The sequence below is a fragment of the Emys orbicularis genome, chromosome 5 (genome assembly GCF_028017835.1).
Source record: "Emys orbicularis isolate rEmyOrb1 chromosome 5, rEmyOrb1.hap1, whole genome shotgun sequence".
NCBI classification, from domain to species: domain Eukaryota; kingdom Metazoa; phylum Chordata; order Testudines; family Emydidae; genus Emys; species Emys orbicularis.
The window spans coordinates 10497546-10619339 of NC_088687.1; the positions used below are offsets into that span (position 1 = coordinate 10497546).

General features: G+C 46.8%; 3 protein-coding genes across 3 annotated transcripts; all 3 read right to left on the reverse strand.

The window, feature by feature from the left end:
- Positions 1 to 2550: 2550 nt before the first annotated feature.
- On the reverse strand, positions 2551 to 20846 carry SH2D4A (SH2 domain containing 4A). Its single transcript, XM_065405419.1, has 9 exons — positions 20516 to 20846; positions 17921 to 18068; positions 15435 to 15600; positions 12023 to 12103; positions 10461 to 10599; positions 9108 to 9324; positions 7016 to 7146; positions 4359 to 4579; positions 2551 to 2643 (listed from the first exon to the last, which is right to left on the reverse strand). The coding sequence occupies exons 1-9, from the start codon at positions 20688 to 20690 to the stop codon at positions 2551 to 2553; spliced, it is 1371 nt and encodes a 456-aa protein (XP_065261491.1). The 5' UTR covers positions 20691 to 20846.
- An 8664-nt stretch (positions 20847 to 29510) lies between these two features.
- GSR (glutathione-disulfide reductase) lies at positions 29511 to 70037 on the reverse strand. Its single transcript, XM_065404839.1, has 13 exons — positions 69879 to 70037; positions 64921 to 64947; positions 63437 to 63525; positions 62666 to 62735; positions 58870 to 59017; positions 54355 to 54409; positions 52670 to 52769; positions 46202 to 46288; positions 42770 to 42931; positions 41968 to 42079; positions 39512 to 39643; positions 35792 to 35925; positions 29511 to 29950 (listed from the first exon to the last, which is right to left on the reverse strand). Exons 1-13 carry the CDS (start codon positions 70035 to 70037, stop codon positions 29801 to 29803), a joined length of 1425 nt encoding a protein of 474 aa, XP_065260911.1. The 3' UTR covers positions 29511 to 29800.
- A 12558-nt stretch (positions 70038 to 82595) lies between these two features.
- PPP2CB (protein phosphatase 2 catalytic subunit beta) lies at positions 82596 to 111166 on the reverse strand. Its single transcript, XM_065405617.1, has 7 exons — positions 111065 to 111166; positions 99802 to 100011; positions 99395 to 99568; positions 97968 to 98057; positions 93593 to 93754; positions 90376 to 90494; positions 82596 to 83293 (listed from the first exon to the last, which is right to left on the reverse strand). Exons 1-7 carry the CDS (start codon positions 111164 to 111166, stop codon positions 83221 to 83223), a joined length of 930 nt encoding a protein of 309 aa, XP_065261689.1. The 3' UTR covers positions 82596 to 83220.
- Between the last annotated feature and the right edge of the window lie 10628 nt (positions 111167 to 121794).

Sequence of the window (121794 nt, forward strand, 5' to 3'; positions counted from 1 at the left end):
AAGATCAGGGTATGGTGACGGCAACAAACAATGTGACAATTTAACAAAGTATGACAGTGTAACATTTACACAAAAGAACATTAATGCAATCGTTTTCTTTGCCCTGTCAAAGTAAACTGTTCTGAGTTTACATATGCATATTGTGCAATCATTTTTCAACCAAAAAGAACGAAAAACTATATACTAAAAATCAGTTATTTTTGTTCAAGTCCCTTTTGCAAAGTGTTGCCATTTTGGTCTGACAAGTTCTGCCTAGACAGCTTGTTGTTTATGCGGCGTCTGTTGTCCCCAAGCACATTTTTACAAGATGAGAAGGAGGGTTCATCACCCACGCTGTAGACTGGTACTGCTAAGCATCGCAGGGCGACTACTGACAGAGCTGGGAATCTGGCCACCGTGCTTCTCCAGAACTGGAAAACGTCCTTGTTCCGCAATTCTTGAACGGCTCCACAGTCAGCCCGATACTCTCTCTGTGCTGGAATGTTGTCTTCAAGCAGTGATATATTTCCAAATCCTGTGAACTCACAAATGTCAAGGTGTTTTGCTTGATTTGGCTCAAATACACGTCCTGCACTGAAGTAACCGGCAGGTTGGCGAAAGCGGGCGGTTGAGTCAGTGGCCATGTATGACTTTTTTTGATTAAGTTTTCCAAGAGGGCTGTTTTTGCTGGTGTGTGTTGGCAGGTTTCAGAGCAACTCTCTGCCCACACCGCAAGATCAGGCATGTCATTTTTCACTTGAGCATGAACTGTGGGCTCTTCATAAGCTGTAAGCGTGTTTATGATTCAGGATGCAAACTTTTAGAGCCTGGAGTGCTTCAGTAACTGCTGAGGATTGGTAAAGATCAACAATCTCTGAAACACTTGTACTGCTCTGTAAAAAATGAAACCTAATCCTCAGTGTGTTCAGTGTCATAGAGGTTGGAAGGCAGGCTCCACTCTACCATGCAGCAAATACATTTTAAGACCAGAAGTGCCCATGGTGATCATCTAATTTGCCCTCCTGCTTAGCACAGGGCATAAAAACTTCACCCAGTCCTTCCTGCTTCAAGCCCATCTCTTATTGCTGAGGTACAGCGTATTATTTTTCGAACGACAGCTGCCCTTGGTTTGAAGACTTCAAGTGAGGGCGAATCCACCACATTCCATAGGACACAGATTAGAAGTAAGGTGCCGGATACTCTTTTCAAAATGACCTGAAGGACTTGGTGTTGATGGTTTTCTTAAGTTCTGCAGAACAACCCCAAGCCACATGGAAGAAGAGAAATTAATTGAACTGAAACTGGACTGATTTTTGTTCACAATTTTGAAACTTGCAAGTTGTCATTAGTGGAGGGGAGGGAGATAATTTGTCTGATTTTCTTAATAAGCACCACCAATCCTGGTACTGATGCTACGACACGTTTTAGCATCTCTTCAAGTCTATGCCTTGATATTTCATACTGCAGCTCTCTGGGACAAATACAAGCTCAGCTGTTATGTCAAAGAAAAAGTAGAAGGCCCAGCTACATTCAGCATGAGCAGTTATCTCAGCAACGTGCCTTATGTGATTTGCAGGACTTCAATAAACAGTTACATTGCGGAAAAGAGACTGGGTCCTTTATTGGCAGGCATCTCTCATTGTTCATGTCCACATTAGACTTGAGTAATACTGACGACTAACAGTAAAAGCCTGCCCAGGAGGCTGGATGTAAACTAGCCCAGGCTCTGTGTGCAAGAGTTAAAACGGCTCAGCCAGATTCCAACTTGGTTTCTTTATTTAACAAACTTGCTGTTTCCCTCCATCTCCAAAGGGCATCATTCCCCCCCCGTGCAGAGGGGCCAGCACAAAGCTTAGTCACCGAGTAAGCCCCACTGAAGCCCTATATTCAGGGATTATGGGGGTTCATGCGCTGCGCAGGTCTTGTGCTGGCCCCTCTGCATGGGGTGCATTTTATGGTGGACCCGATGCTGCAGCACACTGAGCAACCTCTACTCCCACTGACTCCAGAGGACTCGGCCTCTTGCAGGACTGATCTGCAATTATGCAACTTACCACTAGGGGCCAAGTCCCCTCCTTGATGTGGCTCCACCCCCTTTGAACAGAGACGACCCCTTTCTGAGTTTAAAATACCAATTTCACCGCACATCTGGCAAACATCCCATTGAATGGCAAGTTATGCTGCAATAGCTGAGGGCAAAATGCAGCTTAAACAGAGCCAGCCCAGAGTCATTTACACAAACTATCGCTCTAACCCATGGCAGTATCTTCCTTCAACAGGTTCTTTCCTGAGCTAACCCTACTCCAGTAAGGTTGAAGCCACTAGCGCTCCTTCATGGCTTGCTAGGCTGCTGAATGCTGCGGCCTGCTGCTGCTAACAGAGAGCAGCGCCCAGGAGTAATCGCCTTTTCACTGCTTTGCTGCTACACATTTTCAAATCCGGACACTTGTGCGGAGGATTTCACTTGATCGGTGCTGGCTGGGCGTTAGGGGGTCCGTCTCTCGGCCAACCGTTCATCTGTTCGTTCAGGGGAAGGCACGGGTGTGTGTCACAAGGTGGGAACGGAGGCTTTCACTCAAAGAGATCAAGGTAGTCAGGTTCCGGTCCCTGTTGGCCACATGGGTAAAGCAGCAGCTCCTTCCCCAAAGAAGTGATGGGCTCCTCCTGTTGGCCAAAGGACATTCGTTAAACTCCACAGTCTGAAATTAACACAGGTGCACTTAGGCGCTGATTGACAGCCAGTTGGGGGCAAGAGACGGCTTTCCATGGGCTTTTAGCCAGCGCAATTGTGACTTATGGTTCGGGCTCAGTTCAAAGCCTGCCAGAGTCAAGGGAAAGGCTCCCATCGATTTCTGTGGGCGTTGGATCTGGGCCTGTATGGCCTTGAGCGGGCCTCACATCCCAATTTAAATGACACAATCCAACACCCTCAGATTGAGAGGAGCTTTAACACTTCGCTCTGCCTCTTTCTGGGCAGCAGCCTCCCGCCAGCCAGTCACCACTTTGGAGGAGGGACTGTCTTCTCCCTCCGCTGCGCCGCAGGTACTGCAAGGCACCAAGCCAGCCATGATCTACCTCCCCTAGCTTACCGAGGGGATACAAAAGTGAGCCAATTAACCCAATTACACTGCCCCCCACCCTCCCTCTTCAGCTCCGTCTTCCCCACTTGCTGCTGCTGCTCCTCCGTTTTGCTCTGCTCTCATGAGCTAGTAGCAGCAAATGGATTCTCATCCGTTAAAGCACCGTGCTGGGGCGGGGCATGGGGGGAGGTAGAATCCAAAGACACCAACGTTTCTCTTTGCTACCAGTGCTGGCTTCGCTAGTAGGAGGGTCTTTTTGAGACCGGTGGTGTTATTTAAGGGAGTTTCATGCATATCTCATTTAATGTGGGGTGAAATTCACCCCGGGGAGAGGGACCGGATGAGACCTAAGCAGCATGTAAGTGCCCTGTTCTGAGAATGGAGGTGGAACAAGCACGTTGGTTTTGTGCCAGCCCTCTGCCCAGTGGTGAGCTTCCCCGAACGCCAACAAATTATCTCTCACTGAAAAAAGTTTTAATACATTCAGTGAGTTGGCGCTTCCTGTCAGTAGGAGCTGTACCCTCACCAAGTGACACCGGCAATGTGGGAGTCCCGTGGAAACAAGCTCTGCTTCCATTCTTGCTTTAAACACCAGGAGAACGAACGGCTTTATGAGCTGGCCAAAACCCAGACTGTCGTGCCCCAGGAAACACCTTCTCAGAGCAGCTGAATGTTTTAGAAGCGCTCAGATGGTGACATTCAGTCCTGTGCAGAGGGGCAGCACAAGACCAGGTGCCCAATAAGTGCCACCTATGCCTTCACGCTAGGGCTGCTGTGGTGCATGACCTGGGCGCTGCACCTGGGCATCCCCCACCCCAAACACACTCCTTCCAACTGGCCCTCTGCTGACCACAAAGGACCTTCATTATCTCCACTAACTGAGCCCCTCGGTTGGAGCTTGGCACATGAGAAATGCTGATTCCTGAATCCGAAGCAACGGGAAACTATATCAAAGAGAGGCCCAGCCTGCTTCATTCCACACTGCTCTGCGCTACCTTTGCTGCATGAGGTGCCTTGCTTTTATCAAACGGAAAGGTGATCTATTGCCCTGTAACCCTACAGTTCCCAGCACACAGTTGGTTCATGGAAGGGAAAAATGTAGGGACAGTCCCAAATCATGTACCGAGGTTACCAGAAAAGCTGGTTTGTTGATAAACTTGCCTCTGCCTGCTGGTGGCTTTCATTTGCATTACGGTAGCCTGTGCTCGGTGCTGTACAAACAGAGACAGCCTCCGTCCCAAAGAGCTTTAGGCCAGTTACAAAGATGAATTGTTACTACAAGCATTGAGAGGGGCTCACCTTGTGGTAGTTGACAAGGTCGGCCAGTGTCGAATGCTGCAGCTGGTCCACTCCCAGGAAGCTGTAGGAGTTGCTGGAGGCATCTATTAGAAAGTGCTTACAGCCCTCCGGGGACAGATGGCAGAGTGCGTAGCCTTTGATCTTCTCACTGACCCGGACCAGAAAGCTCCCGGGCACCGATTTGCTCAGGAGCTCCTCTGCTTGCCTCAGGGTTACGATACCTGCCAAAAGCAAACCAAAGCGCTTACAGGAGAGAAGCAGTTTGGGGGGAGTGGAGGGCTGAATGTAGCAATGCTAAGAAGGATGCTGTTTTAACCCTCTAAACTAATCCGTAGCATTTACAGCAGGCTGTACGTCTCAGCAGCATTTCACAGCCTAACCACTTTGCTCTAGGCCAGATCGTGGCCCAGCTCACACAGCTGGGCTAGCAGGAGCTGCGCGGCAGCCATCTGGCATGGCCAGGTAAGGGGGATAAGAAGGGAGGCAGATAAATACCTTAGCTAGCTAGATTAGCCTGCTGTTAAAGTCTCCACATCCTGAAGGACATTGGAATTACAGAAGCCCTAACGTACCTATGGTTTATAGTTTCTTTTAACTGCTTACTCCTCTCCAGGAAACGCTCTCACAGGCCGAGCCAAGTCAAGAGACCAAGCACACTGCTAGGAGAGATGCTCGCGCCCATTCTGTTTTGTACAGAGCTCAGTTGTATAACATTCTTGTTGCACCTTCAGCGTCTTCTGTGGCACGTGAGTTGGTCCTGTTAGCGCTGGCTGTCACATCAGCCCAGAGAACAACTCCGCTCGCGCCCACGTGCACAACGTGTGGGGTCTAGTGACTCGGGAGATGTCTGTATTGCAGAGAGAGGTGCGATTGCCGCTCGGGCAGGGTGCTAGTTTAAATCCAGTTAGCATGACTCAAAGCAGTGACGTCACAGCCGTGCAGGCCAAGAGTAGGTAGCCAGGGTTCCCCCCTTCACTACTATTTTTAGCCACACTAGCTAGATTATAGCTAGTGCAGGTAGTCCTGCCTGACTGCAGTGCAAACGTATCCGTAGGTGCAACGTACATTAATATTACATGATTGCAGATGTGCTCTACCAAGCAAACGCTCCTCACTGAAGAGCTCACTAAAGGGACCCAATGATATTAACATTTTTACGGTTTGTTGCTTTTGCTTGGTCTAGAATTGTTGGATCAGCTTCTCCATGGCCACCCCCACCCACCTCCTTAAGCCAGGACACGTGCTAGGGCCTTACTTGTTCCCTTAGTGGTATAATAAATACAACCCTTGGCTCTTTTCAGCTGCAGATCTCAAAGCAGTTGACGGAGAACGGTTGGGATCTCTAACCCCATTTTACTGGTGGGAGACGGCGGCAAAGAGCGGAGACGTCACTTCCCCAGGTCAGTGGCAGAGGAACAGAACCCAGGTCTGCTGAGTCCCACCCTAGCTCCCTACTCTTGATAGCACTGCCACCTGCCAAGCGCCCTGCTGAGGCTTAGCTTAGAAAGCAGCACCTCGTGTAAAGAATGTGGAAGGTCTTTTAGGCCAGTCCAATAAGCAGCCAGAAGTATCAAGCTGTGAATTACATTTGCCTTTTGGGCACAAGTTTCCATCCAGAAGAATGGACTAACTGGGAATGCCCTCCTGGTGGGGTGGGGTGGGAAACACGCCCTTTCTTTTCTGATAGGCTATGTCTCCTTGCTTGACTTTGTCGCATTAGCGGGGGTGGGCGCGGCACTGCAGACCCACGGAGCCTGTGTGATTGGCACAACATTTACAAAACAGCTGGTCAGGCCTGACCTTTTTGGTTTGAAATCATTTTCCTTCTCCCATGTGGCTTGCCTGCCACGGCTGATGAGCCCCGTCTGCCTGATTAGAGGGGCAGAGCAGGGAAATGACTTGGCCAAGGCTCCCCCCAGCAGGGCTCCCGAGTGCCAGGCCTGCACCCTCTGCACTGTACCATGCTGCCTTCCCGGCTAGATCTCCTTGCTGAGAGGGACTATTAGCAAAGCATTCTACAGTCACTCTCTTTAATGGAGTGGAAGAGGTTGGTCAAATTTGTTCTTACCCACTCTGGGTCATCGCTCTACCCAGCATGCCTCTTGTGCCTTGACACTCTCTTTCCGTGGGGTCTATTATTTGTATTGTGGTAGGGCCTAAGTGCTCCAGTCATGGACCAGCACACCAGTGCGCTAGGTGCTGCACAAACACAGAACTAGCAGGCAGTCCGTACCCCAAAGAGCTTGCAGCCCAAGCGTCCGCACCACATGACAAATGATCTTTTAGGCCCTGATCCAGCCAGGCACTTAGCACATGGCTTTAAACGTGTAGCTGCTCCACAGACTTCAAGTGAAGTTGAGGATCCAGCTGAAGATTTTCCACTAGTGGGAGGCTGGTCATGATGGGCACGGGTGAAGGGAAAGGTGCTATCCATGATATGTAGCAGTAGAGTCTGGCAGCAAAGATTTGGCAAAGGGACACTCAATATAATGTGTGAGATGCAGTTTGTATGTGTTCAGCGTGGGTTACTGTTGTGCTTTTGGGGCACATGCTGTCTGGAGACGTTTCTCAGACCGGGAATGGACCCGGCCTGGGATGGCTTTCCACGGACCACTTTCCTAAGGGCAGGAGAGGGGCTGGGAAGCTGCAGCACTCACCATGGAACCAGGGTGCTATCCTGTCCGTGGATTTCTCATAACCCGCCCGAAGAGGAAACTGCTCTTCTTTAAACCACCTGATGATGCTCTCCTGGGTGGAAGTGGAGAGGGTCCTCTGCACGCCCGGATTCCTGCGGTTCCAAGAGACTCGTGGTTTGTACAGTGAGGTCACACCCCAGAATTCAAGTTCTGTTCTCGACAGGTTCTTCTACTGTGCTCATCACGGCAGTGTCTGAGGCCCAGATGCCCAAAGGTATGTAGGCAACTAACTCCCATCAAAACCAATTGCAGTTAGGCACCTAAATACCTTTGAGAGTCTAGGCCTGAGGACCTAAGTTAGCTTTGCCAAAGAGCAGCTGCTTAGACCTTGGGGCATGGATGCTCTCTGGTCAGATGGATTAAAGCTGGCCTAATACGCCGGGGGTCATTGTATTATTGGAGGTACCCACATCCATTGAAAGGGGCACTTCTGCCTGGCTCTAGGAGCTCATTGAGAATTCTTAAATATACAGCTGGAACACAGGCCTGCAGCTAGAGCTGGCTAAGAGAGGATTTATTCCCTCTCCCCTGGGGAAAACTCTGCTGAACACACACGTTTGCCAGAATCTCTCTTTGAAATTCCCCAGATTTTTTGCCAAACCCCAAAGAACTTCATTTTTTTTATCAAACTAAAAAGTGACAAAAATGGAGAGAAAAATTGTGAAGATTTCCACTTCGTCACAAAGCCATTTTCCACAGAGAAAAAAAGCCGATGGATAATTGTTGGCTGGCTCTATATATCCCTCACTCTCCATTGTTAATCAACACGCCCACAGCAGCCAGCAGCAAAACATAAGATCTGCCCCCAGAGCCAGTGCACTCGCACAGCCTGGAGAGCATGGGTCCATTGCAGCATGGCTGGCAGGTCAGTGATTGGGACTATTTCCCAAACCCAGGGGCTCATGGAGGGCACCCTGCCAGCTGTCCCTCTCTGGTGGGGCCCCAGCAGATCTCAGCTGCAAGGCGGATCTCTCAGAGGAGATGGTCCAAGGCCGTATAAGGCTTGAAAGGTTAAAACCAATTCTGCCAGTGCAGATCCAGGAGCCCCTGGGGTCACATGCTCCCATAACAAACGACCGGCCGAATTCTGCACCAGCTGCAGTTTCCAGGTAGGTTCCAGCGGTGGCCCTGGGCAGTGCACACTTCAGTCGCACATTAGCTGGGAGACAGTAAATAAAAATGGCTGGGAGTCCTGACCCTGTCAGGGGAACACACACCCATCTGTGCAGCCCTAAAACAAATCCCTATTTGAGATGGCAGCTGCTAACCCAGCTCTCCCCAGAGGCGAGCTTACAGGGCGGGAGAGGGTCCGGGTGCAGTATTTCCCACCCAATGGAACGTGGAGGGAGCAGACGAGGTCCCAGCAGAGCAGCCCTCAATGCTGGGGGAGGCTGCCCATTTCAAGTGAGAAGAAGTGCAGGGCTGGGTGTCTGGGATCTCAGAACAAAAAAGAACCCAGACAGATGGTTCTCAGTGGCTGTGGGTCCCAGAATCCTGTGGCATTTTGGTACCAATCTGTGAAGTCAGCAAGAGTGTACCATGCACCCATCGGCCGAACTCCATGGACGTCAACGATCCTTTCAGTTCACTGGGTTGCCTTTTACAGAACTTGGCCACCACACACAAGCTGTGGATCTGGCCCAACGTGTTGTGCAACCCCAAAATCTGGGGCTGCCTGTGGAATCTGAGGGAATACACTGGAGTCACTTCAGGGGGAATATTGCTAGGGGAGCCCAAAGCATTCACTTTACTGAGACAGGGGCTGCTGGAACCATGGGGTTTACACCAGCTGACACTGATTTGTATCCTTAATTAAATACTTCAAAGAGATGAAGTCCTGGTTAATCATCATCTTCGCTAATAAGGAATAGATCTGTCGTGTCCATAGCACCTTGCCTTGGAAGAGCATGCAGCGGAGACAGACCGTGTCTGATGAAAGGTGTCATGGTAGTGTATGAAGGTTACTAATCTATAAGGCCTAGGAACACCCCTACCATCCCCGTCCCACAACAGAAAGATCCCAGACACTTTCATCACCAGGGGCAGTTCTTACCTGTTGGGCCTCCCATTGGCTACCCCAGAGTTTAGGGTTTTAGGCTTGGGTGGAAGGGAAGGACGGGGGGGCAAGCTGCGCTCCTTGCTCCCAAAATTCTTGGAAACTTCGGCTACCTTCCCTTTGCGGATCCCTTGCAGCGACAGCCTGTTGTAGTCGTCCCTGGCCTGCTTTGCAATGGAGCGTCTCCTCTCATCAGCGGCTTTGGATTTCCTCACTGGAACAGAAGGGAGGCTTTGAAACCCACTGCCCCTTTACACACACCCAGGCTAGCTGAAGCTAAGTAGTTGCCTATTTCATATGGGCTAGATTGTGCCTTGAGGTCACCTCTAGACCCAGCTCCTCCCCCATCCCCAGTTCTGCCCGAGGTCCTCTCCTGAGGACACCTGGGCTGTGCAGTAATCAAAGGGCAGGAAAAGGTGCTTGTGCAACCAGGGGATTTAGGGGCTGTTGTAGGCTCTCAAACTACTTTTGAAACTGACTAGTTTCCAGGGCAACGATGACCTTGTTAACAGTACACTGCTGCGTAGTGAGGACTCCAGAGGTGGTGGAACGTAGGGTGAAAAGCACCAAGCCGGGGTACGGTGGCATAAGGCTGGCGTAACATGTCAATGGGTTTGCTGCCGGGGATGGGTGAGAGTCAGTGCAGGCACCGCCTGGGGTATTTAGTCACCTAAGTAGCACCTGATTTTCACAAATATGACAAGCCCAGTTGGGAGCTGCTGGATGCTCAGTACTTTGACAATCAGGCCAGTTATTTAGTTGTCTTGGTATGGCCTAACTTTAGGGACCTGGTTTTTAAAAACCCTAGCTTGAAGTGAGACATATTTGTAACACACCATCCCCATCTCCTGGACACCCAGGGACACGGCAGCTTCTGGCCCTCAACCACTGACTGTAGGGCAAAGCCCCCTCGCAGGGCACAGCAGGAGACGCCTGGCCCAGAGCACTAGCAGAGTTCTGGAATCACTATGGAACCGGCAGGGGCAGCTCTGCCCTGCCCTACAGAGCCAGCTCCCCAGACACACTGCAGGGCTGAAAGTATCCAAGCACCTTCCCAGCCAAAACTTTTCAGAATTTTTTGTTCCATGAAATTTTTTGACAATTTGATGTTCTGCTCCAATTCTGAATGGAAACTAATTTCAAAACATCCATATTTCCCATGGGACGAAAACCCCATTTCCTAACCACCTGTAGTCTTCATGCTACAGAGCCGGGTCTCTTGGCCAGTTTAGCTATCTAGTGACGTTGCATTAATCAAGAGAGGCCCCATCCATCAGCCAAGTGACCAGCAGAAGAATCCAAACAGTTGAAGGGGAGAATAGAAAAAAGGGCAACACCAGCGTCTCTTACAGGATTCCTGCCACTCAGGATCGTCCTTGTCCGATTTCTGCCCTGACTCCTGGGCCTCCTTCCGGTCGTTGTTAGTGCGCAGCTCCCTCTCTGCAGATGCTCTCATCCCTCCTGGCCTCCTCCTTGCTAGATCCTTCCCCTGTTAGGAGACAATATGTGTAATGCCTGGTGCCCGGCTTGCTTTCTGCTGACTGCCTTTAGCAGTCTCTGGACACCAGGGATTCGTTCCTTTAGGGTCTCCTGTGAAATAAGTGGGGTTCCCCAAGACACCGACCCTCCCTCCTCCCCACTACCTGGGAGCCCAGGGCTTCTGGGGTCCATTCGTGGGCACAGACTACGCAGATCATCAGGCCAGGGCAGGTTGAGCTCGAGGGGTAGGAAGTGACATTAAGTGACTCTAAAGGCCAGATCCTGAGCTGTGGCCAAGGAGCGCTCCGGGAGGGAGTGGAGGGGGCTGTTTTATCCTCAGCTGGCTCGGGACCAGCCCACTCCTCCACACAGACCAGAGCAGCTGCCCAAGACCTGCAAGGCCCCATTCCGGGGCTCACTGAGACTTTACAATATCCTATTGATTCTTGTTTCACTCACACCCCATGACACCTCAAGCCCCTTTTCCATTGCCAGCTTTGCTTTAAGATCCTCCTGCCCCAGGTTCAGAGCTGCTTGTGGAGGAGAGAGTTTGGCGTCAGCCTGGAAAAGCTCTTTGGCTGTCTCTGCCCCGGGCACAGCTGCACACAGGAAATCTACGAAGCGTGAACATGCTGCAATGGCCTGCTGGACAATGGTGCGTCCCCTGCTACCGTCCTCAGGCCCAGTCTTGGTTACTTGAACTCATGAGAGAGAGAGCAGAGATCGGAAAGGGCCAGAGAAGGGCAAGAGCTACTTTATAGCGCGACCGTCTGGCAAAATTGTAATACTGCCCAAAGTGGGGCTATTTAGCTTGGAGAGGAGAATTGGAGGGGACTCTGCTGAGATGACGGGTGTGCTGAAAAAGGGCCAGCCCCTCCTTTGCTAGCCCGAAACCTGGGCTGCTAGCCCCCACTCTGCCCCTTCCCCCAAGGCCCCATCTTCACTCTGCCTCTTCCCACCCCCCACTCCGCCCCCTCCCCGAGGCCCCCGCCCACCCACCGCTCTCCACCTCCCCCAAAACCCTCCCTGAGCCGCCAGACAGCTGTTTGGTAGTGGTGCCGCCCCCTATTGGCTGTTGGGAGGTGTCACCCAACAGCTGATGAGCAGGGGCGGGGAACAGCACCCATGGAGTCGGCGCCTATGATGGTGGGGAACTCTTGGTACTATGGTACCACATTAGTCAGTGCTGGGAGGCGGTACCCTGCATGGTGGGGGCCAGAGACATTATGCCTGTCTGGGGTGGGACAATGATTCTTGCTACCTAGCTTTTAAGAGATGTAACCACCCCGGGAGCTATTATACCAGCTGTGGGTCCTGAGGAGCCACCTAGGCTGGGTGAACGTCCCTGTCCAGCTCTGCCTGCTTGAGGGGCTGCAGAGCATAATCTAGCCCCCTGCCGGGGCGTGTTAAAAGCACGCGGGCTCACTGCTTACCTGCTGAACGTCGTACTTCCTCGTCTGAGCCTTGGAATCTGCCAACATCTGGTGCACGTCTCTGCCTTTACTGGGAGCAGCCTAGACGTTCAATGGCAAACAAACCCAGCATTAGCATTGGAGCTCTTCCCATTCCTCCACAGTCCGTATACACGTCAGCCCAGCTCTGGCCCCTGTGTCGAAACATCATGCTGGAGGTTTCGTTTAAAATCACACTCTTTTTAATATCTCCAGATAGTAAGAATGTGGTGGCCCTTTTACTGCCCATCTCACGGCTGGTCCCTGGACGCACTGCTCCCTCCTTGGGAATCTCACACACGTCATTTATTCCAGACCCTGCAGTTCATCATCAGATGGGATTGTTCCCCAATCAAGATCGAGGTCTGATTGTGCTTGGTGCTGTACGAAGTGAGAGACGGTCCCTGCCCTGGTGAGTTTACAGCGTAAAGAGACAAGAGAGGCAAAGGGTGGCTGAAAGACAGAACCAGCATCCCCATCTCAGAGATGAGGAATTGAGACATGCAGATTAGGTGACTTGCCCTAGGACACACACGGAGTGTGTGGCAAAGATGGGACCAGGCCACAGCTCTCATGAGCCCCATTCCAGTGCCTGAGCCCCAAGCCCAGCCTTCCTTTCTACTGCATCTCACTGAGACTGGGGTGACCCTTAGTCCCTACACCATGGGGGGTTGAGGACCTCACAACTAGAGCCTTGGACACCCCCGACCTCTGACTTAGAGAGATAAGGAAGAAGGGACCCCTGTAGCCTGAAAGAGTGCTGCAAGTATGTGAATGAACCCCTTTCTGCATTCTAGAGCCCTCCCCTCTGAATACAACTCTCCTGCAATAGTCTCTCTAACCAAGGCCTGCCCATGTCAAGGCCTGGCCCTCCTAAAGGCAGTGGCTGAATGGAGAGGAAGGAAGGCCTCGGGGTTAGGACTTGGGAGATCCAGATTCAAGTGTCTGCTCTGCCACAGACTCCCTGTGTGAGCTTGGGCAATTCACTTAGCCTCTCTGTGCCTCAGCCCCCCAGCCATGCAATGGGGATAACAGCAGTGCCCTACCTCACAAGCTACTAGGAGGATTAGTGTGTTGAAGAGTGTGAGGTGCTTGGATCCTGTGGTGACAGGGACCATGTCAATACTATAGATCGATGCCTGCTGAGAGAGTTTGCCAGCGGCCAGAATCCCGGTTATCGAGCTGGGTTATCGTGGGTTTCTTGTACTTTGAGACAAACACAGCCGGGCTTATCTCTGAACCCTCCCACACAGAACTGAATGTGGAGGTCAAAGCCACCTCCGTCGGCGATAATGCTCTTCCGGAACTCCACTGTGGGACTTTATTGGCGTCCCCTTCCTCAGAACCATTATTCCCCCTTAAATATGAACCCAGGCATCTCTCCCTGCTCTGCTCAGACAGAGACATGGAACTGGAAGTCATTCACCTTTCCCAGGTGAAAAAACAACAAAATGCTCAGATGCAGTTACGGATGTAAATCATTCTCACGTCAGTTATTAGAACAATGGAGATGTAAAAAAAGGACAAGCCTTAGAAAGCACGATGCCCATCCCACATCTTGGCCTATGTCTCATCTCAGGATTGCCAGTCTCGGGCATTCAGAAAACACTGAAGGGTTTGACAAATCATGAGAATGTCTTAAAAATCACAAGATTTTAAAAAATTGGGGGGGGGGGAGGATTCTTTCCCTTCTGGTTTTTGAGCTTTTAGTGATCATGTTTTAAGCTCCTCTCTGCAACCATGAGAAATAGAAATCTCCTTCAGTGAGAAAATAAAGCTGAGATTCTCACCTAATCCCATGACTCCAGGAGTTGAGACTTTAAGAAAAACACCACACGTTGGAAGACTTGCAATAAAACCCAGGAGAGCTGGCAACACTGAGGTCACCTCATGGATGCCTTGCTGTCAACTCAGGCTCGATGTGGCCAAAACCAAGCCTCGAGTTACCTTGCTTTTCTACATTGATGACAGAGCCACATGTGGTTTTAGACACACACTTGCAATTCTACACAAAAGTAACAACTAAGGACCTAACCCAAACTCCACTGCACTCAATGGAAGTCTTTCCACTAACTTGAATGGCTTTTGGCTCAGGCTTTAAGCATGCCAGTGATATGTGTGGTTAATAGAACAGGCTGCTGAGCTAAATATCTATTTCCTCCATGAATAATAATAAGTGGTTAATGCTGGAATGCATCTCTAATTGATTTCTTTCCAACCACTTTAAAATAATTTATTTGTAATCCCACGGTGAAAATATTGCCAGAGAGGAAACATTCTCAACAAAAAGTTCGACCCAAGCAGTGTAACATCCAACTTTTGAAGTCATAAAATAGTTTTAACTTTATAAAAAGAAATACAAGCAGGAACTTTAAAAATGCCAATAGCAGACATTGACCTCACGCGCTCGCTGTAGCACTTGAGCGCGGAGGAGAAAAAATCCGACTCTGAATACATTCATTTCCATCTATTGTTAGTTTTGCCATAAAACATCTGCCAGAAACTATGAAGCATCAGGGTTCATTTTGCTCTTAACAGAAACCTGCCTCGTTAGGTTTATTTATTGATCAGAATAAAATCAGTGGCCCAAATTCAACTGTTAGTTCCACCAGTGGAAATCTAGAAAAACTCCAATGGAGTCATCAGAATTTGGCCCAGAGTTTTTAGTTTTGTCTGTTCTAGTTTAGTGGCAGGAGTCCAGGACTATAATGCCAGACATAGAAACCACTGAAATTGTTATGGCACCTGAAATGTTGCTTTCATTGTGGATAGCGCCTCATCCTTCAAAGCAACATTTCAGATGCCATAAAGATGACTCCTGATAGCTCGGAAACAATGCAATATCAGGGCTCATTTTGATCTCAGCAGAGGATTGCCTCTTTAGGTTTATTTATTGTTTGTATTACAGTAGCGCCAGAAGTCCCAGACTGAGAGACAGTGCTCCATTGTGCCAGGCAGTGCACACGTGCAGACATGAACTGTGAGAGACAGTCCTGCCCCAAAGAGCTCGCAGTCTAGACAGACAGACAAAGGATAAGAAAGGAAGTATTATACTCCCCATTTTACAGATGGGAGACTGAGGCACAGAAAAACAAAGTGACTTGCTCATTACAACAGAGAGAGAGGCTGGTACGGCTCGGAACAGAGCCCAGATGCCCCAAGTCCCATGCTAGTACTTCAGCCACAAGACTATCCTTCCTCTCAAGAAGATTGCTCTCCTGAGTTGCATGGCTTTTCCAAAACATAGACAAAAGCAGCCTTTAAAAATCAAATGGCTTTTTCCAATTCATGTTTCAATTTATCAGACACTGGCCCCATTCAGCATAGAGTCTTTGCAACCCCCACCTCGTGAAGTTATGCACTTCTGAGCAGTGTTAGAACAGAAAACAAGTACCTGAGCATGATCCCAGCTTCTCTCCTCTTTATCAGCTGTTATCACATCTTCCTTCTCCCTCTCTCCGGTTTTTTCCTCCTTCCTTTTGGCATCTGCCCCACCCAGGGCTCCTGGCTGAGAATGCAGGGACCATGGTACAGCCGGTTCTAGGAATGTTTGACTTCCTCTGTGAAGACACCAAGCAGGAATTTTGGAATAGAATCAATAGCCTTCAGCCTTCCGCCTTCCAAACTACTGAAAGGACATGCCATGGCAATGAAGCAATTCCGCGGCCCAGCAGCAGCTCACAGAGATGAGCACTACGTCCATGCTCCTGGTGCGGAGACAATGAAAGTAATCACTCACTGCAGTTAATTGTGCATCCACATGCAGGCAGATACCTACTGGCATAGAAATCACTCCCGAATAGCAGCTGTGGTGATGAGCGGGATGCTGCCCACCCGAGCTCTCACTGTAAGTAGATACTGTTCAAAGGCCGTATTTTCAGGAGCACCAGCACAGGGCTGGGATTAGAGCAGAGGTGGGCAAACTACGGCCCGTGGGACTGTCCTGCCCGGCCCCTGAGCTCCTGGCCCAGGAGGCTCGCCCCCGGCCCCTCCCCCGCAGCCTCACCTCACTCGCCCCACCGCTGGCGCAGTGCTCTGGGCGGTGGGGCTGTGAGCTCCTGGGGCAGCGCAGCTGCAGAGCCCGGCCTGACCCAGTGCTTTGTGCTGTGTGGTGGCGGCAGCGTGGCCCGGCTCCAGGCAGCGCGGTAAGGGGGCAGGGAGCGAGGGGGTGGATAGAGGGCAGGGGAGTTCTGGGGGTGGTCAGGGGGTGGGGGTGTGGATGGTGGTCAGGAGGGGAAATGGGGTTGAATGGTGGCAGGGTCCCGGGGGGGAAGGAGGGAGGATTGGAAGGAGGGGGTTTGGATGGGGCAGCAGAGGGCAGTCAGGGGCAGGGGTTCTGGGGGCAGTCAAGGGACAGGGAGAAGGGGTGGTTGGATGGGGCAGGGGTCCTGGGGGGGGGGGGCGCGTCAGGAATGAGAAGAGGGGTTGGATGGGGCGGCGGGGGTCCGGGAGCGGGGGTGTGTGGATGGGGCAGGGGTCCCAGAGGGGCTGTCAGGGAACAGGGGGGGTTGGATGGGGCAGGAGTCCCGGGTGGGCAGATAGGAGGTGGGGGCTGGGCCACAACCCCCTCCCCTAACCGGCCCTCCATACAATTTACGAAACCCGATGCGGCCCTCAGGCCAAAAAGTTTGCCCGCCCCTGGGTTAGAGTCCCGGGTCAATGTGCATGTGGCAGCAGGTAAGAGGGGCTCCTGCATGCTGGAAGCAGGGGGCGTCTGGAGACCCCATGTTATCCCTAGTCTGCATCCTCCGCCATCTGCAAATGGCCTAGGACAATCCAGGTGCCCATGGAACCCCCTCCCCCAACTGCCGAGCAGATAAAACAAACCAACCAACTCCTCTCCCCAGCGCTCAATCCCCCCTTTATCTAAACTGATGGTCAGAGTCATCTGCAAATCATTTGTTAGTAGGCAAATCCACTCTCATGATTTGCATACAATGTTAGCAACCAAGCTTCCCCATCTCCCCACCAAAGGGCCAGACCCCAGCGAAGCTCACCTGGCAGCCTCAGAGCCCTTCCCAGATGACTCAGGCCTCATCTCCTCAGGGAGACACCCTGCTGCCCTGCCTGGGAGCTGAGGGCCAAGGCTGGCACCTTCAAAGGGCTTGTCCAGGAGGCAGCCCAGCCGCGTGGAGGAAGGTACAGCCACGGGCAGCTGGTAGAGGAGGCAGCAGCCTGTCAAAGGGATTCTCAAGAAGCAGCTCGTTGGGGCCCGTGAGCCAGCCAGCAAACTCACCAGCCAGGAAGGCCGAATGAAGCTCCCCGGGACACCTCAGTCCAAGGCGTGTTCCCCAGGGTTGGCTTTATTTTCAAACAAGAGCAAATGCACCCAGACCACTGTGCCACCCACCTAGGGCTTTCCCAGCTTTCACCAGCATGGATGGGAGGGACACACCCTTCCCAAACAGTGCTTCGCCCACACAGCACTCCCTGTCCCCGAGGCAAGAAGCCATACATCTGCCTCCCTGTAGGCCATGTGCTCGCTCCCAGGCACATGCCCTGCGACTCCAGTGCCCAGTTTTAGGGCCCAAGCCCAGATCTTCCTAGATATATTGGTATAGATATTCCTAGGTATAAATCAGTGGGAATTAGGGCCTAATTACCTGTGAGGATCTAGGCCCAAGTGCCTAAAAGACACAGGCCCCTAAGACCTAGTGCCTCTCTCTGGATGTAGTGTGGGTGGAAGGAGACTGTAGAAATCCCCACAGACTGCAGGGGAGAAACACAGAACTTTGCTCCATCCCAGCTCTCCCTTTTATCTTGCACTGATTATCATCTATTAAAAAGCACCTTCCGCCTTAGCCACCGGAGGAGCCACCGCCTGAGTAACTGCAAACCTGTCCAACCGGCTCCTGGGGCCAGGGCCGAGTGCTGCCTTACCTGGCTTCCCCCACTTCCTGCTGAGCCCTCCGTGCCTGGATTTCCTCGCAGATCACATCATAAGGCTTATCCGACGCGTGCTCGCCCATGACCCAGACCCAGACTTCGCTGTCCGTGCCGAGCTTCCACTTCACCGACTTCCCGAGCGCTGCAAGACAAACACTCAGGGCACTGGCCACTAAAGCGCCGGTGGCGCTCATGACCCTGTGACCGAACACACCCCTGTATTCACACCCCGGTCATAATCTTAGTTTTCAAACGACACCTCTCCAGGGGTATTTTGTACAAATAGCTCCCTGATCAACAACGGGGTGAAATGTGTGTAGCAACATTTCATGGAGAGTTAGGAACAGACGCTGAAATCGGGACTGATGTCTGTTTACCAGACCAGTCTGGGGAGGGGGTAAACTAGTTTCTCAAAGACAAAGGACAAGCTGGCGCCTCTAGCCGGGTGTCATCAACGTTAACTGGCAATCACCTGTCAAGTGGCAGCGAAGGGGGGGCAGGAACAGATCGATTTGCATTTGAACAAACAACACGGAACCGCCTTCACCACAAGACCCATATCTTCACCCTCACAGGGAGAAGGAATTTTATCTAGAGGTGACCCTCATGACTGGACTATAAAAGAGAGGGCCAAAACACCCCCCCCCCCCGGGGGTATTCTCTCTTTCTCTCCCTCTCTCTCTCCCTCTTTCACCTAAGAAGACAAAAGGTACCTGGGAATTTAGTCAGCCCTGTTGCTGGGAAATGTGAGAAGGGTTTCTGAAACCTTGAACCAAGTCTAGCTGGTTTAGTTACTAGAAAGTGTTTGATCTTTATTTCCTCTAGGAACCATTTATGACTGTAATGCCTTATACTCACTTCAAATCTATCGCCTTGTAATTAAATCAACTTGTTTTATTCGTTAAGCAAAACGAATCCAGTGTTGTGTGTAAACTGAGCTGTTTGGGTGACTCCAGTTAAAGTACCAAACTGTTGTACATTGATCCCTTACAGGGGCAACGGACTGCCCAGGAGAGGGCTGGACAGAGGACAATGCACATTTTGGGGGAAATTGGGGACTGGGAATGTGTTGGGGTCACCCTGCAGGTGGTAAGCAAGGCTGCTGGAAGCTGGACTGTGGCTGTTGTGTGGCTGGCAGGTTGTGGCTATACGCAGACACTCAGGGTGTGACCTGCATGCTGGCAGGCTGGGTGTGTGGGGCCCAGGTTGGGAGCAATGGCAACAAAGCATTTGCGGCACCCAAGGTTGCAGGGCAGGGGGTGACAACTCCTCACTAGTCTGGATTGCACCCCAGAACGCGATACCCCCAACCCTTGGTTACCTGAGGGCTAACTGCTTGGCAGGGGGGCAGGGCGGTTGTTCAGGGGAGGAAGTTGCTAGCAATTTGACATGATTTGCCAGGCTATATTCAAAACGCCACTCTCAGTTTGAGCAGCAGCAGCCCGGGTCAGATTCGGAGCCCCTCCCCCACGAGTAGGGCCTTACACCACAAGCAGCTAGACTGTAGTCAATGGGGCTATTTGTGGAGTAGGGCATGATCTCAGATGCAGGGCGCAGGAGCAGACCACAGAGGAGACAGTGTGGCCTAGTGGATAGAGCACTGGACTGGAACTCAGGAGACCTGGACTGTATTTCCAGCTTTGCCACTGGTCTGCTGGATGACCTTGGGTGAGTCACTTCATCGCCAGTGCCTCAGTTTCCCCATCTGTGACATGTCCCCCTGCCTAGCAGCCTGCCCACTCTGAGGAGCTCCCTGTGGCTCCTCAAAGCCCATTTCTCCTACTTGCTAGTTCCAGGAGAGCACCTGACTGGGGAGTCCGGCCTGGGGAAACAGAGCTGCTCTCTCAGCCGCTAAGACCAGTCTCAGCTGCTCCCTGCCCCCGTGACCCCGAGGCCTCTGGGGAGCGGGAAGGCAGTGGCAGGGAGAGGTATTTCTAAAGGAGGGCTGCTGCAAATGCAAATCTCAAGGCAACCTGGGCTATGGAGCCTCTTGAACCCTGGGTGTCCTCCTCTCCTGTGACAGCCCCCTTACTGAGCTAGATAGTGCAGCCAGCACCCAGCCCATGCTGGCCTGCTTAAAAAATCCTTCAGCCATCTGGCTTCCTGAAGAAGAAGGTCAAAAGTAACACAGCCCATTAGGCTACCCGCGGCCCGAAGCCCGCTACTGCTTCAGCCCAGAGCGTGGTGCCTACAGAGCACGGCACCTAGTTAATTATTTATCTTAGGGTAGCACAAGAGGCTCTGTTGTGCGGGGCCCCTGCTCCAAAGCGCTCCGTCTAAGCAGACAAGGGAAGCATTGTGGGCCCCGTGTTACAGGCAGAGACATTAAGGGATTTGCCCAAGGTTACTGAGCGAAGGCTAGGACCTGGGCCCGGCTGTTAGGGGTCACAGGGCAGCGCTTGAACCCCTAGCCTTGGCTGTGTTCATTTGCCACCTCCTCGTAGAAAGATTTTTTCCTGCAGTAACCCTGGCACCCCCCCCGGAGCTGTAACTTGAGCTGTAACCACTTTTTACCCAACAGCAGGTTGCTTGTAACCCGGCACAGCTGTATTTACCAGGCAGCAAGACCAGCGCTGGGGAGCCAGTTACCTTTCCGCTGGGTCACTTTCTTCGCTGAGTTCTTGTCTGTGGCAGCTTCTTTCTCCTTCCACCGTCTGACCTGCTCCTGCCTCATCTTGAGGAAGAGGATCTGTTTCTGCTCCTCGCTGAGCTCTGCCAGCAGCTCAGGATCGATGTACATGTCTGCCAGGATCTGCTGCAGCATGGCCGCGACTCTGGCACATCAGCACTCCTGGCAACACGCTTCGAAGACAGGATTCTCCTTCCCAGGCCAGGTACAGCCGCACCAACACCAACAAAATCTCTCCACACCCAAAGCAGGCAGCAGGAACTCAGACTCACCATGGCAATTATAATCCCATCTCTCCACCTATTTTAGCTCAGACTTCCTGCACAGACTGAAAAAAGTAAATAAGCAGCTTGGAACCTCTGATTATGATTCACGGAAATCACAGGAGATCTGAACTTGCCGGCAGAGCTTGAAGAAAAGCCGTGTCCTTGATCATCCAGGGATGAATTGCCAAGATTTATAGTGAGAAAATTCTTTTACTGCCCCAGTAAATTTCACTGATACTGTGTGGAAGAGAGTTCCCTGTATCACAAAAATCAGAGGCGTGGCTTACTTTGCGCTAGGCAAACATGCCATTACCTGGTGAGAGAGCAATGACCCAATGAATCTACAGCTCCCTCCCCCTCCCCCTCCACAGAGAAACTCCTTTGGGAATTGACTGGCACACTCCAATTTGCCTAATGCAGAATGGGGTGAGATGGGGGTTTTGGGAGCCCACTCTGCCCACAAAATCTCTCAAGTTACAACAACTTTTTTCAGCTAGATGGGCACCAGCAGCACAGCTAGTCCTTCTGCCCCAGTTCTCACCAGGCCTGAGCAGCCCAGGGTGATCCCCAGGCAGACAAGGCTGGAGCCAGACAGAAGCGGGGAGCGATGTGGGGAAGACAGGGGAACACGTTAACAAGGTCAGTGGGCACAAGCGAGAACCTCTTTCTCCAGAGATCTTTGAACGCTTTAAGGGCTCTCTCCTCCACACTCACGCTCGCCCTGCCCCACGCTGCAGCCCCCTCCAGAACTCGCTTCCTACCCCCTGCCTCGGTGGTTCAAATGAAAGGCAGCATTGGAGCCTTTCAGAGCAGCTGGCAGGCTGCTTTCTGCTTCTTGACCCACATGCACCAAGGCGTTGTCTCCTGAAAGGTTACCTTGGGTTTGCAACCCAGGCAAGCGCTCAGCACAAACCCATCCACCCCCTCTCATGCCAGACACCCACTGCACGTGCTCTGCTTCAAGTACTGCTGGGAGTCAGTCCCCACTTGGGAGTCAGATGCGTTTGCTGAACGGTCCCTTTCTTTTTAATCACACCTGCCAGACGTGAGAAGAAAACAAGTTCCTTACCTTTCACAGCCACCTCTAGAGCTACCTGGGAGAGGCTTGCTGGCCTCGTAAGCAGGCGATATATCCCATAGCCACAGGACTCCCAGACGTTTTGCCTTTATTGCTGAGAGAAGGGACTTGGCCAATTAGGCACCAGACGACATCTCAAGGGCTGGACAGCACCCTGGGTGTTCCAACCAGGCTCAAATCTCCTGGAAGCCCTGCAGGTAGAAGTAAAACAATATCTCAGCTTCAATGTTTTTATTTTCAAAACAAGGCACTGGTCAGCCCTCATCTGGAGGGGTGTGTCCAATTATGCTCACCCATGTCTGAGCCAGGTGGATTCACGCCAAAACAGGTACCGAGCAAGTCGACGAGGCTGCGCAGCGGAACGGAGAGTCTGAGGAGAGGAAAACAGCTTGGCTAGTTCAGCCAAGCAAAACGCAGGCTGAGGGGCGGCTGGTACAAATACAGCAGAGAGGGGTAAACCCCGGGGAGGGAGAAGAGCTATTGAATGTAAAGGACAATGTTGGCACAAGGACCCATGGGGGTAAACTGGCCATGAATCAATGTAGGCTGGACAATGAGCAGAATGGCTTCTGTCCACCAGAGGAGTGAGGGCCGGGAACAGCCTCCCCATAGGAGCAGTGGGCCAAACAACCCCACTAGCTTTAGGATGGAGCTTGATACATACATGACGGGGCGGCAGGGGGCTGGACTCGCTGACCCAGGAGTTTCATGTCACTCCTATGCCCTTGTGATGGGATGCCTACCCTCCCCACAGGTGGTGAACCCGCCCAGTGGCACCTGGAGGGTCGTCCATGTCTAATTAATGATGAAACCCAGCGGGGGTGGCTGGGTGTGCTACAAGCAGAGGAAGTTTATAGCAGAAGGGTAGCAGGGAGAAACCCTGCAATCACTCTGCGGATAGCAGGGAGTGAGGAGACCCGTAGGAATGGGGAGACGACTGCAGGGTGAGGAAAAAGTCCAGGGAAAGTCTCAGTAGGAAGGAGTCCAGGGAAGAGTCCACTGGTGGAGTGACCCATGACTGCCTGCCCTAGGGTTCCTGGACTGGATCCCAGCATAGGAGGAGGACCTGGGTTCTCCTACCAGCCACTGGCAGGGTGCTGCGAAGGCCCTCAAAAGGGGAACTGGCCTGCAGGGCCCAGAATGGAGGGCAGCAGCGCAAGCAGAGGGATCAGACATTTGTTTTCACTGGACTTGCTGTTCCCTCGGAAGGACTGGGACTAACTGCGACCGGGCCAGAAGGCTAAGTCACGAGAAGAGGCACCTTACGTGCCCCTCCTCTGCTGGGACGTTCTGCCCCAAACTTGGTCGATTGGGCCTCCTCTAGGGCGGAGTGCTTCTGTGGGGTTGGTGTCCACCACCCCGGTGTCCCCATCCAAGTGCGACCTCAGATCAGACATGGGGACCTGCTGAACTTAAGCCGATTAGTCAGTGGAGAAAACGAAACTAACCAGGAGTCCCTAGGTAACAGGGAAGAGGGTAGGTTGTGTCTTCACTGAAGTGCTACAGTGGCGCCGCAGCTGCGTATTAAGTGTAGCCAAGCCCGGGCACAAGACCAATAGTTAATAAGTACCATAAGGGAACACTGAAAAGAACTTTGAAGAGAAAGTTCAAGAGGGCGTGAAACCGTTAAGAAGGAAACAGGTGAGGTCTGTGCAGTCCACCCAGCGGATTTGGTTGGCTGGCCGGCCCCAGTCGATGAATCCCCTTTCCAACCCTAGCTCTAGGCCAGGGAGCCCTACTGACCTAAATAATAACCTAAGGAAAAGGAGCCCTTCCTTTTGTAATCCTAACCCTAGTATGGACAAACCTTCTAACACAACCACTAATCCTGTGATAGGAAACCATATTCTTTATAACCCTAAACCCAGGATGGGGAGCCCTACTGACTCCAACCCTAACTGTAGGCCAAGAAGCCCTGCTGATCCCAATTCTAGGCCTAAGTTGAGGAGCCCAACACTTTGCAACCCTACGCTGGATTTCTACTGAACTAAACCCTAGACTGGGGGTGCCCCCTAGTTTATAACCCTAGCCCTAGGCTGGGTGCCCCATCCTTTGGGAATCTAATCCCTAAACAGGGATCCCTCCTGACCTAATCCTGAGCCTAAGGACCCCTCTGACACTGGCAGACGAGGTCCCAAACTCATGCCAAGGCCCCCAGGCTCACTGAACCCTGCCAATGCATAGCTGGAAACCAGTCTGGCTCAGCTATCTGTTAGTATACGTAAAATAGGTACTACGTTTATAGAGCCGTGTTTAGCATTTGGACGTTATGAAATGCTGGTGAGCTGTTGCACGCATTATCTCACTTATAACCTCTGCATCTCATGTGATAAGGTAATGTTTAAGTGTTTGCTCTGTAACTATAAAAGTATTTGCTATGAGATTGGGGTGGGCGGGAGGGGGGAAACCCAGGTCAGGAAAGCAGCATTACCAAATGTGAAATACTAGTTTACCACAAGAGGTGTCATCTCCTGCCCAACAAAAGAAGGCCTATAGACACCAGACAAACCATTGTGGAACATCAGTGGACAAAAGACTGTTGCTTGTTTTCCCCACACCCAGGAACAGGGGGAATGCGCAAACATTCGTCCCATCACACCCTGAACTCTGGGGAATAAAGATTCCTGTCAAGAAGAAATTGTCATCACTCTGCTGCTTCTGTTTCTAACTCTATCCTGGGGCTGGGAAGCCCTACCCTTTAGAAGCCTAGCCCGAGGTTGGGGAGCCATCCTAACCCTAACCGTAGACCAGGGACCCCTCTTTGTCAGGCACTGCCTCCCCGTAGTCAGGCCTAGTGGTTGGAGTGCAGTTGAAGCCAGACATAGGGTCAGAGTGGGCCATGGGTGGCCCTGCAATCGAGATCCGGGGTCAGAACCGAGATCAGAGTCCATAGATAAAGTCCAGCTGCAAGTCAGGGGTCGAAGTCAGGTGGTCCAAAGTCAGTACTGTAGCTAAAGCCCAGGTACAGGCTAAAGAGCAAAGCCGGATGATCAGAGTCCAAGGGTGAGGGAGAGGAGGAAAGGCTGGAGCAAGGTCAGGGTAGGGCAAGAACAAGACTGGACCAGGGCTCAGGCTAGGCTGATGCAGAGACAGGCTGGGAGTGTCGAGAGTCCAATACACGGTGTGGCTGCAGGAGGGTTCCTGGCGGGGTAGTGCTGTTCACAGACACATCTGCAGCTTTGGCGGAGCTGGGGAAATAGCTGGGCCTGGGGGTCACCTGACCCAGGCTCTACTGAGATAGGTTGCTACCGCATGCCTGAGGGCAAGTTACTGCCGGATCTGTGGGCAGGGTACATGGGCACAGCTGGGTTGTTGCTGCATGTCAGAGATGGCTCACTGAAGCACAGGGGATGAGCAGGTGTAGGCCCCCCCATTACTAAAGGCCCCTCGGCTTAAGGGGAGAAGCCACTGGAGCTAGGCATCAACTAAGCAGGGTGGGCAACAAATGAAAAAAATGTGATGGGAGTGAAGGTTACAGGGATAAAATCAGGATACAAAAGGGAACGTCGAGCAGAGAACGCTGGACGGGAGCCTCTGCTCCTTAAAAGCATCTAGGGAGCCCTACCCTTTGCAACCCTACCTCGAGCCCAGGGAACCCTACTGATCCCAACCCTCGCCCTAGGCAGCCTAACCATAACTCTAAACCGGGGATCCCTACTGAACCAAACCATAACTCCAGACTGGTGGGGGCCCTCTACTTTGTAACCTTAACCCTAGGCCAGAGAGCCCTACCCTCTGCAAATGTAACCATAGACCGGTGATCTCTACTGACCCAACCCTAACTTTTGGCCAGGGATCCCTACTGAATGCAACCTTAATCTGATGCCAGGGGCCCTATTCTTTGTACCCACAGCCCTATGACAGAGAGCCCTACCTTTTGTAATCCTAGCCATAGTCTAGGGTGCCCTACTGAACCCAACACTAATCCCAGGCTGGGGAGCCATACACTTTCTAACTCTACCCCTAGGCAGGGGAACTCTACTGAAACCAACCCTAACCCTAGAATGAGGCATCCTACTGACCCTCACAGTAACCCTAGGCTGCAGACTCTTTCCATTTGTAACCTTAACCTGGGTAAGCCCTAGTGACCCCACCCCTAACCATACACAGGGGAGCCATGCTTACCCCAACCCTAGGCCAAGAAGCCATATCCTTTGTAATCCTAATGCAAAGCCAGTCAGCTCTACTGACCCCAACCTAACCCTAAACCAGGGAGTCCTATTTTTTATAACCCTCACCATACCTAGGGGACCACACAAACCTGACCCCTAATTCGGGGGCAGGGAGTCCTACCATTGTACCTAACCCTAGGCTGGCAAGCCCTACTGACCCCAACCCTAACCAAAGAAAGGGAGCCCTCCCCTTTGTAAAGCTAACCCTAGAATAGGAACGCCTTCTGGCCCAATCCCTAATCCTACAACAGGAAAACCATATTCTTTGTAACCTAAACCTAGGACAGGGAGCCCTACTGACTTGACTACCTAACTCTAAGGGTAGTGAGTATTATCCTTTGTAACCATAACCCTAGACTGGGAATCCCTATTGACCACAACCCTACCCCTAGGTTGGGGAGCCCTACTGATACCAACTCTAGCCTTAGGATGGGAAGCCCTACCCTTTGCAACCCTAACCCTCAGCCAGGGAGTCCTAACCTTGTAATCATAGCCTGGGGAGCCTATTGACCCCAATCCTAGGCCAGGGCAATTTACTGACCCCACCCCTAACTCTAGGCTGAGGAGCCATACCCTTCGTAATCCGAACTCTTGCAAAGGGATTAATATACACAACAGTTTGCTACCGTAAATGGAATTACCCACAGTTCAGTTTAAAGATAAAACTGGACTGATTTTAATTGAAGAATTCAACAAATGTATTTAAACTACAAAGTAGGGCTGTCGATTAATCCCACTTAACTCACACGATTAACTCAAAAAAATTAATCGCACAGGTAAACAATAGAATACCGATTGGAATTTATTAAATATTTTTGGATGTTTTTCTACATTTTCAAATATATTGATTTCTATTACAACACAAAATGCAAAGTGTATAGTGTTCACTTTATATTTATTACAAATATTTGCATTGTAAAAATGATAAACAAAAGAAACAGTCTTTTTCAATTCAACCCATACAAATACTGTAGTGCAATCTCTTTATTGTGAAAGTGTAACTTACAAATGTAGATTTTTTTTGTTACATAACTGCACTCAAAAACAAAATGTAAAACTTTAGAGCCTACAAGTCCACTCAGTCCTACTTCTTGCTCAAACAAACAAGTTTGGTTACAATTTTCAGGAGATAATGCTGCCCGCTTCTTGTTTACAATGTCACCTGAAAGTGAGAACAGGCGTTCGCATGGCACTGTTGTAGCTGGAATTGCAAGGTATTTATGTGCCAGATGCGCTAAAGATTCATATGTCCCTTCATGCTTTGGCCACCATTCCAGAGGACATGCTTCCATACTGATGATGCTCGTTAAAAAATAATGCATTAATTAAATTTGTGACTGAACTCCTTGGGGGTTAATTGTATGTCTCCTGTTCTATTTTATCTGCATTCTGCCATATATTTCATGTTATAGCAGTCTCGGATGATGACTCAGCACACGCTGGTTTTAAGAACACTTTCACAGCAGATCTGACAAAATGTAAAGAAGGTACCAATGTGAGATTTCTAAAAATAGCTACAGCATTCGACCCAAAGTTTAAGAATCTGAAATGCCTTCCAAAATCTGAGAGGGATGAGTGATGGAGCATGCTTTTAGAGTCTTAAACGAGTAACATTCAGATGCGGAAACTACAGAACCCAAACCACCAAAAAAGAAATTCAACCTTCTGCTGGTGGCATCTGACTCAGATGATGAAAATGAACATGCGTTGGTCGGCTCTGCTTTCGATCGTTATCGAGCAGAACCCATTATCAGCATGGATGCATGTCCCCTGGAATGGTGGTTGAAGCATCGAGGGACATAGGAATCTTTAGCACATCTGGCATGTAAATATCTTGCGACACCTGCTACAACAGTGCCATGCGAACGCCTGTTCTCACTTTCAGGTGACATTGTAAACAGGAAGCAGGCAACATTATCTCCTGCAAATTGTAACCAAACTTGTTCGTCTGAGCGATTGGCTGAACAAGAAGTAGGACTGAGTGGACTTGTAGGCTCTAAAGTTTTACATTGTTTTATTTTTGAATGAAAGTTTTTTTTGTACTCTACATATGTAAGTTCAACTTCCATGATAAAGAGAGTGCACTACTATATTAGGTGAATTGAAAACTACTATTTATTTTGTTTTTTTTACATTGCAAATATTTGTAATAAAAATAAATATAAAGTGAGCACTGTACACTTTGTATTGTGTTGTAATTGAAATCAATATATTTGAAAATGTAGAAAACATCAAAAAATATTTAAATCAATGGTATGCTATTATTAACAGCGCAATTAATTGTTTTAATCGCTTGACAGTCCTACTACAAAGAGATTGATTTTAAGTGAGTACAAGTATATGGCATTAAAATCAGAAATGGTTACAAGAGAAATAAATATAAACACTTCCTAGGACTAAAACTCAACAAGATAGACTTGGTTCAAGATAAAATTCTTACCACATGGTCCCAGCAACAAAGGTGACCAGATTTCAGGTCAAGATCCCAACCTCAAATGGGATGGTTTCTTTTGTCTTCTCACATGAAAGAGCAAGAGATGAATAGGACGAGAGAACTTGGTGTGTGTCCCCCCCCTCACTTTTTATAGTTCAGTACCCCTTTGAAATCCATTTTCCTGAGGGTTACCCCTAGATAAACTTCATTTCCGCTATGAGGTTGGAGTCAAGGAGTCTGGTGGTGAAAGAGCTGCTGGTGGCTGTTTGCTAAAATGCAGATATTTTTGTTCCTGCTCCCACCCCCCTTCCTTGCCAAAGAATGGCCACTTGATAGGTGATGGCCCATCACCTTTGATGACACCTGGCCAGAGCTGTCAGCTTGTCCTTTGTCTTTGAGAAACAAGTTTACTCACACCCAGACTTATCTGGTAAACACACTTCAGTCATGATTTCAGCTTATGTTTAAACTTTACATATAATGTTGCTACACACATTTCTCTGTGATATTATTGACCAGTGAGTTATTAGTTTTCAAATGATACTTCACAAGGCATATTTTGTATAACAGTGTGTAGGGTGCGAATACAGGGGTGCATTCTGTCACACTCATCGACACTGTAATCCCCATGAGGGGTTGGAAGACAAGACTCCCCCCTTGCAGAATCTTAGCACCCAGGCTCCAGCCCGAGCATCGATACCACAATTAAACAGCCCTTTAGCTCATGCCCTGAAAGCCAGAGTCAGGCTTTTTACATTGCAGTATAGACATACCCTGAAATTCCTCCTGCAGATCGTAACCCAGGAGTAGCTTTTCTGTGTGCACAGAGCCATGCTGGATAAGAGAGGAGGAAGATGATTCTACATGTCCACATGAAAAAAACAAATGGTTAAAGTAATAAAAACTGGAGACATCTCTTTTGCCCCAGCTAGCTTAGCCAGTCAGAACATGGGCTTAGCTTAGCTAATGAGGCCTGAGATAATAAAGCAAGAACCAAAGATTTTAAACCATTTTATTTATTTTTCACTCTAAACCAAGGAAGCTTCAAGAAACCAAGCTGTTTGGATGAGATGAACAGATGCTGCCGCTGGTTTTTTGGACATCTCTAAGATTTTTTCTACATATATTCATAGATTACAAAAACAGAAGAATCTGATTATTATCTGGAGTGTCATAGAAAAGGAAGAGTTTGTAAAAGTGGCACCAAGAAGAAAAATCATGATTCTGCAAGTCTATTTAGTTTTTTGGCTGCCATATTAAAGATCTGTTTGCAAGCACCAGAAATTCACCACCTTTCAACGGAGCGTGACCAGCTCTTCTGCTGAAGTCGGGTGAATGGCAACCGTCTCATCAAAGCTGGCCTTTGTTGCTCCCATTTTGACGGCTACAGCGAAACCTTGCAGCATTTCGTCGCATCCTAGGCCCTGCATGTGTAGTCCCACCACCTTCAAATAATAAGAAACTTAATTTATTAAAGATGAGCATGTAATGACAGTCATCACTGCACCCCAGCTAGAGAATCTTCATCACCCTGATCACTCATTGGCATAGAGGGAAAGCTACTGCTGACCCAGTTGACAGCCTTTCAAATAACAAATCTACATATGATTAGATGTTCAAAAATGTTAGTGAAGAGTTAAGGTTGCCCAGTGCTGTTTCCAGCCTGTGGAAAGCAGCTTGCTTCAGAACGTGGAAAGTGGCTAATGTAAACCTCTGAAAACCAGGAAATACAAAAAGTTAAGGTCCCTGTCATCCCCCCAATACAACCATAACTCTGTACCCCCACTGCTGGCAAAACCACTGGGAATGGGTCAGCATGGATATGGCAAAGGTTAAACTACCAGGAAAGTAGAGGATTCTCCATCTCTTGAAATGGTCAAATCAAGACTGGATGCCTGTCTCAAAGATACTTTAGTCAAACCCATATTAGGCCCAATACAGGTGTAACTGGATGAAATTCTATAGACTGTGTTATACATGAGGTCAGACTAGATGGGCATAATGGACCCCTCCCTCCAACCTTAAATTCTATAAGTAGATATGAGGAAGGACTAAAACCGTGCCATTGTTTGTGTTGTGTTCTATAGATCTGAATTCTAGCAAATCTGCATACCCTCCCAAGGTATGTTCACTGTGCTAGTTGTAACTGTACTGAATGGTGGAGGGATTAGCTGGAGCTGCTTGGCAAAGCTGACTGATATGATTAGAAGCGTGTGTACCTTGAAGGATCAAAGATAATTTTACCACTCAATTTTGTAGGTTATGTCTGCAGAAATGCACTAGAGAAAGTTACTTACCTTTGTAACTGAAGGTTCTTCTAGATCAGAGGTGGGAAAACTACGGCCCGCGGGCCAGATCTGGCTCGTGGGACCGTCCTGCCCGGCTCCTGAGCTCCCGGCCAGAGAGGCTAGCCCCCGGCCCTCTCCTGCTGGTCTGTGCATGTGCCTCCAACCAAGGAGATAAAGGGCAGAGCAGACGGTTGCTTTTCCTGCCGCAAACAGAAAAATGACCGAAGCAGAGGGGAAGGAGGGTGGATAGTGGAATACAAATAGTGGCCACACATCTTGAAGGACCTCCAATTACAAAGGTAAGTAACTGTTTCGTCTTCTTTGAGTGCTGGTACCTATGTAAATTCCACTGTGGGTGACTGACAAGCAGTACTCAAGTAGGAGGAGGTTAAGGGGATGCAGGCAGCGGAGCCATTTGAAGGACCACCGTCCCAAAGGATGTGTCAGCACAGGAGTCCTGAACTGAAGCATGATGTCTTGCAAATGCATGGACAGAACTCCACGTAACTGTTCTGCAAATGTCCAGTAGAGGTACTTCTTGGAGTGATGGCACTGATGTTGGTTGTGCACTTGTAGAATGAGCCCTACCCCCGTGAGAGGAAGTCATATTAGATAACTTGTAGCAGTGTAAGATACAGGCCAATATCCGTTTAAAGATGCTCTGAGAGGATATAGTTTGACCTCAAACTCTTTTCACTCAGCAATAAGCAATCTGGGAGATTTTCTGGTTGGTTTTGTTTTTGTAGATAAAAGGCTAGGGCTCGATGCACATCAAGAAAATGAAGTCTCCTCTTTTCTTCAGATGTGTGTGGTTTTGGGGAAAAAACACAGATAAATGAATTGACTGGTCCAAGTGAAATGTTGAAATTATGTTGGAGGTGAATTTAGGGTGTAAATGCAATGAAACCTGACTATGGAATATGGTGTAAGGTGGATATGCCAGCAGCTCTCTGAGCTCACACACCATTCTGGCTGAGGTGATGGCCACCAGGAATGCAACCTTCAAGGACAGGAGAGACACGAAACATGTAGATAGTGGTTTGAAGGGAGGCTTAGTGAGCACTGAAGAACAAGGTTTAAGTCCTGTTAGGTGGTAGGTTTCCTTACTGGTGGAAAGGTTCTGATTAGGCCCTTCCAGAATCTGGTAGTCAGCGGGTGAACAAAGACTGAGTAACCATTTGAAGCTGAGTGGTACACACTGTTTGCTGCCAGGTGGACCCATACAGACCTGATGGAAAAATCTGTGGGTTTTGAATGAAAGATGATAGTCCAGAATAATAGGAATACCTTAACCTTAATGGCTGCAGGTAAGTTTTTGTTGAGCCCAGAGAGAGAAACACTTCCATTTGGTTGTGTAGCATTTTCTAGCAGAATCTTTTCTATCATTAGTAAAAACGCTTTGCACAGCTTCAGAACAAGAACCGTTCATTCATGTCAAGATATGTATCCCATAATACCCTGCAAAGCTGACATAATCTTTGGTACTAGAAAATCCAAAACCTCTCAAATCCAAAACATTTTAATTCTATGTCTTGGTACAGGGTGGCAGGTGCCTTCATGGGCAACTAGTTTGGAATGTAGTATCCAAAACAGAGAGAAGGAAAGGTACCCTGGTACCAGAAAAACAAGGTAAAAGGCTGATTGGATGACTTGTGCACTTTCAATTTTGTTATAAATATAGGTAGGGGGTTGGGTATTTTTTTGGGGGGAGGGGTATTTCAAAACACACTTTCTGTGTAAGGGGCACTGCACGTTGCGAGAAAACAGTTTCCCAGAAGGAGTGGTATGTATATCTCCTTTTCATATTGTACTATTTTGTCTTTAGACAATAAATTGGTTAAGCTTGGTTATTTGGTCTCAAGCATTTTTAATATAGAATTGCAAGTGTAATCAAAATCAACTGGCAGAGTCGTTGGGGTGCCCTGGCAGATCTGTGGGGTGCAAGGAGTTGGGGTGCACTGCCCTGACAGAGCTGTGGGGTGCCATGCCTCCCTCACCTGAGTGCCAAACCAATCTTGCCTCCCCATCCCACCCCATTTATCCCCTTTCCCATAATCTCCCCTCCCCTCACTGCAGCCTTAAGTCCCTCTCTCCTCATTTCTCCACTCCTCCACCCCTAATATCCCTCCGGACACATTCACATGTCTAACCCGCCCCCGCCCCCCACCAAAGACTGATTAGATCCCCTTCCTGCCCCCAAATAAAATTGCCACCCAGGCCTCAAATTGTAGTAACCTTCAGCCATTTAATCCAAAAGTCCCTTTGTTTTAGGTGAGGGGTGGTGATGACTTGGTCCTTAGTTATGTTAACTGAAGGGTGAGTTCACAGCCATCAAGAGGGTCTGTGAACCATCCAGTCATTAGTATCTTTCAGTTTAACACTACAAGACAGAAGAAGGAAATCAATTTTGGGGGCTAGCCAGTAACTCAAGAAAACCAGTGGCCAAATAATCCCAAATGTGGATCAACACCACTATATCCCCGCCCCATGAGGCACATAACATTTCAAAGCAATCAGTTCACCATTCGGATTTTACAGCACTTAGAAAAGTCGACCTTTAAAGCATATAGAATGGAGGGAATGGAAACCCTCTAGCTATTTTTCTGTATTGGTGCATGTCTAGTGTAAAAATGTCCATTTTCTTAAATATCATTCCCAATTTTGGTCCCCCAAAAACGTAGTGAGTGCCATGCACTACGTTGGGTAAAACTTGAGAGGCAAACTATTTTGACCCATAGCCCACCAAAAGTTTGATATCTAGAGCCCTGCACAGATACACAAATGTGTATCTGCATCTAATCTGCAAAAATTATCTGCAGATAGCCATGTCTGCAGATGCAGATATCCTCGGATTTGCAGGGCTCTACACTGGGGGCCGGACTGAGGCTCTGAGGCACACCCCCCCCCGGATCCCGGTCGGGAAGAGACGTGCCTGCAGCTGTGGGGAGCCATCGCGGACCCTCCACCTGCTGTAGGCATGGGGCCTGAGCAGCCCCCCTGCCCCGTATCGCAGTCCCCCGCCTAGGGCAGGTGGAGAGACCCAGGCTCCCCACAGCTACCAGTGCGGCTCTCCCCGTCCCGGCTCCATCCGGGGAGGGGGGCGGCTCGGAGCCGCAGCCCGGCCACGATAAGAGCCAGGCAGGCAGCTGTGCAGAGCCGCAATGGACCCTCCACCTGCCTTAGTCGCGCCGCGGTTCCTCACAGCTGCCCGCCCGCTCTTACCGTCAGAGCCCTGCGTGGATACAAAATTTGTATCCTGATCCACCCTGGCATCCACAGAAATGGTCCACGGATCTCCATGAATTTGCAGGGCTCTATTGATCTCTAACTTTGAGCAAAAAAATTCCACTTGACAACATTGAAGTGGCTATTTTGGGGGAGGGGTGTTTATACCTCTGGAACCCCTTGCTCATATGACTCCGAATTTGGGTCACTAAGCCTACCCTGCACTGTTCCGAGGCGCTCCAAATTTCAAATCCACCCAGGCACATCGACTTTAGGGGACTTAGAAAGCTCACTCTTTAAACAGATGTCACGACGTAACCTTAAACGGTGGTGCACCCATGCCACTATAATATTCATATCATACATGGAACTTGCAACAACCTCTATAATGAGGCTGCTTAAAACTTTCTATTATAGAAGATTCTTTTGACCTCTTGTTAAAGTTGTACATAATCAAATTTGTTTTTACCTTTCTCCTTAAAAAAAAACTACGAAATGACCTATAAAAAACCTGTTAGAGGAACATTATTTAGGTTGCAAAGTCAAGCACTTGAAAGTTAGCAAATGCCAAATCCCCTTTGACACATGCATTACAATAGTCTTTAATTTCATTATCACAAGCTATTTTTTCCACATTACACCTGCTTCATTCAGTACCAAGGTTGGGCCGAATTAAAGTCATGGAGTCACAGAGTCTGGTCTATGCCCCAGCCTGTAAGTACTCTCCTAGGAGCGATCCTTTAAAGTGTGCTGGGCTTCAAGGACCCACACAATTCCACCGGGGCAGGACCATGGCCACCAAGACTGGGCCTTCAGTACCAGCTAACCTTCTCTCTCTCTCTCTCTCTCTCTGTGGCTCCCTGCAGTGAATCCAACCAAGCTAGATTGCTGCAGGCTTGTATTGTAGCCCTTCAGGGCAGAATGCTGTCAGTGAGTATTCACAACAATACAGGCAGCCTTTTCAAAAACAACCACCATTTATTAGTCACCTGGCATACAGAACCTGAATGTCCTCAGGTTAGCAAAGTGAGACAGAAGTTAAGCCATAATCCACCCAGGTCGAATCAGTGCCCATCCTCAGCCAGCCATGCTGTGATGGACTCCATCTCTTGCTCCCTTTCTTCCCTTGTCTCCCTGGTTTGGACTCTAGTTCCTCCCCCTACCCCCCAAAAAAAACCCCAACAACAACAAAAAAACACCCCTGTTGGCAGTCATATGACACTTTGTTCTCCAGTTCAGTTCTCAAGTCCTACCTGCTGGTGTTTCCTGCTGTTAGCTGAGTGCTCAGTCACTGGCTATTGATCTGGGTTGGTTTGAGCCAGTTCTTTAATGAGTGTATTCATTCCCTCCAGACAGCAAGGTGACACACACACACACACACACACACACACACACACACACACTTCCTACCCTGATCCAGGAGCAGTTGTTAACCCTTCTGCACCCACTGGATAGCAATGCAACATTCAGATGGAAACAGGCATGCCAGGATTCATACATATATTACAAAAAATTTTCCACTTTTCACAGTTTGACTTTGCAATTTGAATAATGTTTTTAACGTATGTTTGTATGTAATATTTAATGTAAAGTATTCTTTTTAGAAAGGCAATTTATGTCTATGAACAAAAAAACTGTAATGGAAGAGCTGGAATTAAATATGCTAAGTCAGTTATTTTACCTTTAGCTAAACAGACTTGGGTAACAGCAGAATACAAGCTGCTGCATTATCCAGAACATTTTAGCTATCAGTTCTTGTTTCGTTTTGCTCACCTTCTCTTCTTTGCCGGCACAAACCAGTTTCATGACACACTTAGTTTTCCTTTGAGTTACAGCGTGATACATGGGGGTAAAAGAGGTGGTGTAGATCTTCACATTCTCTCTTCCATATGTAGAAATGGCTTCCTCTGAAACACACAAAAGAGACATTTGACTCCACAAAACAAAAAACTGTTACATGGGCTGCAGGGACTAAGGGCTAGTCTACACTACTGCGCTACCTCAACACAGTGGCCAATAGTAGCTGTGGAGTCGGCACTGGGGGCGGGGGCAGCGCGCGGAGACCCCCTGCCCCCATCAGCGGCCGCAGGGACATGCCGGCGGCTTCCAGTAGCAGCGCAGAGCCAGGGCAGGCAGTGAGCATGCCTTAGCCCCGCTGCACCACCAGACTTTTAGTGCCTAAAATCTCCCCGTTTGGCTTCAGTAGCCTCCGGGAGATCGAGCACAAGCGACAGAGAATTATCAGAGCTCCATGAACAGTCCCCAGGAGGCCTTCCTAACTCTGAGAACAAAGACAATTCTTAGGGAATACAAAGAATAGAGAGAGACTCCTTAGGTGAAAGATCCAATTGAACACATTGGAAACCAACATCTTGTACTTCTGTGGAAGGTCCTCCTGACTGAGAGACAGTCAGGGGTGAAAGTAGTTTCAAGGACTTACTGGTACGCTGGAGTCCTGAGTGGGGTGTGGCCTCAACGGGAAGAGGCGTGGCCTCAACTAGAAGAGGCGGGGCCTTTCAAGATTTAAAGGCCCTGGGGCTCCAGCTGTGGCTGGGAGCCCCAGGCCCTTTAAATCACCGCGGGAGCCCTGCCACCGCTACCCAGGACGGCAGGGCTCGGGCTAGGGCTGGGGTAGCGGCTGCCGGAGCTCCGGCAGTGCTTTAAAGGGCCTGGGGCTCCCCACAGCGGCTGGAGCCCTGGGCCCTTTAAATCACCGCCGGTCCGGTCTGGCACAGCGTACCAGCTCTTGCCGGTACACCGTACTGGACCGTACCAGCTAACTTTCACCTCTGGAGACAGTCAGCTATGCTGGACCAAGAGTAATGGGTGAGTGAAACCATCTTAAACAGAGACTGTGCCTTGCTAGATAAGTTTTAGACTTTTAGATGTATGTATATTTCATTTTTATTTGCTTGCAACTATCTCTACCTTTATTTCTTTTACTTGGCATCACATAACTTACATCCTGTTGTTAATTAAGTTGTTTTATTTTAATCTAAACCAACCCAGTGCTGTGTCTGAAGTAATTGTTAACTCCAGCTAATGTGGCAAGCTGCTGGGTACTGTCTCTTTAAAGGAGCAAACAAACCTTATTATTTATCAGAGTGGTTCAGGAGAGGGCTGGAGATATCAAGGCAGATGGTTCTGGGGAAACTTGGGATTGGAAGTGTCCTGACGTCACCTTGCCAGGTATAACTACAGCTGGTGGAAACCAGGGCGAGGCTGTTGCGTTGCGGCAGGCTGCTGGGGTCAGAAGTGTTGGACCTAGGCTGCACAGCACACAGACACTCAGGGTACCCCGTATGTTTGTCTGCTGACTGTTTGTGTCCAGGCTACGAGCCACAACAGGAGAGCATTTAAGGCACCACCCATGGTTACAGTGCAGGAGGTGACAACGCCTTACTGGTCCAGACTGCAATCCAAAATGTGACCATAACTATCCCAAAACCAAGCAGTCTGAACGCAGGAAGTCACAGTTAAAGTTACAAATAAACAAAACCAAACACGTTAAGGTAAGAAATGTAGTTAAGGACACCCAAACAACCATAACCCTGCTCTGTCAGACTCATCCAGCATCCCATGTGATTGAAACTCACTGAAATGTTGTGCACAGGCTACTTCTGAAGATTTTTTTAAGTGGATTAATAGTCTTGTCCCCCATAACTTAGAAGTTTTTCTTTCAGCAGAAACCTTAACTCTGCCCTGTAGTGACATCATGCAAAAGCCATTCAGCTATGAGTAAGGCACTTTAGTGTTTGTGGACCTAGATGAAATTAAACCGATTTTGAAAGAATATTAGATTTTGCAACTTCCCCACCCCACCCCGATGGTGTTATTACCGGGCAGACTTAAGGTCGTTTGGGTGCCCTAACTATATTTTAATACCTAAGGTTAAACTTAAAAGGAAATTCAAACAGGCTTATCAATGAATCTCCTGGTTTGGGGATAGGTACACTGTAGTTTAATCTTACATTACTGATAGGCACTTTCAATGTGTTTTTTGTCTGGAAATATAAGTTATAAGTCAGCCTGACTGATATTAGGTAAGGACAAATGAACCCCAACTGTTTAATAACAATTCCTTCCCAAGGGAAGTCGTAATAAATACGCATCTCTTACATTGGGCTTAGCATGTTCAAAGCACTTTACAAACATTAACTGAATAACAGGGTAGATAAAAATCAAAGATTTAAATGATTAAAAAAATTCAAAAAAGTTGAATTTAAATCAGATTTTTTTAAAAATTGAATACAGGTTTGTTTGTTTTTAAATAAACCTATTGAAAATTAAATTTGAAATGATAACATCATGTATTAAGGCCTAAACTTTTTTTATACTTATTTTAAATTATTTTCATAGATTATAATATTAAGCAGTACATGTTTGCTGCCATGTTTTAAAGAAAGTCAACCCACTGTACTGATGGAAATCACTAGCTAAAGCACCTGGAACCAAAGTTTGTTGAAGTGCTAACCCATCTTTTGACAGCAGTAACTCCTTCTGCAGGTTCACAGAAAATATTTTCTTCTTTCAATTTACTCAACTAGTTCAGTTGATGACTAGTTCAGTCAAAGTTAAGAAACCAGCTGGAAGTTGAAAAGAAGGAAAGCTTGTTTTCCCCTTCCAATCTATGAATATAAACTAAGTGTGAGGGGATGAGATCGATTAGTTCAAAAATGATGAAAGACATGGTGACCAGAATCAATCAGTTCAATCAATCAGCTACAGACAATACTTTTTGTTTAATAAATCAGTTAAGTTTTAAATGCAAAATATGTTCAGATAAACTCCCTCCCCCCACTTATGTATCCAGCACATTTAAGGTAGTTTTGTATAATAAAATTAAAATACGTTTTTTGTACATTTTAATTGAATTTCCACACAAATACAGTTTGACACAAATTACAAGTAAAAAATTAATCTAGTAAAAAGTTAAGCTCTATTGTTTAATTAAATATGTATAGATCTAGCATATTGTCCTGGTTAGCAAAAAGCAGCACCAAATTGGTCCAGTGAAGGCAATGGGAAGATTCAATGGGAGTTGGGTTAGGCCCATAGTTAAACATAAATCCAGACTAAAACTCCTGCATCACCACATGCCTCCATCCCTGACTTTCAGGACCTACCTGCAGAGCTGAATATAGTCTCACATCCATTCTAGTCTTGGCCTCTGCTGAAACTGCCATAAGTGTCAGTGCCAGACTGCGATGGGGCATTAAGTGATGCACATGTCCACTAGCTGAGTTGAGGCCATGTACTTGTTCCAGGGGGGCCACACAGCCTTTCAAAGAGGAAGTGACTTCTGTTCACTACACACCTAGCCTCGATATGAACATGGTACTTACAGGTGAGAGGCACCATATCCTGTTACTGTCCTCCCCCCTAAACTGAATTTTAAGACAACATGATTCAGTCAATTGTCATGGCTATCATTACTGAAACACAGAACATGAATAAGGAGACACCAAAGCAGTGTTTTCACTTGGACCCTACCTTCCGTGAGTCCCACCGTTCCGATTGGCGGGTGGCTGAAGACCACGGTAGGAATGTTGCTGTAGTCGAGTTTGGAATCCTGCTTGCCTTCAAACAGTCTCTGCGCCAGTTTCCTTCCAGCTGCTATTGCAACTGTAAGTATGGAAATAGGAATTCATGCTTACACCATCTAACACAGGCTAACAGTCAGATATCCTGTCGCTAATTAGAGGCCTGTACTGGATGCTTTAGAGCAGGATCCAACCTTATATTTATGGACTGTAGAGGACAAAAACACCAGAAGGTTGCAACTGATGGGTAACATTTTCAAAATCACTTGTCACTTAGGGGCCTAAGCCTCACTGAAAGCCATTTAATGACTTGTCACGACTTTCAGTGAGATTTTGGCTGCTAAGCAGCAAATTTACTTTTGAAAATGCCTGGTCTACTCTTAAATGATCCCTGCAGAGCTACACTGGTTAATGGGCATGGATGATGTTTTACCAACATAGCTGTGCTGCTATAAGCCCTAGTGTACATGAAGTTATACTAGCATAACTGTTTATGGCAATATAGCTTATGCTGGTTTGGGGACACAGCAACTATCCGGAAATAACCGAGCCCACACACGTAGGATTTTGCCAATATAGCTATACCAGGAAAACCCTCCTAGTGTAGACAAGGCCACAGGTGCTTTTGAAAATTTCCCCCTTAAACTCTGCAAATCCAGGGTTAATCTTATCCATGGCTGAGAGGCTCAATGTTTGAACCAGTGTGCCTCTGTGAAAAGAGTTGTTTTTCTGCTTTGGAACTTTGCCATAGGAAGTCATTGTGGGAGTCATCGGCGTATGGATCATGTTCCTCTTTGTGATGTGTGGGGCAGCAGCTAGTATTACACCCACTTGGCACAAATACAACTGTGAACAAGCAAGGCCAGGGTGCGGCTTCATCACTACTTTCAATAAGAAAATAATTCCTTTCCCAATTGCTTTGCAAATTTCTATATCCAGCACCTACATCTTTTGGGTTTTATGCTTGACAACAAATGGAGTTTTCCCAGCACTCAGATACTATCAGCACCCGAATAAGGACGCCACCCTGAATCATGGGAAACTGTATTTGAGTGGTCCCCATTCTATATGGGCTCTGACCTGTTTTCTTTCCATACATGCTGCTCTCCTCTTCCCCATATCCCACTCCATGTAGCAGTGACTACAGGTCGTCTACATCAACTCTCGAAGGGGTAGCTGTGTTAGTCTGGATCTGTAAAAGCAGCAAAGAGTCCTGTGGCACCTTATAGACTAACAGATGTATTGGAGCATGAGCTTTCGTGGGTGAATACCCACTTCTTCGGATGCATGTCACGAAAGCTCATGCTCCAATACATCTGTTAGTCTATAAGGTGCCACAGGACTCTCTGCTGCTTTTACATCAACTCTGTGCACACACATCCTTACCACTTTGCACACACCTGCAGCTAGCTCTGGGCAAGTGATATTTCCTCTCCCAGGAGCTATCGGCTCCCTCCACTGACAGCTGGAGGGGCAGAGTGGAGAGGAGACACAAACCTTGCACCACCGAGGCCTTGAGTGGAGAGAGAGGCAGCATGAGGGACTGTGCAGAAATAACTTGTGTAGGAGCAAAGGGAAGATCAGTCAGCCAAAAAAAATATGATGTATGTTTGCGAGTTAAGCTATGTTAATGCACAAACATTAAATTCAACATGACATTAATGAGTGTGAAGGCTGGATAATAAGGACACCAGATGGAGAGGGCAGCCTGTTGAATCATGCCACATTACACACACACTGCCAAAATATCTTACGCAGATGATACAGGACAAGGGCCTTTGGTGTCTTATCTGGTCCTAAAACAGTCAACGTGCTGCATGCATGAGCTGACACGCACCTTGACCACCTCTCTGCCAGCTGGTATGTCAGGTGGCTGTCAAAAATCACACAGTGTAGAGGAATTATAGCACCCAGCCTCTGAAAATGTTGGAAGGAGTTGAGCAGCAGGGGCAAGAAGAATGGACTCTTCCTCACCCACCCTCACACTTTAAGCAGGAGGAAGGAGAGGAGTTTCGATTGTTTTTCAATGGGGTTGGAAGTGTCACTGAAATTAATTTGTTTGTTTCGCTTTGCCACCATTAGGCTCTGTGGGGACTTGTGCTCCTAAGTCACATAGGCAGTTTTGAAAATCCCACTAACTTTTGGCTCCTATTTTTGAAAATGTTGCCCCTAGTGGCTAAATGTAGGTAAGTGAGTATATCATCACAGGTATGATGCGTGCGTCCGATGAAGTGGGTTGTAGCCCACGAAAGCTTATGCTCAAATAAATTTGTTAGTCCCTAAGGTGCCACAAGTACTCCTGTTCTTTTTGAGGATACAGACTAACACGGCTGCTACTCTGAAACCTATCATAGGTATGGGATCCCCTAGGTGGCAGTACAGCGGAATGCAATACAGGCCTATTACCTGGGGTCAGGAGTGCTTTTCCACATACATCCCCGACAGCGTAGATCCCTTTCCTGCTGGTGTTCTGGAACTCATCGACTACAATGTGACCTGTAGCATCTAACTTAAGACCCTAATATTGGAAACAGCAAACATGTTAATATACACACTAGACATTATGGGGGGAAAATGTCAGACTCAAGGAACATTTCACAGTATCATACCCTGTTCAAAGTGACATTTACATTCCTACGAAATATGAAGCCTAACTCTGCAATATGAAGTTTAAAAATAAACACAGGAAAAAGTTTCACATATTTACCTTAATTTTTCACATAGTTTCAAAAGGCCCAACCAGTGTAAACAGTGGTGCTAAGAATAGTTTGGTCTCCCATCCTCTGCAGCAGTTACATCATTTTCAACTCCAGCCCAGGAGAACAATGATTCAAGGACGAGAGTTATTTTATAATGCAATGTCATCATTCATAGATGATTTGGCTATCAAAGGCACTGAGTTACCCTTGCCCTAATTTATCTATCAGGTCTCCAGTCAGTGCTGGAAGTTGCAATTAAAAACTTCATCATACTTAAATATTTGTGGGCTTGTTTTCATACTACCCTCTTTAGCCCAGGGCTTTTCAAGTGTAGAGTATTATATGGGATTATATTATAACCTTGGCTGTGGTCCTGCCATAAACTCCATGCAGATACAGGGGTCTGTTCCTGCAGAGGTAGGTCATGGAAGAACTGGGGCCACATATGCAAGGAGTTAATACAATGTGCATTTTCATAATTACTAGGATATAAAGTCTTTCCGTCTCACCAGTTTGTCTAGATTAAGCCCCTCAGTGTTTGGATTTCGTCCAATGGCCCACAGCAGACAGTCAACATCCGGGATTGTGCTAACTGTGGGTTTGTGACCGGGTGCAGAGGATATCACCGTTACTTCCAACAATCCAAGAGAAGATTTTGTAACCGATTTGACCTATTGGTAACCACAAATACAGATTAAGATTAAAAGAGGAACCTTTGGGGTGAGTCACTGTCACCAAAACCAGCTTAAAATAAACATGAAAGATCAAACCCAGCTGTTTATAACTGGAGCACAAGCCAAATGCAATGCCAATAATTAAAAAAATTGTTTGTGCTTTTGCAACAAAATTTAAAGAGAGACTTGTAGGCAATATCCCAAATTGCATATGGTAACAGACTTTGAACTGAGTATGAGGTGTTTGTAGGCCATGCTTACAGGATGGGGGACTCTATCCTGAGAATCAGTGACTCGGAAAAAGATTTGGGGTTGTCATGGATAATCAGCTGAACATGAACTGCCAGTGTGACACTGTGGCAAAGACAGCTAATGTGATCCTTGGATGCATAAACTGGAGAATCTCAAGTAAAAGAAGAGAGGTTACGTTACCTCTATTTGGCATTGATGCAACTGCTGCTGGAATACTATGTCCAGTTCTGGTGTCCATAATTCAAGAAGGATGTTAAATTGGAGAGGGATCAGAGAAGATCCACAAGAATGATTAGAGGATTAAAAAACATGCCTTTTAGTGATTGAGCTCCAGGAGCTCAGTCTATTTAGCTAACAAAAGAGATGGTTAGGGATGACTTGGTTACAGTCTGTAAATACCTACATGGGGAACAAATATTTAATAATGGGTTCTTCAGTCTAGCAGAGAAAGGTATAAACACGATCCAATGACTGGAAGTTGAAGCTAGACAAAATCAGACTAGAAATACAGCATAAATTTTTTTAACAGTGAGAGTATTTAGCCACTGGGACAATTTACCAATGGTTGTGACAGATTCTCCATCAGTGGCTATTTTTAAAATCAAGATTGGATTGTTTTTTCAAAAGATCTGCTCTAGGAGTTTGGCGGAAGTTCTATGACCTGTGATATACCAGAGGTCAGACTAGATGATCCCAATGGTCCCTTCTGGCCTTGCAGTCTATGATTTACCATAGCGTGTAGGAGCCCGTCTTGGACTAGAACCCCACTTTGGTAGGCGCTGTATGAACAGAACAAAAAGACACTCCCCACACCAGGCAATTTACAGTCGAAGGCGCTCAGGACCATGGAACAGCAAGTCTGTGGTGGCATGGCTTTCCTTCAGCGGGCCAAGGGCCAGAGCCAAGATGGTCTCTGCATAGCTATGTCTGCACCCCCTGAGCAGGCAGCCGTATTAGATGCATCCATTCTGTTTTAGAGTCATTCAAGGAATTTGTCAAGGAGCTGATAGCCAGTGCCAAGGGAGAGTTATACCTGCCAGGTAGCCTGCAACCATCACCTGTGAGGTTGCAGAGAAGTAGGCCTCCCTGCCAAGCAGTCTAACCCCTACACATCTCCCTCCTGGGGCACAGATCATGGCTAAAGCTATGATTTTTTCACCAAGGTCACGGAAGTGACAATCTGTGACTTCCAGCGACCTCCGTGAATTCAGCCCTGTCAGCCAGGAGCTGCAGGGTCCTGTGGTTGGGGGACCTCCAGAGTTTACAGCCGCCATGGGTGGCGGGGCCGCAGCTCCTGGCCACCACGGGCAGTGGGGGCCCGGGAAGTCTGAGCCCAGGAAGTCCCATGGGTGGCAGGTCCACAGATTTCCGAGCCACTGCGGGCATCACCACCTTCAAAGCTCCCAGCTGCTGCAGGTGGCAGAAGTACCCCGGAGCCCCGAGCCCTCACAGGTGTTGGGAGCTCCCAGAGCTGGGAGCAGCCCTCGCAGCTGCCCAACCTCTGCAGGCGGTGTGGGGACCCCACAGCTGGGCTCCCCATTTTGTCATCAATATTTTTAGTAAAAGTCAGGGACAGGTCACAGGCTTCTGTGAATTTTTCTTTATTGCCCGTGACCTTTTTTTACTAAAAACATCCATGACAAAATCTTAGCCTTAATCCTGGTGCACCTAGATGTTTCAATTTCTCATTGACTTCTGGAACAAGGTAAGCAGGGGTGAGGGACAGCTGAAGTGAAGACACAGTCTTCTGAATGTGAAAGGAAAGCCCTTCTGAAGGGCTCAGTGGCATCCACCCGTACTCCTACACACTGGTCTGTGACTGGTTCCAGGGAACCCTCGGCTGCTGTGGTCAGTCTCCCCGGTTGTGGGGGGTTGAGAGTACGTGGAACTTCTCCTGCACTGCTGCCAGCATGACAGAGGGTCTCTTACCCTGCACAGGAGATCCTTGAAAGTCAAGAGGGCACAGGGGTGCTTTGAGTCACCACTTGGTCTGGTGAGAGGGAGCAGGAGGAAGAGGACACATGACAGGGCCAGGAGGATCATCATATGGTGGCTTATTTAGACCTCCTCTCCATCTCACAACCTGGTTCTTCTCCAAGGCAACCTAGGGCCTGGTCTGGTTTGTCATGCTGAGATTGGGAGCTCACACTGCCCAAGAGGGGACAATTTCATAGAGGCCCAGAGAGTCACCTGGTATCTGCAGAGGGTGACTCCAGGGTGGCTCTCCCCCACACCACTAGAGGAGATGAGGACCCCAAAGCCTGTGTCTCTGGTGTCTTGGGGTGCTGAGGATAGATCCCAATTTTGGCTCCAAGACAACTCAAGGAGGAGAGAGGCTCTAATGTTTGGCCCTGAGACAGGAAAGCGATGCCTTGGAACAGCACACGGCCAATGGGGCAGAAACACAAAACAGTGTTGCAGTGTGATAAACCGCTAATAGGTAAGAACAACAAAAGCTAAAGAGCAGGACTTTTCCTTCGGGGGAGCCACTATAGGGGCAGATGGACTCTGCTAAGTTCCCACTCACTGACATAAAAGAACTGAGATGGACAGGGGCCACACTGCCCTATATGCCCTTGGGTGTAGAGACAAGAGGGCATGCAGGGCACAGGCATGGCTCCACTGGTTGGTTCCAGACCTGCAGGCACGAGGCACATGTGCACCATGCATAAGGTTCACATAGATGATAGCCAAAGCACTGTCTTATCATTGTGTGTTCCCCTTCCCCCATCTACTACCTAACGATGTTCCAGAGACAAGAGCTGTTGTGGAATTACATAGCAGAAAATGAAATATAGCTCCACGCAGGGCATTTACAAAGCATTGATATAGGAGTGATAAACTAACAATTTAGTATTCAGATATGAATATCTCACCATGGCCGTGATCAGATGCTATAACAGTGCTGAGGAAAATTAGGACATTTTAAGCAAAAATGAAATAAAAAAGAATCAAATTATGGGTCCACAGGAGAGACTCAGACCTAAATAACGAAGTGAGTGGGTAATACTGTACCAGTGAATGCTTCCAGACATCTATGCCAGCATTCTCCAGTTCCTGAGTGCAGTTTGCGCTGATCATTGAATCAAAAGTCCTTAACACCTGCATGGAAACCCATACAATCCATCAAGATTACATGCAATTTACTATGTTCCCATCTAAATGCTACTTTCACACACACCTCTAGTTTGTACCTATTCTTTTCTTGTCCTGTTGCAATCAAACAAAAGTTATGGATTGTGTGAGCGTGCCCATGGTTCTGTAACTACATGGTAATTGGGGCAAACTACTTTAGTGAAAAAATGGTTATTAACCTTACATCACTACTGTTCTTTGAGAGGTGTTGCACATGTCCATTCCACTCTTAGTGTGTGTGCGGGCGCACAGTTGCCAGAATTTTTCCCCTTAGTGGTACCTGTTGGGGTGGCTCAAGCACACTTTGCTGGTGCTGGTATGAAGGGCCAGCAGATCGTGAGCCCCCTCAGTTTCTTCTTTCTAGAGACTCCGATGAAGAGGGGTTGGGGGGGAGGGGGGGGTCGTGGAACGGACGTGTGCAACGCATCTCGAAGAACAACAATTACGAAAGGTTAGCAGCTGTTTCTCTTCTTTGAGTGATTGCACATGTGCATGCCACTGTTGGGGACTCCCAAGCAGTTAAACAGACACTGGGATCGGAATCCGTGCACACACAGAATGTAGTACAGCTCAACAAAATTTGGCATCATCTCTTCAGTATTGGCTGATGGTAGGGTGAGCAGACAGCAAACGTGAGAAATCGGGACAGCGGGTGGGGGGTAATAGGAGCCTATATAAGAAAAAGACCCAAAAATCGGGACTGTCCCTATAAAATCAGGACATCTGGTCACCCTAGCTGATGGGGTAATGGAAGGCGAAAGCGCACACCAATGACCAGGTAAGCTGCTTTACAAACATCCTTAATAGGGCCTTTTTTGAAGTTGGGGGAAGGGATGCAGGGGTCTGCCACAGCCCATTAACTTGATCCAGAATGCCCTCACTAAGGCAGGGCCACTCTGGAAGACCTGCAATGCTAAAATATTGACCAGATGGTGAGAGGATTCTTTACCTTCCTCTACCTGTATGCCCAGACTTAAGGCCACCCTCTAACAATTCTTGGTGTGCCTTATAGTCATCTGGTGCAGGCAACATGCCCACTCCTGAGACTGCATCATCACGGGAGGAGGAAGAGGATGTCAGAACTGGCTGCAGATGCTCTTCTTCCATTTCTTGATCTATAGGGTCTTGTTGAGCTGGCTCTTGATGTCCTGTATTGGGCTTGGTACTGGAGTCAGGAATCGGTGCGGTCTAGTGGGTAGGTGCCACATGCCTTTCCGATGCCACGGAAACCAGGGAAAGCCCCCTTGGATTCCAAAGATGCCATTCGACCGGCATAGGCCCCCAGTGACCTCCTGGCCAACCACTCGATGGTACTCCTGTGACCCGATCTATGGAAGGGTAGAAACATCTAGAGGAGGGATAGCAAATGTGACTCAAAAGGATGGGAAATATAGGACCCGACACTTGATTCACAAGATAACTCTCCTTCCACTGACCATGGATGCACCGTTCTAGACAGAGCCAGCGACTGGTGCCAAGGTGCAGAGGCCCACAGAGAAGTTGTGACGTTGTGCAGTCTATATGGTTTTATAAAAACTTGATAATAAGTCAATATAATGTAACTGGGATAGTTTTAGAGAAAAATACGGTAATAAGTGAATGTAACGTAACTGGGATATGCTTCATGCAAAAGATCTCTTGTAAGGTATCATTACAAAACTTATAATCTACTGAGTATGATCATCTGATTTGTATAAATGTACCACTCTTGTATCTAAAACTAGAAATATAAAATGTAACTCTGAGGGCCTATTGTAATTATGTAAAGTGTGGGCCATTAATGATGGTTTGGAATCTTGATGACTCCCATTGTCTGCAGATGGCTGTTTACCTGTGAGTCTCCCTGTATATGTGTGTGCTGGCAAGTGAGTAATGAAGTCTTGCAGTGACATGTGATCATGTCACCTGAACTGGAATCCATCTTTAACCTGGTGCTTTTCCAGTGAGGGGGGGGTGGAAACCCAGAGGGACAAAGGGTTCCCGCCTTATGCAAAAGATATATAAAGGGGTGGAACAGAAGAGAGAGGAGAGGAGCCATCATGAAGAATCCCCTAGCTATCACCTGAGCTGGAACAAGAGCTGTACCGGGGAAAGAATTGTGCCCAGGCCTGGAAGGTGTCCAGTCTGAGAAAAACTTACTGAAGCATCTCTGAGGGTGAGATTATCTGTATTCAGTTTGATTAGACATAGATTTGCGCATTTTATTTTATTTTGCTTGTGACTTACTTTGTTCTGTCTGTTACTACTTGGAACCACTTAAATCCTACTGTCTGTATTTAATAAAATCACTTTTTATTTAGTAATTTACTCAGAGTATGTATTAATACCTGAGGGAGCAAACAACTGTGCATATCTCTCTATCAGTGTTATAGAGGGCGAACAATTTATGAGTTTGCCCTGCATAAGCTTTATGCAGGGCAAAACGGATTTATCTGGGTTTAGACCCCATTGGGAGTTGGGCATCTGAGTGCTAAAGACAAGCACACTTCTGTGAGCTGTTTTCAGGTAAACTTGCAGCTTTGGGGCAAGTGATTCAGACCCTGGCTCTGTGTTGGAGCCAGACTGGAGTGTCTCGCTCAGCAAGACGGGGTGCTGGAGTCCTGAGCTGGCAGGGAAAACAGAAGCAGGGGTAGTCTTGGCACATCAGGTGGCAGCTCCCAAGGGGGGTTCTGTGATCCAACCCGTCACAGAAGTAAACATTGCAAGTTTTCCCTTTGACCGTACCAAAGGGCAAGCTGCCAGTGGTACATAAAGCTGGCATGGTACTGAGCATTGTAGCAATCCTGCTGGTTCTCCTGTGTCCACTGGCACTGACAGCATCAACTCTTGTACTATTGGCAATACTGGCACTGACATGGTCAGGAGGACCCTGGCAGCTGCAAATGCCTCTGGTGTGGTCCGTACTGAGACAATGTCGGTACGGTGTGGTGCCACAGATGTGGAAGGAGCTCCTTCTGGCTCTGGACTCGACGGAACCTGCTAGGCACCAGAGTCAATGGTGCCATCTTGTGCAGTACCGAAGCAAAGGAATGCCTAGACTTCGACAGCATTCTACTCTTTTCCCCCATGCTTAGCAGAGTTTGGTGCCGAGGACCTTCCTCTCTTGGCAGTCTGCTTCTTATGCTTCTTCTTAGGCACTGGAGATAGCGAATGGTATTGGGACTCAGGCACGGTAGGAGGCGCACTCTTTCCCGACACCGAGGCATTCAGTGCCGAGTCTGACTGGCCTGGATCAGATGCAGGTCTCAAGGCTGCCTCCATGAGCAGAAACTTGAGCATGGCTTCTCAATCATTCTTCATGTGACGCTTAAAGTCTCTGCAAATTTGGCAATGCTCCCCAATACGAGCTTCCTTAGGGCACTTCAAACAACTTGAGTGCAGGTTGCTCATGGGCATAGCCTTATTACAGGAACTTCAGGGCTTGAATCAACTGGGAATCAACCAAAACCCTCAGATGGGGTAAAAACCGAACTAAACACTAATAACCTTAATGCTGGTGCCAGAAGCATGCGGCAGCACAGGGCACTTGAGCCACCCCCATGGGTCCCACCGAGGGAAAAATTTCTGGCAACTGTGCGTGGGGTGTGCACACACCAAGAGTGGAATGCTCACGTGCAATCACTCGAAGAACTGATTTTGCTCAAACTTTTTTTTAAAAGTCCCGAACTGAGATAAGGCAAAGAAGGTGTCAGCCCAAACACATGCTCTTCTAATGAGATCCATTGCGTATGGGTGTCTGTGCAGGAATGTGCTTTGTTCATTGTGGGTATGTCCACGATAGGCTTTTCTCCCAAAGTTTCAACTGGGCTAGCAAAGAAAGTGCCCCCAGCAGGCTGCCCTCTGTGCATGTCACTGCCCTGTTGCCCCACCCAAGGCAGCAGAACAGCACTGGTTTTACTCTGTCTGAGTCTCTGACAGTTACAGACTGGGACAAGAATGTCTAAGGCATTTGGGCCAACAGCAAATACTTTTGTCCTGTATCCTTATAATTTCCTCCTCCTTCTCTTAAAAAACTAGGACATTAAATAGAAATGATAATGGTGAATTAACCATTATTAAAGAAGTTGCACAGTCAAAATCAGAGTCATGAAATGCAGAGGTTAAAGACAAGCTGTAAAAGGAAAAAAAAAAACAAGGATTTTCTTTGCTTAATTCTGACATTAGAAATTCAAGTGCTGAGTACTCCAGCAGATACTGTTGACTGGAGGCCTAGGCCTGATCTAAACACAAGTTAAATCAGTTTATCAACCCTGTGATAGTTGGGAGATGTGTGTATCAGATTAGGAATTCCGTTTTTATTTTGTGAATGAGATTGTAACAGTTCTTGTGAATTAGAGCGGACATTTTGTAACAGAACCTGGATCTTGAAAACTGTGACAGAGCCTTCAAGGGACATCAACGCTTAACGACTCTTTACTACAGAAACAATAGGAGTTCTGCTGACAGGGACACTGACTTCGAATGGACCCTGCCTAAAAGCCTGTGGAGAGGAGGGGGTTGGAGCCAGGAAATTCCCCAGTGGAAGTGAATGGGCAAGAGAGTTCAAAGAATGGTTTGAAAGGAGACCGCTCCATGATAGGGGACCATTCCATGGCTACCAATATGGGCTGGTCCCTGCTCTCTGGACGGACACATCTGTTGTGACTGGATTCAACCACTGAATCCCATGCGCCTCTAAGCTTGCGGGTATGGATAGTGACTGGTCACTGTTCCTAGCTAGGTTTCTCAGGCTCCCTCTGAGATGCAGACTCTGTCTGACAGCCTTCTTGGGCAGTGAGACCTTGGAATCAGAGCAACAGCCCACCTAAGCCCCCCGTGCTTAGACAAACTCCCCCCAGACTCCAGCTTGGCTATGTGAGCTCTGATTTCCTAGTTACAACCTTCAGGGACAATGTGGCAGTAAAGCAAGTAACTCAGGCTTTGCAAAGGAGTTTCTTACACTTTACTCTGTAACTCTTTCTTGCTTGTTTCAGATCTATGGAAAACAAACTCCTGAATGCAATCCCCCATCTGACCTCACCACTCCCAAGAGTCCTGGGATTGGTACAAGTCCTTAGGGCTCACCATCCCGCTGGCTTTCCTGCTTCTGACAGTGGACTGGAGGACCCCTTCACAGAGAGCAGCTTCCTTGTAAAACTGTCTGTTCCCTCTCTTACTAATGAGCTTCTGCCGGGGAACATCCAGGCTCCAAAACATACATACATGTGCACACAACTTCTGGGTAGAAAGTCCATTCAAGGTCAGTGGCCCTTTGGTAGAACCCTCATTGTTCCTGTATGGGAGAGTTGTTCAATGCTGATGTCCCTTGAATGCTCTGTCACAGCTTCCCAGACATAACCCTTGCTACAAAATGTATGCACTAATCCACAAGGACTATAATCATACATGGCATTCACAAAACAAAAATGGAATTCCTAATCCAATAGACACATCCCCCAGACTGTCACAGAGCTCTTGTGTGGGCACTCACTTTAGCTAAAGAAATGCAAGGCACTCAGACTGAAGAGCATCCACACAAGGAGGTGGCTCTGATCTAACTACAGCAACTTCAAACCCATTTAATTAAGTTGGTGTAAAATGTGTACAGACACGGCCCCAGTAAAATAACATCACAAAAGTGAGAGGAGTGAATGCTGAGTAACTGACAGACTGTTTAGAGTTCTGTTTTTGTTTACACCTATTTAACGCTAGCGTCTAATGAAAATTTGGGAGGAAGTCTGTGAATAGATTCAACACCCCTTGTGTTGTGGTTAGAAAGCTGACAATGCACATCTCCTGACAACCTCAAGAAGTCTTCCAGCAAAAAAACAGACATGTCATTCCTGTTATTTCTAAAGAAAATAAGAAAAAAACTGACAAAAACCTAGACATTTTTTACATATAGGGCTCAAGTGCAATGTTTAGAAATCCTTTAATAGTGACCTTTAAGGTTCCTACAGGAGTAATAAGTAGCCCACATTACAGACACCTCCTCTAGTATTTTCTATTCTTTTCTGTCTAGCTCAGTATTCTGTTTTAGACCATAACATACAAAACATGCTACATGGCCCAGTTATTACTGGAAGTTTAATTTTTGTATCTCTTGATATTGAGATTTTAACTCTGCAACTTGAATGTTGCATTACAACTTTTTGTATGTTATTTATATTACTAAGTCAAATCAACTTCTCTAAATTCATGTGATCAGCCACAACAAACTGCAAGTTATTCTGCCCAGCAATTTCATTTGGCTCAGAGGCCCAAAATGCGTTCAGCCATTTAGGGCACAGAAAGCATCTATGCTATTTTTAACTGGTACTGAGGATCACTGGAGAAGTAAGCAACAGTGGATATTATGATCTGTTGTACCTTGTCATGACGTATCAGTAAGGATGTCTTTGATCCCAGTGTGGAAAGGATTCCGGCTATCTCCACAGCAATGTATCCAGCACCAACAACAACACTGCGCCTGAGGAAAAGCAGCAAGATCACACATGCAGCATCAGAGATAACAGAACAGACCTTTGGCACTGGTTCTTACTGCTTGAACAAAAGGATAAGGTGTCTCCTGTAATCCAGACATGTCTTGGTTCTGGGACTATTTCACATGTGACTTTGCACCCCACAGCTACATTATATGTTCTTTCCAACGATCTCAGGCTTTAACTCAACGGCCACATATGTTGTAAACCTACTTTATTAACTACATGCTACAAGAAAACCAACTCACAAAATGAGCCATCTTACACTTCATTTTGATGGGGTATTGATATGGTTACCATGACAGTTGTTTTTGGCTCACTTACAAAGCTATGATTTTAAGTCAAGTCAATTTCCCCCCAACCACATAAAGGAAGATTGAAAAGGAAAGCAAGATGCCATTTAAGGGTCAGGCACGGGTGTGTGGCTGCAGAGTGGTTATGCCAAGCAAAAGTTGGCATCCTCTCTTGGGCGGGCAGGGACACTCTTGTCCATTGACATTGGGTCAGGCAGGAGACCAGGGAGTTGGAGGCAGGGTGAGTGAAACAGGCAAAATAGCAGGATCAGCCGAAGCATCCTCAGACAAGCCACCAGGGAGCCTGTACAAGATGCCTGGGCACAATGTCAATCCAGGGGCTGAGGCTCAGTTGACCTGTCAGCCATTATTTTCTGCTCCAAATGGAGAACCTAAGAAAAGCTAAAAGAAAGGCACAGACACCAACACAAAGAACAGGATGCCATGCTCTGGATGGAATCTCTACAGTTTCATATCTTTCCCTCGTTCATGGGAATGAACCAGCCTCTCAGTCTTCCCATAATCCCAAGGGCGCTGTCCATAGGTCTTAAATCATTGCAACCTCCTTCCTAAAGGCAGATTGTCAGCAGGTGGGTTATGTTGTCACAACACACACTAGGGGCCAGTGGTACATGTACTCACTAGCCAGTATTTTAGTCATGGGGACTATCCTTCTGGCTGTGAAGGTTGCATGGGACTCCCATACGGCTTTAACAGTAGCTGGAGAGAATGTGGCAAAGCAGTGCCAAATAAGTCACTCCTGCTTCTCCAAGGGCTTAGACCAGTGTGAACTACTGTCACTGACGACTAAAGCCTTGCAACCCATTATGACCTGACTACAAGTGACAGGTTTGGGTCTGAAAACTACCCAACCTTCTTGGGATCAGGCCAGCTCTCCTCCTGCCCATGGGGTCGGCACAGCAGTGGCTGCGTGCCCTGCTTCTGCCACTCACTGCGCTGGGGAGTGAGTCTGACAATGAGTTGCAATGCCTCTCCACAGCACATGAAAGACAAGAAGCAAAGATTCAAAGAGTCTTGTGCTGCCCTAATGTAGTTATTTTTAAAAAAAAGTCCTGTATTTTAATAAACACAAGGCAAGGGGTCAGACTCACCTCTGTCCTGGCTCTTTCTGATCAGGCCGTTTTGCACAGGAATAAGTTACTGCACAGGGGCAGGGTACAACAAATTGAGTCCTGTGTGCTTTGCTTGGAGCAGCATGCTGAGAGCAGCCTAAGAGAGCAGATTTTGCTACTGAGAGTCTATGTTTTGGTTTGCTTACCTGGGCAATTCTTCAAGTTCAAAAAACCCATCACTGGTGATTCCCAAGCTGGCACCTGCACAGTAAATTTCACACAAACCATGACATGCTCTCTCCCAGTAACAAAACTTCTTTTTCTTAGCAGCATTTGTGCATGTCAACACAACATTGTTTAGTTTAGATTTACATTTCTTGCTGTTAGCATTTATCAGCTTTACACACAAACTAATCCCAAGCATACAAACATTTGACTTGTTTTTAAAGCTCATTTCCCCACTTCAACAGTGGAAGAGAGAGGGCACCTCTTTACTTTGCAAAACTGAGTTTAGGATTGAAAGAAAGTATTGTAAGCAGAGCTTGAAAAACTTACCAGACACCTGCTTGCCAAAGAGACTATATGCCTAAGCACACCATAAGAGCCACGTCCCTAAAGCTATGCAAATTTCATTTGCATTGACACATTTTCATTCTTCCCAATTAATCAGTTTGATCGCCCCACAAAAATCAGCTGAACTCCACTCATTCCTCCTCAAATCCAATCAATTCTGCTCTTTCTACCCCCTCAAAACCCCCAATTCTGTTAACCCCAATCAATGCTGTCCCTCAAAGCATGATTAACTCTGCTCCCTCGTCCCTGTAAAAGAGTCAGTCAGTTCAGTCTTGTCTTCATAGTAAAGAAAGTGTATTTTAACATGTTAGCTCACACATGTTACAGTCCTAGTGTAGTTGTAGTTTTAACAAGGTAAGTTGTAGTTTAACACTAACAGTCACTTTGTACTAGCTGATGGAGGTGAACACTAAGATTGTAATGGGTTACCTATCAGGCTTTAAACACACCTTTTTTCTAGTGCAGGCAGGGCCTAAGAGGCTGCTCTATTCCTTGCCAAAATAACCGAGGGATGTCTACACTCCGAGCTGGGGATGTAATTCCCAGCGTGAGTTGACATACAAGCGCACTCACACACTAAAATAGAGTGTAAGTGTCAGGAGGGGCTAGTCACCCCAAGTACAGACCAGTCCAAGAGGCTAAGCACATATTTGGGGTAGTTAGCTCCTCCCACCACTCATGCCACCGCGGCTACACTCTACTTTTAGCATGCTAGCTCAGCCAGAGCTAGTGCAGGTATGTTTTTTCAAGCTGGAATTTACACGTCTGGCTCAAAGTGTAGACATACTCTTAGAGGTACCAGTGCTGATATGCTCCTTATCTTTCCTCTTCCTTGGGCTAAAGAAAGAGCAGTGCAGAAAGCTGTTCCACTGTCTTCAGTCCCCCTCCTTTCCACAGAGGGAGCCAGTAATTCCTCAGCTCCATTCACTCACGAAAAAATCTCTACGTACCTCATGCAAGTTGGAGAGTTTGATTTTCAGGCTGTGGTTTTAAGTAACAAAACAGGGAAAGGTAGAGCAGATACTAAAACCTGACTGATGACCTCTAATTTCTTTTCCCCCTTAAAAAACTAAACCAAAATAACACATTAAGATTATAATGAAAGGGTTTCCAAATATTTTTATTGAGGACATTCAGAAGGTATGTAAGGTTTCAAAACTACTAAGATCAATACCAGTTTTGCTTCTTTATAATATGTAAAGAAGGATTTTTTATTTTCTATTTTTTTTTTAAACCTTAAAATCATCAGGGATGTCCAGACTGATTTCATTCTGTGGGAGGGCTTCCTAGAATTCTCAGGGGAGGTGTAATGAGAGCGTTCACACCTTCAGTAAAGTGGGAAGGGCCTTAAATTTTTAACAAAGACTTCCCACCTCTCAATTGTTAGTCAGCGAAGTTAAATAAGTGTTAATAAAAAAAAAGTTTCAAGCAGGGACTAGAAATCCCTTTGCTCAGCTTTCTAGCTCTGGAATGTTGATACTAGCTCTTCAGTCACCATAGAACTACAGTAACTCCTCACTTAAAGTCGTCCCGGTTAACATTGTTACGTTGCTGATCAATTAGGGAACATGCTCATTTAAATTTGTGCAATGCTCCCTTCTAACGTTGTTTGGCAGCCGCCTGCTTTGTCCACTGCTTGCAGGAAGAGCAGCCCGTTGCAACTAGCTGGTGGGGGCTTGGAACCAGGGTGGACCAGCAGCCCCCCATCAGCTCCCCGCTCCCCTAAGTTCCCGGTGCGGCAGCCGCCCAGCAGGCTATCAATTGCCGGCAATTCAGCTGTCCCTCCTCCCACTGCCATGTGCTGCTCCTGCCCTCTGCCTTGGAGCTGCTCCCCGAGACTCCTGCTTACTATGCAGGGGGGAAGGGAGGAAGAGGGGGGCTGTCAGGGTGTCCCCCTCCCCCCTGCTCCTGCACCCCGCTTACCCCATCTTCCATAGAGCAGGGGGGGACATACGACAGGGCTCAGGACGGAGGGAGCTTGCTGGCAGCAGCTGCGGTCTCAGCAAGCTGATCTAATTAACAAGGCAGTGTACCTAAGAGTGGGGTCAGCGTACTTAAAGGGGAAATGCGCATCTCTCTCTCACACACAGTGTGTGTGTCTGTCTGCGATGCTGTCTCCCTTCCCTCCATTACTGCTGCCTTGTAGAGTGTGAGAGTTAACCCTTGAGGGCTCAGCCAATTGCTAATTCATCATTTAGCAGTAAGGCATTCCCTGGGAAATATCCTTCCCTCTGACTCCTCCACCTCAACCAAGCTTCACAATCATCATCACTGTCTACCAGTATTAATTTGTTTAAAACTTATACTGGGTGTGTATGTGTATGTGTATATATAAATATATAAATATATATATATATATATATATATATATATATATATATATATATATATATATATATATATATATATATAAAAAATATAGTCTTGTCTGGTGAAAAAAATTTCCCTGGAACCTAACCCTCTCATTTACATTAATTCTTATGGGGAAATTGGATTCGCTTAACATCGTTTCGCTTAAAGTCGCATTTTTTCAGGAACATAACTACAACGTTAAGTGAGGAGTTACTGTATGATGTCAAGAGTGAAGCCTGCTTGGTGTATGCAGTCCCCTTACTGACACACAGATTGTGCAGAATCTCATCTTTCATTATTATGAAGTACATTTTTAGTCCTCATGGGTGCAAAAAATATGTTTAAAATGTGAGCCAATGCAGTGAGCTCTGCCTGAGACTACAGGGAGCCTGAAACAAGGGCTGAGAGCTGTGAACTCTCCTGCCATCATTAATCTCATTTGAACGTAAACGCTAAAGCCCAGAGATGGCACTTCACAGACAAAGGTAACTATTTTGTTGAGGGTCATTCTAACAGCTGAAACAGGAAATAGATTGAGAAAGAAGCTCTCAAAGTGGTGTGAATTAGGAGCTGCTGCCAGGAAGGAAATACCAAGAGAGGAACAGAGGATACACCCTCAAAGCCAGAGTAAGAAAATAAACAGACAAGAGGCTGGGGAAAGGGAAAAAAACAAAGGGCAGAAACAGCAGGAGTCCTCTCAAAAGGGAGCAGATTCTCCACGCAGTGATACTGAATGTGACAGTAAATAATAACTAAGTTTAATCACTACATAAAGGGCACACTCTACCTCTGATCTTTGTGCAACTCTCATTGACCTCAGTGGGAGAGCCACTGTGGATTAAAAGGAGTATTAGGTTATACATTCAGACCCAGTCCATAAATTTGGAACTCTCTACCAAATGGGTGGGACACCCCTGCCACAGAGCCTTCCAGTCTACTCAGGATCCAATTTTTCTAACAAGCAGGACAAAAAACCCGTTAGGTTTCAGATCTTTCTATATCATAAACAGGCACAAGTGCTCCCTGTCACTCTGCGCACCCTTTGCAGGTATGTCCACCCTCAGCCTGCTAAGTCTGGAACAGTCTCTCTCATTTCCACAGCCATAACAAACCAGAATGCTTTCCATAAAAAATGCAAAGTGATAAAAGCTTCAGGTAGCAAAGTTCAACGTCCATGCTGAACCGAATGCGACTTCTGGGCTGACCTAAATGTTGCATCAGTTCCTTCCTATTTTGTGGAAAGGTATTTTCAGTAAAAGCAGAATTGTTTAAAGGAGAACAAGCTGCGCAAGACCCTACATTTAGTGTCTGACATTCAGTGACATGCATATTGCCCTCATAATAAGCAGATTAGCAGTTTTGAACAGGCAGATCCAATTTGGCTTAAGAGAAAATTGGCAAACACGGTGTCTGTCCAAGTCACCTGTGGAGCTGCTGGAAGCACACCTTACAAACCTTAACTGATGGCACCAAGGATCCTGACCTGGAGCCTCATCCAAAGTTCACTGAAGTCAGTGGGAATCTTTCCACGGACTCCAGAAGGCTTTGGATCAGACCTCTTTCTACGTAGGCCAGAGTTCCATTTATAAGAGGCAGGGAACAGTAGAATGCTGAGAACAAATGTACTTTCTAAGGGTACATTCTATATAGACCACTGAGGACAGAGAGACTAGAGTGTACTGGAGCTACACTATTTGCACTGGAAAAATAGGAAGTCCTATTGTAACTCATATGAAATCTCCTCCCACAGGAGTACTTGCATGCCATGATGTTGATCACATTATTCAAAGACTTACCAGGGATTTCACTGTCATGGGTAACTGATGGTCGCCCACCGGTAGCTATAAGGATGTGGGGAGCTGTGTATTTTTTACCATTGACTTCTACCGTAGGCTCAGGATCAGACGTAAAAGCTGCATGGCCATGAATGGTTTCTATGTGAGCCTATAAAAACAAATTTTAGATTGTATTGTTATTCTATAAATCACAGAACCAGATGCTAGAGAAAGAATGAACCTTTCCTAATTATCAAAGCAGAAAAGTAGTAAGACAGCTCTCAGATACCGCATTTCAATTTCTGAAAAGTGCTACTAATGGCCTACATTTTCAAAAGTGATTAGTGATTTTGGGTGCCCACTCCAGAAAATGCTCAAGAACCACCCTCTAAAAATCAGGCCACTTTACGATATCTCACGTGGGCACCTAAAATCATGAGTCAGTTTGAAAATGTAGGCCTACGCTCATCTAGTAATCTGAAATGTTTGTAAATATAATGGAAGCCTTCAATCTGCATCACAAGCCACTGTATGTTACGGAGAGCTAATGAAGATTAAACTCCAGCCAGCTAAATCACGACTAAGCTGGTAAGAAACAGTTACTTACTGTAACTGTGGCTCTTCTAGATGTGATCCAGACACGTATTCCACGCTAGGTATGTGTGCACCATAGACAGATGATTTTGCCTAGCAGTACCAGTAGAGGGACAGTGCTCATGCCTTGTGGCCAAAACCCGTCCCCTGGCTAGATGAGGCAGTGCCACACCAACCCCCCATGAATTCCTTTGCACCAACTCCCAGAAACTAGACTCGGATGCAAAGGGGATGGAGCGTGGGTTGTGGAATACACATCTGCATCACATGTAAAAAAAAAAAGTCAGTTACAGGAAGTAACCGTTTCTTCTTCAAGTAGATGCAGCCATGTATTCTACTTAGGAGACACAGAAGCAGCATTCGCAGGAGGTGGGGCTCAGAGTCTATTTAAACAAGGACTGCAGGATCATCTTCCCAAAGTTTGCATCTTCTCTGGATGCTGCAGTAATGGGATAATGGTTCATACATACATATATATCGATGACTATGTGGCAGCTCTGCAAATATCCAATATTAAGTGGTCACTTAAGAATGCTATTGATGTAGCTCTCGCTCTCATAGAATGAGCTCACACACACAGAGGGGGCCTACCCAAAACTGTTTTATATGCAATCTTGATGCAGAAAGTTATCCACTTAAGAGACTGTCTGTGAGCAGACTGCCTGTCTCTTCACAGTCTGCATACAACACAAACGGATGCGGCAAAGCACAAAAAGGTTTAGAGAAAAGGCTAAACATCATCTGATGTCTAACACGTGACGATGCTGCCCCTGTGGAGATGAGTGCGGCTTAGGAACAAAAACACAGGCAAACATACCGCCTATTTAAACGAAACCGAGACACCACTCTAGACGCAAATTTTGGGTGAGGTGGCAATGTCACTTTTTCTTTGGAGAATTGCACGTAAGGAGGCTCTGCCATCGAAGACTGCAGCTCACACACTCTCCTTGCAGATGTCATTGCCATGAAGAATGCAGTTTTTTTCTCATAGAGAGGAAAGGGGCAAGATGCCAGAGGATTGAATGAAGGTTCCATCAGAGCCGCTAAGACTGTGCTAAGATCCTATAAAGGAACCAGTTCCTGCACTGGCAGATGGAGACGAAGGATTCCTTTTAAGAATCTAGCCATCGCAGCACTGGAAAATACCAATCTTCCACGAATGGGTGGATGAAAGGCTGAGATCACCACTAGATACTCCCTCAATAAGCTAAATGGAAGGCCCAACAGCTGAAGATGCAGCAAATACTCCAAGATGTCTTGGATACTATCCAGCATTGGCTGAACTCCACAGGCCAATGACCACATAGAAAAACCTTCTCACTTTTTCAAACAGGCCATCTTGGTAGATGGTTTTCTACACTAAGTAGGACTTGTTGAACAGACAACAAACATCACTCTTCCTCTTCATTCAACCACGAAGCAGCCAAGCAGTGAGATATAGGGAACTGAGCGCAGGATGCAAACGTGATTCTGTGAGAGTAGGTCAGACTGGAGAGGAAAGCATATGGGAGGCCAAATCAACAGTGCAAGAAGGTCAGAAAACCAACACTGCCTCAGACATGACGGTGCAATGAGGATGACATTGGCCTGATCTGCTTTCAGCTTGAGGATGATCTGTGGAATGATCAGGGTCAGAGAAAACGCATATAGGAGAGTTGAGTGCCAGCTGACGTGGACGGCATCACTCAGGGAGCCTGGGCTGAGGCCCCCCCTCGAGTGCAGAATAGACTACATTTCCTGTTGTCCCTTGTAGCGAACAGGTTGATCATCGGCATGCCCCAAGCAGCAAAGATGACTTTCAGAACATGGACTTCACTGACCACTTGTGACTCAGGGAAAAATTCCTCCCAAGATGATCCGTGAGATGATTCTAGACCCCGGGGAACTGACTGGCTATCGGAGTGATATTCTCTTCAATGCAGAACAAGCCACAGCCTGACCACCTCTTGATGTGTGCTCACCCTTGTCTGTTCACATAATACATCACAATGCTATTGTCAGTAAGTATGTGAACCATTGAACCTTTGATGCAGTCTAGGAAAACATGACCAGCAATGTAGATGGCCCAAAGCTTCCTGCTCCAACTGACCACAGACCCTGAACCTTTCAGCGACCCCAGACGCTCTCCCCAACCTACCAGGGAGGCATCGGTGACAATAGTCCTGGTTGGTAAGGGCCGGGCAAAGGGAATGCCCTGACATACATTCCCCTGATCCATCCACCAGTGCAAGAAGTCCAGGGTCAATGGAGGGAGGCAGACCAACCTGTCTAAGGGATGAAGGGCCGGATGGTAAACTGTTCTGGGCCACATCTGAAGAAGGCGAAGGCATTGAAGAGGGCAATTTGTGCATTGAACCACCTGTGTGTATGTGGAGATGTGGCCCACATGCCTCAGACACATGAGAATTGTCATGGAAGGTTGAGACTGCAGCGTGAGACAAAGGTGATAAAAGTGTCTGGAAAAGGTCAGTCTACAAAACTACTCTTGGACTCTATTAAGGTCCCAGTGAATTCAATTTTCCAAGTGGAGACCAATGTTGACTTTCTGATGTTCAGTAGGAGACCCAGACAGTTGAGTAAATGCAGTGTGATGCATACATGAGAAAGGACTTCTTCTCTGGACCTGCCCCTTAGTAGCCAGTCATCTGGAGGTATGCCATCACCACAACCACACATGTGGTAAAGACCCGGGGAGTGGAAGACAGACCAAAAGGAAGGGACATGTACTGAAAATGATGGTTAGCCATGACAAACCAAAGAAATCTTTTGTGGCTTGGGCCAGAGCAGCACCGCCTCATATAGCCAGGGAAGGGGCTATGGCCACGAGGTGTGAGCACACCCCTCTACGGATACTGCTAGGCAAAATTCTCTGGGTTCAGTGCACCTGGCGTGCACAAACACCTAAGTAGAATACATGGCCGCATCTACTCGCAGTAGTGTGCACCATCACCTTATACAGACTGGGGGAACAGGAGGAAAAAATGGCTCTCACTGGTTAATGAAGTGGGAATCATTCTTAAAACCACAGAAATGTGCTTTGGCACAGGAGAAGGGTTTTTATAACTATTGGGAACGGAACCTGCACTGACCAAAGATAAAAAACCAAGCTAAATTCTCTTGGAAAGCCTTCACAGGTTCTGGGAAAATATGACAGTTTACAGGGGCATAGAAGAGGCTCTCATTTTAAGATCTGTTACTTGTACATGAACCAAAATTTACAAACCTTGTTTAAGTTATTTTGATAGATCCCATTCAGGCGGCTCACATAAGCATCACGCTTTTCTTTAATCACTCTGCAATAAAATGTAGTCACTGTCACTATATAAGCTTTTTCTCACTGCTAATAAGAATACACAGCAAAAAAAATGGTGGCTAGCTTTAAAATCCAACCTCATTAGATATGCAAACACATAAAGGTCATTGGATAAAGTCAATGAAAACACTGCAGGGATGTGGAAGGTGACAGGAAGGGGGGTTCAGGGACATGGAGCACATGAAACAAACCACTATATATGTCTTGCATCTGAAGAAGTGAGGTTCTTACCCACGAAAGCTTATGCTCCCAATACTTCTGTTAGTCTTAAAGGTGCCACAGGACCCTCTGTTACTTTTTACAGATTCAGACTAACACGGCTACCCCTCTGATACTTGAAACCACTATATAGTTGGTTATGTCATTAATGACAAGAGGTTTTTTTGAGCAAGGCCCAGAGCTTGCTGGCAGCTGACTCCCCATCCTGTATGGCACTGGCAAAGCTGGCCCATGGGCCCAGGCATTCCACACTGGCTATGAGGGACATGGAACCAAACTGCAAGCAACTGAGTAAGCCTTGTTCCTCCCCCAGTGCACCTAGGGCATTATAAGCGGACATGGTCTCAGAAAAGAACTGCTTATACGTAAAGAAAATACAATATTTACATAAAATGTATTGTGCTTTAAAAGGATAAGTGTAAACAAGACTTTGCCACCTGGAATACTGAATCTTAGACATACCGCCAATTAAACTTCACATCGGGGGTTTCAAAGCCATAATCGGCATGATCATGGATGAATTCAAAGTGGACAGCTGTGTTCCACATCACCTGTCACAGAGGTAAAGAGAACAGTAATTCAGCACAGCACTAATGAAAAAAGCATCAACTGTGTCTATAAAAAGCGACAAAGAGTCCTGTGGCACCTTATAGACTAACAGACGTATTGGAGCATAAGCTTTCGTGGGTGTCAATTGTGTCTAGTAATTCAAGATGGTTTAGGTGGAACAACTCAGTTCCATACATTACTATTTTAAATAGGCATTGTTTTATAAATAAGGGCGATGTTAGGCCTTAAAGCTCCCAACGCCATGCAGCAGGAAGCTCCTGGAGGCTGTGTGTATGAGGCTGGCACTGTCTGCTCTGCAGGAGCAGGGCCACCACTGCACCATGCACTTGCCGTATTTAGGCCTACCTCTGCTTGCTGGTACAGAGGTGGGAGAGTTCCTAAGCCTACTCCTTCTCTTTGGGGAGACTTGCACCACTGTTTGAACAGCCCCGTGTTCACCTTGACTGCAAGGAGTCAATTGTGTCTGGCCCCTGTGCAGGGGCATGGGGGAAGGAGGCTCCTGGCACTATACTCCACCCTTTGTGTGCTCACATAGAGCTACACAATCTAAACCACAAAGATTTGGAGGGGATTGGGGAGAAGAAACCTCATATCTAAGGCTCTACTTAATTTGTGATATTGCGGATCCCGCAATATTAGGCTTCCACTGCAATTTGGCAGTGGGAGCCCCCGCTCCCAGCCCTGGGTGGCCGACAGCAGGAGCCCCCGCTGCCAACCCTTTGCCAAATTACCACAAATAATGTCATTACTTTGCCACGATTTTCCATGGATTGTCCGCAACTCAGCTGCAATTTTTTGACAATCATCTCACGATTCAAGTAGAGCCTTACTCATATCTGTAGCACTAAGTTTATGTACACAGTAGTGTTAGGAAAAGTGGCCTTTTTTGATGTGTCTCTCTTCATTTCTCATCAGACTTGAAATAGTACCATAGGAAAACAGCTTTTGTGAGACTAAGGAAAATACTAAAACAACAAATTCTGCTCACAGATACCCTGGTGTAACCTCACTAATGCCAAGAGGTCTGCATCCATGGGCCTAAGAGCACAATTTCTCCTTTGGATATTCATTTTACCTGCATCCGAAGAAGTGGGCTGTAGCCCACGAAAGCTGATGCTCTAATAAATTTGTTAATCTCTAAGGTGCCACAAGTACTCCTGTTCATTTTACCTAGAAACCGTCTAACCTGCCTATTCAGCCTTAGGCAAAAAAGCAAAATAAGGATTGTGGAATGGAGTATTTTTGCAAGTGCCCCTAACTGTAGCTGCACCCTATTAAGTTTATCTACTCTCCCAACATCCGTGTTATGAAGAATTGGATGCAGACACATGCATTTCAACACAAAGACAATATGAAAGAAGAAAAAAATAATCTACCTTTTTTGGTACACATCCAACATTCACCTAAGAGAGAAGAATATTAAGTCTACATTTGTCATTATGATAAAATCATTGATAATAAAATCAATACTTAGAAAATGGTAAGTCCACTAACTAAAGCTTCCCAAAATTGATGCCAATTCCGCACCTTTCTCCCACCCCCTACAATGCAGAAATATCAAAATCATTTTGAGTTGGGCAAAGAGACATTCATGTTTGACACTTTAGTTCCTATTACCAAATTCAGAGGTTCCAATCCCACAGGGCTAACTCAGCCCTTCACCCTTCTAAGGTAAGTTAAAAAACATGTATCGTGCCCATTTTAAAGCTGTTGTCTTTCAATGGATTCTTAACAGGATTTCCTGTCTGCTCAGCAAGGATAGTAAAGATTGCATAGCACTTTTTATAAAGGAATACAAATATAGCTCAGTGTCCTCAGCTAATACTTCCCCTCTCCCCACTACTGTGTAACTTTTGAGGGAGTGGCCAAGTGATCAGAGCACACAACTGGAAGCCAGCTTTGAGTTCTAATCTCAGTTGTCATTAGCTTTTTCAATGAACCCCTTTTGTGCCTCAGTTTCTCCAACTGTTAAAAATGTAACTATGCTAATATTGCTCTGATATCTTTCAAATGACTGGGTCAGCTTCTATGGGTTCACAACCTTCTGCCCTTGAAGCAAATTCATATTGAACACAAGGCCAGTGAACTCACAAACACGTCTTTGGGGTGATAAGCAGTTGTACACAGAGCAATATACCCAGGTCCCAGTCTAACAGCCTAAAACAGCAAGATTCCACCTTGAGACAAAGGCAAGATGCCAAACTGCTGAGGGGGTGCACTCAGAGGCCAGAAAAGGGGCAGACTTGCCTCAAACCAAGATACTTACCAAACAGACCTGTTTAAACCAATCACCATGAAGCCACTCCCTCCTTTACTTTCAGATTTATGCAACACTAGTTTGTTCACTCCTCAAAGTAGTTGTATTTCCTGTTTTAACTAGCTGGTAAGTGACATAAAATTCACCCTGACCTTATTTTTAGGAGTGGTAGAGGTATAGGAAATACTAGAAGCTCACAGGAGATTAAATGAGGATTTTTGCTTCCGGTTATTGGCCCTATAATACAAATGTATTCATACTTTTCATTAAAAGCTTTCTTCCTAAAGAGCTTCATCAAAACTTTGCAGCCTTTTTCCTGTCAATAGGCAAGCAAGTACACATACATTGCACAGATCTACTACCCTGTCTGTCTGAAGGAAAGGTACTTCAAAATACTTAAAACACTTTTTCAGGAGAATGTGAAAATAGAAGTGTATTAAAATGCCTACAGTTGCACCAAAACACAGCTCTGTACTCTGCTATATTCTCTTCATCTCTACTCTTTGCTTTTGCTAGCATAAGAGATTATTTTGTGTGTGTACTGTTTTATCTGAAAAACACAAATCCTCTATTTTATCTACTGTGAACCAGATCCTCAGCTTGTATATACTGACTACACCAATTACGTCAATGAACAATCTGACCCTGTAAGTCAGAAATAAACTGATACTAACTTGCATTGTTTTAACAACAACTTCTGGTGAAACCTGAGTTTGGTAATATTCCAATGAAGTTACACTAGCTTTCACAACAACACTGTAGCACCATCACCTTCTATGTAAAAAGCTCTATATTCAGGACTTGATTCTGTTCTTAGAAAGATCAGCAAATCTCTCTTAAATGTATGCTGATTTTACAAGATACGTTAAGATGGGTATCTCAGAGAGAGAGAAAAATCAGAGCCCATTTTTTTCTTAAAAATCCTACATTGTCTAATTAACGGGGGCAGCAGAGCAGAGTACATTGCTCATTTGGAATTCTGTAAATCTGCGCAAACTAAGGTGCTGGAAAAGCGTCTGTTGTGTTCTGAACACACAAATAATTTTAAAATTGGTTGTAAGATATTTTAATGTCTCCTATGTGTGGAGAACCTAGCACAGCAGGACACTGATCCTGCCTGAGGCCTCTACAGTCTTGGTCCCACAACGATAAATATTATTATAAAGAACATCAGCACCACACACAAAAAATGGGGGCGGGGAATTCCTGGTCTTTCCTGGCTTTTGTCAGTTTGTTTCACACACTTTAAAATTACTAAGGCTCTATATTAATTAATTTCTAATATGTTTTCTAAACACACCCTTCTTCCTAAAAGAAATAGAAGGTAATGGTCAGCTGAATATGCAGCTGGTTTGGAAAAAGTCTGACCAGGATGGGCCCCATCCCCTTATAGGCATGTAAGGAACGATGACTATTGTGAAAATTCAGTAATACAGAACATCCACAAAGCCAGCTGTCCTCGTGAAGAAAGATGTGTGACCAATCTGAGTTGTGCAACACCTGAAAATACCGCTTTGTCGACATGCTGGCATTTTCTCTATTTGTGACAGTCGCTACAGTTAAATAAAAGGGTTCAAACAAAGAACTTAGAGCCTAGCAGGTACTGGCACCACTAAACTGATGCCCACAGAGCAAGGGTGGCATCCTCCTGCCACTCAGTGCACACAAACCACATCTGTTCTTGGAGCTCACTGCCCTTCTACAAGGCTAGATGAGTTCTGGAAAGAAAACCCCAGCTGGCCCAGAGATCTGCCCCAGGATTACTCATTAGAGCCCCTCTTTGCAGCATGTCATCACCCCCACCTCCCCAAGCCACATCCATCCACATACCCCACACCCTCCAGCCACATCCATACACACACATCCACACCCCCAGCCATGTTCATCCATCTACACCAGGGGTTCTCAAACTGGGGGTCGGGACCCCTCAGGGGGTTGCGAGGTTATTACATGGGGGGTCGCGAGCTGTCACCCTCCACCCCAAGCCCTGCTTTGCCTCCAGCATTTATAATAGTGTTAAATATATAAAAACATGTTTTTAATGCATAAGGGGGGTCGCAATCAGAGGCTTGCTGTGTGAAAGGGGTCACCAGTACAAAAGTCTGAGAACCCCTGATCTACACACACACACCATCCCCAGTCACATCCATCCACACACACCCCTACCCCCTCACCCGGCCCTCACCCCACCCCAAGCCACATCCATCCACACACCCAGCTCCCTCACCTCCCCCCCACTCCCAGCCACACCCATCCACACACACCCTGCCCCAGCTCCCCCACACCCTCATCCACATCCATCCACACACACCCTGCCCCAGCTCCCCCACACCCTGCCCCACCCATCACAGCCCCCCATGCCCCAGCCCCATCCACACACCCTACACCAGCTCCCCCACACCCCTTCCCCCTCACCCTGCCCCACCTGTCCCAGCCCCTGTCCATTCACACACCCTGCCCCAACCCCCCCACATCCCCCCTGCCCCAGCCCCCGCACACCCCTTCCCCCCTCACCCTGCCCCACCCATCCCAGCCCCCCATACCCCTGCCCCAACCCCCCAGCCCCTGCACACCCGTGCCCCAGCCCCTGCACACCCCTGCCCCATGTCCCAGCCCCATCCATCCACACACCCTACCCCAGCTCCCCCACACCCCTTCCCCCTCACCCTGCCCCACCCGTCCATCCACATACCCTGCCCCAACCCCCCCACATCTCCCCTGCCCCAGCCCCTGCACACCCCTTCCCCCTCACCCTGCCCCACCCGTCCCAGGCCCTGTCCATCCACACCCCCTGCCCCAGCCCCCGCACACACCCCCTGCCCCAGCCCCTGCACACCCCTCCCCCATGTCCCAGCCCCATCCATCCACACACCCTGCCCCAGCTCCCCCACACCCCTTCCCCCTCACCCTGCCCCACCCGTCCATCCACACACCCTGCCCCAGCCCCTGCACACCCCTTCCCCCTCACCCTGCCCCACCCGTCCATCCACACACCCTGCCCCAGCCCCTGCACACCCCTTGCCCCTCACCCTGCCCCACCCGTCCCAACCCCCGTCCATCCACACACCCTGCCCCAGCCCCCGCACACACCCCTTGCCCCAGCCCCCGCACACCCCTCCCCCATGTCCCAGCCCCATCCATCCACACACCCTGCCCCAGCTCCCCCACACCCCTTCCCCCTCACCCTGCCCCACCCGTCCATCCACACACCCTGCCCCAGCCCCCCCACATCCCCCCTGCCCCAGCCCCTGCACACCCCTTCCCCCTCACCCTGCCCCACCCGTCCCAGCCCCTGTCCATCCACACACCCTGCCCCAGCCCCTGCACACCCCTCCCCCATGTCCCAGCCCCATCCATCCACACACCCTGCCCCAGCTCCCCCACACCCCTTCCCCCTCACCCTGCCCCACCCGTCCATCCACACACCCTGTCCCAGCCCCTGCACACCCCTTCCCCCTCACCCTGCCCCACCCGTCCATCCACACACCCTGCCCCAGCCCCTGCACACCCCTTGCCCCTCACCCTGCCCCACCCGTCCCAACCCCCGTCCATCCACACACCCTGCCCCAACCCCCCCACATCCCCCCAGCCCCTGCACACCCCTGCCCCAACCCCGCTGCCCCAGCCCCTGCACACCCCTTCCCCCTCACCCTGCCCCACCCGTCCATCCACACACCCTGTCCCAGCCCCTGCACACCCCTTGCCCCTCACCCTGCCCCACCCGTCCCAACCCCCGTCCATCCACACACTCTGCCCCAACCCCCCCACATCCCCCCAGCCCCTGCACACCCCTGCCCCAACCCCGCTGCCCCAGCCCCTGCACACCCCTTCCCCCTCACCCTGCCCCACCCGTCCATCCACACACCCTGTCCCAGCCCCTGCACACCCCTTGCCCCTCACCCTGCCCCACCCGTCCCAACCCCCGTCCATCCACACACTCTGCCCCAACCCCCCCACATCCCCCCAGCCCCTGCACACCCCTGCCCCAACCCCGCTGCCCCAGCCCCTGCACACCCCTGCCCCATCCATCCACACACGCCCCAGCCCCCCACACGCAGCCCCGCCCCCCGCACTCACGCAGGTGCCCCCCAGGCGCTGATGCTCCACGACAGCCACGCGGGCCCCGAGCTCGGCCGCGCGCCGCGCGCTCGCCAGCCCGCCCGAGCCGCCTCCCAGCACCAGGTAGTCGAAGGCGGCGGCCATGGCTCGAGGCGGCAGGGAGCGGACTGCGGGCATGGAGCGAGAGTGGGGGGGAGGCGTTGCTGAGTCACGGTGACAGGGCGGGAGCGCGGGTCTGGGGGCGGAGCTCATAGGGGGCGTGGCGTGGGAGGGCTCCCTGCTCAGGGGGGAAGGGGCGGGGCTTCGAGGGAAGGGGCGGGGCGTGTTCGGGTGGGGGCGGGGCTCCGGCGGGAGGGGGCTCAGGGCCGAGTAGGGGGAGCCCGGCCGGAGCACGCTGGGCTAGGTGACCAGACAGCAAGTGTGAAAAATCAGGATGGGGCTGGGGGGTAATAGGAGCCCATATTTAAAAGTCCCAAATATCAGGACTGTCCCTATAAAATGGGGACATCTGGGCAGAGGGGAGCGGGGGGGGGTTCCATTGATCGCACCGGAGGGGGGTGTTACGACCCCACAGGCTCAGGCCCTGCTTTTAAACAGTCTCTCAGAGCAACCCCCTCCCTTTTAAGGGTAAGTCACGTAGCCTCAGTGCCGCCTCCCCGCCCTCCTGCTTCCCACGCTGGGTGACGCCAGGTGAGCTCAGCGCCTGGCAGAGACCTGTCCCCATGCCAGGGACTCGTACACCCCAGCACGGATGTGCAGTGACACCCAGGCAGCAGTTGCAGCCGGAGCAGCTCACCAGCCAGGCTGTACTGAACTACACTTTCAGGCTCTGGCTCTCTGACTTTTTTTATGCAGTGCCCGCTTCTTACAGAAACCCACACGCGCCACACCTTGAGCTAGGAGGTCTCGGCTCAGCTTCCCAGCTGAGAGGCAGGGAATTGCTCCTCCCTCTGGGTCATTGGTTGGTAGGTGTCATTGTCAATGTTCCGGTGATGGAGGTTGTCCCTTGCCTTCTCACATTTTCCATTCATGGGGGTCAACCTCTGCTAGTCTTTTTCAATGACCCATTCAGTCCACTCAGACAGTTAGAGGACATTCACACAGCTATGTAACTTACTCTGCCCTGAGAGCAAATAATCCTGTTTCCTCCACTGGGTAGCAATGTAAAGTATAGGGGGGAAACTGAGGCACACATCGGCGTAATACAAATATTACAAATTTTCACTTAGTGACAGGGCCATTTGTCATTGATCTCCACAGGGGGAAGGGAGGGGGATTCTCCGCTGATCTCAATAGGGGGATATGACAAAGTGGGATTTTCTGGATATTTGAATGAAGCATGTGTACCTCAGTTTCCCTGTGTACTTTACATTGCTACCCAATTGGGGGGGAGGGTTAAGTCTGCACTGAAGGTAGCTCAGGATATGAGGTGTGGGTGTCACCTTCCTGTCTGGGTGCAACGAATGGGATGTTGTGGACGTGGCTGGAACCTGTTGAAAGTGACCCCATATGAATGCAGAAACCAAATGATACAATAGGAAGCCCCAGTGAGTAACCAGTGACCAAGAGGAAGGTTTTCCCTTAACCTCTCAGTAGGGAAGCTGAGCACAAAAGGCCTGAGATGCAACAGGCAGAAGATAAAGAGTGAGGGCTTGTCTACACTTGAAACACAACAGTGGCACTTCAGTGTAGACACTATCTACACCAATGGGAGGAGTTCTCCCATCAGTACAGGCAAACCACCTCCCTGAGAGGCGGTAGCTAGGTTGAAGAAATAATTCTAGAGCAGGGGTTACATCAACTTAACTACGTCATTTCGGGTGTGGATTTTTCATGCCCCTCAGCAACATAGCTGGGTCAACCTAACTTTTAAGCATAGACCAGGCCTGGGCTGGGCTTCTGGATGAGGTTGGCTCCCTCACCTGGGACTGACAAAGGGGGTCAGAGAGAGACAGATTAAAAATAGAGTTCACTACCACTTGGGTGGTAGATTGCTCTGGCTTGACTAGATGGACTATGTCTTAACCCTTTTTTTCCCTCTGTGCTAACCTAAGGACTTCTGATGTTGTGTACCAGTTGACTAATAAACCCTCGTGGATAAAAACTTCACTTCTTCGGATGCATAGAGTGAAAGTTACAGATGCAGGCATTATATACTGACACATGGAGAGCAGGGAGTTACTTCGCAAGTGGAGAACCAGTGTTGACAGGGCCAATTCAATCAGGGTGGATGTAGTCCACTCCCAATAATAGATGAGGAGGTGTCAATTCCAGGAGAGGAAAAGCTGCTTCTGTAATGAGCCAGCCACTCCCAGTCCCTATTCCAGCCCAGATTAATGGTGTTAAATTTGCAAATGAATTTTAGTTCTGCTGTTTCTCTTTGAAGTCTGTTTCTGAAGTTTTTTTGTTCAATGATAGTGACTTTTAAATCTGTAATAGAATGACCAGGGAGATTGAAGTGTTCTTATGTATGTTACCATTCCTGATGTCCGATTTGTGTCCATTTATTCTTTTGCGGAGGGACTGTCCGGTTTGGCCAATGTACATGGCAGAGGGGCATTGCTGGCACATGATGGCATATATAACATTAGTAGATGTGCAGGTGAATGAGCCCTTGATGGTGTGGCTGATGTGGTTGGGTCCTCTGATGGTGTCGCCAGAGTAGATATGGGGACAGAGTAGGCAACGAGGTTTGCTACAGGGATTGGTTCCTGGGTTGGTGTTTCTGTGGTGTGGTGTGTAGTTGCTGGTGAGTATTTGCTTCAGGTTGGGGGGTTGTCTGTAGAGAGTGAGGGATCATTTTCCAGGATAGGTTGTAGATCGTGGATAATGCGCTGGAGAGGTTTTAGCTGGGGGCTGTATGTGATGGCCAGTGGTGTTCTGTTATTGTCCTTGTTGGGCCTGTCCTGTAGTAGGTGATTTCTGGGTACCCGTCTTGCTCTGTCAATCTGTTTCCTCACTTCCCCGGGTGGGTATTGTAGTTTTAAGAATGCTTGATAAAGATCTTGTAGGCGTTTGTCTCTGTCTGAGGGGTTGGAGCAAATTTGGTTGTATCTTAGGGCTTGGCTGTAGACAATGGATCGTGTGATGTGTCTTGGATGGAAGATGGAGGCATGTAGGTACGTATAGCGGTCAGAGGGTTTCGGTTTAGCAGTGCCACTGACTTGAAGGTATAAGTTGTCCCCAAATTGTGGGGATGGTGGGACAGAAAGAGAGTCCCCGAGATAGGACAGACTCTTCTGCTGGGCTAAGTGTGTGGTTGGGAAGATTGACAATGTTGTTAGATGAGTTGAGGGTACCACTGTTGTAGCCCCCTGTGGCAGGTAGGAGTTTAGCTTACTGTCCTTTTTCCTCTGTAGAGAAGTGAAGTGTGCATTGTAAATGGCTTGTCTCATTTTTGTAAAGTCCAGCCATGTGGAAGTTTGTGTGGAAGGTTGGTATTGTATGAGAGTCTCCAGTTCTGAGAGCTCATTCTTGATCTTCTCCTGTCTGCTGTACAGGATGGCACTGCTATGGATTACCCGCATGGCCCCACAGTATGCCAACATTTTTATGGCTGACTTAGAACAACGCTTCCTCAACTCTCATCCCCTTGTGCCCCTCCTCTACTTGCGCTACATTGATGACATCTTCATCATATGGACCCACGGAAAGGAGGCCCTTGAAGAATTCCACCTGGACTTCAACAATTTCCACCCCACCATCAACCTCAGCCTGGACCAGTCCACACAAGAGATCCACTTCCTGGACACTACAGTGCAAATAAGTGATGGCCACATAAACACCACCCTATACCGGAAACCTACTGACCGCTATACGTACCTACATGCCTCCATCTTCCATCCAAGACACATCACACGATCCATTGTCTACAGCCAAGCCCTAAGATACAACCAAATTTGCTCCAACCCCTCAGACAGAGACAAACGCCTACAAGATCTTTATCAAGCATTCTTAAAACTACAATACCCACCCGGGGAAGTGAGGAAACAGATTGACAGAGCAAGACGGGTACCCAGAAATCACCTACTACAGGACAGGCCCAACAAGGACAATAACAGAACACCACTGGCCATCACATACAGCCCCCAGCTAAAACCTCTCCAGCGCATTATCCACGATCTACAACCTATCCTGGAAAATGATCCCTTACTCTCTACAGACAACCCCCCAACCTGAAGCAAATACTCACCAGCAACTACACACCACACCACAGAAACACCAACCCAGGAACCAATCCCTGTAGCAAACCTCGTTGCCTACTCTGTCCCCATATCTACTCTGGCGACACCATCAGAGGACCCAACCACATCAGCCACACCATCAAGGGCTCATTCACCTGCACATCTACTAATGTTATATATGCCATCATGTGCCAGCAATGCCCCTCTGCCATGTACATTGGCCAAACCGGACAGTCCCTCCGCAAAAGAATAAATGGACACAAATCGGACATCAGGAATGGTAACATACATAAGAACACTTCAATCTCCCTGGTCATTCTATTACAGATTTAAAAGTCACTATCATTGAACAAAAAAACTTCAGAAACAGACTTCAAAGAGAAACAGCAGAACTAAAATTCATTTGCAAATTTAACACCATTAATCTGGGCTGGAATAGGGACTGGGAGTGGCTGGCTCATTACAGAAGCAGCTTTTCCTCTCCTGGAATTGACACCTCCTCATCTATTATTGGGAGTGGACTACATCCACCCTGATTGAATTGGCCCTGTCAACACTGGTTCTCCACTTGCGAAGTAACTCCCTGCTCTCCATGTGTCAGTATATAATGCCTGCATCTGTAACTTTCACTCTATGCATCCGAAGAAGTGAGGTTTTTACCCACGAAAGCTTATGCCCAAATAAATCTGTTAGTCTTTAAGGTGCCACCAGACTCCTTGTTGTTTTTGTAGATACAGACTAACACGGCTACCCCCTGATACTTGATTACAAAATGACATTGCAAAATCCATAGACTAAAGTGGAAATTTACAAGTATAAAGCTGGGGTGTTTTGCCATAGAACTCTGGGTTCAATCCTGCAAAGCCTCAGCGCATCGGATCACGACCGACAGAGCCCAGCTCCTCACTCGTGCTCAGTCTAACTGGTGTGTGTGTGTGTGTGTGTACCGTTGTATTTTCAATAAACACAGTGTATTGCCTTTTCCCCTCAAAAAGATCCCGTGTGCTTCTTATAAGCATAACATGTGTGAAGCAGGAAAGCTGGAGAGGCTGCGTGGCCAACCTTGAAGGAAGAGTGAGACCCCTTATGGAGGAGGGGGTTTCAGAGTTGAGTTCAGCATCGAAGGAAGTACAACAGAGCCAAACCCAGCATCAGAGCTGAGCACATTTCTTGTTTCTGGCTGGGGAAAACAGGTCTATCCGAAGGGTACCCTATTACCAAAATATACTGTGAATGGAATCTATTTTTCATTTGTGGTTGTGAGAGACGTGCCTACTGAGTGTACTCATGGTCAGATTCTGAGCACCCGGAAGATAAGCTGCTGTGATGACTGACTGCAGATGCACCAATTCCAAACTTTGGCAAAAAGTGGGGAGCTCTTGGCCCTTGTCAGTTGATATAGAACATTCATGACATGTTGTCCGTCGTGACTTATGTGTTTGCCCCTAATCAATGGTAGAAATTGGTGACAAGCATATATGACTGCCCTGAGTTCTAGGATGTGGAATAGAGTGACGTCGTGAGGTGTTTACCTGCCTTGGGCCATGTGCATGTCCAGATGTGCTCTCCAAACCAACAGGGAAGCATTCATTATTATAACAACTGTCAGGGAACGGCATGCGAAAAGGACTCTTGGGCAGGTGTGTGGGTATTTCCACCAATTGAGAGATTCCTTCATGAAGGAGGGTATGGAAAGTAATTTGGTTAGTTTGTGTCTGCTCAGTGCACAAACAGTCCTGAGCCACCCCTGAAGGCAATGCATTCTCAGTCTTGCATGGTCTATAAACAAAAGTGCCAGCTACCACATGTCCCAATAGCTGAAGACAATTCTTGACAAGGGAACATGGGCTGATCTGGATTGTGTTTATGATGTTGGATAAGGCTACCAATGTGTCCACGGGGAGGTAGACTCTTGCTGCTATTGAATAGAGAGAAGATACTATGAATTCTACCTTTGTACAGGAGTCAGGATGGATTTTTGAGTGTTCAATTGTAGGCCAAGTTCGAGGTTGAGGTCTATGGTCTTGCAAGTGACCAGTAAAGTTTCATCGTGGGAGCAACTTTTCAGAAAACCAGTTGTCTAGGTAAGGGAACACCAGAGTTCCTGTTCTGTGGAGGGGTGTTGCTGCTACCGCCATAACCTTTGAAAAGACCCTTGGAGCAGATGAGAGGCTGAACTAGAATACCCTGTACTGAAAGTGGGCCTAACCAACAGTAAAACACAGGAACCTTTTGTGATATGGGTGGATTGGATTGGTAATGTGCATTTTGAAGGTTAAGTGCTGAGAACCAAGCCCCTTGGTCCAGTGATGGAATTATTGCTGCAGGCATCAGCACTTTGAATTTTTGTGCCTTCACAAAGGTGTTGAGTAACCTTAGTCTAGGATGGGTCTCCAACTGCTGTTCTTTTTTGGAACCAAGAAGTACCTGGAATAAAAACCCTTCCCTTTGTGCTCAATGGGAATAGGTTCTATAGCACCCAAGAGTATGAGAGAGTATGTCTCATCTTAGAAGGTGCTTGTAAGAGGGATCCTGAAAAGGGACGGACAAGGGGGATTGGCAGGCAGAAGAGAAGTAAAGTGAATGTAATACCCTGGGGACATGATCTCCAAAACCCACTTGTCCGTAGTGATAGACTCCCAAGCCCACCAGAAGTGGTAAAGATAGTCGTCAAAGGGAGGAAGGCGGGTGAATCATTGCAGTAGATATGAATGGGGAGGGTAGCTCAGGATCTCGACCACCGCATCAAAATTGGTGCTGCATGGTTGCAAGACCAAAGATTTGAAAGTGGATAGTTTTCTCCTCTGGAACCGGTCTCTTGCATTGATCATATGATCTCTGGGAGCTCGAGAATTGGGTGTGGCAGGATCTCTGCACTGTCTGGGACTTACCCCGACCCACAGGAGAAAGCGTAGTATAAATCCCCAGAGAACACCAAGTGGCCCTGGAGGCCTTTAATGCGTGCAGAGATTTGTCCATTCTGTCAATCAACTATTTAGTGTCATCAAAAGGCAGGTCTTCGACTGTATTCTGGACCTGCTTTGGAAATTGAGAGCTGGAGCCAGGAGGCCCTCCTCCTAACTACCGCTGTAGAAATCAAACAAGTGCCAGTATCAGCAGTGCCAAGAGAGGCCTGTGGAGATGTGCTGGCAAGAAGCTGGTCTTTGGCAATAATTGCCTGGAATTGCTCTCTGTGTTCTGTTGGTAAATGCTCAATAAAGGAGTTAAGCTTAGTAGAATTTGTCTGGGAGTATTTCGCCATCAATGCCTGGCGTAGGGTGACCAGACGTCCCGATATTTGGGTGGTTGTCCCATGTCCCGACCGATCTTTGTCCCGATATTTCGCTCCACTAGCAGCACTCGTTTTTGTTGGGTTTTTTTGCTCCGCCGGCAGCACTCGGCTTTTTTTTTTTTTTTGCTCCGCTGGTGGACCCCTCCCCCCATGGGTCCCGATATTTTCTTCATCTCATCTGGTCACCCTAGCCTGGCGGTTGGCAATTCTGAACTGTAAAATAGATGACAAATATGATTTTCTACCAAACAAGTCAAGGAGCTTATGATCTATCATAGGGCACAGATTTAGCTTGGTTCTGCCTTTCACATTTGTTAACCACCTTGATCACCAGAGAGTTAGGAGAGGGATGAGAAAATAAAAACTGAGTCCTTAGAGGGGACATAATATTTCTTATCTGTTCTCTTGCACATGGGCAGAGTTGTGACCGGCGTGTGCCAGATAACCTTTGGAGGGTCCAGAAGGGACTCTTTAAAAGGCAGGGCAATGCAGGCAGATGAAGCTGTAGGAAGGATGTCAAGCAGGTTATGATGTGGCTCTTTGATCTCTTCAGGAAGGATCTTGTTAAGCTTCTAGAATGACTTGAAATTGTCTGCCAGGGATGGTGGAGGTAACATACTAGCTTCATCCCAGAATGAAGAAAAGATGTTGGCTGGTAGAGAGACCTCTTCATCATCCCTAGCTTCCTGTTCCTCAAAGGTTTCTTCCTAAGATACTGGTTTCCTAGAGAGGGTGGGTGATGAAGGTTGTCTAACGGCCAATGGGGTGGTACATATGGCATGGGTGGAGGCATCCATGGATGCCTCCCATCAGCAAGATGGTGGCTGTGGACATCTTTCATGAGTGAGATCTATTTCCTCAGAGACCTCTGCAAAAGTGCCTCTCTCGCTCTCTCTCTCCCCCCCCTCAGGGCACAGCCAAAGCTTCCTCAGCAGCAGAGCTTGGGCTGGAGGCAGAGCTGCAGCTGGGGGAGGAGCTGGGGGGTAGAAGTGGAGCTGGTCTGGGGGCAGAGAGGGAATGAAGACAGAGCTGAGCTGGGGGCAGAGTGGAGCTGGAGCAGAGTTTTGGGGGGGGGAGTGGAACTAGAGGCGGATCTGGCATAGAGGCGAACCTGGGCCTGGAGGCGGAGCAGGACTGGGGGCTGAACAGGTTTGGGCAGAGTAGGGTTGGAAGTATGACACACTCTCTCCCTCCCCATCCCACGTGGGGCTGGCCTGGGCCTGGAGGTAAAGCAAGACTGGTGGCTGAAGAGGGTTGAGGGGAGTGAGGCTCAGGGCGGAGTGGGACTGGGAGCATGGTTCTCTCCCCACCCCCATGGTGACTGGTCAGGGTCCCCTAACCTCCATCAGAGGCCAGGTGCAATGAGCTCTCCCTCTTATTTAGCTGAAGTTTGATCTTCCTATTTTTTCTGGCTCTAGATTTTAAATACCAGACAGAAGTTGCATTTTTGGGATATACAAGATTCCCCAAGGCAACGGATACACCGAGAGTGTCAGTAACTCACCAGGATTGCCTCCCACCACAATAGATAATGTTTGAAACCAGGAGACCAAGGCATCCCCTCCCAGTAATGTAAAGCTCCCACTAGGAGAGAAAACAATCCAATGGGTAAGTTTTTTCTTAAAGCTACTGTTACTACAACTACTACTAAAACTACACTAATAACTATAATTAACTACCTATGGGCTTGTCTACATTACCCGCAGGATCGACGGGCAGCGATTGATCCAGCAGGGGTGTGTGTCAATTTATCACGACTACTCTAGATGCGATAAATCGACCGCCGAGCGCTCTCCTGTCGACTCTGGAACAAGAGGCACAGGCGGAGTCGACTGGGGAACATCAGCTGTCGACTCACTGCAGTGAAGACACAGCAGTGAGTAGATCTACGTCAACTTCAGCTACGTAGCTGAAGTTGCGTAACTTAGATCGATTCCCCCTCCCCTCCAGTGTAGACCAGGCCTAAGAGCTGTGGGGACACAGTTGAGGTAAAACTCAACACCAATCACTGCTAAGCTCCGTCTCAGGCTAAGGTGGTAGAGAAGGAACCGAGGGTAGTTCGTCCACGCAGCGTTTTAGCACAAGTGTGGAGCACAAGACTGGGTAACACGCGTGCGGGCCACACTCTGCTTTTGTGACATCTCCAATCAAAGGTGCAGGAGCAGCACCCAGTAGTGACACTACTCTAAGGTTAGATCACAGCCCAACCTTTTGCTAAACTTCCTCATTTTTGGACTACTACTTTACACAAATCTCATTTTAGCTGTTCTCATTTGCCAGATCTGTGAAAATTTTCCCCTAAAAGCCTGGAAAATGTCTTAGATATCTCCCACTACACAAAATGAAGGTATAGTCAATGAGATAGAGCCAATACATGAAAGGTGGTGTTATTTCAAGACTTTCCTGTCAAGTGTGCTGCTTTTAGCTCAATACAACTAAAAGAATCCTTCTAGTAGGATGAAAGTCAGTGACAGCAGTCTTTGGAACCCATAGGGCAGTGGTTCTCAACCTTTCCAGACTACTGTGCCCCTTCCTGGGGTCTGATTTGTCTTGGGTACCCCAAGTTTCACCTCACTTAAAAACTACTTGCTTACAAAATCAAACTTAAAAATACAAAAGTGTCTCAGCACGCTATTACTGAAAAATTGCCTACTTTCATTTTTACTAGAATTATAAAATAAATCGATTGGAATATAAATAAATATTGTGCTTACATTTCAGTATGATATTGATCATATAATCATATCATATAAACAAGTCATTGTATGAAATTTTAGTTTGTACTGACTTGGCTAGTGCTTTTAATGTAGCCTGTTGTAAAATTAGGCAAATTGACAAGACCTCTGCACATACACGTAGACCTGGTTGAGAACCACTGCCAGAGGGGAGTTGATAAATCTCTGTTGTTGAAGGTACCAGGTCAGACCCATGCAAGAAGTCACATTGCCAATACTGCATGTTAGCTGCCAATTCTTATTTGCAGTGTAGCCAAGGAATAAACTTTACACACCAATAATAAGTCCAGGTCACGGGTATTTTTATCCTCAAGTGTGAATCCATGGGCTCCAGCCTGATGCTTCCCCCCTCCCCCGATTGGCAAGTGCCATTATCCATGAGCCCATGCTCAGGGTCCTGATTATCTGCACCTCAAAACTGGAGTTACTGAGGCTCTCCTCAAATGCTCAGCATGCGATCCAAGGAGGTGATCAAAGGCAAAAGATGGGAGCTCTTAGGTGTGTCTGGCACCAAGAAAGGGCTCAACATCACAGCAACAGCACCAATGACACTGGTTAATCCCAGACTCAGTCTGATGCTCATTCCATGGTGAAGCCACCCCAGAAAGTCCTTTTCTTGGCTTGGTACAGGGAGCTAGTTGTTGCACATTGTTCAGTGTGACTCCCGGGATAGGTTATAGGCAAAGTAAATGCTGATCTATAGTAAAGTAAATGGCAGCCCAATCTGGGAGAGCTAGGTCCATGAGAAACCTCAGCACAGACCTTCACATCTATCCCTTGGGGAGCAGCTCTTTGTAGAGCTTGATCCGAAGCACCTGCCTCTGCTGACCCACGTGAATCTGGGGATTTTAGTGCCACTGAAGTGTAGTAGAACCCTCAGAGCTGGAATCTTGGCACATGGTCCTTCAGAAGCAAATGGGCGTGATCCTTGGCACTCCACTCGTCAACCACAGTACTGCTAAAGTCAGACCAAACTACTTTGACAGTGGTCTCTGCTGTTAGTGGTGCTGGACCCCCAGAACCAAATTTGGATTGATCCTGATTGAATCAGGGACCTTGGTGTTTCTCATGCCAGTGGCAGAACCACTTTAGCAGGTGGTTCTCCAGAGGTAACTGCAGGACTCAACTCAGCACTGAACTCCACTGATACAGACAGTAACCATGACACTGTTTATGCTAAAAGAAAAGCAGAAAGTGGACTGTGCAGTCTTCAGGACTGATTAGGTCAACCCAGACATATCTGGAGACCTCTGAGCCACTTATGTTGCACACAAATCAGTGTTTCCAAAATGATGGTACCGGACTTATTTGTATTATCACTGAGCCTAGGAGCTCTATTCACAGATTGTACAGTACCTAGCCTATGCCCCAAAGCTCACATGGTTGATCAAGTGGATCTGGAAACACTGACAAACTTTTATTGGGCACAGAAGCAGTTCAACAGTTGGCAGTATTGGATCCTCAGTTGACTGCACGGATCTGGGGATCTCAGTGCCTCTTATGGTAGACACAAAACCACTTTGGTAAGCAGTTCTCCAGATTCAACGGTGACAAGTATTCAGCACCAAACTATAATGACCCAAAATCACATTGACGAATAGATCGCCAGAGTCCGTTTGCTGGATCCATGGCACCAGATTTGCTTTACCATCTGATGACCGTGGTGGCACTTACAGGAGGCACTTGTGGTAAAAATGCAGAACTTCCAGACTATCAGCTTTAGTCGGTCAGACATGAAATGCCTCCTCAATCTGGGGGTATGAGATGGCTCATGCTTTCGTGGGTCCAGACAATGCCCAGGCCATATAGGCCTCTTAAGAAAAGCTAACAACCTGACTACAAACAAATAGCCCTTAAAGGGCAGAATAAACAAACCAGTGAAGAAGCATTGAGCAGGATCTCAGCAAACTGTGCCTTAGAAGAAACTGAAGGGCAGGTGGGATCACTCCCCCCTTTTATATCCTCTGAACCTTCCGTGAGGGAGGGATGAGTGGCTCTAAGAGAACTGCTCACTAGATGATTCTGGAAGCTCATTGTGTAAGCATCTTGATTCCACAAGTGCAGATGACACTTGGAAAACTACTGTTACTTTGTGCTCTCCAAGCACAAGAACATCCTTTGGATGATTCATCTTTTAAACTGTCATACACCAGTATCTATGGTACCACCTCATACTGCATGGTTGCCAAGAATGCTCAACTTCTAGTGACTCCACCGGGAGAGAAGGGAGCTGCTCATCATCCTGAAGGAGGTGGCCCTCCATTGATTAACATGCTTGTACTGTATTGACAATCATCCCATTAGGAGTGTTCTATTGTATACTATGGCCAAAAAGTACACACATTAACCTCTTCACCAAGTAGGCTCTATGTTCTTAGACGTAAACAGAAACCTAGAAATAGATAAATACTTTACAACCCAAACACCTTTTGTGTTGCGTTTGAGTAGCTGTATCACATTCTGAAACGACAGTTACATATAATCATTTCACAAATGCAGATCACACCGTTTTAGAATACCCATCTGTTTTGGTTTACAATTGCAAGTTTATTTGTTCAAATACACCAGATAAGATGCAAGCACTTCCATGACAAATATACAGAAAAAAAAGATAGGATCAACACAGAACGGTATGTTAACTAAAAAAGGGAAAGCTCTGCTCTTTAAATGTTATGACAACATACTCCCAACAGGAACTATTTCCATTCTCCAGTTAAGTTAATCATACATGTCAATAAAACAAAGTGTGGTGGGTTGAGCGAGAAGTTAGTTGTGTATTGTCCTTAAAAATAAACTCCAAACTCTAATTAATGCCAGTTAAACACTACAACTAAATTTACAAATAAGCATAAAAGGAGTTGAAAGTGTTAGAATTACCTTTTCTCTTTGAACAGTCCAGAAGAAAACAATTACTACAAATACAGCAGGCAAACTGACTGTTGGACTGATTGTTATAAGATATATAGTGTTGTACTGAATTCAGTCTCAAATTGTGCTAAATGCTCATCCTCAGTATGGCACATTTTGGTCCATGATGGGGGTTTTAGGCCGAGACAGATCCCAATTTCTTAGAGAAATGTGTAAATTATTGTTGCTTTTTTAAAATGCCAAGTGTACTTCCTCCTACAAAGGGCGGTGTGAGGAGATGTTTATAGAAAGTAGTCTGGAGTACGACGGGTAACATGAGGCTCTCCACGACGAGGTGCAGGGTCAAATTGAAGGCTGTAGTAAAAGGAACAAATAAATTTTTTGCCGCTACAATTAACGTTTAGTGAATTTTTAAATACAAATACAAAACATTTTCCCCACTGCTAGGCTATAACTTACCCCAACCTCTCCATCCAATGCACCATATATGCAAGTCTAGAAAAAACTCCCCTAAATTTTATCATTTTATGGGAGGCACACACTTATCAACTGGCATAGGCGATTACATGAAATAAAGATCATCACTGGCTACAGTTTGTTGAAGCCCATCTCTAGTCTCACTAAAGGCCCTCTGAGCAGAATTCTCTAATTTTCTTATCATAAGCAACCCATTTCTCATTAATGTCAGCAAAACAATGCACCCACTTTACCTCCTGGATGTAGTAAGGTTCAAAAATACTAGGGATTAGCTAAATACACTTCAGAGTAATATTTCACTGCTCTGCAGCTAAGCATCAAAATAAGGAGCTGCACCACTAAGATGTAATTAGCAATTCATGTGTTGTGTAACAACTGCACAAATATGCAGCTTAACATTAAACAATATATCAAGTTCAGTATAACATTTTTAAATACTTTTATCCATCATGGCTCTCCTGCTCTCCTCTCCCCCTCAGAAGAGAAGTCCGAAAAAGAAGGGGTGGTGGTGGTGAATATAGACGCCTACCTCACTGCCTTTGAGAAGGCTTGAAATTTGACCCAGGTTGATCGTGTGGACTGGCTCCATTGTCTCACGCCCTTACTTGGTCCCAAAGCGATAGAGACTTATAGCCCGATGGATGAGTTGATACTGGAGACTATGAATAGTTCAAAAAGTCTCTACTGCTTAAGTTTGAATCGACACCTGAGGCTCATAAGAAAATGGTTTGATGTGTGCAAATAAACAAGAGGTGACATATATGGAAGTTGCACTGAAGGGAGAATATCTCCACAAATGGGGTAAAAGTACAGACATCACTATACTGGAAGGTTTATATGACCTGGTTGGGTTAGAGCAACTCTGAGATATGTCCCCAACAAGTTTAAAATGTGGTTAGTGGATAGGAAGCCCAAGGAGCTCACAGTGCAGGCCTGTTGGCAGATGAATTTGTAAACAGTAGGTATGAAAAGAAATTCAACGAGTCTGGCTGAAACACAGGAACCAATGAAAGGCCCTAGAGAAAAATTCAGATAAATCCAAGTGTGTGGCAGTGGACAGGGAGAGCATCTGACTCTGGTAGACCCCAGCCGAGGGATCTCAAAGAACTGAGGTTCAGCGTTTGTAGGATGACAGGGCATAAGTGAGTGTACTGTCCAAGGCCTGAGGAACTGATGTTTGTCCGGGATCAAGGGGTTAACTCTCACTCTATCCAGCCAAAAAGACAGCCTGTACTTCAACCTTAGAGTGAACTGTTACACTAAACTTTCGGAGCAAAGCAGTCACAAAACCAGGTCCTCTTGGGGACATGGTGCACTGTCAGATGAGCTCCTATCCCAGGCACCGGTGCACATGTCCTGTGTATTCTCATGAGTTCAGACTCTGACCCCAGCAGCAGGAGCGCAAGGTGGTTGTTAAACGGGAAACATCTTTAGACACCTAAAGTTGCAAATAGGTGTCTCGGAGGATTTTCAAGAGTCTCTAGGCCCAACGCTCAGTTTCCCCACACCATTTTTTCCTGTCCTTTGGGGTTATTTCCACATGTAGTCTAGCAGCCAGTTAAATTTCTCCGTGCCCACACCATTTTAGGCATTGTCCACTGGTCCCGACCTTCTGAGCTACCTTCTTCACCTACTTTTTTGGCCTCGTTAAGACTCGACTTTCTTGATTTATTTGTATATTTGTTGTCTCATGATGCCACAGCTGAGGCTACTAAGGAAATTAGTGCCCATTTTCACTAACTCCTCAGACCCACTTACTGAAGGGTTACTACTGCTTGTTAATATCCTGGAGCGGGAATCAACCCTGTAATTCTCCAAGGAGAAGGATAAGCTACTTACCATAGTGACTGAGACAAATGTTTATATGGATCTGCACTCCTCCCCCACTTCTTTGGAGCCTCATTAAGGATTCCTGAATTAGTAGTAGGAACTGAGGATGCACTTGAAGGCACTCCCTCTTTTGTACCCTTCTGTCCCAGAGCATTTCAAGAGGAAGGGTGTGCCCAGGTTTTGGATCCATACAGGTAATTATCTTGAAGATTAGTTACTATGGTCATTGTTTATACATCCACAAACTCTAATAAGGTCTCATTTTCCAGAGTTTTCCAAACTTTGTTTTGAAATGAAGCAGTCATTACCTAAACATCCCACCAATTTTAGGTCACTCATTAGTCCTATTTTACAAGTTTTGAAGTCTTTTCCCAAAATCAAAATGCCTCAGAAAAATAACCTTCATAGAGGATTTTTACATACACAACTAGGCTTTAAAATTCCAACTCATGCAAGCCTTTCCCGCCGGGTTTCAGTAATGCCAACTAGGTTAAATTTATGCTCAAATGAGCAATTCCAAAGGCTCTTAACACTGATGCCTAGACAACAGAAGAATTTCTTCTCTTCACATCCCTTGCACCTTGCTTAATTTAGTTCTCCACATCATAATTTTGATCCACAGCTGTGCTCATTCGTTCCCCCTTTTGTTAGTTTAATACCCTCCTGGTTAGTGTAGCCAGCCTGTTCCCTAGAAGACTGGTTCCCCTTCTACTGAGATGGAAGCCATCCAAACTAAACATACCATAAAGGTGGACCAATATTTCACAAAGCCAAATCCCTCTACCTTATGCTACGTCACCAGCAGTTCACGTCCAGAATCCTTTGCTTTCTGTCTACTTTTGCTCACAGAACAGGAACGGTCTTGATCACCTGGACCTTCTTCTGTAGCCTTCCAAGACCCCTGAAGTTGTCTATAATCTGTGAGGTATTCCATGAGGCAGTGTCATCAGCACCAATGCCAATGGATCCTTGCCCACCAACTTCAGAAGCCTACCCCATCTTAGTCGGGGCTTGTGTTTTGGGTCCAGGAAGACAACATGCAATCTAGTTGTCCACCAGTCCCTTGCAGAAAGTTCATCATGGTTTGTCAGTCTTACTTGGATGGTTGGAGAACTTTGTGGGCAGACTTCATTGTCTTATGGGTTGATCTGGGCAGCCATTCACAAGTGTCCCATTTAGTTTTCCATTCCATTCAGACAGCTGGATCGTTAGAGGTTTTCTGCAGTTTCCACACCAAGAACATAATCATGATAAAATGGTTACTAACGTTTCTCAACGGTTGTTCTTTGAGATGTGTTGCACATGTCCATTCCAATACTGGCATGTGCGTGCCCCACACATAGTCGCTAGAAATTTTTCTCCTAGGTGGTACCTGTTGAGGCAGCTTAAGCGCCCTCTGCGCCGCACGCCGCTGGTGTCTGTATAAAGGGCCCAGCTTACCCTGAGCCCCTCAGTTCCATCTTTCTGGAAACTCCAATGTAGAGCAGCAGGAGAGTGGGTTGTGGAATGGATATGTGCAACATCTCGAAGAACAAGAGTTACAGAAGTTTAGGAACTTTTTTCTTCGAGTGACTGCACTCTTGGTGACACCCAAGCAGCAATATAGGGAGGGATTGGAGTTCTTATACACACAGACTCGACCAAATTTGGCATCATCTCTAGAGTATTGGGTGATGGTGTAATAGGAGGAGAAAGCATGCACCAATGAACAGGTTGCTGCTTTGCAAATGTCCTGCATAAGGATCTGAGCTAGGTATGCCACATAGGATGCTTGAGGTCTTGTGGAGTGAGCTGTCAGTTTGACTGGTGGTGAAATGCCTGCCAGATCATGAACAAGCATGGATACAGGAAGTTATTGGCAGACCATTCATTCTGTCTGTTATAACTAAAAACAGTTGGATGGACCACCAAAATGGTTTAGTCCCGTCTATGTAGAACGCCAGTTGCTAATCTCTATTTGCGTGTGGGTTTGGATAAAAAACAGTTAAGTTTCAAATTTTCATAACAATCAATTTACTACTTTAGAGAGAAACACTCATCTGGGTTAAGTAAACTTTATCTTTAAAGAAGACTGTATACAGTGGTTCAGATGTGAGGGCATGCAGTTCAGAAATCCTTCTGACAGAAGTGACAGCAATTAGGAGGAAAGGTGTAAGAAGCACATTGCTAACAGTTCAAATGGTGGTCCCATAAGTTTGGACAAGACCAAGTTCAGGTCCCAAGGGTGGGGGGCAACAGGCTCCCTTAATTGAGGGTACCACCTTTCCAGGCCTTTAAGGAATCGAATTGTGATGTCATTAGGGAAAAAACCTCAACAGTTATCTGTGTGAGTGTAGAAAGCTGATATTGCTGCCAGGTGAACCTTGACAGAGGAAATTGCTAAATCCTGTTTCAGGTGCAGCAGATAGTTGAGCATGTGTTGAATGGATGAATGCATCAGGGAGACTCATTTGAAAGGCCCAGACAGAGAACTGCTTCCATTTTGACAGTTGGTGGCCCTGGTGGAGGACTTTCTGCTACTTAGTAAGACCTGGCAAGCTTGCTCCGAGCAAACCTGTTCTCTGGGATTTAGCCATAGAGCTTCCAGGCTGTTAGATGAAGGGATTGCAGGTTCAGGTGGAGCAGCCAATCGGGTGGTCTTGGGAGATCAGATCCAGCTGCAGTGGGATTGAGATTGCAGTTGCCACTGAGAGGTCCAGTAAAGTTGAGAATCAGCACTGGCGGGACTACACTGGGGCTACTAATATAACCTGGGTGTGATCCCTCTTGATCTTTAGCAGCACTCTGTAGGGAAGGGATTGGGGGGGGAAATGTAGTAAAGCTTTTCCGTTCAGAATAGCAGGAAGATGTCTGTTATTGAGCCCAGACTGTAGCCTGGCAGGGAGCAAAACTGATGACATTTTCTGTTAGACATTTTTTGTGAACTAGTACATGTGGAGAGTCCCCCACAGCTGGAAAATGCACCTGGCTATATCCAGGTGAAGAGACCACTCGTTCTGCACTCCTGAAAGGTAACAGGTCTCAAGATTGGCTGAACAAGCTATGCAAAATTCCCACAGGTGAACTGCTTCTTGCCAAAGGCTTCCTGCCTCCTCCCTGCCTGTTGAAGTAAAACGTAACTGTGGTGTTGCAGGGCCGGCTCCAGGCACCAGCTGAGGAAGCTGGTGCTTGGGGCGGCAGATTGTTCGAGGCAGCATTCTGCCCAATCCTAGGGCGGCATGGCCGTTTCCCTCCTCTCCCCCCCTCCCCGCCCCCGGGCCGCCCTGTAGGGGGCAGCGGCGCAGAGAACCAGAGCGCCCTGCAGGGCAGTCCTCTTCCTTCCCTCCCCGCCGACCGGAGCCCTCGCGGCAGGAGGCGGTGCCAGTGGGAGGGGCCGCGTGACAGCACCCCCGCTGTAGCCCTGGCTGCCCCCTTCTCTCTCTCCCCCGCCCGCTCCCCCCGCCCCCTCCAGCCGGTCCCCCTGCACCCGCGCTCTGGCTGCGCCGCAGGTTTTTTTTTTTTTTTTTTTTTTTTTGCTTGGGGCGGCCAAAAAGCCAGAGCCAGCCCTGGGTGATGTCTATAAGAACAGATTTCTCCCTCTGATATGAGATAGCAAAGCTTGACAGGCAAGAAAAATCACCCTGAGTTCTCTGCTGCTGGTATGAAGAGAGAGCTTCCTCAAGGACCAAAGACCCTGAGACCAGAGGGGCTCCCCACTCTAGAGCCGATGCATTTGAGACCAGAGTCATTGATGGTTTAGGATGAATGAAGGGAATTCCTGCAGGAAATTCAGGACTTGAAGCCTGGTGACCAAGGCATCCCTCGGCACCGGGAATGGAATGAAACCCTCATATGGGATAAAACTTAACTAGCTAAACTAATAACCTTATTGTCACTAAACTATTTTGAGTAAAATTAGAGAATACAGTCCACTGAACACTTGCAAAAGCAAGGAAAGCAGTTAAAGCAACTGTCTCAGCTGGTAAGAAGGAACTTTGGGGGCTCGGGACCACCTGGGCCCTTTATACTGAGGCCAGCGGTGCGTGGTAGCAGAGGGTGCTCGAGCCACCCCGACGGGTACCACTGAGGGGAAAATTTCTGGTGACTGTGCACGGGGTATGCGCACACCAAGAGTGGAATGCACATGTGCAATCACTCGAAGAATGAAGCTGTGTGGAATTCTTCCTGGTCTTCTCTGAAAGTCACAGCATTCCCATTCTTGTCAGCCTTAGCTGGGTAGAATGCCACTGGGTCCTCTTGGTGCTTACAAACTCCCAAGCCTCTAGTTTCCACTCTCTGGTTCCTTGGTTAACCAATTCTTTTCTTTCACACTACCTCCAAGCACAATATCTGCAGCTACACTCACTGAAACTCCCGTTTGCCACTCTTGTTCACTTACCTTCTCTCTTTCAATCAACCTCACAAACTATAAACAAAATTAGTCCCCAAAGTACAGAAGGAAAAAGAAAAAAAAAAAAGACAAGGGCAGCACCAAGGACACTGCACAATCGCAGCTTTCTGCAACTTTGGCAGTTAGAAGGAACTGAACAGTGGCTTGGGTCTTCCCCCCACACCTGTTTTTATATCACTGGAACCTCCAGGGATGGAAGGGACAAGTAGTCCCAATGGGGACAGCTTTCCAAAAGGTTCCAGAAGCTTATAGCAGAGGTGCAGGGATTCCACAAGTGAGAACATGCTGAGGCCACTTGAAGATCAGATGTTAAGATTTCAAAATGAAGCCCTAGGGTATGTAAAACTGTGATTTTTCTTCTTTTATTATTGATATTTTTCTATTCATCTTACATATATGTTGCTTTTGTAGTCTCTACAGTTAGGGATATGAAGGCCATGTACTCAAACTCTCTGATAGTGGGATTGCATCACCTTTCTGAAGGGATCCCCGGTCACTAAGAAAAGGCTGCGGCAATCCTTAAGGTGACTCACTGCCATGTTTCTCAAAGGTCAATGCCAACTAAAACTACCCTTGTAAACCCCTTCATCAACTTAGCATCACGTGATCAACTTCTATTTCCATTTGTGCATCACACTCTTGATTCATTAGAGTGAGAGTAGCACCATTAGTTCTAAGATCTGCATCTCTACCCTTTTGAAAGAAAAGACAGACACTTGAAACAAGGTAAGTTACTCACAAGGAATATTTTAAAGTGTCATCTAGTTCCATGATAGCAGCCTGGTTCCCACAACGATAACAGTAATTGGGTGCACTGAAAATGGTAACCACATTTCGATCATGACACCAGTTGTAACCCTGTAATGTAAAAGAATTAAATTCTCAGTTAAAAATCTTAGTACAGATCATAAGAGTGGCCATGCTTGGTCAGACCAAAGGTCCATCTAGCCCAGTGTCCTGTCTTCTGACAGTGGCCAATGCCAGGTGCCCAACAAGGAATAAACAGAACAGGTAAATCATCAAGTGATCCATCCCCTGTCGTCCATTCCCAGCTTCTGGCAAACAGAGGCTAGGGACACCATCCTTGCCCATCCTGACTAATAGCCATTGATGGACCTATCCTCCATGAATTTATCTAGTTCTTTTTTGAACCCTGTTATAGACTTGGCCTTCACAACATCCTCTGGCAAAGAGTTCCACAGGTTGACTGTGCATTGTGTGAAAAAATACTTCCTTTGGTTTGTTTTAAATATATTGCCTATTAATTTTATTTGGTGACCCCTAGTTCGTGTGTTATGAGAAGGAGTAAACAACACTTCCTTATTTACTTTCTCCACACCAGTCATGATTTTGTAGACTTCAATCATATCCCCCCTTAGTCGGATCTTTTCTGCTGAAAAGTCCCAGTCTTATTAATCTCTCCTCATACAGAAGCTGTTCCATATCCCTAATCATTTTTGTTGCCCTTTTCTGAACCCTTTTCCAATTCCAAAATATCTTTTTTGAGATGGGGCGACTACATCTGCACGCAGTATTCAAGATACGGGCGTACCATGGACTTATATAGTCTTATTATCTATCCCTTTCTTAATGATTCCCAACATTCTGTTTCCTTTTTTGATGGCCACTGCACACTGAGTGGATGTTTTCAGAGAACTATCCACAAGGACTCCAAAATCTCTTTCTTGAGTGGTAACAGCTAATTTAGACCCCATCATTTTATATGAATAGTTGGGATTATGTTTTCCAATGTGCATTACTTTGCATTTATCAACACTGAATTTCATCTGCCATTTTTTTGCCCAGTCACCCAATTTTGAGAGATCCTTTTGTAGCTCTTCGCCGTCTGCCTGGGACTTCACTATCTCCAGTAGTTTTGTATCTTCTGCAAATTTTGTCACCTCACCGTTTACCCTTTTTTCCAGATCATTTATGAGTATGTTGAATAGGACAGAGCCCAGTACAGACCCTTGGGGACACCACTATTTCTCTCTCTCCATTCTGAGAATTGACTATTTATTCCTACCCTTTGTTTATCATCTTTTAACCAGTTACCAATCCATGAGAGGACCTTCCCTCTTATCTCATGACAGCTTACTTTGCTTAAAAGCCTTTGGTTAGAGATCTTGTCAAAGGCTTTCTGAAAATTTAAGTACATTATATCCACTGGATCCCCCTTGTCCACATGCTTATTTATCCCCTCAAAAAATTCTAGTAGATTGGTGAGGCATGATCTCCCTTTACAAAAATCACGTTGACACTTCCCCAACAAATTATGTTCATCTATGTGGGCGACAAATTTGTTCTTTACTATAGTTTTAATCAATTTGCCTGGTACTGAAGTCAGGCTTACTGGCCTGTAATTGCCAGGATCACCTCTGGAGCCCCTTTTAAAAACTGGCATCACATTAGCTATCCTCCAGTCATTTGGTACAAGTCTGAGAGCTCCTCTTAAAAGCTTAAATGGGTTTTGAGCATTTAATAGGGCAGCCTTCTTTTAAGTGTTTCCATTTTGCAATGATCTCAATCTTCAAATACAGTAAAAGCTTTGTTAACTGGCATGTTGGGTGAATGGGGGGTGCCAGTAAGTAAAAAATTACAGTTAACTAAGAGGGAGGGAGTTTGGATGTGGGAGAGGGCTCAGGAAGGGGTGCAGGGTGTCAGATCCAGGTGGGGGAGGGATAGCTCAGTGGTTTGAGCATTAGCCTGCTAAACCCAGGGTTGTGAGTTCAATCCTTGAAGGGGCCATTTAGGGATCTGGGGCAAAAATCTGTCTGGGGATTTTGTCCTGCTTTGAGCAAGGGGTTGGACTACATGACCTCCTGACGTCCCTTCCAACCTTGATATTCTATGATTCAGGTGGCTCCCCACAAGTGACGACCTGTCCCTGCTGCTCCTAGGCAGAGGCATGGCTAGGCAGCTCTGCGCGCTGCCTCTGCAGTTCCCATTGGCCATGGTTCCTGGCCAATGGGAGCTGTGGAGCCAGCACTTGGGGTGGGGGCAGCACGCAGATCCGCCTAGCGACCCCATCACCTAGGAGCAGCAGGGACAGGTTGCTGCTTGTAGGGAGCCTGCTGGTCCTGTGCTACCTGGACTATAAACCGGACTTTCAATGAAGATCAGAAATGGCGGTTTATTTAGCTTTCTGATTGTTAAAGTAGCGGATAACACAGCTTTTACTGTAATTGTTTCTTAGCAGCTATTTCAAAATGAGAAGTAAACACTGTGTAGACATGAAAAACTTTTTAAGCCTTTACATATTAAGGTAACAGCACAGGTTATAAATGACTATGATTATTGGTAATTTAAACTATTCATGACTTCCATGTTTATTAGTACCTTTGTTTGCAAATTCCAGAAAACAGTACCCTAGACATACCTAGATGTTTTTAAATAGAAATGTTTAATTTTTTTTAAATCCGAGTATTGACATTCGAGCTCATCAGCTTACATACTCTACATGTTTTTATGTACAGCACAAGCTATAAAGGATCTACTTTAACTGAATTAAAAATAAAAATGCTCCATTGACCCACCTGGCATTTTTCCAGTAATGCTATGTTCTATCTATACCAGCTGGATGGTTTAATCCCTGTTGCAACTGACTGCTACATATTACAGGATAGCCTATTTAACACATTAGTAGAGGAAAAGATTGTCAGAATGCAAGCAGACTATACTTTTGTAACCACTCCTTAGCATGAGCCACCTTTATTCCCTTTGACTAACTCACTTAAAAAAAAAGAAAAAAAGCATTCTCTTACTAATTCATCTAAAATGCCAAGTGTAAAGTATTACTTTTCAGGCCTATTGCACATTATGAAAAGCTTTCCGGGATTTAGAATGTAAGCCTGTAAACTATGGACAACCTTGCATTTATAAGAAATTATGTCTTCTTCAGTATTTGTATCACTTCATCCAGGGTACGCTATCATAACAAAATACGCTCACCATACCTCCATTACAAGTTGGTGAGCACGGGAGACCAGTGTAAGACCATTGGCATGGTTAAATGTTTCAGAGATATCCTGTCCAAACGTGTAGCCAGCACCACGTGGAGAAATACCCCAGCCTCCACGATCATCTGGATCTGACCATAAGAGATCACACATTGGGCCCTAACAAGGAAAGCAGAAATTTTACTTAGAAGAAAAATATTAAAAAGTCTACTTTGAAAGGCATTTTATTTACAACAAACATTTCCAAGCCCTCATTCTCTGAGTATATGCTGAATATTCTATATATATATATTTTTTTTAAACACACACTTTCACGGTATAGTATTTCATAATCTTAAAAAGGGTACTCACTACTTATATAGTACTGACAATCCCAGATGTTCACAGATCATGAATCAGTCTCCAAATATCACGACATTGGCTTAAATATCATGAGTTTAAACAACGTTAAATTTGGAGCTCTGTAGTTTTCGTCTGGTTTGAGTCTTTTGGGGGGGGGAGGGGGGGAGAGGCAGCACTCACATCAAGTTTTCAAGCTTTTCTCCGCAACCAAGACTAGAAACTTTTTTCTAAAGTGAAAGCTGAGATTCTCATGTAATTTTGTTAGGAGATGGAGCTTTAAGTGAAATATCAAATATCATGAGTCTCATGATAAAAATCACAAGAGTTGGCAATACTGTTTATAAACCCTCTGAGAGCTTGAAACTAAAATGATTCCTCCCACATGTGTGACCACTGACTGACACTGCAGGCTTGCTCATGAACACTGGCTTAATAGTCTTTTTGAAAATAGGGAATACAGTAACTCCTCACTCAACGTTGTAGTTATGTTTCTGAAAAATGTGACTTTAAGCGAAACAATGTTAAGCAAATCCAATTTCCCCATAAGAATTAATGTAAATGAGGGGGTTAGGTTCCAGGGAAATTTTTTTCACCAGACGAAAATAAATTTTATATATACACACACACATATATATATATATATATACATATATATATACACACACACACACACACACACACACAGTATAAGTTTCAAACAAACAATTTAATACTGATACACAGTGATGATGATTGTGAAGCTTGGTTGAGGTGGAGGAGTCAGAGGGTGGGATATTTCCCAGGGAATGCCTTACCGCTAAATGATGAACTAGCAATTGGCTGAGCCCTCAAGGGTTAACTCACACTCTACAAGGCAGCAGGAATGGAGGGATGGGAGACAGCAACACCGTGAGTGTGAGATGCACATTTCCCCTTTAAGTACGCTTACCCTACTCTTAGGTACACTGCCTTGTTAATTAGATCAGCTTGCTGAGACTGCAGCTGCTGCCAGCAAGCTCCCTCAGCCCTGTCGTGTGTCCCCCCTGCTCTATGGAAGATGGGGTAAGCAGGGTGCAGGAGCAGGGGGACACCCTATCAGCACCCCCCTCTCTCCTCTCTCCCTGCACAGGAAGCAGGAGTCTCGGGGAGCAGCTCCAAGGCAGAGGGCAGGAGCAGCACATGGCAGGAGGGGGAGGGACAGCTGAACTGCCGGCAATTGATAGCCTGCTGGGCAGCTGCTGCACAGAGAACTCAGGGGAGCGGGGAGCTGATAGGGGGCTGCCGGTCCACCCTGGTTCCAAGCCCCCACCAGCAAGCTGCAATGGGCTGCTCTTCCTGCAAGCCGTGGACAAAGCAGGCAGCTGCCAAACGACATTAGAAGGGAGCATTGCACAACTTTAAACAAGCATGTTCCCTAATTGATCAGCAACATAACCACGAAACAACGTTAACCAGGATGACTTTAAGTGAGGAGTTACTGTACTTGACCACATCATGGGTGAGAAAACAAATTATGAAAATTATATTGATGTAGGCATAAATAACCATAGAATCATAGGGTTAGAAGGAACCACAAGGGTCATCTAGTCTAACCTCCTGCCAAGATGCAGGATTTGTTATGTCTAAAGCATCTAATGATGAGAGAGAGTCTAGTTCCCTCAAACTAATCTCCTGTCCTACTGTAGAGGTTCACATATCTCAGCAGGAGCAACCAGAATTTCATTCCCAAACTGAAGTTATTTTGTCATGTAACTAGTTTATATTAGTTGTGCAATTAGCTGTGCCTACTATTTCAGTCAGTTAACTAGTCCATGCATTAGTCAGTGTATTTTGCTGACAAGAGAGCAAGTGTGTATGTACAGCACTAGCCAGGAAATTTCATTCCTGACTAGACAGATACCCCTGACAGAGTTTGGCCTCATCACACTTGCTGAAGCTCAGAAAGTTGTGAAAAAGTATTAGAGTACAAGCTGCGAGGCAGATCCATGCCCTTCTGGCTAGTGAAAGCCAGCAGGGAACTATGCCCACTACTAAAAGTTAAAGAAGGAAAAGAAGTCAAAGAAGGAAAGCTGCCAGGCTCCTTGAAAAACAGAGTAGACTACCCAATCCCCCTGAATTCAACAGTAGAAACTGAAAACATCAATTACTGTCCCATCTCCAGCCTTGCACTGCTGGCAAAACAATTAAGCAGAAACCACCAAATGCCAACATCTGATGTCACCCAACATCCTGCACGTCTCAGCTACAATTCAGACAAGGGCAGAGCACAAATATATCCCTTGAATCACCAATAGATGACCTCTTTTTGGCAACTACAAGCAGGATGAAAAGGTTGTGAAAACCAAGTTGACAAGTGGAAAAAGGGCAGAGCTCTGGTGCAGAGTCCACCTGGCTACTTAGGGTACATCTACACTGGAATAAAAGACCTGTGGCATGGCTGTGGCTGGTCTGGGTCAGCTGAGGTGTAAAATTGCTGTAGTTGTTCAGGATCTGAAGTTGGGGATTGGTCCTGCTTTGAGCAGGGGGTTGGACTAGATGACCTCCTGAGGTCCCTTCCAACCCTGATATTCTAGGATTCTATGATCTGGGACCCCACAAGGTGGGAGGGTCCTAGAGCCTGGGCTGGAGCCCAGGCCTGAATGTCTACACTGCGATTTTACAGCCCAAAAGCCCAGGCCAAAGACAGCTAACCCAAGCCAGCCGTGAACATGGTGTGGGTCTTTGATTCCAGTGTAGACAAACCCTTAGAGGATGCAGGAGAAAAACAGAGTGGCTTCTACCTTGGAGCTGGCCCAGCTCTTCAATTGTCTCTAATCTGCCTGAGCCAGGCTCCAGCTACTCTGCAGCAAAATGGACCTAAATTCTCCAGACACTCCATAGAGGTTTTTACTGAATTAAATATGAAAAATCAGTCAGTGACCCCTGCTATTTAATCTGATGTTCAATTTTATGTTCTCGTATTTTCAGTTTTCAATATGCTGCAGATTTTTGTACTGACAATGCCTAATCGCATTGTAGACGTTGCTAGGGAAACGAGAGGTTTTGGAACGCTGGGAATTGTAGCATCAGCAAGATGTACAAGCATATTAGCTAGATATTTCTGTTAAATTGATCGATGGTTAAATGCAAAATTTAACTCACTTCCCCTTGCTTTCCAAGTCAACAAGTCTAAAGTGTATGGGGCAGTTCCCAGTTTACCTTTCCAGGTGTAGTCTGCCTGATTCTTCGCTGCATTGTTTTACATGGATTACATTTTTAAGCATATCTTTGCTACCATAAGAGCTAGGATACATATATTTGTTTTTCTGTGAAAACTCAGATACCAGACAACAATTTTATGTCAAGACCCAAGTTCCACAGAAAAGCCAAACAGCCATGAAATCTCAGAATATCTGAGTCCTTTGACTAAGTAGTGGGTATTCTATTTGGAGCTTCCCATTCCTCCTGGGAGAGATGTATGCTTCACTTTTTCCCTCAGATGGATGCTAGAAGAGACTTTGCTATTCTTCACACTTCACTCTCTTGATTGGTTTCTATTCCTCAGTCTATTTTGCATGCACTCTCTCCTCTCCTGTTTGGTTTGTCTTTCCTGCTCCCCACAGAATTATGTCCTTGCTGCAAAGTAAAGTTGACCAAATTCTTGTAAATTGCACTCCACTACAGGTAACCTATTTACCAGGGCAACTTGAGCAGAAGTGGCATTTATTCACATGGTAAGTGTGAACTTGTCTAACACGAGATGTGCAAACCAGTACACGCACTTCCCTATCCAAATATTTCATCAATTTTGGGGCTGATGAGGTGGTACTCAAAGTCAGAGAAGATAAGAGTGTGGGAAATACTACTACCTCTTCCTTTGCCAATTCTGCTGTCATAACATGCTGGTTTGGTTTATTTTATTTATTTAAAACTACAATATTTGTCTGTTACAATCTACTGTATCACTATGTACCTCACTTTAGAATATCGGATTTCAAAATGGAGGATAAATGTGCATATAAAAATACCCAAACGGATTTGTAAAATCACAGCGCATTTCCTTTCAGGTTACCTCATGTGGAACTTCCTGTAGACGATCCAGAGCTCTGATATGATCCAGTGTATCTATAGATGGAGAGAGACCCCCATGGAGACAGAATATCTGTCCAGGAACAAAAAAATAATATTGATTCTGACCAAGAAAAGACCTCCTTTTTAAAAGTAAAATTAACTAGCTTATGCTTCATAGCATTCTAAACCTCATGGCACGGATCACAGTTCTCACACTCAAAAATTAATTCCACCAAAAGAAAACACAGAATTCTGTAATTGGTGAAGACCACCAAAGAAAGAGTATCCTTATACCTGTAAGGTAATATTTCTTCACTTTTGTTTTAGAAATACTTTGACTCCCACAGCACTTAACACATAGGGTACCTGCACGTGAATCAGGAGGGGACTCCTGCCTACTGAGGTGGCATGTTAGGGAAGAAAAGTAAAATCCTGCACTAGTTAGGACAGCAGGACCCAAGATGGGATGGAAAGAGCAGCCCTTCCTCCCCGGGCTCTATCACACACTAACCAACCTGGTTGCAACTTCTCAATCATCTTCTCCTCCTACTCTCACCTACCACTCAGTTCTGGTACAGTACATGTGGACCTTCAAAGCAGCACAAACAGTTTCCACACCTCTGAAGCTGCCTTTCAGAGTGCCGTAAAGGCAGCTTGGAAAAGGAAGCACTCACACCAGTGTCCGATTCAATTCAGCAGAAGTCCCCACAACTCCCCATTTGAACCAGCCTGGGTTTATTTTGGTCATGACTCCAATCCAAACCTAGGTGGGTTGCAGCCAGAAATCACCAGGTTCTGGGTAAAAGTCAGACTCAGTGCCACGATTAATTTTTCAAGTCATCCTGGAAGCTGTTGTGCATGATATCTGCTATTCACCACAACCAGAACTATTCTTATGACATCTTTCACAATGAATTCGTTATTATAAATGGCATGTAGCAAATCAAGGCCAGGAACAAAATAATACTCTAACTTGTAAATAGAATGGAAAACAAACTGCTTAAAAAAGTTGTATAGGTATAAGAGCTAGAAGTACACCTCTACCCCGATAGAACGCAAATTCTGATATAACACAGTAAAGCAGTGCTCTGGGGGGGGCGAGGCTGCGCACTCCGGCGGATCAAAGCAAGTTCGATATAACGCGGTTTCAACTATAACGCGGTAAGACTTTTTGGCTTCCGAGGACAGCGTTATATCGAGGTAGAGGTGTACAATAAAGACAGGCCTCAGTGAATAAACGACTGAGCTGATTCTCACTAATGTTAGAAACATGTGTTATACTCGAAACATGACACAAGCAGAGCTCCGAAAAGGAGTTTGAGGCCATCTATTCTTAGGAGGTCAGACTAGATAAGTGAAGTACTCCCATCTGACCTTAAAATCTACGAGTAAGATCTATTATCCCCTGTAGAATATACAAAAGCTTACCTGGCCATCTACTAGAGCTGTAAGTGGAAGATAATCAAACAGATCTGTGAAATACTTCCAAACATTGGCATTTCCATACTTTCGTAGACACTCATCATAAAAGCCATACACTTGTGTAATTTGTCTGCTCTCATGATTTCCTCTCAGTATTGTAATGCGTTCTGGATAACGCACCTAGCAATGGAAAGAGAACCATCATTTATAACATCAAACAATAGATTTCTGATTAGTGTTAACTGCATGCCATTTTGATCATGTAAAAAATATTAAGCTTCTTGTCAAACATTTTAACAAAGTGAAATCTTCTAGTCTGCAAATTACATTTCAGCTCATTCCTCCAGCCCCCAATTTGTTTCAGAACTCTTGCAATGTGAGGGGTTTTATACTTTCTTAAAATAAAAGTGTACCTTTAGTGCTACAAGAAGAGTCACTGTTTCCACCGAGTAATAGCCTCTATCCACATAGTCTCCCATGAACAGGTAGTTTGTGTCTGGCGATTTCCCACCAATTCTGAAGAGTTCCATAAGATCATGGAATTGACCATGGACATCCCCACACACTGTAACAGGGCAACGCACCTCCTGCACATTTGATTCTTTTGTAAGTATTTCTTTAGCCTAATAGAAGATAGAGATAACATTTAGGACAAGAGGTAAGGTAAACCATATTTTGTAAACAGATTCAGTAAGTTGTTTCAGTGCCTACACGTTACAATCCCAATTTCCTTATAGGTTTTGAGATACAGGGAAAAGCCAGGTTGTGATATAAGCAGAGCCGTAATTGCTGTGGGGAGATCTGGCCAACCTTGTATACGTTGGAGGTCAAATTGTTGGGATTGTATTGCACTGTCAATGTTTTGAACACATTAGTTTTCTACAAAAGGAAATATGCACACAATGCAAAAAAAAGTGTTGACAGGATACTCATAGGTTCACAGATTTTCAGACCAGAAAGGACAATCATCATCTAGCCTGACTTACTATATAACTTAGGCTAGAAAAAACAGCCAATCATGATTTAAACATTTCAAGTGATTCAGAATCTACCACATCCCCAAGTATGTTGTTTTCTAGTGGTTAACTGCTTACTGTTACCTCACTTCCAATTTGAATTTTTCTAGCTTCAATTTAAAGCCACAGGATTTTGTTATACCTTCTTCTGCTAGATTAATCAGCCCTCTGCTATCGCATAGCTTTCCCACACAACAGCTAGTTGTAGATCATGATCAAGTCACCTCTTAACAGTCTCTTAGAAAAGCTAAAAAGAGTGAGTTCTTTAAGTCTCACTGTAAGGCAGGCTTTCCAAATCTCAAATTGTTCTTGTGGCTCTGAATCCTCTCTAATTTGTCAATATTCTTTTTGAAAAGCAGATACCAGAACAGAAAACAATATTCCAGTACATTTCGGAAGTGCTGAACACAGCAGCAAACGTCTCCCTATTTAAGTCCAATTGATTTTGAAAGGACTAATGGTTCTTAAAAAAATATCCTTTATCTATGCATCTTGATGGCAGATTACCCCTGTCAATTGAATTACACCAGAATGCACTAACATTCCAAAACATATATAAGTATGTTCAAAAAAAGTTTAGGTTGCAGTCATGCATTCCAAAGTTACAAAACACAAGATTTATGGTTGCCCATGCAATCTTAATTCTGTCCCCTTGTGTATCCAACCTGTGCACTGAATGAGGTAAGAGTCTTCTCGGGGGAACTATATGATTGAAGACTATAATACAGTAGTCTTTAATCCTATACTACCACAATGAAAAGTTACTTCAGTTGCAAAATCAAGCACTTTTACAGTTGCCTGCAAAACTGTAATTTGGTCCCTTTGTGTATATTCATTGTGCTGGAAGGACTTTGGGGTGAGTGTTACTCCATAAAACAAAAAAATCTAGTTAAACAAATCTAGGTTCTAAAATGTGTGTTATGATTTTGTATGTAACCATTTGTTTCCAATGCTTCTACTTGCCACCTTTTGAATCTCTTATCTTCCTTCAAAAAACTTTTGCTTATTTTCACTAAAAAGATATTTAAATCCAGTAGTGTGTTAAATGGAGCCATGCTCGGAAGTCACACTGGTAAGCTGATGTGCACTGTTCTTTTAGAAAGAGCACACCCATGACTGCTGAAAGTGCCCAGGGACCAAAGGCTGCACACTTGAGGGAGATGCTTGGCAGACTTGGGGTCAGAGCATACCTATCGCTAACTTGCAGAGGGATAGCAAAGCCTGCACAGGCCTAGAGGGGAGAGCTTGTGTTACCCCTGGCTAGTGGAGCTGGGGAGCTGACCCACAGCAAGCACAGAGGAAAGTCCTCACATTCCTGGGTGGCAGCAATTAAGGAAAAGGTGGGCTAGGTCCAGGAGGTGGCGTTCTCTTCCTCCCCTCCTCCAGCAGATGCACGGCTAACCCATGTGGTGTTGGAGGTCACTAGAATACTGGGGCCATGCACTGGGTCTGGTGGGAGGGTGGAGACAGGAAGGACTCCAGTTACTTCAGCAACTCCCAGGCATTACTAGTGCTGTGGGTGCTGCTGCTTTAGTAACTGCATGGGCCTAGCTCTTGATTGATTTAATTTTACGTTATTTTAGCAGACATTTTCCTGAGGAGTGCAAGTGAGGGAAGGGAAACAGTAATTTAACAGTTTAACTGAGCTAAACGCAAATGTTCTTAGGAAGCTAGAAACGTAAGGGGTAGCTGTGGATAAAGAGAGCTAAGAGTAAACAACAATATTTCTCTCACCAACCCTGTCAGCAGGTCCACTCCCCAAAATTTTTTAAAGCGCAACTAGCACCCCCATCCGATTAACCCACAGTTGACAGATCTAGTGTTATAGACCAGAAACCGGCTAAGACACAGGAAGGAGCAGGAACAGTCAATTTTCATCTTAGCAAAAGGTTAACAGTCGAGTGCCTCAATGTTCCAGTCTAAGTTGAGTGTTAAATATCAGGAAAGGGAGGTGAACAGCGAAATAACTCTGTATTCTGCAAATTTTGCTAACATTAGTCAAGTGCAGAGGACTAGGAGGAACTTCAGAGATGTAATTAAGCTACGTGATGGGCAACACGATAGCACATGAAGTTCAGTGTCGATAAATGTAAAGTAATGCACCTTGGAGGGAAAATTTCAACTGCTCAGACCCTCACATGGTTCTAAACTACACTTCTTCCCCGATAGAATGCGACGTGATATAACACGGATTTGGATATAACGCGGTAAAGCAGTGCTCCGGGGGGGCAGGGCTGCACGCTCCGGCGGATCAAAGCAAATTCGATATAACGCGGTTTCACCTATAACGCGGTAAGATTTTTTGGCTCCCGAGGACAGCGTTATATCGGGGTAGAGGTGTATATGAACTCACGAAAGGGACCTGCACAACACTAAACAGCTCATTCAAGACCTCTGCTCAATATGCAGCTGCCATCTATCCTATTCTGTTACTGAAAAAGGGACCAAAAAAAGGCTAACACTGGGAGCTAAATTTCTTAAAAGGTACCATTTACTTAAAATTAGAATTCTTGAGCCAATGAACATATTTATTTGTAGATTCTTAGGAAATTTTTACTCAAAAAAGTATAGTAATTCTGGCACGGTACGCTGTATTTTTCAGACATAAAATGTTGAATCCCTGCTTTAAGTGCAAAACTCATCCTCAACTATGGAGACATAACTGAAGGCTCCATGAAAAACAGGTCTACAAATGTTTGGTGTCTTCCAGGGGGAGGAGAAGGGGGAAATCTCTTGATGAGCTACATTAGCTGAGCCCAAACAAATGTTTGCCAGGGATGCTATCCAACAAACATCCTTAGCAAATGGACAGGCTCAATATTCTTCATCCAACCCTTCCTCTGTTTCCATTTTAATCTTCCCCACACATTTGTAAGCTTTTGTACTGATCTAAACCACAAGCTTATCTCCAGTTCATCCTCTGTTTGGCTATAACTGTACTTGTCAAGTTTCAGAAAAAACTTTCCCCATTTATTATTCTAGGTCCTATTTCTTGTTCCAAATTTGAGGGCTACTTTTTATATATTTTGGGGGTGGAGACGGGAGAGTAGCTTAGTCCTACTCAATAAAAAAAATAATCCTGTTTTCTCTAGGATCCTAAACTAATTCATAATCACAATGCTCTTGTAAATAAGAACTTCCTCCTGCTGGTCCTACAGAGCTGAATCAATGACAAAGTGAGGCATTTATAGGTAAGCGTGACATTTAATATAGCTCTTGATCTGAATGTCATACAGTAGACACTGTTGTACCACATCCACGATCCTGCATTTTACCCAGGCAACACAATGTGTAAGTCATGTTTGCTTATCCTTACAGCGCATTTTCTAAGAAAGTCCAGGCAGCTCTAACCTAATTATTTATACCGTACTCTTCACAGCAGCATCTGAACTATTCTACATACCTTTAGCTGCTTTTGGCTCAGAAGACTGTTTTCAAGACATTCCTCCTAGAAATCTAGCATTCTGGGATTTTTAAGTCCCAGAATCCATTCGTCACACTGGGCCTGTGAACACTTACATATGCAGACTTGTCCTACAATTCAGCGTTTGCTGCTTTGGCATTGTAACTTCCACATTCAATTGCATGGAAAGGGAGCAGAATACAGTCTCAGGTGGGACATGAAGAGGCGGCTCCACACATGAAGAGGTTTCATGTCCCTCTATCACCAAATTGAGCTACAAGAGAGAGAAAACTCTGGGACCGCCCCAGCTCTAGCCATTAGCTGTATAATGTTATGGGGCAGGAGGAGGCTGAGAAGCCTTCATACGATTAAATGTACTTCGGAATCGCTGGAACTGACATTCCAGTGCCAGGCTCACCATTTTCCACTTATTTTATGGACAAGAGAATTGCCATAGTGGTGCAGAGGCTGGAATGCAATACAGACCAGTGTTTTCTGTATGGAGTGTACAACATACGGAAGTCCATGATAGATATCATGAGTCGACAGGGTATGCAGTAACAGCTAGTTTTACAGACCCAAGTGAGAACTACTGCAGAAATCCCTGAGATAAAGGGGCATGAAGAGTGTAAGGCTTCAACAACCATTCTAGTGTTCTCAAACAGACTTCATTCTTTTCCTCAATCAAGTCAGAGTTCTACCACTGAAAAATCAAGTCATACTCTGGGACCACACAGGTCATTGTCAATCACATGGGCAATTTGGTTGATGTCACCTATTCTGGTCTTTAAAGGTTAGTGATGCCAGTGTATAAAAGTGGAACTATGATGACACAAATATAGCATTTGACTTAACTGCAAAATTACTGAAGATAGGCAATAAGAGAGCAAAGCTATGAGATCAAATATTTGTTTAAAGTTATACCAATTTTTAAACTTGTTATGTAAAGCCTCCGCTCAAATGCGATTGTAAGATCTGTAACTTGTATCATTAAGTTTTGCCACCTTTTTGCAGACTTTGTAACTTCAGTGATTGTTAGCATAGCCTTTGAAGTTTTGTAACCTTTACAAGCTCTGTAAACTTTTCAAGTTACCACTTGTATGAACTTCCAAGCTTTGTAATATATCCCATCCCTCAGAGAGAGAGAGTGAAGGAGGGAGTGTGAACAAGGGAGTGTATGTGGGACTGGGCGGAGAGGAACTGCAAGGAGAAGAGAGCCTGGAGACAGGAGACAGGTATGCCTGATGTAATCTGCCCTGAGAAGGCAATCACGGAGTGCTGTAAAGAAAAGATGTATGAAAGGAACAGGGACCGGGAATACTTCTTGGTGACGTACACTGAGTTTTTCTTCTGTGTCCATGACAGGAGCGCCCAGTTCCAAAGTAAAAGGAAGCAGCCATGCACACAAGCGGCTGCTCCTTGACCTGCTCAGCAGCCTGGATTCGTGACCGCAGGCAGACACACCAGATCTACCACGCTTCGGCTTCTCGGCCTCCATGCGGTCTCCGGTAACTCTCCGCCTGTGTAAGTGTGTGGGTGCATGAGGGTATGAATGCGGTGAATGTGTGCTTGTATGAATAAGCTCCATCTCTTTTCTATCTGACCTAACAGCGGCATTGTAATAAAACTAATACAAGTGTGACCCTGGGTTGGTTTTTAGGGGAACAGAGGTAACAAAACTGACTACATTTCAAGAAGTAGCTTTACGCACTACAACTGCCCCCAAGCCTTCTCGCTAGTTATATTGGGGTATTTTCTTGTTTCAAACATGAATCACATAAAGGAGAAACTAAGTATAGTCAGTCTGAATGATCCCATGTGTAGTCAAAATTAAAACTGAAAAAAAGAAAGATTCACTCATGTATCCCGAGAAAGGTCCCTGAAGAGAGATGGGTGGTAGGCAAGGACTGGAACTGAACAGAACAGCCCAGGGGTTCTCAAACTGGGGGTCGGGACCCCTCGGGGGGGCCATTTATATTTATATATATATATAAATTACTTTGTATATTTATTTGTTAAATATACAAAGTGGTATATTTAACACCACTTTGCCTCCAGCATTTATAATGGTGTTAAATATATAAAAAAGTGTTTTTAATTTATAAGGGGGGGGGGTTGCACTCAGAGACTTGCTATGTGAAAGGGGTCACCAGTAAAAAAAATTTGAGAGCCACTGGAATAGCCTATGACAGTCTGTAGGACCCACCAGTCTAATGCAATTCCAGCCCATGCTTGTGAGAAGGCAAGTGGGGAAAAGGAGAGTGTCAGATTATGTTGACAGGATTGGTGAGGCACTGAATCAGTAGAAGAGAAAAAAATTCATCTGCAGGAAAAGCATGGTTTCTTTTTGGAAGGATCCAAGGACCTCTGATGCTGGTAGAGAGGTCAATTGTCTGCAATGATCTTGCAACACTGTATTATTTGTTTAATTAGCTGGAGCTTACAGACCCAAGGTGCACCAGCTAGCACTAGAATCCCTGAAGGTATGGAGTGCCTTGTCCATTTTCAGGCTGAAGAGCTCAGATCCTGCAAACAGTATCCTTAATGGCCATTTGGATCCTGCTTTGATATACCCAACTATTGTAACCAGGATGCTCTGTGCACTGTGATGGCTGTGGCCACCAATCAGAGGCATCTAGGTCTACCTGAAGAGATGTCTTCACCACCAGTAGTCCATCTGTCATGATGTCTCTAAGCTCCACTCTATCCTCTTGTGGGATCTTCTTGAGAAAAGGTGTTATCCTATCCCATGAAAGGAAATCATTTCACCAAAAGAGCTTAGAATTTGGTGATACACATTTGGAGAGTTGCAGAATAAGCTTTTCTGCCTAACAAATCAGCCTGTTTGTCCACTCTCCTCCTTTTACACACACAGCCTTTGGAGGTCCCATTTACATAGATTTCTCCTGTACCACATGGCCAACTAGAGCAAATTGTGTTGGTAAGATCAGAAGTACCCAAAGCCCTTATGTGGGACATGGTTCTTATCTTCTCTCCTGTATGTTAGGGGGAAAGAGGCTAGAGTGAGTCACGGATCTTTTGCTGGTTTGAAGACCTCTTCATGGAGGGGCACTGCCACCCTGCTTGTGTTGAAAAGTTTGTGCCTTCTGTGCCAATAACAGTTCTACATTTAACATGTTAGCTGTTCTCTGCAGAAAGTCTTGGTATGTTCTAAAGTAATCACACAGGGAGACTGGATTATAGTGTAACTGCTTCATCTGGTGATGAGGGGCAAGTAGACCAGTTGCAGGTTCTGGATTATCAGTGCAGTTATCTTGGGGATCCTCAAAATTTTCCTCCACCTCCTGTGTTTCAACACTTCTAGCCAGTTTTGACTTGCCTGGAAAAGTGACCTATGAGGGGAGTTGCCTCTGGGAGGTTGAGCAGGGAGAATCCACATTGTCCAGTACAGTCAGTGTATTCCATAAGGATACAGCTAAGGAGGTGCAGGAACCAAGGGAGAGGAGTGAGGGCGCAAAGGAGATATTGTGTGCATCTGAGGTACTCAGATTTATTTTAGAGGAGGACCCCCAATGTGACCCTTGGATCAATCCCCGATGATCACAAAGACAATACTGAATCCTTCTGTTCCAGAGAAGGTTGAGAGGGTCAGGGTTCTGGGGAGGACTTAAAACTCGGCTCTGAGAAAGTAGGAGAAGGAAGAGAAGTATATTGGATCAAAAAGGGTACTGATCGCCTACGTGCCAGGGTATCTGGCAGACATTGGAACAATGGTGCAGTATCATACTGGGGAGGCAACTGGTGTTAAGGAGGTGTTTCAGTACCCTTCCATCAGAACCCACACTAAGTCCAACACAAGGGACTCCAACCTTGGTGTCACCAGAATATCCCCTTACACTATCATTGGTACCATCAGTGCTGATACCCATGCTAGTATCGACGCTGTGGACACCAGCTCAAGGCTCCAATACATCTCAGGAATTGCTGCCAAGGTCAACTGAGTGGTCCAATCTGAAAAGGACCAATATACTGAACAACAACTGGGGTTGTGGATTTTCCCCAGACAGAACACACATCAGGTTTGGCTGTCATGGACATGACACCACCACATACTAGCAGGGATGGAAGCCTGAGGCTTTTGATTCCTCTTGAGGAGTGAAAGGTACCTCAGCACTGACTGGCTGGTAATAACCAAAAAAGGCTGCCACTTGTTATCTAAACTTACTAAGAAACTGGGTTAAGAACTAGAGGAGAATTTAAATTTGCTTTGTGAAGTCAAGGAGCTATAGAGAGCAGAACAGATAGCACAAAGTTTCCACTTACTGCCTTGGATAAGGGATCTCACAAGACTGGGTGACAAAATGGCAGCTTAAATTCAGTGTTGATAAATGCAAAGTAATGCACATTGGAAAACATAATCCCAACTATACATATAACATGATGGGGTCTAAATTAGCTGTTACCACTCAAGAAAAAAATCTTGGAGTCGTGGGTAGTTCTCTGAAAATATCCAATCAATGTGCTGCAGCAGTCAAAAAAAGCTAACAATGCTGGGAATCACTAGGAAAGGGATAGATAACTAGATAGAAAATATCATATTGCCTCTATATAAATCCATGGTACACCCACATCTTGAATGCTGCATGCAGATGTGGTCACCCCATTTAAAAAAAAAAAAAAAGATATATTAGAATTAGAAAAGGTAGAGAAAAGGGCAACAAAAATGATTAGTGGTATGGAACAGCTTCTGTATGAGGAGAGATTAATAAGACTGACTTTTCAGCTTGGAAAAGAGACAACTAAGAGGGGATATGATTGAGGTGTATAAAATCATCATTGGTGTAGAGAAAGTAAATATGGAAGTGCTATTTACTCCTTCTCATAACACAGGAACTAGGGGTCACCAAATGAAATTAATAGGCAGCAGGTTTAAAACAAACAAAAGGAAGTATTTCTTCACACAACGCACTCAACCTGTGGAATTCTTTGCCAGAGGATGTTGTGAAGCCCAAGACTATAACAGGGTTCAAAAAAGAACTAGGTAAGTTCCTGGAGAGTAGGTCCATCAATGGCTATTAGCCAGGATGGGCAGGAATGGTGTCCCTAGCCTCTGTTTGCCAGAAGCTGGGAACAAACGACAGGGAATGGATCACTTAATGATTACCTGTTCTGTTCATTCCCTCTGAAGCACCTGGCATTGGCCACTGTCGGAAGACAGGATACTGGGCTAGATGGACCTTTGGTCTGACCCAGTATGGCCATTCTTATGTACCAAGAAACCAAGAGGCATTGGGGTCATGCTGCCCTTTATGCCATTAAATGCAAGAACATGAAGGTACAGACACTGCTGACTCAAAAGGTTCCAAACCCACATGTGTATTGAGAGTGGTATCCATAGAGATGATTCTCAAAGCAGCAGCTTAGATTCTGCAGAAGCTATGGCAGTGTTTCCCTCCTCCCCCGAATCAGGAAAGCTTCCTAGTTACCAGTGACAAACAGACATGCCTCACTCAGGGGTTTAGCACACTTTCCATGACTAGCACTGAAAACAGTTTTACCATATCTACAGTTGGTTTTATTATTAATTAGTATTTGTATTACAGAGGCCTCCAGGCCTCAACCATGATTAGCACACCTTTGAGATAGGTGGGTGGTTTCCAATTCCTGTTGAAGGTTTGAAAGGGATCACTGGACCTGTGCTTTAATCAGCTACAACTAATTTTCCTGTTGGTACAGTCTACATAGTTTAGCCTGTCAAATTTAAACTATGAAGAAACATAATTTAAGTTCTGTGAAGACAAGGCTCAATATTATTTAGCTGCCATGATTTTAGACATTAGGTGGAGAAGACAGAAATTGATCAACACCCTTAATTGGAGATACAGAAATAGCGCCAAGCACTTCTAAAAGGTAAGTAAGTCGCTAGTAAGATACTGTGTACTTATAACACACACTTCCTTTAACCTTACATCATATATTTTTCTTTGCAGGTATTCCTTTATGTATGATAAATACAGTGCACCTTCTCCAAGATTACAGCATTGTGTGGACAGAATGTATTTTCAGAAAATTTATAAGAGTTAGTTTAAGTTCAAATTAAATAAAACTAGGTCCCTTTAAGAAATTTAGCATGGGTCAATCTTTGTCTGACTAATCAAAATAATGGACTAATAAACTACACAATTTCTGTATAGAAAATTAAAATCTTGTGCACTGGCTATAAAAACATAACAACCACCATACTGGGTCGGACCAACGCTCCATCTAGCCCAGTATCCTGTCTTCTGACAGTGGCCAATGCCAGGTGTCCCAGAGGGAATGAACAGAACAGGTCATCAACAAGTGATCCATCCTGTCGCCCATTCCCAGCTTCTGGCAAACCGGCTAGAGCACCACCCCTGCCCATCCTGGCTTACAGTCATTGATAAACCTGTCCTGCTGCATGAATTTATCTAGTTCTGTATTTGAAGCAGTTAAATGTAATTAAGCTAAATCATTAACAATTTTACCTAGTTGCTAAAATTATACAGACTACTAATCCAGGCAACAGCTACTGTGAGGCAAGAGGTAACTCAGCCAACCACACCACAATCCATTCTCTAGCTAGTGGACATGCATTAATACTACTGGCTGTAATAAGACAGCGGTAGGAAGGGGACTGGACATCTGCTTAGAACGGTCACTGGTAAATTACTTGGCCTATCATTGCTTTTCCGTGGCTACCTGCTTGCCCTGTAAAGTTTCTCATAGCACTGCGGCCTTGGCTCTCCTGTGCGCGGAGACACACCTCCAGAGATGCTGGGATACAGAGACTGGGCCAGCCACCCCCTTCACAAAGCATTGGCAATGTACAGTCAGGGTCCCCAAATACCCTTCACTCTGCCCTGCAGTGATACAGCGAAAGGGGAAAATAGATGTAACCCCCCCCCGAGCTTACCTTGACAGCGAAGCTAATGCGTGCCCACAAACAGCGGCCTCCCAGCTGCATTGGTCGGGACAGGACAGCCCCATCCCAGGCCGGAGTGCGGGTTGTTGGGTGCCTTGGCTAGACAGCCCCGTGCCGCCAAATCCCTGAGCGCGGAGCTTCCTGGGTCCATAACGCTCCGGTCCCGGGATCCCAGCAACACCCCCGGGGTACTGGGGGGGCCGCCCCACCCGTAACTCCACGTTCACTCCCCAGCCCCGCCAGACGCGCGATGCCGCCAGCCAGGCCCCCACGGGGGCTGCTGGACACCCCCCCGCCGAGCGAGCCGGGAGCCTGCGGAGCGCGGCCGGGCCGGGCCCAGGCGGACTCACCTTCTCGCAGAGGCTCCGCACCTGGCTCTCGCTCAGCTGCTTGCACTCGTTGAGCTGCTCGATCCACTGGTCCAGCTCCTTGGAGAAGCCCTTCTCCTCCATGGCGGGGGCGGGGCTCGGCTCGGCGCCGCGCGGCCCAGTCCCGGTCCCGGTCCCGCCAACGGCCACGGGGCAACGGTGGGTGCGCGAGGCCCGCTCCGCTCCCGGCCCTCCCCCGCGCCGCGGAATGGCGATGGCGGCCGCCGGACGCTGCGCCCTCGTGGCCCCGCCCCTTTCCCCGCTCCGCCGCTTCCGGCCCCACCCCCCTCCTACGGTTGTCGCTTCCGGGCGGGGAGGGGGGGCTGGAGCCGGCAAGAGCGCCCCCGCCACAGCGCCGCGTAGAGCCCCTCGCTCGGGTGCCCAGAGAGAGGCCGCGGCCGGCGGGGGGGCTGGAGCCGGGTACGGGGCGGTCAGTGTACTGGGGTGGGTATATGGGGGTACGGAAAAGGGGTCAGTGTACTGGGGTGGGTATTTGGGGGTACGGAAAGGGGCGGTCAGTGTACTGTGGGTATATGGGGGTACGGAAAAGGGGTCAGTGTACTGGGGTGGGTATATGGGGGTACGGAAAAGGGGTCAGTGTACTGGGGTGGGTATTTGGGGGTACGGAAAGGGGCGGTCAGTGTACTGTGGGTATATGGGGGTACGGAAAAGGGGTCAGTGTACTGGGGTGGATATTTGGGGGTACGGAAAGGGGCGGTCAGTGTACTGGGGTGGGTATATGGGGGTATGGGATGGGGGGTCTGTACTGAGGTGGATATTTGGGGGTATGGGAAGGGGGGTCAGTGTACTGGGGTGGGTATATGGGGGTACGGGAAGGGGGGTCAGTGTACTGAGGTGGATATTTGGGGGTATGGGAAGGGGGGTCAGTGCACTGGGGTGGGTATTTGGGGGTATGGGAAGGGGGTCAGTGTACTGGGGTGGGTATGTGGGGGTATGGGAAGGGGGGGGTCAGTGTACTGGGGTGGGTATATGGGGGTACGGGAAGGGGGTCAGTGTACTGGGGTGGATATTTGGGGGTATGGGAAGGGGGGTCAGTGTACTGGGGTGGGTATATGGGGGTACGGGAAGGGGGGTCAGTGTACTGAGGTGGATATTTGGGGGTATGGGAAGGGGGGTCAGTGCACTGGGGTGGGTATTTGGGGGTATGGGAAGGGGGTCAGTGTACTGGGGTGGGTATGTGGGGGTATGGGAAGGGGGGGTCAGTGTACTGGGGTGGGTATATGGGGGTACGGGAAGGGGGTCAGTGTACTGGGGTGGGTATTTGGGGGTATGGGAAGGGGGTCAGTGTACTGGGGTGGATATTTGGGGGTATGGGAAGGGGGGGTCAGTGTACTGGGGTGGGTATGTGGGGGTATGGGAAGGGGGTCAGTGTACTGGGGTGGGTATTTGGGGGTATGGGAAGGGGGGGTCAGTGTACTGGGGTGGGTATATGGGGGTACGGGAAGGGGGGTCAGTGTACTGGGGTGGGTATTTGGGGGTATGGGAAGGGGGGGTCAGTGTACTGGGGTGGGTATTTGGGGGTATGGGAAGGGGGGGTCAGTGTACTGGGGTGGGTATTTGGGGGTATGGGAAGGGGGGGTCAGTGTACTGGGGTGGGTATTTGGGGGTACGGAAAGGGGGTCAGTATACTGGGGTGGGTATTTGGGGGTATGGGAAGGGGGTCAGTGTACTGGGGTGGGTATATGGGGGTACAGGAAGGGGGGTTCAGTGTACTGGGGTGGGTATATGGGGGTATGGGATGGGGGGGTCTGTACTGAGGTGGGGGTATGGGATGGGGGGGTCTGTACGGGGGTGGGTATTTGGGGGTATGGGAAGGGGGTCTGTGTACTGGGGTGGGTATTTGGGGGTACGGAAAGGGGCGGTCAGTGTACTGTGGGTATATGGGGGTACGGAAAGGGGGTCAGTGTACTGGGGTGGGTATTTGGGGGTATGGGAAGGGGGTCAGTGTACTGGGGTGGGTATATGGGGGTACAGGAAGGGGGGGTCAGTGTACTGGGGTGGGTATATGGGGGTATGGTATGGGATGGGGGGGTCTGTACTGAGGTGGGGGTATGGGATGGGGGGGTCTGTACGGGGGTGGGTATTTGGGGGTATGGGAAGGGGGTCTGTGTACTGGGAGTGGTTTCCAGGGGGTGCCGGAACAGGTACCTGTGGCCTCACTCTCAAGGTGAGTGGGGCAATGTCGCTCACTGGGATGGTGGCAGGGCAGTTGGCGCAGGCCTGGGACACAGTACCAGCCAGTGCCTCCCCAGGACTGGGAGCTGGGGCTTGGGTGGGTGGGATCCGGCAGCTGCGACTGCAGTGGAGGGACCAATCGGGATGTGGAGCCAGCTCTTTCTGAGCTGCAGCGTCCGCTCCCCAAGAATCCTGAACATTTCATCTTATTTGAAAAATCCGCTTGGACAGAGGGTGGAAGATCAAAAAAGGAAACATCAGGAAAACCTGGACGTATGGTAACCCATGGAGCCACTCTGAGCCTGTCACCCCCACACAGCACACTCCAAACCCTCCTGCCACAGCACCACTCGTAACCCCCCCACGGAGCCACTCCAAGCCCTGTCACTCCCCCACAGCACCACTCCCAGACCCTCCCACAGTGCTACTCTGCACCCCCTGCTATCCCCCACAACAGCACCACTCCCAGTTCACCCCAAGCTACTCTGAACCCTGCATCACCTCCGCACAGTGCCACTGCCAGACTTCCTCCACAGCCCTCCCAGAGCCATTTTAAACCCCCCCTTCACCCTTACATGAAGCTGCTCCCAGGTCGCTTGTATACATGTCCCCTCCCACTAACCCCCTTACTCAGAACCAGCCCCCTACATGCATATAGCCACTCCCAGCTCCCCTCCGCATCCCCCAACTGCCTTCCCCTACACAGAGCTACTCCTAACCCTGCCCACAACCACTCCCAGTGCCCCTCTCCCCCACAAACGGTCTATCCTAGCTTCCTCCCCTCACATAAATAACCACTCCTAATCTTCCCCATATGCATGCCTGCACACAATAACTCCCAGCCCTCTTCCCCCCCATACGCTGTTGGAATTATTTTTTATACAGGTGTGATTTTCCCTAGGATACAATCTGGACAGATGGACAGCTGTGTCCCCTCAATTCTCCAATCTGGTCTTGCTGTCTCAGCCTCTAGCATGCAAAATCACTCCCAGCTGAATTGGATGAGAGTTACAGCTAACCATTCATGAATTACATGATAGGGCAACACCAGCTAATTCCTAGTCCCAGACTGGTGCTCAGAACTGTGCATCTTGTACTACCCAGCTCTTTCCTTCTGTGCAAGACAAGCTCCTAGAAAGTCTGGCATTTCAATAATAGAAAGTGATACACACCAATCTTATTATCCCAAATGGAGGCTCCTAAGCACTTCAATCCAAACACACACTGGTTTAGATAAAACAAGTTTATTAACTACAGAAAGAAAGATTTTAAGTGATTGCAAATAATGAGGCATAAAAGTCAGTATTGGTTACAAAGAAAATAAAGGGCAAAAATGCAAACTAATACCTAACTTAGCAAGCTAATTGAAATCAAAGCAAATGTAAGAGGACTGTTGGCCCTTTATTAAAAGTCAGTGAGGGTTTTTTTTTTGGTTGGCTACCTCCCAGCACCAAAAGAAAGGGGAAGGGTCGCTGGGAAATCAAGACCCTGAGACTGACAGTCCCTGGGGGCAATGGGGAGAGGCCAATGCTCCAGGTCAGCCTGATTGACAGGGCGGGCAGTCTAATGAGGGAGTCAGGAGGCCGGAGGGGTCCCATCCTCTGTATGAGCTGAAGCTGCCTGGACCAGAATGGGGTCAAGCTAAGGAGAGAGCAGGAGCGCAGGCTGAGCTGGGGAGCAGAGCCGTGCTGGCCAGAGACCACTAGAGAAGCAGCCTGAGCTGGGGAGAGCGACAGCAAGAGCCAGGGAGCAGACCTGTCCTGGGGGCAGAGCTGCAGCAACCAGAGCCAGAGGGGCCAGAAAAGCAGCCCAGGGAACTGGAGGCAGAGCAGCAGCAGTGCTGAGGCAGAACGGAGGTGGAACTGGAGCAGTCCGGAGCCGGGTGCGGTGAGCAGCTGGGGAGAGCGAGAGAGATCTGGGCAGAGGGCCCTGCGCAGGGAGATGCCACCAGCCAAGAGGCCCTGCAGACCAGACTTGGAGGGGATTGTAACCCCGACTGGGGGAGAACGCTGGGAAGAAGGGTCCTGCCACCTAGAGCCTAAGGGCGTGTGGCCACCGCCAGAGCAAGTGTCCACCTGCAGCACAGTCAGGACCTGGACAGGAGGCCTGGCACATGAGGAACAGACTGTGAACTTCTCTTATATTCCAGAGTCAGCTGTTTGTGTTGTCCCCATATCACAGAGCGAGGTTGTGTGTTTTCCTTAACCTTCTCCATTTTTTCCTTATATTTTTTTAAATTGCTGTTTAATAAATTGTATTTGCTTGAAATATATGAAATGATCAGTGGGTCGGGGAAGCGTCCAAAGCGGAGAGAGTACCTGGGAGTGGGGACACCCTAACCCCTGTCTTACGTGACCATGACAAGATAGGGGGTTGAGCCCCCCGGGAATCCTGGGCCCAGTCTTGTCAGGGTTACGAGGACTCCGCCACACAGGAGAGTGGAAGGGGAGCCCTCGAGGTCAGGCAGGCCTCTGGGTAAAAGGAGTGGGAGTGAGGACTCAGATCCTTTCAGTAGCCAATTCCACCGGGATAGTGTATAAACCAGGAAAGTTCCCCAGAATAGCGGGACCAATCCCCTGTTTACACAAAGGCTTTTCTGACAACATGTTTCTTGCGGTCTTTACTGGCTGGAAACCTTCCAGCCAGGACCCCTCCCCCAGTCCGGTGTTTCTTTAGGTGGTGTTGCTGCGGTGAGCAGAGAGGAGTGGAGGCAAGAGGTGATTTGGGGCCTCTAATCCTCATTTTTGTATCTTTTCCTCCTCTTTTAGAATAATCTCCAGCTGGGGTCCAGGTGACAGGAACCCCCAGCTGATTATTTGCCAATATGTACATTTCTTGCTTACACCCTCTTGCCAAAAAAATGGCTGCTTAACTCAGTACAGGGGGTCTCTGGTATACATCTCCCCCTTAGCCATTGTTTCGGATCTCCGTCACTCATCAATAGGGGAACGTGTTCCGATTTACGTTGGTCCTGATCCGCATATCCATTGTTTGCACGGATTGGGACCGACATGAATTGGAACACGTTCACCTATTGTACAGCACAGTACTGTACTTGCGTCCGCCGGCCACGTTCAGGGTTTATTATCTACGGAGGACATTCTCCGTGCTGATTAAAGAGATGGCAGGTGAAGGAAAGCCCAGTGTAAAGGAGTTTTCGAAGTCCTACAACATCTTGAACAGTGTGGAAAACATTGATGCGTCGTGGGAATAGGTCACTTTGCAACGTATGAATGGCCTTTGGTGCCATGCATGGCCAGATGCTGTCCACAGCTTCGTGGGATTTGATGCCATTCCTGGTCTCGAGCAAGAAATTGTCAAGTTGGCGAAGGATGTCAGCTTCAAGGAGGTGGAGGAGGAGGATGTACAGGAGTTGTTGGAGTCTCACGTTGAGCAACTGACAAATGAGAAACTGATTGAGCTGGACCAACAATGGATATCTGAAGAAAGCAAGGATGACGACGATGATGTAGGGCAGGAAGCCAGGAGTCTGATGACAAAGAATCTCTCTAGTTTCTCTGGATTTCTGGATGAGATGACCAAAATTATTTAGAGCAGTGATCCTTTTTGTGAACAATCTGCCAAAGTCTCCAGGGTTTTCAATGATGCAATAGCTTGCTACAGAGAGATCTATCATTCAAAGATTCATGCAGGAGAGCAGCTGTCGATAAAATCCTTTTTTAAGACTTCTGCGACCAAAAAGCAACCCAAGAAAACCCAGCTGCCACCCCTTCCTAAGTTTAGTGTAATCAACACTGTTTTATACTGTATTACTGTGCTGTATTTACTGTATTAAAATGTTCTGTGTGTTTGAACGGTGTTAGTAGGATTCTACATTTTTATTCAATGTTTTATGTGTAAAGTGTGTACTGTATAACCTGTCATTGTGAAAAGGTACACTGTTTAAGCGAAAAGAGCACTGTCTAGTTGTGAACGCATCTCCCCCTTATTCCATTATTTCTTATGGGGAGAAATTCCCTGGTATACGTTGTTTTGGTATCCATCACCCTTTTCAAGAACGCAACCCCAGTGTATCCAGGGGACCCCCTTTAATAGTCCACTTGATGATGTTGACACCTGGCTGAGGTGCTGGCTAACCCTTTGTGTCAGAGGAACTGGTTTGCGCTGCTTTTTTAAAAAACTTGAAGCATGTCTCAGCAAGGTCATCTACTGCTTCCCCCCATCCATAAGGCTTGTTACCCTTTGTTACCTAAAGCTATTAGGTATTTTGACATGATTTGTTCTTCACAAATCCATGTTGCCTGTTACTTATCACCTTATTATTTTCTAGGTGTTTGCAATTTGATTGCTTAATTATTTGTTCCATTATCTTTCCGGGTACAGTAACTCCTCACTTAACGTTGTGGTTATGTTCCTGAAAAATGCAACTTTAAGCGAAACGATGTTAAGCAAATCCAATTTCCCCATAAGAATTAATGGAAATGAGGGTTAGGTTCCAGGGAAATTTTTTTCACCAGACAGAAGACTATATATATATTAAATTGTTTGTTTAAAACTTATTGTGTGTGTGTGCGTGTGTGTATATGTGTGTGTGTATATATATATATATATATATATATATACACACACACAAGTTTTAAACAAACAATTTAATACTAGTACACAGTGATGATGATTGTGAAGCTTAGTTGAGGTGGAGGAGTCAGAGGGTGGATTAATTCCCAGGGAATGCCTTACTGCTAAATGATGAACTAGCAATTGGCTGAGCCCTCAAGGGTTAACTCCCACACTCTACAAGGCAGCAGGAATGGAGAGAGGAGAGACAGCATGGCAGACAGAGACACACACCGTGTGTGTGAGAGCGAAAGATGCGCATTTCCCCTTTAAGTACACTGCCTTGTTTATTGGATCAGCTTGCTGAGATGCAGCTGCTGCCAGCAAGCTCCCTCTGTCCTAAGCCCTGTCCTATGTCCCCCCGCTCTATGGAAGATGGGGTAAGTGGGGTGCAGGGGGAGGGGGACACCCTGACCTTAGCCCCCCTCTTCCTCCCCTCCCCCCTGCACAGCAAGCAGGAGTCTCGGGGAGCAGCTCCAAGGCAGAGGGCAGGAGCAGCACATGGCAGTGGGGGAAGGGACTGCTGCAATTGCTAGCCTGCAGGGCAGCTGCTGCACAGGGAACTTAGGGGAGCAGGGAGCTGATAGGGGGCTGCCGGTCCACCCTGGTTCCAAGCCCCCACCAGCTAGCTACAACGGGCTGCTCTTCCTGCAAGCAGTGGACAAAGCAGGCGGCTGCCAAACGATGTTAGAAGGGAGCATTGCACAACTTTAAATGAGCATGTTCCCTAATTTATCAGGAACGAAACAACGTTAACCGGGACGACTTTAAGTGAGAAGTTACTGTACTGAAGTTAAGCTGACTGGTCTGTAATTCCAGCACTGTTTCCAATACAGATCCTTGAGGAAACCTACTATTTACCCCTCTCCACTGTGAAAACTGATCATTTATTTCTATCCTTTGTTTCTTATCTTTTAACCAGTTATTGCTCCATGAGAGGACCTTTCCTCTTATCCCATGACACCTTAGTTTGCTGAAGAGCCTTTGATCCAAGTACACTATATCCACTTGATCACCTTTGTCCACATTCTTCTTGACTCCTGCAAATTATTCAAATAGAATGGTGAGGCATGATTTCTCTTTACAAAAGCCATGTTAACTCTTCCCCCACATATTATATTTGTGTCTGATAATTCTGTTCTTTACTATAGTTTCAATCACTTTGCCTCGTACTGAAGTCAGGATTATTGGCCTGTGATTGCCAGGATCACCTCTGGAGACTTTTCTGAAAAATCAGCATTACATTAGCTAGTCACCTGTGCAGAGGCTGATTTAAGTGATAGGTTACAAACCACAGTTAGTAGTTCTACAATTTCATATTTGAGTTCTTTTAGAACTCTTGGGTGAATGCCCTCTGGTCCTGGTGACTTATTACTGTTTAATTTGTTCCCAAACCTCCTTTACTGACACCTCAATCTGGGACAATTCCTCATATTTGTCACCTAACAAGAATAGCTCAGGTGTGTAGAACTCCCCCCCCCCCCCATCCTCTGCAGTGAAGACTGATGCAAAGAATTAATGTAACTTCTTCACAATGGCCTCGTACCCTCACTCTTGCAGCACACCTACAACACCATTCCAGTATACCATGATGGCCATCATATTAGAGTCATGAATGGGTATTTTCCAGGCCAGAACAGAGATTATTGCAAACTGTGGAAAACAAAGTGGATACTACAGCTTTGTTTTTCTGATTGGGTTGACGTGGATGAGGAGTTCTTCAGGCGTTTCAGCTTAAATCAAGGTCTTAATTTAACAGTGTCATTGCAGCCTCTTGCAATACTTCAAATGGAATCAAATGTCCAATTATATGGCTTTTGATATATTGTATTCATAAGAAAATTAGTAGAATGCAACAATATACTACACAGCAATGTAATAAACAAGTGTTTTTATTATTATTCAAAAATGACAAACTGGCTAAATTCTGCATTATTATACCAGCAGATACTCATAGTAACCCATTGTAAAAAGCTATACGTCAAATTCAACCTTGGTGTAACTCTGCTGGCTTCAGTGGAAATACACCAGAGATGAATTTGGCCCAGTGTACCTAGTGGTGTATGTACCTGCTACTATTTAAAACCAAATAAAGAGAAAATACAAGGTGGTTGGGGGCATATACAAGTCTTAAAATATTCCCTGCTCCACTTTAGCATGGAAACAGGATTCCACTGTAATTTAGAGATATGAGAGAAGTGACATTATTATTCATCCAAAAAAGCAGAGATGTACTAGAAAGGGGAAGAAGTAATTGCTAGGAACAACAGTTTTCACCTAAGTTTAACTTCAGCCAATATTTATTCTACCAGCCCTAAAATACCCCATTGATAATACACCTGTAGTAAATAAACATGCTTACATTTCCACATTATTGCTAGCAATTGACAGTTTTTAATTCTAATCAGCTGTGTATGTTGCACAAAATCATGAGAAGTTTAACACTTGTAGAAGTCTGTTTTCCTGTTGATGAAGATTTACACTTCCCAATCATGTTAAAGGATGTATTTCAGATGTTACATGTGCATATCAGATGTAGAAATTACCAATTTAGGGCTTAACTCTGCTCTTAAATATGTGGATTTCTGTTACCATAGAGCTAGTGAGATCATCTGCTATCCAATTGTGTGTAAACCACAGGAACTGATTTTTACAAGATAGATGGGTTCCTATCCCGTGTATCTCAGATTGCAATAGAGGGTGAAACCCTGGCCCCACTGAAATCAACGACAAAGGTTCTCACCCAGATCTCTTTGTGATTTTGATTAATGTAATTCACCTCTAATTATATCTTGTTCTCATGAAAACACTACAGTACACAAACAACATTTAGAAAATACTGGTGATTCTTTAGCAAAGAGAAACAATCATAAACCCTGGACTATTCTGCATATTTAGAAGTTCAACACAAGTATTTTAATTTTTCTGTAAAATTTGTGTTTTTAATGTAAATTAATAGCTAATGCCTTACAGAGTTGCCAATTTTGTAGTTTGTGCTATGTCCTAAATTACCACCTTATAGACACCTAACTGTAACTAGACTGTCAGTCTTGTTATTTCTGTACTATCTGCTACATTTTAAAAAAAACCTGTTTAATACATACAAATAAAATATTAAGTTTACTCAAATACTTGCACTGTACAAATGCTGTTAACGTTTAAAATTAAAATTTTCAATAAAGACCCATATACTTAGCAATATTTCTAAGAAAAATGTACAAAAATTAGAAAAATAAGTCGTCTCTGTTCGAGAAAAATACTAAAAGTATTCCAACCACTGTCATAAATAATATACATATATATAATATGTTAGTGTAAAAACTGTGTGGATTGAAACAGATTTGTTAGTCATTTGCATATCAGATACAGCAAAGTATCAACTACCATTATAGAAAATACTAACCATAACATTCAAGAATCAAATTTCTCTATTCCAGTGTTTAAAAAAAAGCAGCCCAGGCTAGCAGAAAGTCCGTGCACATTTTCTGCAAAATCAGACATGAGTGATGGGTAAGTCTTGCGCTGGCCCACTGCACTGGGGTGAATTTCACCCAAGTATTCAGAATTGGCTATAGATCTTGACAGCCTGAGGCAGTACTTTTGTTCAAAAAATGTATTTAAAAGCTAAAAATCCTATAATCACATGTAAAAAGTTCTGTTTTCATTTTTTTAGTAGATGTCAAATAAACACCATCGTATCACAGTACTAAAAGTTAACCAAAAACTTAATACATTAGGGTCAAATCCAGAGACACAACACCCAGCGAGGCTAAACGGCCTCTCCAGTAGGCAGAGGAAAAAGAATCCAGGCCAAAGCCATAGAGCCAATTCACAACTATTACTTTATCCAGTGGTTTAAACGGCCTTTTGTACTGCAGAACCATGCTGGCTCCACAGTCAGAGGGCCCTCAGTGGTCACTGAGGTGGGGTTACATTTGTCC

Excerpts from the sequence above, each read along its gene's own strand:
- PPP2CB (XM_065405617.1), bottom strand. The coding sequence starts at position 111,166 with ATGGAGGAGAAGGGCTTCTCCAAGGAGCTGGACCAGTGGATCGAGCAG. Across the intron at positions 98,058-99,394 it reads CAGCTCTAGTAGATGGCCAG|ATATTCTGTCTCCATGGGGG; the intron begins GTAAGCTTTTGT and ends GTTCCTGGACAG. Across the intron at positions 93,755-97,967 it reads TACAGGAAGTTCCACATGAG|GGCCCAATGTGTGATCTCTT; the intron begins GTAACCTGAAAG and ends TTTCCTTGTTAG.
- GSR (XM_065404839.1), bottom strand. The coding sequence starts at position 70,037 with ATGCCCGCAGTCCGCTCCCTGCCGCCTCGAGCCATGGCCGCCGCCTTC. Across the intron at positions 46,289-52,669 it reads TACTGATACGTCATGACAAG|GTGTTAAGGACTTTTGATTC; the intron begins GTACAACAGATC and ends GTTTCCATGCAG. Across the intron at positions 35,926-39,511 it reads AACGGTGGGACTCACGGAAG|AGGAAGCCATTTCTACATAT; the intron begins GTAGGGTCCAAG and ends TGTGTGTTTCAG.
- SH2D4A (XM_065405419.1), bottom strand. The coding sequence starts at position 20,690 with ATGCTGCAGCAGATCCTGGCAGACATGTACATCGATCCTGAGCTGCTG. Across the intron at positions 9,325-10,460 it reads TCCTGAGTGGCAGGAATCCT|TGAGGAAATCCAAAGCCGCT; the intron begins GTAAGAGACGCT and ends CTTCTGTTCCAG. Across the intron at positions 2,644-4,358 it reads ACCTTGTCAACTACCACAAG|GAGGAGCCCATCACTTCTTT; the intron begins GTGAGCCCCTCT and ends TTTGGCCAACAG.